The 121,896-nt window shown below is 38.1% G+C and overlaps 2 protein-coding genes across 3 annotated transcripts; both read right to left on the bottom strand.

The window, feature by feature from the left end:
• Positions 1 to 7,890: 7,890 nt before the first annotated feature.
• Atf2 (activating transcription factor 2) lies at positions 7,891 to 94,241 on the bottom strand. Of its 2 annotated transcripts, XM_027420159.2 has the most exons (13): positions 94,076 to 94,241; positions 82,006 to 82,101; positions 72,225 to 72,300; positions 62,260 to 62,329; positions 48,288 to 48,384; positions 45,240 to 45,358; positions 44,963 to 45,091; positions 39,904 to 40,082; positions 39,191 to 39,305; positions 36,391 to 36,477; positions 21,914 to 22,063; positions 19,802 to 20,008; positions 15,231 to 15,344 (listed from the first exon to the last, which is right to left on the bottom strand). In XM_027420159.2, exons 4-13 carry the CDS (start codon positions 62,305 to 62,307, stop codon positions 15,231 to 15,233), a joined length of 1,245 nt encoding a protein of 414 aa, XP_027275960.1. In that variant the 5' UTR covers positions 62,308 to 62,329; positions 72,225 to 72,300; positions 82,006 to 82,101; positions 94,076 to 94,241. The 2 variants fall into 2 exon arrangements, with proteins under 2 accessions (XP_027275961.1, XP_027275960.1); XM_027420160.2 differs by lacking the exons at positions 39,191 to 39,305; positions 39,904 to 40,082 and adding an exon at positions 7,891 to 10,521 and having other exon boundaries at positions 15,239 to 15,344.
• Positions 94,242 to 108,153: 13,912 nt separating this feature from the next.
• Positions 108,154 to 110,998, bottom strand: Atp5mc3 (ATP synthase membrane subunit c locus 3). The gene is made up of 5 exons (XM_027420158.2): positions 110,860 to 110,998; positions 110,586 to 110,686; positions 109,529 to 109,606; positions 108,844 to 109,037; positions 108,154 to 108,414 (listed from the first exon to the last, which is right to left on the bottom strand). The coding sequence occupies exons 2-5, from the start codon at positions 110,622 to 110,624 to the stop codon at positions 108,300 to 108,302; spliced, it is 426 nt and encodes a 141-aa protein (XP_027275959.1). The 5' UTR covers positions 110,625 to 110,686; positions 110,860 to 110,998; the 3' UTR covers positions 108,154 to 108,299.
• Positions 110,999 to 121,896: the final 10,898 nt, after the last annotated feature.

Below are 121,896 nucleotides of genomic sequence, written 5' to 3'. Positions count from 1 at the left end.
TTCCTTTCTCACTGTGTTCAACCTGGGTTGGAACCCAGACTCTGCTTATGTCCTACCTAGCTCATTTTCTGTTGGATAGCAGGACACATGAGACTGAGTAACTTACAAAGGACATACACTATTTGTGTTCATGATTTTGGAAGTCCAAAACTGGTGCCTTCCTCAGGTAAGGATCCTCTGTTGCTTCCACTTTGGTGGACACTGAAAGGCCAGTGGGTCTGTGGGAAGAGAGCTAAATCACAAAGGGAGGGCTGGCTCATTCAAATGGATCTTTTCCCTGCCAACTCCCAGGAATCCAGGCAATCAGCTGATTTTCCTGCCATCATAAGAAATATCTTTAGGCTGCTCATTGCTCAGAGCCTCTGTATTCCAATATCTTGGTGAAATTTGTCCTAGACACAAATTTTAGGATCTGAGAGAGGCCAAAGCCTCTCAAGCTGGTGAGATGGCTCAACAGGTAAAGGTGCTATCACCAAGCCTAAAGAGCTAAGTTGTATCCCTGGGACACATGATGTAGAAGGAGAGAATTGATACCCAAAAGTCGTCCACACAATAAATTAATACCTACATACATATATATTTTTATTTATTCATTTATTTAAAATTTTTCATGTATATGGATATTTTGCCTGTATGAGTGTCTGTCCATCACATGCACACAGGGTTCTCAGAGATCAGAAGAGGATATTGGATTTCCTGTGATTGGAGTGACAGATAGTTGTAAGCTGGGAATTGAACCTGAGTCCTCTGAAAAAACAAGTGCTCTTAGCTGCTGAGTCATCACTGCAGCCTCTCACCACTCCTTCAGCCACTTCTGCTGCTGCTCCAGAGTCTGGATCATCTTGGTTAGACAGTTGACTGCAGAGGGAAGCCCCACACCTCTTTTGCCTCATGACTTCCGAGCATACACAGAGCTGGGTCCTTGTAGCATCACACCCTGACTACAGCCATCTTATTGCCGACCAAATAAGGTCATCTTATGCTGTCCAATTCACTAACTCCTCAGTTCCCACTGTCTCTGAGTGGCGCACCTGTGACAATCTGGCCTGTGCCCCCACTCCTGGAATTCCATGAGATTAAACTGTTTCATTTTGTGATGCTTGGGGAAAGCAACAGAATCAACGATGTCACAAAGTCACCCAATGCACTTGAAGTGTACATGTGATTCAGCATACTTAGTTTCTTCTGTGTTTATTTTTATTTATTTTTTATGTATACAGCATTCTGCCTGAATTGCATGTAGGCCAGAAGAGAGCACCAGATCTCATTATAGATGGTTGTGAGCCACCATGTGCTGTTGGGAATTGAACTCAGGACCTCTAGAAGTCAGTGCTGTAAACCTCTGAGCCATCTCTCCAGCCCTCTTCTTTACTTTGAAAATAATTAATTTCCATTGTTATTTTCCATTATCTTTCCTTCTACTTTACTTTTGACTTTTCTTGGTTGTTTTCTTCACACTTTCTTGAATTATATTATTACTAAGAAAGGATGATAAAGGAAGAATTTTTTTTTTCCATAGCGTTTCTTTGTGTAACAGTCCTGGAACTCAGTTTGTAGACCAAGTTGGCCTCAAACTCAGAGTTTGGCTTGTCTCTGCTTCCTTAGTGCTAGCATTAAAGGAGTGCACCACCACTGCCCATCGAGGAAACTTTTTAAATATTTCAGACTATAAAACTTCTTTACTAATTTATCAACCTAGCACAGACCCCATCTTAGAGGCATGAAGGCACCATTCTGACCTAAGGGTCCAGTACATGAACTCCAACACTTGCCAAAATAAGAACAAAGACCTAATCTTTTATAGTCTGTAGTTCTGGGCAAGTCCCTAAATATACTAAACTTGCTTTTTTGGCTTTTGTTGCTCCTTTTACTGTTACCTGTTCTTGTTAAGTGTATCAATCAGGTTATGTTTTTTGTGCATATAAAGCCAAGGTCAGTAAGGCTACATGATTTGGGTATGTTTCGGTGTAGCCCTCTGGGCAATGAATAAAGACTTTCTACTGGCTTTAAGATTCCTTGTGTTTTCTCAAGGAGTTATCTCACAACAATTTCTCACTCTCAACATGCTTCTCCTGTCTCCCACTTTAACATGAACAAAGGACTTTTGTTTGTTGAATGTTTTGCCCATTTTTATTTCCTTTTTCCTAATCCCATCCATAATCCCAAGTGAATCCCAGATCGAATGTGGCTTATCCCTTACTTTTTTGATTTCATAAAACCCATTTGATGGCTAATAGCTGTAGCTTATGTTTGTAGAATACTTAGTATGTACAAGGCTGCATTTGATTGCCAGCACTGCATATACCCATCTTGGTGGTACTTACCTATCTATACTCAGCACTTGGGAAGTGGAGGCAGAAGAATCAGGCATTCAAAGTCATCCTCAGCTACACAGTGAGTGCAAGACCAACCTGGGTTACAAGAGATCGTCTGAAAAACCAAATTGTTTTTGTTAGTTGTTAGGATGTGTTTTCTTAATAGACATAACAAAATGATGTCTTTCTAAATGGACCCTACTTGAATTTACCCACTTTATTTACACTGTGGTCCTAACAGCATCCAATACTTAAGCACAAAGTAGAGGCTTATTGGGCCCTTACTAGCCAAAGTCACCTTTCCCATGGCCTCAATAAACTCATAAGTTCCTTCCTGCATAAAATAAACTGTTTTTTTTTTATGTGCTAAGAGATCTAGTGTGTGTGTGTGTGGGGGGGGGGGCATGGGACTTCAAGCAAGATGTGAAAAGTTTAAATTATGATTTGAATTTTACATGCCAATCTACTTTTAGATAGCCACAGCAAACATACAACTCTATTTTATTCAAGCTGTTGAATTATTGATCAGTACCACTTTCAAAAACCACTCACGACTTTTGAGGCACACAGAAAGCATCTATAGGTAAAGAAGATATGTAGCAATAAAAACGATGCTGGAAACATCTGCTTTTCAGAATGCTGTCTTGTCACAAATACATTTTAGTCCATAAAGAACTGCAGACTGGTCTATTTGAATTAGACTTCAGTGCCATGAGAATGACCTGAGGGTCTGCCTGCAGACTGGTCTATTTGACATGGTTGTTTGGGTCAGCAGACTGCCTCAGCATGCTAGGAGAGAGACAACTTCGAAAGCACTGGATGAGTCAATTGATATGTTACAGAATTTAGACCATGTGGTAAGTCAGTAAGTAGGCATTGAATAATCTTTTAAGTGTCCAGATTAATCATGCTGTCATACATAATTCATTTTCATTGCAATTGGTGCTAATAATACCCAATGGTAATGAATTTTAACCACCCCCCCCAAAATGGACTACCTACCTATATATTTTAATTACACGGGTAAAAAAAATCTTTAGTAAAGAAAGAAAGCCAAACCAAAGATAACATGGTATGAATGGATAATAATCAGAATTTATTTCTCATGAGCATCACAGAATGCATTTGTTGTCCATTATGAAAACTACTAATGGACAGTGCTATCCTCCTAAACTCTAAGTAATCCATACCAAATAAGGATGCACTGGCCAGTTTTATGCCAACTTGAAGCAAGCTAGAGTCATTTAGGAAGAGGAACATCAACTGAGAAAATACTCTCACCAGATTGGCCTGTGGGTGCATTTTCTTGATGATGATGATATGGGAGGACCCAGTTCACGTGGGTAGTGTCACCCTTAGGCTGGTGGTCCTGGGTGCTATCAGAAAGCAGGCTGAACAAGCCTTTAAGCTTTTTAAAACCTGCCCCAAAGTTGGCATGCCTTTAATTTCAGCAGTTGGGGGGCAGAGGCAGGCAGATCTCTGTGAATTTGAGGCCAGCATGGTGCACATACTATGTTCCAGGACAACCATGGCTATGTACAGAGATCCTGTCTCAAAAAAACAAAACAAAACAAAAAACCAACCAACCAAAACTAAACTAAAACTTGTCCCCAATGACATACTTCCTTCAGCAAGGCCACACCCATAAGCTTCCCCAAACAGTGTGACCAGCTGAAGAAAAAGTATTCAAATGCCAGAGTATGGGGCACCTCATTCAAAACACTATACTGTCCACTGCACTCCTATATTGGGCTACACATACTCCCATCTTTGAATAACGGGTACATTTTCTACTCCTGGTAACAAATTGAACATTTGAAGTGTATCTGGTTATGAAGAATAGAAGGACCCATTTGGCTTAAACTGGTTTTGGATGCATGCACAGTGTGATGGCTGTTCTTGGTTGTCAACTTGACTATATGAATGAACGACAATCCAGAAATGGAGGGCACATCTGTGAGAGATTTTCTGCTTGATTTGAAGTGGGTGAATCCACTTCTAGTTGGGATCTTGATGAAAGAAGACACATGCCTTTAATCTAAATCTTGAGGCAGAAAGACATACCTTTAATATGGGCCATACCTTCTGCTGGAAGTCTATATGTATAAGGACATAGAAGAAGGAAGGCTTTGCTTTTCCCCGCTTGCCTTCACCTTGTTAGCACACCCATTCCTTCCCTGGCAGTAGAGCCTACTAATTCAGGATTCCAGGGTACACTGAAGACCAGCTGAGACACCCAGTCTTGTGGGACTGAGCAACTACTAGATTCTTAGATTTTCCATTCACAGCCAGCCATTGTTGGATTAGCAGGACTACAGCCTTTAAGTCATTCTAATAAATTCCATATTATATATATATATATATATGAATATATATGTATATCCAGTCCATAAGTTCTGTGATTCTGGAGAATCCTAATATGCAGTAAAGCAATACTGTGTCTTCTAGTAACCTTTCAGGGAGATTCCCCTACTTAGCATCATATGCCTATGCAAAATTGGGTGTGCATATGAATAGAATCAGATGCATGAAAACCCATGTGAAGGAAATTATTATATAATGTCACCCATCAATCAATAGAAAACCAGCTCCTCCACCCAAGACCCTAACTCCTGTGGCCCACTATCACTCTTGACAGTGTACCCCTTTAATCTGAACTACTTTGCTCCAAATAAAATTATCTTGCTTCTTTTGCAAATCGGTAGAGTCCTTATTTTTTATTCTTTGGCTAAGAGGCCAAGAACCTGGAAACACTTGGCCCATGCCCTGACCACTAGTGACAATAGATGTAAATTGCATACCAAATTTAAAGAGTTGAAACGTTTCTTTACGAAGGAGCCTATTCTCCATTTCTTTCCCCACACAGAAAAAGGATGCTGTCTCTGAATACCCCCACCTCAGTTCACAGCGCTGGAGACTGGAAAAGCCCTGCACTTTAAAAGCACAGAGAAGCATATGGAGTAGCTATAGAGAAAGTTCATTTGTATTTAAAGATCTGATTTTTCACTACTGTCAGCCACAAAATGGTCTAACTCTGTGTCAGTAATATAGAAATGTCAGCATTAACAATTATTTCTTCAAAGTATCTTTAAAGTATTGTTTTAGGTAACCATGTTCTCTAGGTAGTGTGCTTGCATGTAGGTTACCAAAGTTGAAGTTATAAGTCCCGGGAATAAAGATGGTTCTCCTGTATCTTCAAAGTACCTAGCATTAAACCAAGCTTTACCAATGTGGAACTTGGCAAGCTTTTAATACTAACTAGCATTTAACTTTTCTGTCCTCTGTAGTCAAGAAAACACAAATCTGAAAATTTCAAAACATCCCTCATTTACTGAAAATTAGAGAAAATCTTCTCATTAGTGAAAAACAAACAGCTTGGAGACAGAGTGGGTTTGTTTCCAGATCACTGCAGGACAGTAAAAGATTCTGGGTCTCTCCTTCACATGGAAAAGTTGTGTTTCTGCTAGATAATAGCCTGTAAATGTGCAAAGACACTGTGTCTAATAAAACGACATGCACACATTACAGTACTTCATTCTTAAATATTCTAGTAACCTTTATAGAATACTATTGAAAAATGGCTTCAGGACAGGGCCCATGCCTAGCAGTATATGTACAAAACAAACTCAGTGGTATTTTGGATTTTTGTCTCAGAATGCATTGTCTGGGCATTTATTTATTTTTTTAAAGCCTTACAGGTCTTTTGCTTATATTACTGTTTCTAGGTTTTGGGTTCTGTTTGTATTGGATTTCTGTGTGAATGTCTGTGTTTGAGTCTGTTTCTCGTGCTTTTTCCTTTTTTACCTTTTCTTTTTCTGGTTTTCTTTAGCTTTGGAGCCTGTTTTGGAACTTGCTCTGTAGACCAGGATGGTCTTGAACTCACAGGGATCCACCTGCCTCTGCCTCCAGAGTGCTGGGATTAAAGGTGCACCATCACTGCCCGGCTGGCTCATTTTTCTGTTTGTCTTTATCATTAATATTTTTTAGGTGCCTGTTTGTTTTCTAATGAGAGAAAGAAAGATTGTGGATTTGGGAGGGTGGGAAGGTATGGAGGACCTGGGAGAGGCAACTAGAATACTGTATGAAAAAAACATTTTCAATAATAAAATTAAAAAATGGTGATGGCATTTACTCAAATGAGACTGGAATAACCTTCAATTAGTAAAAATGCAGTACCTTTATAGTGCAATAAAATGAGGTATGTATGTACATCAGTCTGTCCCACAAGGCATGTTAGGTAACATCACACTGGCAGAGTGGCTATATTCAAACTAGCCCAACAATTCATTGCATGTTCTCAGACTGCTTCAGTTGGACAATTATTATTAAAATGGCACTCTTCTCTCTTCTGACGATGCTGTCTCCAGAGGCCCATATCCCCCTACCACCTTCCCATTCCCTTCCCCCAATAACCCTCCACATGAAAAAAAAAAATGCTACTCAAATGATGTCTAGAAAACTGGCCCAAGTTTTCACTCAGCACTTACCTCATTACTTACTGTTTCACAGCAATTTCCTGCACCCTCTAGAATGCTAGAGATATCTGGATTGGGATACTGTACAATTTTAAGAATGCTTAGAACACTGACACCTAGGAGCACTGGGTGTTCACTTACCGAAAACTTTGGAGGAAAGAGTATGACAGGGCCTGTAGTCTATGGCCTATAAACTGTTGAGGAGTTAAGCTCTCAGTGAAAAGGGGATCCAGCCCAGACAGTGGTGGCACATGCCTTTAATTCCAGCACTCAGGAGGTAGAGGCAGGCGGATCTCTGTGAGTTTGAGGCCAGCCAGGTCTACAGAGTGAGTTACAGAAACAGGCTCCAAAGATACAGAGAAACCCTGTCTCTGAGGAGGGTGGGGAAGAAAAGGTGATCCAATCTAAGAGGGGCTGTGACAGGTTTTGAGAGTACCACTCTGACTACCCTAATTAGGGATGAGTTACAGTAAGCAGGGATGGAAGTCAAGAGATACAAGACAACAAACAAGACAACAATAATCTGAGAGAACCATGAAAGCATGGCTCAGGGGTAAAGCAGTGTCATGAGAAGTGGTATTTTAGATGATTGGGAGGGAGAGCAAACAGCGTTCCTTGGTGGTTTGGACATGGGCTGTGGGATGAAGAATTGATGATGACAAGGTTGTTTTGGCTTAAGAGCTGAAAGAGTTATGACATCACCAACTGATGAAAAGGGCAAATAAAGGGCAGGTGAGGGAAGGCTGTTTCAGTGTTGGCTAGGTTTTAAGATGTTTTCTTAGGAGATGACAGGAGGGTCTCATGGTTGAAGTTGGGTGGTGTTCCAGATGGGGCACATAAATTGAAAAGGTCGCCAACTGCATGTGAATGGAACCTAAAGTGAGCACAGAAATTAGATTAGATGTAATGCCTGCCAATGGCTAAGGGGCCTTCCAGAGGGAATGAACAGTATTACAGAAATGGAAAGAATCTCAGATTCTCAGGAAATTAAGTGCCCTGAAGCGGGGGGGGGGGGGGGGGGGGGGGAGGGGGGAGAGAAGGGAGGGAAAGGGGGATAGCAGGTATTACTTTGTGAAAGACAGATAAAAACAAGCAAATTATAAACGTAATTTAAAGATAGAATTTATTCTCTGATGGTTTAGTCATGCAAACTGTACATAAAAGAAAATAGTACAGTTTGTGTAACATCGCAAATATAAGGACTCAGAATGCTAGGTACAGAAGTAGTGTGACAGCCTGGAGGTCACAATGGACATTTTTGTGTTTACACAACTAATAATAATTTTTATTTGCTGAGTACAGACTGATTTACAATGAGAGCTTTGTCAGCCGTGGTAAGTTCATTAACCATTACATGATTTCTCACATCTATGTACTTCTACTTTACAGTTGCAAGGATCTGTTACCAAAGAATTGAAGCTTTCACAAATCGGAAGATGAAAGAAAAATGAGAGGGCGTAGAGAGTGAGACATGGAGGCTTTGACCAACCCTATCCATCTACAAGGAAAAGAGCTTGCCTGGAGAATTCATGTTTTGTGCCTTTGAGATCAATTCCTTAGCATAACTATGACAAAAACCATGATTAAAACTGATTACTTTAAATATGAGATCAGGTTCAAAGTAATAGACACAAGTAGAATCAGCAACCAAAATGCTCTCATTTTTAATAAGCCAAGTAATAAAATTCCTATTATCTTCATACTTAAAAGTCCTGAAATGTCATTTATATAATTTGCATGTTTCCCAGTCTGGAACATAGGCAGGTGGGATGGGGATTCCCCTGAACTCTCAAGGGTACTCCACACAGGCTTTGGAAATGTCAGTCTCATTAAGAGATGGCACCGAGACCATAGTGATAGTGTAGTATGGATGCAGAACAGACTACACAACTTATTATAAACACATTACAGGTATTTACAGAATGGAATCCTGCTTTAATGCCAGAAGTTGCTACTGGGTAGGACTCAACTATTTTACAAAGTTTTCTTACACACATCTACTACTTTTTTTATTTTTATGTTTAACAATTTAGTCTATTTAAAATATTGTACTGTATTTTTAACGTAACTGCAGAATAAAAATAGATAATGGCACATTAGAAAACTCAGTATTCCACAGGTGACTGGATAATGAGCAAAGTGTAACTACAATCATCTCATCAGAACAAGCTACATCATGGAATGTTAGTTATCCAAGCCTGCACAGTAATGGCATCTGAAACTGCAGTCATCTATTGCCAGCATCACACCGAAGGCATCGTTAAACATTCAAGCAAAGATCGCTGGCATAAACTATTGGAAGATGCACACACATACGCACATACACACACATACACTCATTCTCTCACTCACATTCCCACATTATAATTACATTGTTCTAAAGATAGATACTGATTTTTTTCCACGAGAAACATTATCAAAATTGGCTACTAAAAGATGACAGTGCTTTCACAAGAATAGGTACAAGTTAGCTCGCAAGTACAAGTACGACAATGGGGGAAACAGTCTTAAATTTCTAAGTCATAATTTTAGGCTTTTCTGGCAACCACATCATACTTCATTATGCATAAACTTCTCACTTTGTTACCTGAAATCTGCAAAACAAAACAAAACAAAAAAAGAAAAAACACACACACATTCAACAACAGAAACCAAACAAAAACCCCAAAATGACAAGAGCAAATTTTAAAAATTACTAGACATCTGATAACCCTGTATCATACATTATATAATTTCATAGTTTTCAGCCTCAAGAACACAGGTTTAAAATACTGAATTTAAGACTTAAAAAATCAAGTCATTTTTGAAATGCTCAAGATTCCAAAATTTTTGTCTACTTAGTCTTAAAACCATTGCAGGTGGTGAATGACTTTGATTAGTATAAGAACGTGCGTGAAGCACTAAAGTCTTACCATACTTTCATTCACTTAAAAAAAAGTGTTTCTAATAGTCTTCCTTTTGCATAATGTGCAAAATAAAAGGCAAAAAGATTAAAAGGAACTTTTTGTCTTTTCTTCCCTAGTGCCTTACAACTTTGTTCATATCACAAAGTCAATAGGGACTCTGCAAAACTTTGGTATAAATGATAACAAGACTACCATCACAGCTCAGGGTGAAGGAAGGGGTGGGCAAAGAAATGGAGGTGGGGAGAGTGATTCAGTTAACACCTCCATTTATTAAAACACCGCTAAACCAAAGTGAAGTAAACCACAATGGATTATGATACAATTTACACATCAAGCACAGAAAAATTAATAAATCTAACATTTATATAAAAAAAAAAAAGCAGAATCAGTCTTCCAGAGACTAAGAACTTGTTCAGTCTGATCATCTGCTACACCAACTCTAGAGCCAAATATAACTTCAAGTTAAAAAAGAAAAAAAAAAAAAGAAAAGAAAAAAATTTACAACCACAGATTTCGAATAAATGCAAACTGGTCTTTCCTTGATTTCCCTTTGAAGTCACTAATCAGTATCTAAAACTGCTGCACTGAGGGTCTTTAATCAACTTCCTGAGGGCTGTGGCTGGGAAGAAGGAGCCATGACCATCTGGGAAAGTGCAGGCTCTGTGCTCTGGTCCGCCATCTGGGTAAGGACTGACGTGGCCACAGCTTCTGCCTTTGACGTCGAGCTGACTCCATTGGATGTGCTGACAGAGCTGTGCTGGATTGCTTCTGTATGTGGGCTGCTTGGCACGGAAAGATCCTCTGAACTGTCATCTTTATCAGCAGCTGAGTGGTAAAAAGAAAAATCATTTGTTTTTTTAGAAGTATTGACAAAAGAGCATTACTGAGTTGAAGCCCCACAAAAAAAAAAAAAAAAAAAAAAAAAAAAAACAAAACAAAAAAAAAACTGGAAGGTGTTTTACAGTACTAATTACTCAGAAAAAGCTGCACAATTGAAATAAACTGAATAGTGGCTCCAGACAGGAAGTGTGTCTGAAATAGGCCAAATGAAGGAATAACTGTGTATCACAGGATCATACTTGCTAGACAGGGTCAAAGAAAATGAGGTAGAGCAAGGTAGGTGTGGTATGTATTTAACCCCAGCATTCAGGAGATAGAAGCAGACAGATCTCTGAGATCAGGGCCAATCTGGGCTACATCTCAAGACTCTGTCAGATAGCAAACAAAACAGCAATAAGTAAGAGGCATATCTTTCCATACATTTATAATCCCAGGATTCTCCAGAGGCAAGACAGAAGGATTGCAAGTTTGAGGACAACCTGGGCTACAGAATTCTGGGACAGCAAGGACTACAGAGCAAGCCCTGGTCTTAATACAACAACAAAGTGAGGTAAGCTTCTGGAATATAGCTGCTCAGATATAATCAGCACAACACACTTAACGAGTCTATCTGCCTACCTGTCACCCTTATTAAAAAATAAAAAACAATTTATAACCACATGCATAAACAAAATGAATTTTACAAACTATATTTTCAATTATTCCCTCTGCATTTACCAGAACTGTATTTTTTTTCTGCTTGAATTTCCATCTACTGTAGTCATGGGTGATTACTAATGATGCACACACAGGAGGATAAGTAATATTCAAAGACTAAATGTCACCAGCTGTTAGGGCTATACAAATTAACTGGGATTCAAACACACACCCATTCAAAACCTAGGATACTGAAGCAGAAGAAACATTCAGGAAAAGGCATTCTAAGTATTTGTGGAAACAAATTTACAATGTTTAGACCTGAATAACAAATCTCTTACATCTTATTTTAGTAGACTAGAATTTTATTCAGTGAAAATTAATACTTAGCATAGATAAAGATGTGCTACCTCTGCAAGTTCTAGATACAATGATAACCCATGCAGTGTGGTCCTGGCATTTGTGTTCATTGACAGCTTGTCAAAGACACTGCTCTTTCATTTTCACATGCAGTCACTCGCTGGACTTTTTCAATCTGCTCCGTGGGCTTCTGGATTTGTCACAGTAGCACATAATCCCTAATGATACAGCTTAGTTTTGTTTGCCGCTTTACAACGTGAAAACCATGATACTATATACATTCTCATTTTTCCCTCCTTTTAGGTTTTTGAAACAGGGTCTTACTATGGAGCCCAGGAGAGCCTTAAAATCATGGCCAATCCTCCTGCCTCAGCCTTCTAGGTGCTAGGATTACAGGTGTGTGCCGACATGCCCAACTTGGATGTTTTCTTTTCCATGTGACTTGTTTTAGATAAGTGTTTAGAAAGTACTCAGGCTTTCTAGTAAATGTGAGAATGCAGACCAGTGTACTTACTGATGAGCCAGATGTCTAGTGACAATGGACCTTATGGAACAATTACCACATGATTTGTTATGTAGAGGGTAGAGAGTAGGTACCTTGCAGAAGGAGAAATACTTGGCAAGTATAATGAGCATAAATAAAATGGCTCATTTTGAGAATTTTCTGAAATATAATAGTTCTTATAGAATTTATATATCAACCTCAAATCCATGTATTTTTAAAAGCAGATTTTAAAATATATTAGTGAGATGAAATCCTATCTTTTCCATAATGTGTTGTAAGTAGAAAAACGTTTCCCTGAATCAAAACTGACCTCAAACGTATGAATCAGAAATACTTTAGGCAACAATGAATACTGTAACATATTTATAATTCTATTCTTTCACCTATGTAATAGTCACATGTTTAAAGAAAACACTGGCAATAACAGTTCAAATGGAGAGAATACTAAGAATCACTTACTTCACTATTATTCTTCATCAAAACAAACTAACCCTTTGTCTGAATGTCTGGTACTAGAAAAACATCAGCTCTCAAGGCAGGGAGGCTGAATGGTAATATTGTAAGATACAAAAATATATAGAAGAGAATGACTCAAAATGAAACAGTTAAAGGAGTGCATTATCTATAGATTCACAGATGGCTAAAGTACATCTTTAGGCAGTACAAATTCAACCCCTCTCCCTCTCTGATGTGTTTGAGTGTGTGGAAGCCAGAGGACATTTTTGGGGAGTTGGTTCTCTCCTTCCAACTTGGGAAGACAGGGTGTCTTTTCTTGTTTGTTATGTGTACCACAGACTAGCTGGCTTGAGAGCTTCCAGATGGTTCTCCTGTCTCTTTCTCCATAGATGCTTAACAACTGCATCTCGCTTTTTTTTTTTTTTTGTTCCAGGGACAGGACTCAGTTGTCAGGTTTGTATAGCACATGCTTTGCTGCTCAACCACCCAGTTAGCCTGGCAATCCAATTGTTTATAAAGTTCTCTACCTATGTTCATACATATATTCATTAATAAAACCTGCTGATATTCAATTAGGGCTCAAGAAACTTCCATTTACAATTATAAAGACAATAAAATGATTTAAATTACATATACTCATATCTAGAGAACATGAATCCATACCAATAAGATCATGAATATAAATATTAAAGTTATTGTGATTTTTTTCAATCACGTTTCATAACAATTAGGGTGGACAATACTCAGTTTTCCCCTAACTGACGGGCTTCTTAGGGTGTGGTACAGAACTTTCACTGCTGAATCTCTCAATTAGGCAATGTTTCAACTGAAACCTTGACTGCTAGTACTGCCACTATTATCTAAGACATTTGTAGTAACTTCAAGTTTCATTAAAACTAGCTTTCTTTCACAAATATTTTAAAAGATTTAGCTGGAAGTGCAGCTCACTGCAACTGATTTTGTGTATTACATTCAAAGTGTGGAATTTATTTCTTCAAGATCTATTTACCTAATCTCTACTGTTACTTGACTACTGACAGAAATCAGATTTATATCAAAATTTAAAGTAGAGTTTTAAGCTGGGCATAATGATTGACATACACCTTTAATCCTAGTATTTAAGAGGTAGAGGCAGACAGATTTCCGAGTTCAAGGCCAGCCAGATCTACAGATCGAGTTCCAGGACAGCCAAGGCTACATAGAGAAACTCTATCTCAAAAAACAAACAAACAAACAAACAAACAAACAAAAAAACCAACAAAAAAAACCCCAAACCAAATAAACAAAAAACGCACATTGGTTTGTATTTATTGAGCATATATTGCTTGCCTAATAATTAAAATAGTTGAGATTATCCAATCAGTAATAAAAGATTTTAAAGCTGTATTTTCAATTAAATACAATATAAGAGTTAATTTCCTTCTAATTTTACAAAATCATTCATATATTTCCTTTTACATCAAAATCCAAGGCAGTTTTCTTACTGGAGAAAATCATGTGTGCATAATGTTGAACTTAGTAGCATCTATGGGAAATTATGCTGTTAAGTCAGATGGGAACCGTAATGGGCCTCATCCCTACAGCAATCACTATTAATACAAATCCCAAACATAGTGCTATATGGTTCCAATTTACTCCACAATGTGTTTCACCGTCCTCTCAAATGACTAGATATCAAATAACGGAGATTTATATGTTCCAAACAGACAAAAATCAGTATTCTAAATATATAAGGCAATTGAGAGTAGCTATGTCTACTGAATCTTTTAAATTAAAAAATATTGCTCATTTTGATGAAACTGCTTACAATTGACTACAAGAAAAGATGGTAGCCATTAAGTTTTATTGTAAGTACCTGAGGAACCGTTTGCATCCAATACAAAACGTTTCCTTCTTTTGAGTTACTGACATCGGCAAATTAAAATGAAGTGGATACATATGGTTGAAACAATCTTCACATTTACAAATATCCTGAAATACTACTAAATCATAAAAACAAAAGGCCGTGGGTTATGTATTATAAATGTTGCCTAATGCATCCCCAGCTCTGTTATTTGTTATGAATTTGTATGTGACGGACAAAATTGGCTATTTACTCAGGAGTAACAGCTGGTTCCAACACTGCATCTTGTGAAGAAGGACATTAGAGAAAGGAAAAAGCACAATTAACCTCCACAAAGCTGGAAACAGAAGAATCTCATGGAGGGGGAGGCACATTTAGAAGAAAATTCATAAGCAAATAATTTCAATACTGTTCTGTTTTAGTATTTTTATGACTAATGTGACAGTACCACATAAAACTTACAAGCACACAGACATTGTCCAATGCTGACATTATCTATAAAAGAACAATAGGATAGGATACTATAAATGGAGAGTATATGGTTGAATGAAGATAGTGGATTAAAAAATTCTCATCATTACTAAATGGGGGCAGCAAAGGAAAAACTGGCTCTGTCAATTCAGGATGTGTCAACATATGACAATAAATGATCACTGATATTAAACAGTGTACTTAAAAATGTTTAGTTAACAACTTATGATCCATACTAATGCCTAGAAAAAAGCTAAAAACAGGAAAACTTTTCTTCTTCTTACCCCAGACTATAATAATCTTGCAGAAACCCTGATATTTAATCTTAAGTTCTACCACTGCAGTCTGCACTTTTGTACTGGTAGTACTGCTCACTCTGGCAGTCTGTCACTGATACAGCCTACAGCTGTAGGTAATGGAACATTACTCACTGTGATAGCCAGACTTCTTCTGCATGGCGGTTACAGGGCAATCTTTATGAGCCAGAAGAAGCTGTTTCAGCTGTGCCACTTCATTTCTCAGCAGGGTGACTTCGCTCTGGAGAAGAAACAGCTCATATGCCTTACCAGCATTAGATAAAACTTATTTTACTATTTAAAGAAAGCAAAGCTTAAGGCATGAAAAGTCTATCTTTTTGGCAGAACACTAAGGGACATGTACTATTTAAATAAATTTAATCAATATCCATCAGTTTTGTGTCTTAGCATTTATACTAAGTTTTTAGTGTAGAGAGCTGAAACCATATCAATACCATAACTGTGCATCCTAGCTCACCATTGCCATGGAACCCTTATGCACTGAGGGTCTTTACATGTTATATGCACTTCTGATTATTTGAAAACTTGAAAGGTCAATAATTTGGATGAATTTTCAATGATTCCATTGAAAAAGTTCATCCTGGAAATGTAATTAAGCAAGTTTATATAGTTTAGAAACAAAGAAATTACATTTATTCAAGAAAACTTGCTGAGCACTATGCAGGGTACCAGAACCAATGAAAGTGGATGTACTGTTAAATGTATTTGTTGCCTGTGATACACACATCTAAAATAAATTCATCTAATTTAAGAAATTAGTGATCATTTACCAACACTCATGACTTAGAAATACTATGGATTTAATAAATTAGCATTAAAAATTCACTATAAATGTTTCTTCTTATCCGGATTTACATGAACTCTAATCATCTAGGTTTTACCCATGAACCCCAAAGTATTAATAAGTGAGAATATTCAGCACACTGGCATACATAAAATTGCAGGCACATAATCCACCAACACCTCTCTTTTTGAGGCAGGGTATCATTGCATCCCAGGCTGGCCTCTAAACCAGAGCAATCCTCCTGCCCTAGGCCTGAGTGCTGGGATTACTATTAAGTGTTTACCACCAAACCCAGCCTCTACTCTACCTCTTAAACCAGAAAGCTGAATGTGAACTACTTTAGCAGATTAGTCGTATTAGGCCTTCCTAAGTGACTGATGACAAAAACAAAATCATGAGAACAAAAGTTAAGCAATCTGAAAAATGACTGTGCAAATAGTCTTCTACACCCCTATAACACTGGCAACAGCGTACTAAAGCACAGAACAAAACTTTATGCTAGTATAACCCTAATCAGTAAAAGGTTAACGTAAATTTAGAATACTTTATTTAAGAATAGTAGTGGGGGCTGGAGAGATATTTCAGTAGTTAAGAGCACTGGCTACTCTTTCAGATGATTAGAGTTCAATTGCAGTTCCAGGGGATCAAACCTCTCTCTCTCTCTCTCTCTCTCTCTCTCTCTCTCTCTCTCTCTCTCTCTCTCTGACAAAACACACACACACACACTCACACACACAATGACAAAACAACAATGCACCAGGCATTGGTGGCGCACACCTTTAGTTACAGCACTCGGGAGGCAGAGGCAGGTGGATCTCTGTGAATTTGAGACCAGCCTGGTCGTTCCAGGACAGCCTTCAAAGCCACAGAGAAACCCTGTCTTGAAAACAACAACAACAACAACAAAAAACCCAAAAACCAAACCAAAACAAAAGTGCAACTAAAAATTTAGAGGAATGGGTGGCTATAGATTCCTCTCCAATAAATATGACTTCACTAGCACTGAGTAGGTAACTGGGTTTTTCAGTATCAGACACGGTCTCCCTCTTGTTAAGTGGGTCTTAAATCCAATCAAAGAGCTACTGGTTACCATCATGGTATGCCCCTATTGCACCATTAGGTTAACTGTGTTATGCTGATCACTGATGTGGTTTCTAGGTGTCATAGCTGGATTAAGACTGTTGATTGCTTCCCTGCTTTGGAAGCATGTATGGCACCTTCTGGTACCATGAAAGCTAGTCTTCAGGGAAGCAGCATTTAGGTCAGTTCCAGCTCAGGGGTCTCTGGGCCCTAGCTCTGAAGTTCAGTGTCTTAGCAATAGGGACTTACCTTCCACCTCTTGGGGGTGAGAGGGAGTGACCAAGTGCAACAGCAATAGACTGTATGTTTTGTGAGTCTCTTGGAAAGCCCTGGACAATAACTAAAAAGAGGGTATATCATGTCTGGTATTGGCAATGGTTTTTAGTTCTTGGAGGAAGTTTTGTTCACTCAGATGAGAAAGGTTCATTAAAACTATGTATGCATATAAAAACAAAAAAAAACTATATTCATACACAGAGTATATAGTTTTGGGGGATTATTTTTTAAAAAAATAGTTAATAGTTTAATTGCTTGTAGCTTTTCCAGACATCCTTATCGTTATTTTACCTACCTCTCTCCTTTTGTATTGACTGTCCTCCCAATTCCTAAAGAGCTGCCCTTTCCCACTTCCCACATCAGACCACTTGAATACTGCTATCCTCCTCTATTCCCCCTCCACCTCTTCTGTATTTCTCTCCCTGCCTCTCCCAAAGGAGCCCCTCCCTTTTCCCATATCCCTGATCAGACTGCTTATACCCTCCCAAACCTCCCTCACCCATAAAGTCTCACCAAGATGACTGTCTAAATGTTAGCGGAACAAGAATGACATCAGTGAACATGCCAAACATGAATGGAGAAAAGACCCCGCCCCTACCTCCCCTTAACTGTACACAAAGAACTACCGGCAACTAAAGAAAACTGGGAATGGGAGAGATGGTGTTCCTAAGGAAAGAACATACCAGTTGTCTGTCCAGTATCAATGACTCACCCTTAAAAACATACATATAGGTAGCATTACATAGACTCAACAGGTTATATTTAGAAACATACATATATGCAATAACAATTAGTTGAAAAAAAAGAGGCCATGAATTTGAATGAAAGTGAGGGGTATATTATGGCTTTAGAGGGAGGAAAGGGGAGAGAGAAAAGTAAAAAAAAAATGTTTTTATTAGGAACAAAAAGATAATTTAAATCACTTAGTTAACATGAGTATCTAAAAATATAACAGTAATTAATATTCTAACAAGTTTGATCTATGTATAAATAAGTATGTATAACCTGTTTCATACTATTTAAAACAAAATTAATTTTATTCTAAAAAAGTGTGGAAGTTTTTGAGTAAAATTCATTTGCCATGATGACAATAATATATACTAAATCCTAGTATATATTTGGAGTTTATGTTGTTTAGTAAGTCACTATTAATCTGTTTTTCAAGTTATTAAAATTAGATGGTTAAAAATAAGTTTTGTAAATAACAATCTATTTGTTCTAAAATAACCATATCAATATGCAAAATGCAGTGAAGGCTTTTAAGGATGTCTGTCTCACATAAGAAAATTTGTTAGAAAACTTAGTTTGGGTAAATGCTGTACAGGATAGTAAAAACAGTTTCCTAAACACTTAAATAATTACATTTGTGGCACTTTGCAGATAGGTTTAAGAAACAAGCAAGCGTCTCTCTTACTATTAGTTGTGTTTATATAGGAAGATTCACTTAAAACTGGGAATGGATAATTCAAATGATTGATCTAAATCACATGCTCACAACACTAGCTACTTGGAAAGCTGAGGCAGGAAGGTCTTCAATTTGAAGCAAGCTTGGGCAATTTAGCTCTCTTAAGCTAAAATTTCTAAATAATAAAGAAGGAACCAACTAGTGGCAGAGTGCTGAGGCCCTGACTTCAATTTCTAGTACTGTTGACCAGTATTAATAAACTACAAATTTATTAACATTAATTTCCAGTTAATTGGTAGTTCAAAAGAGACTACTGGAGAATATTCACAACATCAAAAGCAAAATAATAAAAACAGGAAAGAAAGGAAGGAGAAATGATGGAAATAATCACATTTGGTGCTACCTGATACTTTTATTGGAAATCTTACCAAAGACTTGAATGGGGAAGAAGCCTTAAAATCTTTATACCACATGAGGTCCTAAGAAATGTATCTGAGGCACATCGGCAGTGCAGTATGAAATCATATGTTCTGCCACTGGCCAAATTGTACCTGTTCTGTGGATAATTAGAATCCTTCAGTTTCCAAAGCTGTCAATCTGGCACCTTTCATGATCACTATATTCACTTAAAAAAAAAAAAAAAAAAAAAAAAAAAAAAAAAAAAAAAACAAAGAAGAAGAAGAAGAAGAAGAAGAAGAAGAAGAAGAAGAAGAAGAAGAAGAAGAAGAAGAAGAAACAAAATAAAATTGTAATTCAAAGAAAGAATGTAAAAACTGCCACTGAAACAACTTATGGTTAACAAACCAAAAACAAAACAAACAAAAACCAAAATAAAACAACATCAACAACAAAAAAACCAGTGATATTTTTGAAGTTTTTGAGAACTAAACTTCAAGCAAGGTAAATAGGGTATTTGTGTACCATACAAATAAACAGACATAAAATTTCTTCACTGTGCCAGCACTGAAAGCGTGGTATTTCTTCATGTCATCATTCACAAAGGTTTAGGAGACCATGGTTTACTACAGAGTCCACATACATGCAGTATACATCATGTTCTAAAATGTCTGAAGGATGGAAACTATGCTCCTAACTAATAAGCACAAATTAAGTGTGCATTTATGCGTCATACCTGGAGCTGGCCATTTAGTGAACTCAAGTCTTCTGCTTTCTTCTCTAACGACTGAACCCAGACTTTCCTTTTTTGTCGGCATCTTGAAGCTGCTGCTCTGTTTCGTTCTAGAAACTTTCTCCTTTTCTCATCAGGATCTTCATTAGCTGCTCTCCTTCGACGGCCACTTGTATTTTGGGTCTGTGGAGTTGTATGAGCCGGAGAAGCCTGTAAAACATGAAGAGAAGCTTGTGACATTATTGTGTAGTGAGTAAATTAACACAGGCAAGACACAGTATAAAAGGGAGAGTGCTGCTAACTTCATGTTGTAAGACTTGATGACATCAGTACTCTGGAACAACATGGAAATCATCCGGTGGATGAATTCCTTTTAAATAATTAAACTATGTGATAGCAAAATGTTCAATGCAATATACACTGAATGTCTTAAAGTATGTGTATTTTTTACTGTCTTGCTAAAGGGATATAGCAATAAAAATGACTGACAACATTCTGTTATACTCATAGATCCATGCCTTGTTCAGCCATCATCAGAGATGCTTCCTCCTGCAGCAGATGGGCACAAATATAGAGACCCACAGCCAGACAACAGGCATGCACAAGGTTTGCCAGGTCTGCACCAGATGGAGTCTTAGAGATGAGAGAAGTAGACATACACCCCTATCCCTAACCCAGAAGCTATCCTTAATTGCTAGCCACTTGCAAATGAAAAATTAGTTTTCTTCAATGGAGTCTCACTGGAGAAACAAAGTACTCCCAGGGGTACACTGCATGCCCAGAGTAGATGGCCAACACAAAACAAACTCAATGGCATCTTTGGAGGATCTTTGTCTCAAATGTCAAGTCAGGGAATCCCATTTTATTTTTACATTATAGTCCTTTGTGTATATTATGGCTTCTAGCTTTGGGATTTTATGGGATTCCTGCGTATGTGAATGTGTATCTGTGTCTACACGTGTTTCTCGGTCCTACTCTGATTTGTTGGTTTTTGATTTATCTTATTATTATTCCTTAGATGCCTGTTTTCTTCCTTCCATTTTTTTCTTCTATCTTTCTTCCTTTTTTTTTTTGGTTGTTTTTCTTAAGACAGGGTTTCTCTGTGTAGTCCTGGAACTTGGTCTGTAGACCAGGCTGGACTCAAAACTGTGTTTGTTTTCTAGTGAAAGAAAGGGTATGCATACAAATGTAAGAGGAGGTAGTGAGGAATTGGGAGGAGTAATAGGTGGAGGGGAAAACATAATCAATATATTAGATATATAAAAAATCTATTTTCAATAAAGAAAAAATGCACTGATAAACTTTTAAACTGATTTTATATCCATTAAACCCTTTGAAAACTACTCACTATAAGTTTACAAACATTTTTCAACTCTATTTTAAAATAAAATTTATTAAATATGCCAGTTGTACTAAAATAAATAGTTATTTTAATAATAATACTTATTTTACAGGTAAGGAGAAGTCCATAGGGCTTTGATCTTCATTATTGGTCAGCCTGGTTATCTTGGTTATCACCCCAGGACATAAATCTTCAGCCACTAATCACACTGTGTACTACATAGGACTATCCAACATTAGGGACCTTCAGAGTCTCTTACAAATCCCAAACTGTGCCACAAAATATGCAGCATGGGAGACAGGAAAACAAAACTCTGGAAAGAGAACTTCAGACTACCAGCATGTGATCAAAAAGAGAAACTTGAAAAATTGTTTTACCTATTATTAAGGATACTTTAAAATAGCATGACCAAATAAAACATGTATTTATGAATACAATAAGCACAAAATGGGCTCAGTAGGCAAATAACAAACTATTTCTTACTCTACCTACCCTTAAGATATAAAATAACCATTTAACCCTTTGTTCAAATAACTAATAAAAAAAATTTACACAGCGTTAGGGTTGGTGATATAGCTCAGAAGAAGGGAGATTAGCAAGTTTGAAGTGCTGGGTTAAATCTCTATCAGCACAAAACAAACATCAAGTTAAGATGGTTACATTATATTCATATACTTAGAGACTATAAATATATAAGGTAGTCACATAAGCTGTACTGTATTTTTCTTTTTAAGGAAGACCAGAGTGGTGAATAATGACAGCAACACACATACCGGAGTTTCTGTAGTGGAGGTGGCTGGCTGCTGTAAGGACTGCTGACGAGATTCTTCTGACTGAGTCCTAACCAATCCACTGCCATGGCCTTTTACAGTATCACCGTTGGCAACTGGAGGATGTTGCTGGGTCAAAGCAGCTTTTAATCTCTGAAATGCAAACACTATTTTAAAAATTGGTTCGCCCTGTTACATGCAAATCTAACTCTCAATATACTCTTCAACTAACTAAAAAGTAAAAAGACAGTGTTTGCCAAGGAGGACATAAATACATTTGGCTTCAAAATTTGCTTTCATTTATTTCATTTCACTGTGTTATAATAAACACCAGTATGACAAACTAGGGCTTTGGGAAGCTTCTCTTTATCTAGCACAACAACAGGATTTTATACATTGTTGCACTTTATTCTGAAAAGACTGAAAACATGAAAATATTGTATCCAGCATTGTTACACAAAAAAAGAAAGAAAAAAAAAAAGTAACACCAACTATCTGTATGTTTTCACCTAACCTCTCCCACCCTAAGCCCATACCCTTAACAGCCTTTGTCCAGATTCTAAGATTTAATACTCTTCTTTTCCAGACAGGTCTATTTGATCTCTTTTCAAGTTTTCAGTATTGACTAGGATGATGGCCCGATGCTGTGTTTTAAACATATTTGTGTGTGTGTACACATGTCACACATAGAGGATAATCTTTTAGAAGGAGGTCCTCTCCTCCTAACATGGATTCCAGGGTTGAAAGCACTTTTACCTGATGAGCCATCTCTATAATCTGGTGTTGCATTTTTTAGGCCCCTTTGATAATCTGTCATTCGGAAGAATTTAACATTTAAATCCAGGGTTCTTTTCATTCCTAGTATGAAAACCAGTCCCTCTCCACTTTAAGATTTACTTATCAAAACAACCCTGTACAATAAAGGAACTTCTGGAGGCATCACCATCCCTGACTTCAAGTTCTATTACAGAGCTATAGTCCTGAAAACAGCTTGGTATTGGCACAAAAACAGACAGACCAATGGAATAGAGTTGAAAACCCTGATATTAACTCACACACCTACGAATACCTGATTTTTGACAAACAATCCAAATTTATACGATGGAATAAAGAGAACATCTTCAACAAATGGTGCTGGCGTAACTGGATGCGGACACGTAGAAGACTGCAGTTAGACCCAAGCCTATAGCCATGCACAAAACTTAAGTCCAAATGGATCAAAGACCTCAACATAAATCCAGCCACACTGAACCTATTAGAAGACAAAGTGGGAAATACCCTTGAATTAATTGGTACAGGAGACCACTTTCTGATTACACCAGTAGCACAGACACTGAGATGAACAGTGATAAATGGGACGTCCTGAAACTGAGAAGCTTCTGTAGGGCAAAGGACACAGTCAGCAAGACAAAAAGCAGCTCACAGCCTGGGAAAAGATATTTCACCAACCCCATATCTGACAGAGGGCTGATCTCCAAAATATACAAAGAACTCAAGAAGCTAGTCCCCAAAACACCAAACAACCCAATTAAAAAGTGGGGTACAGAACTAAACAGACAACTCTCAATAGAGGAATCTAAAATGGCTGAAAGACACATAAGAAAGTGTTCAACATCCTTAGCCATCAGGGAAATGCAAATCAAAACAACTCTGAGATACCATCTTACTCCTGTCAGAATGGCCAAAATCAAAACACCAATGACAATTTATGCTGGAGAGGATGTGGAGAAAGGGGAACACTTCTCCACTGCTGGTGGGAATGCCAACTTGAACAGCCACTTTGGAAATCAGTATGGCGTCTCCTCAAGAAAATGGGAATCAGTCTACCACAAGATCCAGCAATTCTACTCTTAGACATATACCCAAAAGAAGCACATTCATACAACAAGGACATCTGTTCAACGATGTTCATAGTAGCACTATTTGTAATAGCCAGAAACTGGAAGCAGCCTAGATGCCCCTCAAAACTGAAGAATGGATAGAGAAAATGTGGTACATTTACACAATGGAGTACTACTCAGAAGAAAAAAAAAACAAAAAAAAACAATGGAAATCTTGAAATTTGCAGGAAAAAGGATGGCACTAGAAAAAACCATTCTGAGTGAGATAACCGAGTCACAAAAAGACAAACATGGTATGTACTCACTCATATATGAATTTTAGACATGAAGCAGGGGATTGCAAGCCTACAATCCTACTGGCAGAGAGTCTGGGAAACAGGAGGACCTTAAGAGAGATTTGCATGGTACCCGGGAGAAGGGAAAAGGGTCAAGATCCGAGCAAATTGGGAGCATGGGAAGGGGGGAGGGAGCTAGGAAATGAGAAGGGAAGAAGAGGAGGGAGTAAGGAGGACATGACGGGGCATGGAGATTGAGTCAGGGGAAGAACAGAAGATAACAAGAATGGAGATACCATAATAGAGGGAGACATTTTAGGATTACAGAGAAATCAGGCACTAGAGAAATGTCTGGAGATCTACAAAGATGACACCAGCTAACAATCTAAGCAACAGAGGAGAGGCTACCTTAAATGCCCTACCCTGATAATGAGATTGATGACTGACTTATATGCCACCTGATAGCCCTCATGCAGCAGCTGGTGGAAGTAGAAGCAGACACCCACAACTAATCACTGAACTGAACTGGAATCCAGATGCAGAGAAGGATGAGTGAAGTGCAAAGGGATCCAGACCAGGCTGGTGAAACCCACAGAAACAGCTAACCTGAACATCGGGGAACTCTTGCTCCCCAGACTGATAGCTGGGATACCAGCATGGGAATGACCCAGACCCCAGGAACAGGGTTTCAGTGAGGAAACCTCGGAAATCTACGGGACCTCCTATAGTAGTTCAGTACTTATCCCTAGCATAGGTATGGACTTTGGGAGCCCATTCCACATAGAGGAATACTCCCTGTGCCAAGACACACGGGGGTGGGCCTAGGCCCTATACCAAAGGATACGATAGACTCTGATGACACCCTATGGAAGGCCTCACCATCTAGGGGGAGCAGAAAGGATATGTGATAGGTAGGGTTTTAGTTGGGGGGGGGAGTAAGGGAGGATGGGAGGGAGAAGGGAACTGGGATCATGTAAAATAATCTTGTTTCTAATTCAAATAAAAATTGCAAAAAAATAAATATAATTTAAAAACTAAAACAAACAAAAAAGATTTACTTATGCAAATGTGAGAGTGCCTGCATGTATGTATGTGCACTGTGTTGTGTGTCTGGTATCCATGAAGGACAGAAGAAAGCATTGGATCCTTGCAAGTGAAGTTAAGGTGACTGTCAGTCACCATGTGGGTGACAGAAACCAAGCCAGGTCCTCGGTAAGAGAAGTCTTTTTAACCACAAAGCCATTTCCCCAGCCCTGGGAGATCTATTTGTTTTACTTTGTACTTTGCTAGTACCTGAATCAGACCTCATGAACTTTGACAGTATGACATAGCTAGTGTTAGAATGATGCCTTAGATGTAATTGATACATTTCTTTATAAAGATAGAACCTGAGCTGGCTTTGGTGCATACCTTCAATTCTAGCACTGAAGAGGGCATAGACAGTTAAATAACAGTTCAAGGCCTGTCTGTTTTATGCATCAAGCTCCAGGTCAGCTAGAGCTACATAGTGAGACCCTGTTTCACAAACACCTGAGTACGTACACACACGTACACACACGTACACACACGTACACACACACACACACACACACACACACACACACACACACACACACACGAGAAAGATTGAATGAAACTTGAATAAAGCTTATTCTATAATTAGTTATACCAAATTATTTTATCTACAAGCCAGATAATAAGTTCTTTAAGAGCAGAGGTTCTTTTGGAAATTTTTCTGTATCCTGCTTTAGCAAACAAACATGATTAATGAAGGGACTTCAGTGACCTAAGGACTTGAAGTCATTATCACTGACACTGTTCTTGGTAACTGAGATGTAGCCCTTAAGACCCAAATATCCGAGTCAGAGATATTTTTATCCCTCCCTCTAAGTAATGAATCCAGGTATTTGTGAATACTATGCAACTATTCTACCACTGAGCTACACCTCAGTCTCTACATTTTCTTAAGAGATTTAGGTATGTATCAGGAGGAAAAGAGTTATCTATACATGTGTAGATCTCTGTGTATGTGTGTGTGTGTAAAAGAGTCATGCTGTGGTTGATCTAGTGCTTTCCAGACTTTCTAGATGTAAATATAACTGCATGGAATGTTTAATATTAAACAGATCACTGGCAATTATTACTCCCTGCTTTCTCTAAGGAACCAAGCACAGTTGCTCAAGAGGAGCTTTTGAAACAAGTTCCTAAATAATTCTAGAACTGCTTTCATTTATTCCAACTAAAACAATTTATAAAAATCTATAAATATCCAAACTTAAGCAATTTCTTCATTATATAGGACCCATCTTCCATAAAATGTCATCAATATTCCCATGAGATCATGCTTGTATCTGTGTATTAGTGGGCATTTCCTCTTTCTGCCAATCCTTTTAGATTAGGGGTATGATTTTAAAATGAAGTCAGTGGCTGAAAATTTCACTGACAGTATGTTATGTGCAGTGATTTACTCATTGTATTGGACAGGTCTGAGAGCTTCAAGTAGCATGTATTCTGGAATAGCTCTCTTTGCCAACACAATACTCGGTTGGCCTCTTGTCATGGCACTTCCCTGTCCCTGGGAAGTGCTAATCTGCTTTTTTATTTTTTAATATTTATTTTTATTTTACATGTATGCCTGGACATATAGGTATGTTTTACCTGAACGTGTTATCTGTGTATCACATGCATGCCTGATACTTGTTGAGGCTAGAAGAGGGAATTCGAATTACAGACCGTTGTTAGCTGTCATGTGGGTACTAAGAATTGAACTCAGGTCTTTTGGAAGAACAGCAAGTGCTCTTAAAACACTGAGCCATCTCCCCACCCTCCACCCCCCACTAATCTGCTTTTTGATGCTGGGTGCTCTGTTACCTAGACTACCACAGCAAAAAGCTGCACCCAGGGCACAACCCCTTAAATCTGCTTCTTGTCTCTGCAAAACACACTGGAGATTCATCTGTGTTATTTTATGATCAGTAGTTCCCACTATGTTTTTAATTGGAGACTAGTCCTACTTTATAGATTAGATAACCTAATCATTCTAGTCAAGGTCATACAGCAAATAAGCTAGTTCAAATACTAGATTTGAAGAGACCAAATTTCAAAGTACAGAATCTTTCAGGATTCCCTATTGTATACAATATCCTTAGTATTACTTAAACACAGAAAAAAAGATCATCTGAGACTACATGATTTAATTATTCAAATAAAAACCACTTAGAATTAAAGAGAATGACAAACATTAACACTGCCAACTGATAAACCATGTTACCCAGATCAGGTGTGTTTCTTTTTCCTTTCTGGCTGATTTTATGAAAAAAGCACAATGTTTGCAAGGTTCTATCAACTTCATTGGTCAGCACACATTGCTAAGCCTTATACAACTAAGACACAAATTTAGACTTAACCTCCTCAAATTACAACTGAACAAATCATCAGTCTTCAAGACTTAGTGTCTTCATTTAGAAAATTAATGACAATTTGCTTGTAGGACTTGAAGTGAAGATTAAACATAACATGCAAAACTATCTGACCCATAAAGGGATTTCTCAAATATTGTTTCCTCATCTCTTTTCCACTAAACAAATACAAGTTTTGTGTATGCACATGTACACACATGGGAGCACAGGCAGAGGTCAGAGGATAACTTGTGGGAATTGGCTCTCTCCTTCCAGCAGGCAGGTCCTTGGAATCAAACTCAGGTGATCAGGCTTAGTATCAGGTGCCTTTGTCCACTGAGCTATCTCATCAGCAGGTTGCCTTCCTTCTTCAAAAGAGCTAGAGAAGCCTGCAGGTTCTCAGCATTGGGGCAAAAATTGGGAGAGTTTTTAAACAATTTTTATTTTCCAAATATCCTTGGGGATCATTTGAGGCATTGCTGTGGCCCAATAGTCTATACATAAATGATGTTCAAGACCATAGAATCCAGATATGATCACTGGCTGCTCCTCCTCCTCCTCCTCTTCCTCTCTCTCTCTCTCTCTCTCTCTCTCTCTCTCTCTCTCTCTCTCTCTCTCTCAAGCAATTACAAATAACTTTAGTAACAAATACAGAAAAATAAGACTATTAACAGGATTATGCTGACTGGATTAAAACAAAGTAGTTAACTATATGGGGTGGTAGCCAATCTTCAGATTTATGCATTTTACCATCAGAATGTCAGACATCAAAATACAAAGAATAATACTTAATTTGTATTGGGGCTTCATTTCTGGATAAGAAATGTATAATGTATTCAGTGGTTGAGCTTAGTAAATTTTGTGAAGGCAAAACATTTTTAAGTCCTTAGGTAGAAAGCATCATAGAATTAAAAAGCATTTAAAGTTTTATAGTCAAGAGCTTAACTCAGAATTAATGAAATATAGTAACTACACATAGGGGAGCCTGAAGTACATAAACATCACTCTCGTGAATAATCTTTAGTAGAGCAAGTTACTACCATATAGAGCACTTACAGCAGTATCAGTATTCATTCATTATCCTCCCTTGACTGCCCTAGGGTACACAGTACTCATCCAGTGAGGAAGCACTAATGTTTGCTCCATGCTGTGACATTGATTACAATGGCTCTGAGTTATAAAGTGTGCCACTGGGTATAAACTACAAGAGAGAGATTTTAAGGGTTAATTGGCATTGCTCTGAATTGCCAATTTAAAAAATTACAACAAAAGCTCATGTAAGCTAAAAAAAAAAAAAATGAAAGTAAACTTCACACAACGGATAAAGATATCCATAATTCACTCATACTCATTTTTATGATATTTTAAAGGCCAAATACCTTTGCTAAAAGAGCTAATGCAATTCTAAATATAATGGACATTTGTTTTACTAACTGACCTTAGGAACTGGCAGAGATATAGAAATCAATCACCATGTTACAAGTGAATTAACTCCCTGAAGACTGAAGTTTCTTCTCAAAATCACAAAATGAATTAGAATAGAGATAAAAGGAGAAATTCTGTTGACAGGCAATTTGATATTTTAAACAAGAGCTTTGCAAAAATAAGAGTTCTGGCCTAGTAGTAAATATTCTAAGTACATTTGCAATCGATATATTTGTTGAGTCCATACTAAGATCAATATTTCTCTCAAAAGAGAAGTTTAATATTAAATAAATAAAAAACGGAGTATCTAGAAAAATAAAGGTTGAACACTTTATAAAGGGTCTATAACCCCCAACATGTGCAATAAAGCCAAGGCATGGTTATATTTTTAAGGTAAAAGGTTTATTACTTTTTCAAAGAATAAAACCCATTTCTAAGAAGCAGACACACGTGTTTGTGTTTAGAGTTAATATTTAAAGGTATAAATTTCAACTGCTATACTGACATTTTTTTTTCTGAGAGACAGATTATGCCAGTTAAGGATGAATATAATTTGATGTGCTGACCCATCTGATACACTCATTCTTCAGAGGAGCTTGCTTAAAAAATTATTATTCATGTTCTATGTTTATGCAGCACCTGAAAATAAATGTTCATAACATCTGTCAGAACTTGGAAGAAATAAACTACTCCATCATAGTTCAAAGAAAAAGATAATGTGTTCTAGGAGCAATTTATGAACAAGTCAGATCCATATTTCACACGTGCCGCAGCAGCTCATCAGAGTGATAACCCTCCTTCTCCTGGGTGTTATCCTACCATCTGCTGCTGTAGTACTTATCTTTATTTTGCAACTAATTAACAGCATAATCTTCTAAATTCAGCAAGTTAATTATCATTATTGTGGTCTTTGCAGTATCATCAGTCCTCATGAAGTCTTGTCTTTCCCCCCCTAGAGAACATAGGAAAATGAAGTCGGTTGGGAGAGGGTCTGTTTCTTTGGTGTGGGCTCATTAGGTGTTTGCTGATTAGCTCAGCACGCAGAGACAGGTCAGAAGAATTCTGCTGAACATGAGGTTCCATGCAGGGCCCAGCTAAGTTAATGTAGGTTTCTGAACATTTGCCAAGATGCCCTCTGTCAGCTTTTAGTAGAAACCCCCTGCAGAAAAACTACTGGCTACCCACTGGGTGGATAGATTTTTCTTGGTTTGTCACACAGGTCTTAAAGACGTTTCTTTGTAGAAACTCACTTTACTAAACCTCAAACAGAACTCCAAGGTGATTAACATCTTACTCAAAGGAGTGATTTTTGTTTTTTTAAAATTATAAGCATTCAGTAAAGTTGCATTATTAAAAGAGTAATATAAAAAATAAATATCTAGCTGGGCAGTGATGGGGCTCACCTTTAATCCCAGCACTCAGGAGGCAGAGGCAGGCAGATCTCTGTGAGCTGGAGAACAGCCTGGTCTACAAGAACGAGTTCAGAACAGCCAGGGCTACACAGAGAAACCCTGTCTCAAGGGAACCAAAATAGTCTATGCTTTATATGATTAACAACAAATCCTGTAAGCCCAAATTTCATGAGTTCTAGTCTAATTTTATAGAAATTCACAAAGACTAGGAATTTTTCTATAGTGTTAAAAAGTGTCAGATAAACTTGGATATTTGTGAGTTTCTACTTATTTCTGTATCCCATTCTTAGTTTCCTAAAGACTTGAAAGTTCCTTAAAATGTTTTTAAAGCTTGAGTTGTAAGTTTTAGCAGAAAACCAAAATATCTAAATTGTGTATTTGTAGTAGACACAAACATACTGTCTACCTGTAGGCAGTGGATATCTGAAATTAGGGAGTTAGAGCACCTGTGGCCATCTTCAGATGAGAACAGATTAAAACCAATACAGTAAAATAAGTGTTTGAGACACAGGTAACTCAAACAGGAGTTAAAAATGTTTAGACACGGGGCTGGAAAGGTGGCTTAGCAGCTAAGAGCACCAGCTGCTCTTCTAGAGGAAGAGAATTCGGTTCCAGCACCCACACAGTGGTTCACAACTGTCTGTAAACCCAGTCATGGAGGATCCCATAGCCTCTTTTGGCACTGCACACGTGGTACACTAACATACATGCAGGCAAAACAAACAAACAAACAAACAAACAAACAAAAAAAACCCACTTATACACATAAAATATGAATAAATAAATCTTTTTAAAAGATGTTCAGATAATTGACAGCCAGTATCACTACCAAAACAACAAAGCAAAATCTAACTATAGAAGTGAAAGGGAAATTGAAGTGGAATCTACAGACAGTCAGTTATTTAAAACATTACATAGATCTAGGCATGTGAGAGGGAACTCATACATTTGGAAAGCACAGATGTGGAGTTCTACCTCTGATGCAGGAAATCATTTATTTGATAATGTCTAAAGGAATTTGTTATATTGAGGACCAGGCTATCCAGAGATTTCTTTCCTTTCTTTCTCTCTCTCTTTTTATTGTTTGTTTTGTATTGTTTGTTTGTTTTTGGTGACAGAGTCTTGCTAAGTTGCCCAGTTAGCCTCAAACTCACAATTCTTATGAGTTAGCCTCTCAGCTCTGGGTTGAAAGACCAGTGCCACGATTTTGCCTGCTCTTGGATTTCAGTTAAAACGTTTAGATATACAGACTGATTTAGCTATATGATTTTATTGCAAGCATCAAGATAACTTTAACAAGCTTTTAAGTAATTTAAGGATATTTGAGAAAAATGAAGTCTTACTATGTCAGCGGCTACCAGAGAACTTCAGAGAGTTTCTTAGGAAACTGAGGAAAGGTAGACTGAGTTTACAGGAGTACAACATGTTTTAAATTAATTACATCTTAAGCCTTTAAAAAGCAGTCACTATACAACTGTGCATAGAAGTTGCTTTGAGAACTTTCAGAACTGCTCTCAAATCTGTAACTTTAATACATGTAAAGTTTCATTGTGTTTCAGTATAAATTGTTTTTAAAAGTAGTCCCTGCCCCGGATCATGGATGCCATCGGGGAGGCCCCTGCACTCCTGGGAGCCTCCGGAGGTGGACTGGCTTTTTGCCCTGGTGTATGTGGGGGACTTCGAGAGCCCATCCCACTTGAAGGGATGCACTCTGTCTCTGAACACATGGGGAGGGACCCAGGCCCAGCACAGGAAGATTTGGTGGACTTGGTGGAGCCCCGGTTGGGGGCCCTACCCTGCCTGGGGAGTGGTGGGTGGATGGGGTGGGGGGTAGGTTGGAGGTGGGGGAGAAGGAATGGGGGTAAGGGGAGGGAGAGGGAGAGGGAGAGGGGAATTACATGTGAAACAAGCCTGTTCCCTAACTTGAATTAATAATAATAAAAAGAGAGAAAAAAAATAAGTAGTCCCTGAATTATAATGTTTGTGTACAAATATCATCATGAATGGCATCAATGTAACAGATTCATAGTATATAATCCTAATACTCAGGGTGTTGAAAACAAACCAATAATTCCATTCCAGAAGATAGAACTCTAGATTGTCTCATGATCACTAGAAATGTATCCAAGGAAAATCTGAATATTGACTATCTTGCTTGGTGTGAATGCCTTAGTATCCATGAAATGACTGTTAAATAAATAGTAAGGGACGAAAATAGCTGTAAATCAAATGCTTGAAGATGCCCAGAGATGCATGCAAATTCTCATGATTAAAACAGAAATCAGGAAGAAACAAGTAAGTGGAATGGTCTCCAAATATGGGAAAATTATACATTTCTAAATAATCTACCTGTCAAAGAAGTCACAAGGGGAAATTAGAAGATTCATCATGATGAAAATGTAGTATATAAAAACTGGTGAATACAAGAAAATTTATAGCTATAAATGCCTACGATGGAAAGTAAAACATTTTCAATACATGACATAGGCTTCTACTGTAAGAAGTTAAAAGATGGGGGCTGGAGAGATGGCTCAGCAGTTAAGAGCAGTGGCTGCTCTCCCAGAGGTCCTAAGTTCAATTCCCAGCAACCACATGGTGACTCACAACCATCTATAACAAGATCTGATGTCTTCTTCTGGCGTGCAAGCATATATGCAGGCATGTATACATAATAAATAAATCCTAAAAAGAAAAAAGAAAAGAAGCTAAAAGATTAGGAAGAAGAAAAATTTAAAACTTGAGACTACAAATATAGCCTTAAGAAAAGTAAAAGTAAACTGAGTATGGTGATTCACACTGCAATCCCAGCACTTTGGGAGGCTGAGGTAGAAAGACTGCTTCAAGTCTTGAGTTTTAGGCCAGTCTGGGTTACAGGCTGAGAACTTGTCTCAAAAATAAATAAATAACAATCAAGCTGTAGATTAAGTGAAAAACTTTTAAAAACTGATGGGATGTAGCTCAGTCAGTAGAGTGCTTGCCTCACATGCACAAAGTTCTGGGTCTGATTACTCATACAAAGCACATGCCTGCAATTCTAGCACTTAGGTGGTAGAAGCACAAGGATTAGAAATTCAAGTCACCCTTAACTACAGAGTAAGTATGAGGCCAGCCTGGGCTACATGAGAAAACAAAAGGTTATATGTGCATCTGATTGAGCAATTGTGTTCTTCAGGTATTTGTTCAAGAAAATACCAATAATCATGTCCACAAAGAGACACATAAGAATGCGTGTGGTAGCTGTAACTGAGTGTAGTTCAGAAGCAGTGACCTCACTGAGCATTTGTGAGGCCCTGGATTCAGTCTGTAGAGACATTATAAGATAAGAAAACAGTAAAATGTGCACGGTGGCTTAATTCACAATAGCGCAATGCTGGAAACTAAGTATCCACCACTGAGAAAATGGACAAAAATATTGTGGTACACACACAAAATGAAATACTACTCTGCAATAAAATGAAGTAGGTTATGATATATTTAACAACATGGGTAAATACCAGAGACATATATTGAGCTACACACAAAACAGAAAGAGTCTATAATGAACTACAAGTTACGATGCCAAAGTTTTTATTAGAAAAACTTTCTGGTATATGCTAATGGTCTATATGATAATAACAGCATACATTATATGAAATTACACATTTCCCAGAACTCTGCTGTTAAAGCGACTGACTCATTTCAATATATATAAAATTTACATTAAACTCTATGAAACCATTAAATGGAGGTTAGGTACAGGTAAAACCTAATTGACAGTATATTAATTATTAACACATGAAGCAGTCTATTTTATTATCCTGTTCACTTTTATATATCTTGCCTCTGACTTCCATAGGCACTTGCACTCATGTGAGCATATCCACAATACACAAATAGATGCATACACACAATTTAAAACAAAATAAATATTAAAAAAATTAAAGTAGGGGTAGTGGGGGAGACACTAGGAGATGGCTCAATGGGTAAAGTACTTGCATGTGCCTGGAACTCCAGTGCTGGGGGTTATGGAGATAGGTGGATCCCAGGAGCTTGCAGGCTAGCCACTCCAACTCAAACACTGAACTGCAGGTTCAGTGAGTGGTCCTGTCTAAAAAAGTGAGGTGAAGAGCCACAGGACTCCCTCTCTGTCCTTCACATATGCATGCAGGGGTACACATATCCATTTAAATTTTATGTGTGCTCACATCTAACTTTTTTGTTCTTTATTTAAATAAGATTAAGAAAAGCATATTTACTCCAACTAAAATATGTAATCATGAAAATATGGCTATTTTGGATTAGCAAAATTCTAATAAGAAATTTGATTGGATTCTTAAATTTAAGTGGGTCATCTGACTCCCCCTTATATTTTTAGGTTTTCTTTTTCTTTTGGTTTTTTGAACCAGGGTTTCTCTGTGTTAAGATTCCTGGCTATCCTGGAACTCGCTTTGTAGACCAGGCTGGCCTTGAACTCACTGAGATCCACCTGCCTCTGCCTCACAAGTGCTAGGATCAAAGGTATACATCACCACCGCCTGGTTATTTTTAGGTTTTCACGCTAAGATTTACTGTTAACTTCAACAGACATTAGAACTATGGTTCTTATAGTCAAATGAATTTCCTTAGTGGATGTTCTATAAGTTGTAGGATAAAAGCTACACTGATTATGTGAAAATATGTCCATGCACATGTATAACAACAGGCCCTTCATCTCAATCCTACCCTACTCGGCTTATATTTGCTGCACACATGGCAAATAAAAGCCATTTTTCTCAGTAACACATAATGTTTAAATAGACACTGTATAACAGAACACCCCCAGTGAAGGTCTCTGTCATTAAAGAAGTATTTTCAAAGAATTGACCTGATGTGCTAAAAATGTGAAAACTTTCCTTCTTCAGCTTTTACATTCTTCTCTAACCATGATCAGTAACTAGACCATTTATGAACCTCAATTATCCTTTATCCAGTGGCTATACAAGTTTTACAAAAAAGTTATTACATGCAAATTTCAGATTGATTTTCTGAATGAATAGACAGTAGTAAAAGAAACCTAAGCCTTATAACAATTTACATTCTTAGATGTGCAAATTTGTATTTCCATAGAGCCTAATAAAGAATGGACGCAAACAAAGTAAGAATCTAACAATGGTTACCTATTACTTACTAAGATATATTAGTTGATGTTAAGAAAAATTATCATTGTATCATTAATAGATCACAGAGAGTCTAGTCTAATACACTGATTTTGATAAATGTGAGAAACTTCATTTCTCTGTCAAGAAAGTTAAGACAGTTTATGGGATTTGAGTTAAGAAAAACCCCAGCAATGAAACTTATTCCTTTTACATTACAGCTAAGAAAACTGAATTTCAGATAATGAACGTCAAGCTGGGCCTTAGTAGTACAGACCCCTAACCCTGTCACTATGGAAGCTGAGGCAAGAGGATCCCAAGTTCAAAGCCTGTATAGGAACAGAGTGATCTCAAAGTCAGCCTGGGCCTCTTAGTGAGACCCTGTTGCAAACAAAACAAAAAAATAGGGCATTAATATGTAGCTCAGTAGCAGAGTACTTGCCTAGTCTATATGAGGGAAAAGATTCAAAGGATGGAGAATACAGTTAGGACTAAATAAAAACTTATCTCCTGATTTCTAACCTATAGCTCATCTTTTTAAATAATGTGAATTTTTTAATGTTGAAAGCACAAAAGAAAAGTAGCACTTTACTTTTAATTACATGAAATGTTTTCTAACTGGCATACTATTTGGAGAAGCTATATTTAACCGTTTAATACATTAATACAGCACTGCTTTCAGAGCATCTACTTAATTTTAGCTGCAATATTCAGAGCTTCCACCAGGAGGAGTTTAAGGCCATAGATGAAAACTAGAATTTTATTCCCAGTACACTCATTTAAAGTGTCATTAATCAACCACTACACTAATGGAAGCTTTCCTTTTCTAAAATTTCTAGTTCTTCAATAGTGTAATAGAGCCCACAACTTTATAAAATGCTGGCCTTAATGGAGATGAGAGAGAAAGAGGAGAAAGAGGAGAGAAGGAGAAAGAGAAAGAGAGAGAGAGAGACTGAGAGACAATAAATGTTCAAACAAAACTAAACAAAACAAACCACAAACAACCCTTGCTTACCATTTTTGCTTCTGACTGCACTGGCTGCGGGGAGGAAGGGCCTGGAATTCCTGGAACACTAGGCACCATGGTGACTGGCCGAACAAGCTGTGTAAAAGATATTGAAAATAACTCCAACTCACTATAAAACAAAATGTACACTTTTTTTCACTGCACACAATAATGTAATTTTTACCTCTGGATTTAGAAAATTATACACTTTAACTGTAGCTGATCATATCTGCACTGAACTGTATAACTTGATTTATCTTTCAAAAGTTGTCAATTTCTCTGAAACACTAATTCCCAGGTTTTAGTCTTTTTCAAAGGATTGTATCCCCCCCTCCCATTTCACCTTCAAGAATCAAATCCAAGGCCTTGTACATATGAGGTAAGTGCTTTATTTGTAGCTGAACCACTAGCCATCATTTACTTTTGTTCTTTGAGACAGGATTTCATAAGGTTATTTTGGATGGCTTTGAACTCACTCTGTGGTTCAGGTTAGCTTTGAACTTGCATATTTTTTGTTTCAGCCTCCTAAGTGACACAGACCTGTGTCAGTTAGCCTGGCTTTAACAGTTCCTTCTTATAGACTTATAATAGTCAAAATGACTGGTGCAAAAATTTGTACATTATCTCTTACATTCTAATTTTGCATTTAAAAGGAGTGTCAAAAGAGTGAAAATAAAAATTAAAATAATTTCAATATGAACTTTGATTTACTCAAACAAGTATATGAATTTTCTAAAATGTGTTTTGATGTATTAATATAATATACTGTGCAATAATAAAGAAGTTGGTGTCCCTGACAACTTCTCAGATAATACTTTTAATACTTTAACAGGTTTTTCCATTTTTGCTTTTCACTTTAGCAGTTGTTACATGAATAGGGTTGTTCTCTTCTTTCAGTGCAAGTTGCTTTCAATATAGGCACATTTAAAAGGATAACCATTTTATCCCAAAAGCAATGCAAGAATATTTCTTGCTTCAAAAAAGAGAAAGCAAGCCTTAGTGAGCCTTCACTAAGTCTTTTAAATAACACATTTTGAGTAACAAAGTTCTCTTTAAAGAAGACAAAGCATTTTGGAATTACCTCAATCAATGATAATTTGGGTATTTAGATTACTTAAAAGAAAATCCCAGCACTCAGGTGGCAAAGGCAGGTGGATCTCTGTGAGTTCAAGGCCAATCTGGTCTACATGGTTCCAGACTAGCCAGTGCTACATAGTGGAATCCTGCTTCAAAGTAAGAAAGGAAGGAAAAAATTTTTTAAGATAAAGTTAATAATATGCTACTACTCATTGCTAAGAGCATATCCAAACCATAAATTTTAGAATGTTGCTACAAAGTTGGCTTTTAAAAATAACCCCAAAAAGTTACATAGTAAAGAATTATACCACATGAATCAACACCCAAGTATTCATGTAACAACAGAATAAAACTTATTTTACATTTATTTTTTTTGTATATATATTCCCACATGCATGCCATGGCACACATATGGAGGCCAGAGGACAATTTGCTGGAGTTGGTTCTCTCCTTCCACCATGTGGGACCTTGGGAATGGAACACAGGTTGTCAAACTCAGTGGCAAATGTCTTTATCCACTGAGCCATTTCTCTGGCCCCAGACCAAAACAAAACAAAACAAAACAAACAAACAAACAAAAAACCCCAAACCAAAAACCAATTTAATTATATGAATGAATTAAGATGAAGTATTCTTTATAGAAAATTATTAAGAGATTCAAAACATGTTGTATCATAAATAATATAGGGAAATGAAACTAGAATGTTCTGGACAACTTTGCTAGATATCTAACTGCTTTTCAGGATGAAAATGTGAAATGTTGGACTAATTTGAAAAATATGAATAAAACTATTTGTGAAATATGAGGATAGGAAAAATACTACTACTAATTTTTTTATCATTCCAAATACTGGGCTTCAATTATGTGATGGTTCATCTGTGTGTGTGGGTATGTACACTGTGTGCAGGTGCCTATGGAGGCCAAAGTTGTCAGATCCTCTAGAGCTGGAGTTTAGTCAGTTGTGAGTCACCCAAAATGGATACTGAGAACTGAACTTAGGTCCTTTGCAAGAGCAGTTCAAGCTCTTAACCACAGATCTCCAACAATGTGTTTCTAAATGTTCACGAGACAATTCAATATAGTTAATCATCTTTTCTACATTTTCTAAAATTTGTATATTTAATGTGGCCCTTATAAAACTTCTTTTGGTTTTCTCAAAACAAAGTGCCCCAGATTGGCCTCACATTTATTATATAGCTGAGTGTAGCCTTGAACTTCTGGCCCTCCTATCTCTGCCAATTTAGTATTGGGATTACTAATGTGTCACACCAAGCCTAGATATGAATGTTTAGACCTTAACATGGTTGGGCCATCAAAGGAATTCTATAAACTTCATGTAATCATGAAGGACAAGTGTGGTTTTGTGAAGAACTTTTAGAATTATAAACACCATAGCTATTTGACAGCATTCCAAAACAAATACCTTAAAATAAGAAATTGGAAATATTTAATTCCATAAACCTAGTCAAACTGAAAGGAGCTGAATCAAGAAATAGTACCTCCAAAATACAGAAAACATGTGCGTGGGGAAAGAAATGTTTTCTATCCAATTATGCTTGCCTAGTATAGTAGAGTTGATTATAAGTATCAATGAATAAATATTACCCATTAATAAGCATTTTGATAAATTCCATTTAGTAAGCCAATCAAGCAGTTCAACTCTATTTTCTGGTTATTTTACCAAGACCAGTTTGAGACAAAAACTTAAAATGGTCTAACTTTCCAACTTACTGGGACTGCAGCTGGAACATGCACATTAGAACTTGTAATTGATGCAGGAATAGCAACGGGCATGGTTTGTCCATTAGGAAGATGTAATAGAAGAGGAAATGGGCCTGGTACAGGACTAAGAAAAACAAAACAAGGGAAAAATGTAAAGATCTATACCAACCACCTCTGGAAAATAACAGTCTTTTTCCTCCTATAACTCAAAAATAAATTTTCTAACCTCCAAAAGGCAAATTCCAAAATTTTGTTATTTTTAATTGCATGTTAAATGCATAATCCATGTAGGAATGTTAAAAAAAAAAAATCCTGGGAAAAATCAATTCCCAATTTACAAAATGAGGAAAAATTCTCATCAGAAAAGTCTTGGGAGTTACTGTTAAGAACTGAGACAAATGCCATCTTGTAATGGAGTAACTTTTATGTTTTGTGTCACACAGCATAAAAATAAGACCACCTTAAACTTATAGTCTATGTTCATATTTTTTTTTTTTTAGCTAAGATTTAGGTATTTAGTTTCCAGTAAGCTAGAAAATGTTATTTTAAAAAGAATATTAAAAGTTTCCAAAAAACCAGACAGATTACTTACTCACTCATTCAATCGCATGCATGCACTCACACTCTCGTGCACACACACAGTATAATTCAAATAATTAAATATCCTAGTAAGAAAAGCCTAACAACTCACGTACAGTCATCGACTGACTGGAAGCACTTACACAATTGGCCTGTTAGAGGATGGTGCCTGGGTGATTACAGTACTTGAGGTTGGTGAAGGTACTGCTTGTTGAATAATTACACTTGAGTCAGAACTTGTGAGCAGCACATTGGGAACCTGTAATGATGCTGGACGAACGATAGCTGATGTGGGCTGTGCAGTTTGTGCCAATGGTACTTCCTATTTAATTTTAAGATAAATAAAGGGTGGTATTTAAAAATTCGAGTTAATTCATGTACCTCAGTGAACAGAATGTAACACATTTCTGAAAGCAACCACTAGATAATACTAAATGATCCTCCAAATAAATTAATGTCTAGAGTTAATTGAAAATATCTTAGATGCAGTTGTAAAGTTCAAATGCAATTCTCAAAATTTAAAAAACAAGCCTGCATTTTTGGTTCAATGTGTTTCCTGTCACTTTAAAATAAAATAGGCTGAGCTACTCAGCAATGATTCTGTGAGAATGTCAGTAAGAAACACAGACAAAACCCACTGTCAGTAATCAGAAAACAAAACCCAGAATGGATTGCCCTATTCTATTTGCTTATTATACTGCATAAACAAAAACTGATCCAACAAGGTAGTACTATGACTTCAACAAATTTGGTGTTTAGAAATGTTTTAAGATGTCAGGCGGGGGTGGAATACACCTTTAATCCCAGCACTTGGGAGGCAGAGGCAGGTAGATCTGAGTTTGAGGCCAACCTGATGTACATAGTGAGTTCCAGGACAGAGAAACCCTGTCTTGAAAAAAACAAAAACAAAAACAAAAGTTTTAAGACATTTTAAATTAGTAGAAATGTTTTCTAATTTCAGGTAATTTTTCATCTAGTATCAAAACACCAAGTAATATTGGTATTGTGAATTACACAAAATTAATAAGTAATAAGTACTATACTGAGAGCCTCCCAAAATGAAGGAAAATAGAATTTATGAATACAGGGATGATTCTTAAAATATTTTACAGATTACAAGAGATGAGGGCCTTATCCAGAACTCCTTAACTAGTGTATTCTTTTGAATTCTTTATGCTGCTAGCCACACTCTAATTAAGGTACTTGGAAGGAGAAATTGTAACTACAGCTTTTCAGCACATTTAAAAACTTAAAACTCAAGAACTTGTGAGCAGAGTGATAATCAGTCAAGGAAACTTCCCACCACAGTAGAAGCTAAGTTTTCAACAGTAATGTAATAAGCAGGGAGATCCAGCAGAAGATAAGGTAGTGCTGGATAATGTAATATTGAGGGAAGAAAACTTTTATAAAAAAAAAAAATCTGATATGCTATTGAAAGAATCAAGAGGAGAACCTGCTAAGGAGAAAGAAGCAATGTTAGGCAGGAAAACCTTAGAACATGTGATGAAAAGAGTAGCATAAAGTAAGGACGGATGGGTAATGAGTCAAGATCAGAGGCTTTTCCTAAGGAACAAATATAAATTCTCTTAAACAGCAAATCTCTGAGACTTTGAGCTGAGGAAAGAAGGACTCAATGCATTTTTAAGTTCTCTCACCCAGAACTAATATAAACAGATCAGATACAGAGCAGATTAGAAACATGTTTTAGCCTGGCATGGTACATGCACCTATATGCAGTCCCAGCAACTTAGGAAGCTAAAGCAGAAGGATTATTAATATGAAACTAACTTGGGCAACATAAAGAAACCCTGTGGGTTTCCCCCCCTTTTTTATCATTATTTTTACATTCCAATCCCAGTTCCCCCTCCCTCCTCTCCTCCCAAACCCTCCACACATACATCCCCATCTGTTCCTTGGAGAGAGTAAGGAGTCCCCTATGAAGGCTACTAAGTATGTCCCATCATCTTGTTAAGGCTGGGCCAAACCTCTCCACCCCATATAACCCTATGTCTAGGCTAGGCAAGGTATCTCTCAATATAAAATGGGCTTTACTAAGTCAGTTTGTGCATTAGAGTTAGATCTTGAACCCACTGCCAGTGGTCCCATATATTGTCCCAGTCACAACATTGTCACCTGTATCAAGGGAGTCAGTCTAGTTTGATCTTATACAGGTTCCCCATTTGTCAGACCTGAGTCAGTAATCTCTCACTAGCACTGTTTCTGTGGGTTTTCCCATCATGGTCTTGACTCCTTTTTTGCTCCCCCCTCACTTCGATTATACTCCAGGAGCTTGGCCCATTGGTTAGTTGTGGATTTCTGCATCTGGTTCCATCTGTTTCTGGAAGAGGGTTCAAGCTTCTCTGGGGTAATGGATTGTAGGCTGGGAATCTCTTGCTTTATGTTTGGTATATCCACTTATGATTGAGTACGTACTACATTTGTCTTTTTGGTTTCAGGTTACCTCACTTAGGATGGAGAAACCCTGTGTTTTACAGGAAAAATAAAGGGATCAGTAATGTTCAGTAGTCTAGAGTACATGCTTGAGGCCCTTGATTCTCAGCACTGGAGTTGGGGCAAGAGAAGTAGTGATACAACTGAAACATGATAGCTAAGACTGAGCACAAAACAGGGTAAGAGTCAAAACTTATTTTATAAATAAATCTACTAAGATTTGCTAGTGGTTTCAAAGTCAAGTCAGAAAACAAACATTTGAAGGTGACAAATAAATGCTTAGCTTAAATAAGATGGATACAAATTTTTGTTTCTTTTTTTGTGGGGGGTGGGGAAGGTGGTCTTGCACAGGGAAGGGAGTATGAGGGAGAGGCAGGATCTTGCTTCATAGCCCAGAATGGTTAAAATTTGTTTAGTAGCACAGGCTAGCCTTGAACTTGCAATACTCTTGAGACTATCTTCCCAGTGCAGGAGTTACAAGGACATGTCACCATACCTGGCTGGAGAAAATTTTCTCAGAAGAGAAAATTGAAGAAAGAATTAAGGGCTTTGTTTCAGGCATATAAGTTGTTCCCTAGACATAGCAAAGGAGATGTCAACACAGAGCTGAGATACCTGGGCAGGTATAAATTTGGGATTACCTATAAGAAAATTAAAACAGAGAAGGAGGTCCAGAACTGATTTTATACAACTTAGCAAGACTCTGTACTACCTAAAAGGAACTGATGACTAGGAAATGCAGAAGGAGCACCCCTAGAAGATGATAAAGCAGCCACAAAGATGAAAAGTGATAAATGTAAATGGGAAGGAATGTTCTGCAGGGAAATAAGACTGTTCTCAGGATCTATAATAACTGGAATAAATGTAAAAATGACCATCTGTTTAGAAAGAAGAGGATAATTAAGTATATCAAGATAATGATAAAGTATAATCATTAAAAGTTATGATTTTGGGAAATCTCTAAAGGGAATATGTGCTTAGCTTCAAGATTTCTGAGGCTGGGGTTGGGAATAAAACTCAGTGGCAGAGTACCTCCCCAGTATGACTTCAACTGAGTACTGGGGGAAGGAACAATACAGAATAAGGATATAAATAAAGGATTATTGCATGCCTATACCATCTGTTTGTGATTCAAGATAAATGCTATTAGTCAAAAAGTTTAAAGAAATAAGGAACTTTATAAAAATTACAGTAAGCCAGGTTAATTTCTTATTGAAAGAATTAAAAAGATACATTTAGTATAGTCTACATATAGTGTTTGTAAAGCCTATGTTGGCATAAAGTAATGTCCTAGACTTCACATTCACTTGACATTCCTCACTTAAGTCTTGCAGGGTAAATTTCAGTCTGTAAGCTCTACTCATGGGAAGTGCACTATATATGCGTACCACTTATAAATTTTTTGGACAGGTGGTTTAGTTAGTTTTTTGGTTTGTTTTCTGGTGTGTGTGGTATATCTGTAATATATGAATATATGTATATGTGTACATAGTTGTGTGGAGGTAAAGGCATGCACACATAGAGGCCAAAGGACAACCTTTGGCTGTGAGTCTTCGCCTTTCTAGCTTGTTTGAGACAAAGTTTCTTTGCTACTGTGTAAGCTAAGCAGCAGGCCTATGAGTTTCTGGAGATTTTCCTATTACTGCCTCTCATCTCCCTTTAAGGGAATGAAGGAATCACAGGTACTTGTGCTACTGCATCTGGTTCTTATGTGGGTTCTGTAGATCAAAATTCAGGCTGTCAGGCTTAGGGAACAAGTTTAACTCACTGAGCCATCTTTAAATTTTTAATTGTGCCTTTTCTATGTTTAAATACAAATACCAGTATAGTAACCTACATAGTCAATACAGTAGTATCAAGAAGTACAGGTTTAAAACCTGAAAATGATAGGCTATAACATACCAAGTATGTAAAAGGCTATAGTCTACATTTGGGCAAATACACTATGCTTTGGACAGAAAGATGATATTGCTTACTGAGACATTTCTTAGGATACATCACTATCAGGGGTACATAACTATATTCTCATAGTAGAAATCTATTCATATTATGATTTTATAATAACAACTTAAAAAGGAACACTGCCACCGTCTCTTTTTGTGTAGGCACTGTGCTCCTATATAAATGTGCTTATTCTATGTGGTTTCCAAGTGAAAGAGTGATGAAGTACACATTATAATGTAAATCAACACATAACTATAGTCCAGGAAGCCCAAGTTACTAATCTACTTAAGGAAATATCATTCATTTTTTATATCAAATATATACTGTAGAGTAATAATTACTCACTCTTGAATATCCTGCTCAAAAAGCTTCAGTTGTACAGATTTTTCATATCTTAGAATAGCACCCTATTTTCTAAATGGGTTGCAGTTCTCTCTTTTAAATTACATTGTTTAATAAAGGTAATTATTTATGAAGGTGGAATTTCCTCTAAGTATTCGCAAATGTATATATATACACACACACAATCTAAAACTGAATTACATTAAATTCAATGTTACTGTTTTATAAAGATTAAAATAATCAAGTTTGGGAATAGTGAGATAGCTCAGTGGATAAAGGTGCTCACCACCAAGCCTGAAAGCCTGAATTTAATTCCTGGGACCTCCATACCATAAGAAAAGAACTCATTCCTACAAGTTGTCCTCAGACCTCCACATGCCATGCACATCCACAAACATAAACATTAAACAAAGGCATGTAAAAAAATTAATTTTTTCGAAAGGTAATCTTTTGCACAGTTCTAACCTTTTCATCACTGGTGGTAGACTCAGGGTGAGGTAAAGGACTGTCCTGGTGAGTTGTTTCTACAACAGAAGGTTCCTCGATTTTGCTTCTTATGATGGGAGTTGCAAGAGGGGACAAATCTAAAGGCATCTAATGCAAACGACAAAGAAAACTTTGTAAAAAGTTTAAAAAATGGCCAATCAAAATGTTTACATTTATTGAGAAACTGGGAAGTAAAACCCATCACTTATTTCCCATCAGAAGTATTGTTTTTTAAATTTCATGGTTAACAACATACTTTTTTAATGTCATCTTCTGAAGCCTTCTTGAATTCATTTTCAAATGGACTTGCCAACTCATTAAACAGACCCACTTCTTCACAGTTTTTTAGGAATCTTGTTGGTGTTGGTGTCTGATCTGAAATAAATGTCAAGAAGTAAGCACACAAATATAAATGATCATTTTAAGATTCTAAAATGTTGCTAGCAAATTAACAAATTAGTAGCACTGACTCAGTCACATGTTATTTGTCTCTTTGAAGAGATGTCTTCCTTTAAAACAAAATTTGGTTAAGCTTTCTTTTATACCAAGATATTTCCTCAACTTCATGAACCATAATGGTTCATTTATGCTTAGTGTAACTACTCTGAGTAAAGTGACATAAGGCATATTCTGGATAAATTACTATTAACTAACACAGTGATAAGAATATTTTAAAGTTACATCATCAAAAATTGTAATTGTTAAATGCATACAATTTAGGGAAAACTAATTAGAACACATGTGTGTTTTATATTGGCATGTTCATAATGTATTACAAACTCAAGCTTAATATACAATTTTACATCAAAATTCTGAAAGGAAAAAAAGTTAACATTCTCCCCTCCAAAAACAAAACAAAACCCTTATTGCTACTATGCAGCAAAGCATATTTTAAAAAACTGGTGAGAGGGTATATAAGAGTCACATGCCAAAAGAAATGCTCTAGCTTAATTTAATAAGAATGTGAACTCAACTTTATTACAGACTGGACTATTTCAACTGAACATCAATATGCACTCATTGATATGTATGTTAATACATATACTGATTATTAATATACTGACTGTAAAACAAATGAATGAAAAATAAAATTTACAAGTCTTATTTATTCTTATTACTTTGAGGGATTTTTGCTTACAATAGAGTTGGTAGTACATTAAAAGTTATTCATATTTTATGAATTTTAGGGCAGCAATTTTTGAGGTTATATACACAGAATCTACTTAGTACAGCACTGGTATAAGATAAAAAAATCTGTTTAGCTGAAGGTCAGATATTTGTTAATTACGGAATTTTTAGGGGGTATTATAATTTTATTTTTACTCCTTACATGTACCGCATAAAATATCTTTAACAAAAAATAATTCACTTATCATACATGTTAGAAATAAAGTACACTTGTTTTAGTGTAAACAATATCAGAATTACTGTAGGGTCCTTGTATGTCATAATCTTACCTATTATTTACTCTTTAGCCTATACCATACTTTTTGCCTCAAAGACCTTCAAAATAATATTTTAAAAAGAGTTTTGTGTATAGGTATCAGTTTAAAGTCTATTTTAATTCAAATTAGTCAAAATATAAATGTGACTGCTGCTCAAACCTAAAGGGTTTTTCTAAACTGATCAGGATGAAGACAACTAACATTGAAGAGAGGAAAGAGTCTGGAAAACGCACACGCCTCAGTCACTTATGATTATTACTAGTACCATCAGACCTGAGAAAAGTCATCACAGGCACAATTGGTTAACATGCAGACTGCTTAAGGCTACTAATCATCATGCATTCTATTTATACAGTTATGTTAAACTCTTTATTTCACTGTTAGTAAAAATGCTATGACCATTCTATTTTTATACTGTACTAAATGTAATCAGAAAAGTAATTTCTAGAAACCAAATTTAAAACATTCTTGAGATAAAAGTTTACAGAAAGAATGTCTAACAGTAAATCTCAAAGAAACAAAGAATTTTATACTTAGGAAAATACTTCCTAGGTAGTTTTTAGTTTGGTTTATTTAATGTTCTTTAATTTTTGTCGTGGGCCTACTTACTATTTACATATTCCAAAGAAATGCACACTTCACTTTGTTCTGTATCCTTTTATTTACAGCACTGAAGATATGTAGAAAGTTCCCCTCTCTCTATTTTTTTTAACAAATCACTTTTTGCTTCCTCTTACTTATTTATTACCAAATTATAGTACATACAGAAGGAATCATGTGTTATTGTTTCAACATCTTATCTTTCTGAAACATTGCATATGGTGTTTTGATCTCTAGACCAAATAATTATTTTAAAACAGTAATACTATTCAGTATTCAAGTTAATTCTAGAATCATAGCATAAGCTAAGCTTCACAAAACAAAGGATTCTAGTTATATATATATATATATATATATATATATATGTATATATATATTTATCTGTAGTTATGATAGAGAGCTAAAGTATATGTAGAAGTTGACACAGAACTTATCACAATATTTATTCACAAAAGAAACAAATATACTGAAAGTATGCATAGTATGTATTATACAAACACACAGAAATGTATATACATACGAAACATCCAAGAAAACAGCTAATATAGGATATAGTGATGACACACAAATGTATGAATTGGGTTTCAATTTTCATATATGAAAAATAATAATCTGCTCAGGGTGATACCATATGGTTAGAGGGTACACACACACACACACACACACACACACACACACACACCCTAACTGAACTGAGGTCTCCTATATGAAGAGTATTTTATTTTGTAGTGCTGGGGATTAAAACCAGCACCTTGTGCATATGCTAGGTAAGCACTAAACTACTGATCTACATCCCAGCTTCAAAGTATTATTTATAAAACATTTCATTTGAAATATTTTTAACAAAATTATAATGACCAAGTTTGCTAAATGCTTTTTCTCCACAGGAAGTACCTGATCATTCACTATCTTCATAAAGTTTTGTAAACCAGGTGTGTGACAGCTAAAAGAAACATTAAATACCAATGAGTTCAAGTATCAGTTAAATGTCCACTGAGTAGAAGACATGAATGTTCCAAGGGTTCTAATTAACTTCAACAAAACTGACTTCAAATGGGTGTTTGAAAACAGACCTAAAAGTGAAATGAATGATCAAAAGAAGATACAGAAACGTAATGGGTAAATACATGTTGCCAACATTTACTATAAATGAAGTAATTGAAATATCACCAGACTATAGTATTTACAGAGAATACACAAAAATTGTGCACATTCTGGGTGAAATAGTATATAAGCCATTAATAAAAGCATATACTAACCAGCCACAATGACACTGTCATTACGTGCTGGACCAAATTTCAGTGTCATCTCATGTTTATGTTTATGGACAGCCAAATGATCCTCGTTGGTAAAACGCTGTGGCAAAAAGTTTTAAAATACAGTTAAGATTTTCAATTTGATCAAAGAAAAATGATAAGGATATCAATTTCCACAACTTGTAAAACCACCATTAACAGTGAAATACCAGCTTATAAACTGTAAGGTCTACTGTTAGCACACAAAGACATACTAGATTCAAATAACCAGAGAAGCCTACTACTGAAGAATAAGAAATGACAGTATGTAACTCATTTGAAAGACTTGAAAATGAAACCTGAAGCAAAAAAAAAAAAAAAATTAATAAGATGGACCACTATTCATTTTTTATTATGTCAGAGAAATGTGAACTCCACAATTCAAAGACTACAAAATAACTGTTTTGACTTAGATGTAAGGTTACTTACCACTTTTTAAGTAAGAATACTCTAAATATGACTTTTGTGCAAATTTAAAAATAAATCTGAGGTCAGGCATGATGGCGCAAACCTTTAATCCCAGCACTAGGGAGGAAGATCTTTCTCAGTTTGAGGCTAACCTTGTCTACATAGAGAGTTCCAGGTCAGCCAGGGCTACATAGTGAGACTATGTCTCAATAGAAAGAAAGAAAGAAAGAAAGAAAGAAAGAAAGAAAGAAAGAAAGAAAGAAAGAAAGAAAGGAAGGAAGGAAGGAAGGAGAAAGCAGGGAGGGAGGGAGGAGGGAGGAGGGAGGGAGGGGGAGGGAGGGAATTTTCTAAAAAAAAAAACAAAGAAACCTGGTTTTATATTCCACAGTAAAGAATTCCTGTGTTATAATATGACAAAGAAACCGCAATCAAAATATGATACACATCAATTTACTTTAAATTGTTTTAACCTAAAAAAGTGATTTTTTAAGATCATAGCTCATATTAAAATTAATGCATGTTTAAAGCTATTTATCACATCTTTCCTCACCTTACACTGAGTAAGTAGCAGATGCCAACAGTGACACAAAACATTCATGTTTAATTACCTACTGTGTCTGGAAATCAACCTTTAGGAAGAGCTCCTTATCAAGCACTGTTCCCCCAAATAGGGAACCAGTCATTTATTTTGCCCATTTCCTGGTTCAGAAGTTAAATTAACCCCACTCTTTTCTATGGCTTTACAATGGGGATGTTAGAATTGTAGTCTGTTAAGAAGTCTGACACCTACTACCTATTACCATCCTAATACTGCACACAAACTTCAATTTTTAAAAAGGCTTATTTTATTTTTATTTATGTTAATGCATGTGTCTATAGATGTCTGTAAAAGCAATAAGATACTAGAGTCCACAACACTATAAATCACCTGAAGTGGGTACTAGGAACCAAACTCCAGTGTTCTGACAGAGCAACAAACACTCTTAACTATTTTGAGCCCTCTCTCTTGCCCTACAGCTTCAATTAGAAACCCTTCATCAGTGCCCACTGAATTCTGAACTTTGATTATTAGGCCAATCACTGTAATAGACCGATCTTCATGTCTACCCTTCTAAGTAAGCTAAGCAGCTCCTATGATCTCCAAATCTATCATAAATGTTACATAAATGCTAATGGAAAAATGAACTTCTTAAAATAATAGCTGACTCTTTTTTTTTTAAAGATTTATTTATTTATTATGGTATATACACTATTCTGCTTCCATGTATGTCTGCACACCAGAAGAGGGCACCACGTCTCAAACAGATGGTTGTGAGGCACCATGTGGTTGCTGGGAATCAAACTCATGACCTCTAGAAGAGCAGCCTGTGCTCGTAGCCACTGAGCCATCTCTCCAGCCAGTAAAAGGCAGCAAAAAACTAAGCTACTTAAAAGAAAATCCATGTACTTATAGACACAAATAGAAAATTAACCATTATTTTATGAAAACAATCACCACTTCTTGAGAACCTGTCTGTATTTCCCTATTGAAGGGATGAATGTTCATTGCTTCTGTCCCTTGCTTTACTCATTCATTAACTATCCATTTACCTGTGGACACTGGGACAATCCAACTCTTCCCCACTCAGGCTATCTTCCTATTACTTTATCCTTTTAAGAGTCTTTCCCCAGATCTGGAGAAATTAGTGGTGGTGCTTTTCACAAGCACCCCCAAACCAAAGCTCTAAAGACAATGAACACACTGCAGAGCTTATTGACACTGTTTTGTTGGGTTTTATCCTTGTACTAAAATTCTTAGTGCTATGCTTTTCATCCCACATTAAAAGTATCTGCATGTAAGATTCATCTTAGGTTCCACAGAACTTCCCCATGTGGCTTTTCTATAAAAGGCAATCATTAACGCATTTGTTTGTACACTCATCTTGGTAGAGTTGCCACATTTAAAAAAACTGTGAAGTTGTCAAAATGAAAAGGTAAAAACTCAAGAAAGTTAACCTAGAATTTTTATTCTACTACTGTCCTCTGCTTGGATTAGTTTGGCCACAAACATCAAAGAACAATTGGAGCTGAGGGTGTAGTCTAGTGGTAAAGTGCTGTGTACAGGGCCTTAGGTCTGATGCTCAGCAGTAGCAACAATAATAATAACAAACATAAGCAACTAACCAAATATACTATAGAATAACATTATCTGCTTAATAATGTGAGAATAAAAGCCAACTGTCTTAATTAAAAGGAGTGACTAGATGAAAATCTAAGTGTTATATATTTATTTGTAAACTCTCATGTAAGATTCAAAGATCAAATTAACTACTAGTTACAAACGGCTTATTGATATATTTATATACATACACAGCAAGATTTTTTTAATGTGAAGGACAAAATACACTCAAATTGGTGTCTGATACAGGTGGGCAATCACCTGAGAAAAATGTGTATTTAACAAGAAATTTAAGAGAGTCAGAGTGAAAAATCAATTTGGTTAAAATAAGAAAGATTTTTATATATGAAGGATATGGATTCTTTTTAAACAAACAATAGAGTAACTATTATATGCTGAGGTAAAATTTATAATTTGTGTGAATTGTTTCCTAGACAAACTAAAAAGTTTTTCTTAAGAAGAAACTTTGATCATATTATCGCTCCTCCCTCACTTTGATTGTACTCCAGGAGCTTGGCCCATTGGTTAGTTGTGGATTTCTGCATCTGCTTCCATCTGTTTCTGGAAGAGGGTTCAAGCTTCTCTGGGGTTATGGATTGTAGGATGGGAATCTTTTGCTTTATGTCTGGTATCCACTTATGAGTGAGTACGTACTGCATTTGTCTTTCTGGTTTTGGGTTACCTTACTCAAGATTTTTTTTTTTCTTTTGGTTCTGTTTATTTGCCTGTGAATTTTACGTTGTCATTATTTCTTACTGCTGAGTAGTAGTACTCCATTGTATAAATATACTATGTTTTATTTATCCATTCTTCAGTTTGTTTCCAATTGAAGGGAGGGAGGAGCAATAATATGAACAAAGGAGTCAAGACCATGATGGGGAAACCCACAGAAACAGCTGACCTGAGCTAGTGAGAGATCACTGTGAGGTCTCACAAATGGGGAACCTGCATATGACCCAATTAGATGCCCTTAACACAGGTGACAATATTGTGACTGGGACCACTGCCAGTGGGTCCAAGATCTAACTCTAATACACAAACTGACTTAGTAAAACCCATTCTATATTGAGAGATACCTTGCCCAGCCTAGACACAGGGGCATGTGGAGTGTAGAGGTTCCTTGGCCCAGTCTTAACAAGATGATGGGACAGACTTAGTAGCCTTCCTAGAGGAGGCCTTACCCTCTCGAAGGAACAGATGAGGGTGTATGTGTGGAAGGTTTAGGAGGAGAGGAGGGAGGAGGAACTGGGATTGGAATGTAAAAAAAAATAAAAGAAAAAGAAAAAATGAAGAAACTTTGTAGAATTATAATGATATTACTGGCAATATTAACATATTGAATTAATATAATTTCTTCTAGACAAAGTCCAACTCCAATGCACAATGCAACAGGTTTATATAAAATTCAAGTATTTCTCTCAATAAAAACAAGAGTTTGAACATTTATTTCAATAAACAAGGTTGGAAGGAAGTGAAGAAACATCTAGGACCTTAGCAAGGTAGAAAAAGAATAAATGGGCAGATATGAGGAAGGTGAACATGTGGCATCCACAGTAAATTTGCGTTTTCAAGGTTTGGCCAGGTCTTTTCAGACTTTATTACTGGAGTAGGATGGGGTGTTAAAAGACCACAGTACCTATGTGGGGGTCGTTGGACAACTCTGTGGTATCAGTTCTCTCCCTCTATTGTTACATAGATGTTCCATGGATTGAACTAGGATTGCCAGGCTTGCACGACATGTGCTTTTATAGGCTAAGCTATCTCTTACCAGAATTAATTTCTTAAGAATCAGCCATTCTGTGGTTTTACAGTTATTTTCATGCTATATTATTATTATTACTATTTAATTTGTTAATTTGATGCCATCAGGGTAACAGCTCTTTTTGCTAACTTTTTCCTTAGTCGAAGAGGAACTCTATTCAATTCAGGAAGCTACTGATTAACACACACTGACCTCCACTGAGACTTGAGCTAAGTATATATTGTATCTAATTGCCCTTCTGAATCAGCTTATGGTGTACAATAATTTACCACAAACTATTCTCAATGAAAGTGACATCAAAGGCAAAGGTATTACCAACAAAATAGAGTATGTAAATGAATATTTTACTAAGTTTCTAACTTCCGGTCTTTTATTCAATTCAACAGCATCTCCCCTAAATACAAATGAAGTTAACAGGAGCCTGTGCAATATCTAAAAATTACCTAGGCATTTATAAAAAGACCATGGTAAGAATTCCATGTGCTAATTCTTATAGGCCAGTATTTTACTGTCACTTTAAGAATGTACATTTTAAACAAAGTACCTTTTAAAATGTGAAAATCTACTGGAAATTCTAAATTTAAGTATGTTAGAACAAAATTTGGATTATGCCATATTTAGTGATGAGAAATAAATAATTTGCACTATCATACCAAATTTGTGTTTCTAAAATCAATCATTGCAGGGTATGGTGGAAATACCTTTAAACTCAGCACTCAGGGGTTAGAGGCAGGGGATCTCTATGAGTTCCAGGAGAGCCAGGACTACATAGTGAAACCTTATCTCAAAAAATAAAAATTGATTATTAGTAGTATCTTTAACATCCTAAGAAATACTATTTAATATAAACAAAGTATGTCACTGCTACTTTCAGCAAGATTTTTTAACACATGAAAGTGATATTCACTGGGCTATGTTTTGGTCAGTGATAGTATATGACTTTAAATATCTCACAGAATCATTGGCTAATACTCAAGATTGGAGTGTTTAAGATGGAAATAGTTCATTATTAATGACAGCTAAACTATTAATAAAAGCAAAAGCAGAATGAGGTTTTCTTTTTTTCTTTCTTTTCATATTGTGTGAATGTGTAGAAGTCAGAAGACAACTTGCAGGGATTGGTTCTCCTACCATGTGGATTCTAGGGACTGAACTCAGGTCATCAGCCTTCTAGCAAAGGCCTTCACCCAGAGCCATCTTTTGGACCTAAATATTTAACTATGTATACATTTTATCTATTTATTTATTCGGAATGGGCATCCAACCCAGGGACTTGTGCATGCTAGGCAAGTGTTTTACCACTGAGCTTCATTTCAGCCCTTGTTTTTAAAAAACAAAGGTCTTATTATGGTCTTGAACTTGTAGTCTTTGTGCTTCAGACACTATTATTGTGCGTGCGTGCGTGTTCGTGTGCGCGCGCGTGCGCGCGCGCGCGCGTGTGTGTGTGTGTGTGTGTGTGTGTGTGTGTGTTTGTGTATGGAGCTGGTAATTCTAGTTTGAGAAATGCAGTCTAAGAAACAAATTAGAGAGGCACACAATAGCTATGTAAAATGATACTCATCACAATGCTGCTTGTTGTACTAAAATGAATTTCAAAGTTCATAATAGAAAAATAAGTAATGACAGGACACGCTATAACAAGAGAACACAGCCAGCAATTTAAAACCATGTTTAGACAGTATCCTGGTTCACATGTGTAACTCACTAACATTTTTCAAATACTATAAATTTAATGCTAGGGGTTTCTCTTAAAACAATTTCTTTGTTTCATCTTGGTTTTTTGTTGTTGTTTTGTTTTTCCAGATAAGAGTTTCTTATCTTTGTGTAACAGCCCTAGCTGTCCTAGAACTTACTTTATAGACCATGGTGGCCTCAGACTTACAGAGATCTGCCTGCCTCTTCCTCCTGAGGGCTGGGATTAAAGGAGTGCGCCACCAGGCCTGGCAAAACAATTTCTTATGATACACATACAAACATATATTCTAACATTCAGCTACTGATTCTTTTTCTTCTATTTAAACAAATTTAAATATGATGGTTTTATTAAAAAAATGAAACAAGCAAAAAACAAAAACAAAAAAAATCATGTGTAGAGCTGGGGTAATGGCTCAGCCATAAACCCTCACTGTTGTTCAGGGTTAGACTGGGTTCCCAACATCCACACAGCTAACGAACCATCAATAACTCCAGATCCAGAAGATCTGATGCTTTCTTTTGGTCTTTACAGACTGTAACATGCACATGTTGCACATACAATCTCAAGCAAGCACACACACATACACATAAAATACATAAATTCTTTTTTAAAAAGACTCTTTAGAAATAGTATTATCAGTGCGAGGTGTGGTGGCCTATGCCTTTAATCCCAGCACTTGGGAGGCAGAGGTAGGTGGATGTCTGTGACTTTGAGGCCAAGCTAGTCTATATAGTGAGTCCCAGGTCAGGCAAGGCTACATAGTAAGATTCTGTCTAAAAAATGGAGGGTCAGGTCGTGGGTGGAGATGACTCGGTGTTGAAAAGTGCTTAATGCTCTTGGGAAGGGCTTGAGTTCAGTTCCTAGTATTCTGGATGGACAGGACTGCCTGTAATGACAATTCCAGGGAATCCAATGCACTCTTCTGGCTTCCATGGGCACTGTATTAACACCCCCACTCCACACATGTAATTTTAAAAAGTATGTATTAATAAGGGATCATGTACACACACAGACAAAAAACAAAAAAAAAAGCAAAACAAACAAACAAACAAAAAAACCAGCAACCATTCTATTTTGAGCAGAAAATGTTAGGACTTACTTGAGGCAAGTTTCCAAAAATGACTTCTAGAACAACACGACAAAACTGGTTACTTTCCAAAGACTGCTTCTAGCAGACATGTATCTGCTGTTATGGTTTACAGCTCCAGTGTCCCTCAAAAAATCCAAAGTCTGGGGCTAGAGAGATGGCTCAGAGGTTAAGAGCACGAACTGCTCTTCCAGAGGTCCTGAGTTCAATTCCCAGCAACCACATAGTGGCTCACAACCATCTGTTATGAGATCTGATGCCCTTTTCTGCTGTGCAGATATACATGGAAGCAGAATGTTGTATACATAATAAATAAATAAAATCTTAAAAAAAAAAATCTAAAGGCTTCCTCCCAGGGTGGGAGCATTGGGAATGGTGGAACCTGAGTTACATGTGGGCCTTGAAGAGGGCCTATAGCCATCTGAGGTGTGACTTTGAAGGGGACTGGGTGCCTCTTCATTTCTTGGATTGTGATGTGAGTAGTTACTTTTGCTTCTGCTTTCCTCCAATATATTGCCATGTTACAGGCCCCAAGCAACAGGGTTAACTGAGCATGGAGTAAAACCTTGAACATTCTGAGTTACCAGGGAAAAGTCTTTGCTGCCAAGCCTGACAAACTTGAGTCCTATACTGGGGACCCATATGGTAGGAGAGACTGACTCCTATAAGTTGTCCTCTGACCTCCACATGTGCACCATGACACACAGGTGCCTACACATAGACACATACATTGAAGAATTAACTACCCAGCTCTCCTCTTTATTTAACATGGTACCAAATCCAAAAAGTAAAAGTAAATCTGACTTATCAGAGTACATCTGGCATGAATTCATGAAAAAAGCCGCTTGCTTGTGGCTTTGCAGCTACCAGCACAGGCCAGTGCTGCACATAGGCTCCCACTGGAGTCACCACCCCACCTGGCTAGTTTTTCTTTTCTATTTTCTCCAAGCTTCTGAGTGAATTTGGGATTTTCCTGTTGTAGCCTCTCTAAAACATTTTCCAGGTGGCACCCAAACTCCAAAAGAACTTGGGCTCCAAACAGCACAGGACTACCCACCCTAGACTGGCTGGCACTGTTTTCAGGCAATTTCCACCATGAGTGCTTTTTCTGTACAACCCCATGTGCATTTTTCAGACAGCTAGCTTCTGTCTCTGTCTCCCCCCCCCCCCCCCGCTCTGTGTGTGTGTGTGTGTGTGTGTGTGTGTGTGTCCGTGTGTGTCCTCTGGCTACCACTCTAAGCTAGCTAACAGCTATACTCTAGCAGCTGGACTTGTCCTCAGATAGGCTATACACCACCTGTGTTCTCCAATAAAACGTGCTACACAGCGTTAAGCTCCATCATATTCCTTGGCAGATTTGTTGAGACAATTGAGAATTCTTAAAAGAGGCAATAAAAAGAGAAAGAAGTTTTTTCCCACGTTAAAAATGGGGAACACTATTATAATGGAGGGACTTAGGTATCTGTAGGATAATATGCTGGGCAGTTTGAAAATGGAACAATTAAATAAGAAGATAATTAATTTAGATGGGACATGTAATGTCAATTATAAACATTATCAGTTTTATCATTTTTGTTTTATTACTAAAAAAGTTGGTTAACATGATTGCTAAGATAAAGTTTAACAAAACTTAACAAAACAGATCACAGAGATATTCAGACCCAAACAGAGGAATTTAATTTCAGTGTTGCATTATAAAGTTAGAGTGGAACAGCCTAAGCTCATCAAACAGCCAACTTTAATTTATCCACCTTACAGGACCACCTGCCAAATGATAGATATCCCCAAGGCTGTGCAAGAGTTAAATGGACTCCTGTGGAAATACTAAATTTAAGGAGACTCAAAGAAGCAATAGTCTCTTATGGCATGCATTCACCTTTTGTGAAGCAGATGTTAAACTCGTGGTCAATTTGTAACAGATATTGGAGAGACTTGGTTAAAGCTGTTTTACGGTCTGGTCCTCAATTATAGTGAAAGATGTGATGGAAGGATGAGGCTAAAACCACTGAACAATGAAGCAGGCCTAGTGAAATGGAAATCTCCCAAGACCAACTTCTTGAAGAGGGAGATTACACTGATGTACAAAGGCAATCTCTATATGATGGCCATGTCTTGGATTTATGCTACACAGCAGCTTTGAATGCTCTGGACAGAAATGGAGAAGTAGGAAAGAACACTGAGTCATTTACTAAAGTAATACAAAGTAATACTAAAGTAATACAAAGGAAGCTTTCACAGATTTCTTACAAAGACTGACTTCATTCAGGTGCTAGACAAATAATTCAATCTCTGGCTTTTGAAAATGCTAATACACAATGCAAAGGAGTAATCAGACTGTTAAAGGAAAGATCAGCACCCTTGGAGGAAAGGATCCAAGATACAATCTACATTGAATCTCATGACATGATGATGCAGGGACACGAGAGGTGATTTCTAGGTTTTTAAGAAAAATCAAAATGTCAAGTTTTCAATTGTGGCAAGCAAGGTCACTTAAACAAGGACTGTGGGCAATCATAAAAAACAAACAAACAAAAAAAAACATGTTTTTCTAAGCATAATTCAAATAGAATGCCCCTCCCTTCTGGATTATGCAGAAGGTGTGGCAAAGGCAGGCTTTGGACAAGTGAATGTAGGTCAACAAGGGGCAGTCAAGGTAAGCCTTTGCCAGTGGGAAACGCCTTGAGGGACCTCCCCGAGGCCCCCATACCAAATTCAGTTCAGTCATTTCCTGTAACCATGGAGGAAACTCCTTCCCAGAGTAATAAAAGAACCTAATCTATTACAAGAAACCACATTGCTCCGAATAATAGAAAAGCTATAGAAGAAAGAAGAAAAAATTCAGGAGAAACCATAAAGCAATTATTTGGCAAACTTCTATAAATGAACAAAGACCAAAATTAAAAATATGAATAAATGATATTGTCAATGAAGGCCTTGTAGACACAGGTGCGAATGTCACAATAATTGCACCAGAATATTGGCATCCAAATTGTCCTCTTCAGGAGGTAAATGTTCAGCTTTTACGGATTGGAACTTTATGTCAGGTAAAACAGAGTGCAAGATGGGTCAAAAGTATAGGGCCAGAAGGACAGAGAGGAAAATTAAAGCCATATGTTGCTACCATAGCAATGAATTTAAGGGGATGTGATTTGTTACCGTAGTGGAATACTCAGATTAACATTCCTCCAATCTCAGAAACAAACCATGAATATGGGAAAAATATGTTTCTGGGAAAAATATTAGAAGGTATTATAAAGAACAGTCACTGACCATTCAGATTTTACAAGAACAGTGCACAACAGCTGCTGATCTTTCAAAGGCACCAATAGCCCTACCTTTAAAATGGTTGGCAAACAAATCTGAATGGGTTGTGCAAAGGCCTTTAACAACAGAGAAACTTCAGGCCTTAGAACAACTGGTACAAGTGCAGCTAAATGCTCACATATTGAATAATCAACCAGCTCTAGGAAGTCTCCTGTATTTGCTATTAAAAAGAAATATGGAGAATGGTAACAGATGTAAGAGCTGTTAATAAGGTGATTCAGCCAATGGCCACTGTACAGTCTGGAATTCCTTTGCCTTTTTTATTACCTAAAAGATGGCCTCTTATAGTTATTGATTTAAAAGACTGCTTTTTCACTAAATCTTTACAAGAAAAAAGGTAGAAAAATTTGCCTTCTCAGTGCCTACTTCTAATTTGGACTTTGTTAAGAGATCTCAATGGAAAGTTCTCCCACAGGGAATGTTAAATAGTGCCACCCTGTGCCAATATTTTGTAAGTCAGCCATTGGAAATAATACTTAAGCACTTTCCTCACTCTATAGTTTACCACTATGTGTATGACATTTTATTCAAATGTAGATACTTTAGAATGTTTGAAGAAGAAAATTTTGCCTACAGAGAGTATATTCTATTAATTAGAATATAAAATAGGTCTATAGAAAATTGGACCTCAAATGATACAAATTAGGAGAAATTGACTGCTGACTCTTAATGACTTTCAAAGATTGCTAAGAGACATTTCCTATCTAAGGCCCACTATTGAAATAGAAAAAAAAATGAACTGAATAATTTGTTCAAAACCTTAATATGGTTACAAGGACTTAAATAGTCTAAGAGAATTATCATCTGAATCAAAAAAAACTGGCTTTGGTAGAAAGAAATTATAGGGTGCACATGTGGATTGTTTGGATCCAAAACTTGATTGCATTTTGGTTATTTTAGCCTCTAAGCATTCTCCTACAGCAATATTAATGGATCTTTTTACCACATAAACAGAGCAAAAAATTAAAAACTTATGTAGAAAATGTCTCTGAGTTGATTCTAAGAGAAAAACTGAGACTTCATCAATTAGCAGGACTAGACCCAGCAAAAACTGTAGTATCTTTTACTAATGAAATCAACAAATTATGGGCAGAAAGTGAACCTTGGCAAAGAGCTTGCAGTAATTTTTTGGGAGAGATTAACAACAAATATCCCAAAAGCAAGAAAATTCAATTTATAAAGAGAACTAACTGGATCCTTCCTCACATTGTATGGGGAACACCAACATCTGGAGCCCCTACATTCTATACTGATGCAAATAAATCAGAAAAGGCAAATCAGAAAATTTAAGTAGATCTAAGTTCTTATAATTCTGTTCAAAAGCCATAATTATATGCTATTCTCATGGTATTGATTTTATAGAACCTCTCAACATAGTTACTGATTTGCATTATGCAGAAAGTTGTTTTGCATATTGAAATTTCTGAATTTACACCAGATGACACAGATTGACTTTATTATTTATTCAGTTACAAGAAGTAAGCAGGATCCAATTCCGTAAGGGTCTGCCAGAATATGACAATGATGAAATTTATCAACTATTGATAGGAAATATGCTGGAGGACTGAAAACTTCATAAAAAAAAAAAAACATGTCAATAGCAAAGGTTAAAAAAAAAAAACTTTTCTATCATTTGGCAACAAGCCAAGGAAAGTATAAGGAAATGTCCTACTTGTTCTTTATACAACCAAACTCCACTATCTGCACAAAGGAACCCAAAGGGTACTCAAAGGAATGAAATCTGGCAGATGGATGTATTTCATTTTGTACAATTTGGAAAATTAAATTATGTTCACAACACCATTGATACCTATTTAGGATTGCAATGGGCAATGCTTTAAGTTCTAAAAAGGCTGATTCTGTAATCCTATATTTGTTAGAAGTTATGGCCATCACGGGGATACCTGTACAAATCAAGACTGACAATGCTACAGCATATGTCTCCAGTAAAATGAAACAGTTTTTTGCTCATTACAATATAAAGCATATTACAGGTATACTACACAATCCTACACAGGGCAGGCAGTTATAGAAAGATCAAATCGAACTCTAAAGGATATGCCAAATAAACAGAAAGGGGTAATAAAACCCCAGGAAAAGATTGCATAATCTAGACTAGACATGGTTGATGTATTTATTGCCTGTATATATTGTATATAGTTATTGTACATAGTTTCTCTTACATTAGTTATAATCTTTTATTTTAGAGAAAAAAGGAAAATGTAGTGATATACTGTTTATACTCTAACAAATAAAGCTTGCCTGAAGTTTAGAAGGCAGAACTAGACACTAGTTAACCGTAGAGGCCTGGAGGTCTGTACAGACAAACAGGAAGTGATATGGCTGGGCAGAGAAAGGAAGTGATAACATGGGAGGAGACAGGAGTTCACTCTTTTTGGCTGGGAAGTTTAGTAGGTAAGGTGGCTGTGGTTTTGCTCCTTCATCTCTCTGATCTCTCAGCATTTCCCCCCTATATCTAACTCTGAGCTTTTATTATTAAGACCTATTAGAACTTGTATTACAAGTATGTTCAATATTATGACAATGGTTAGCAGTTCTATGAACATACATACACATGAAAAATTATATCAATGGGTAAGGTGGTACACCTCAGTAGGTAAAGGTGCTTACTTCCAAGTCTGATGACCTGAATTTGATCCCCACACACCCATCAGGTATGAAAAGAGGGAACTGATTCCTACAGGGTGTTCTCTGACATCCACATGCCAGATGTGGCATGTGTGTGCCACAAACAAACATTTACAAACCCACCAACACATCAACAAAGTCAATATTTGTAAAAACAAAAAAGCCAAAAGCATCAAACTGTGAACTATAGGTCAATTATATGTGAACTTAAAATATCACCTAAAAATAAATGAAAACCAGTATGGTACTTCAATATCTATGACTTAACTCTGTATGTAAGTACTCTAAGTTTACTGCACATTAAAAAATGATTCATTTTTAGTATCTGTAGTTAGAAAGATTAGGATGATAGTAATAGTAATTAATAATTTAATGTCAATTAAAAATTAAAATATCATTGCCTGAAAATGCTTCCACACATGCTTTGAATTAAAGATGTTAGACTTCAGAACATTAATAGATTAGTGATACTGTCTGAGGTAGGTATCAGCTAGTTTTATAAACGTTCAAATAAGTAAATTTCTAAATGCAGCAATACATTTTTGGTTTCCAATTAGGTAGTTTAGCAATGATTTTTAATGAATATAGATCAAATAATATTCTTTGGAGTCTAAGGTTTCTGTCTATGGCTCTGACCTTTAATATAAGATAAACTACTTCTACCATAGCACACTGTCTTTTCTAGAACTAGGGTAAATTAATGAAAGAATTTTTAAATGTTTTTCTTTTTAGCTTTTATCCTAATTCTAATCTTATAAAAATCACTGTAGTAAAACCTTAATGACAATATATTCTAGCAATGATTTAATGAAAAGAAACATACAAGATTATTATAAGTAATGGATATATTACCTGGCCACACCCAGGGGCAGTGCATAGAAAAGGTTTGTCATCACTCATATTCCACAGGTCCTTGTATTACCTGTAACAAAGCACAGATTAAAGCACTTTACTAAGTGTTTTATGGGATGTTTTTCAACAAAGAATAATTCCAAATATAAATGTCAAGATTTGATTTCCACCAAATTTGCTAAGGTTTCTATTTTAATGTAAAATAACACACTCCTGTGACATTTTTAACCCTGTCTTCTGTGGGAGCCCAAGTGAGAAAACTGTTAACTTACTGTGAACTATGAATGGGGCAGAATATAGACCCACAAAGTATCTTTCTAGAAAGAGTTGCATAAACTACTGTAAGCAAATGGACATGAAAGCATGGAAGTGAAGGGAATGACCTAACATGTCCACGTTATTTCTGTGGAAAAGGCAAAGGCCTGGGAAGAATATTCTTGGCTCCTTCACATGACCAAAGATAGGTTCTAACACCAGGTGTACTTTCCCGATGTACTTGTTTTTGCTTAAACTAACTATAATCACCATCTCATGTTTTGTTTGCTTTAATAATAAAAACGAGAGGTACTTTGCTTGTGCTACTGGAGCTCAAGTCCAGGGGTCCCCCTGGCGCCCCACATGGGGTTTGGAGTATTAGCTTCAATGGCCACAAAACAGGTTGACAATCTTCTCCCTTTATTAAGAGTAGATACATGCAACATGCAAAATCTGTGCTATAGAAAGGGATTAGAACATTGCCATCAGGCTCTTTTCTGCTCAACAGTGTAAAAGACATTCAAAAAGAACAAAGCCTTCCAAGGCAGACTGCAAAGCTGTAGAAGTCATGCAACAAGATCTCTATCTCTATACTGCAATTCTTGCCAAGTATTTTTATCTGTTGACTAAATATGTCTTGTCTGAATATGCTAAAGCATCAATTATAAACAGACTCTTAATTTTCTTTCTAATGTTACTTTTTCATGTGCTCAAAGTACTGTGGAAAACTCTCAAAGGGAAATACATTATAAAAGAAAACTACATTTGGCCTCTAGGGATCTCTTCTCCCAGCAGAGGAGCTCCTAAGATAGCACAGTATGAGGGTCTTTTCTAGGACTTCTTACAGACAGAAAACCTGAAGATGTTCAAGTCCTTAATATAAAATGGTATAACATTTGCATAGAGCACAAGTCCATCTTTAGTTAAATTAACTAAAAGACAGAGAGGGAAGAAATAAATTAATAAAATTAGAGACAAAAAGGGGACATCACAACAGACATCAAGGACATTCAGAGACTCCTAAGTACATACTTAGAAAAATCTGCAGTTTACCAATCTGGAAAACCTAAAAGAAATAGATGGATTTCTTGATGTGTAAGACCTGCCAAAGTTAAACCCAAGAATAAATACACAATTTAAACAGACCCATTACCCCTAGTGAAATAGAAGCAATAATTAAAGTCTAATAACCAAAACAAACAAGCAAAACAAAACAAAAAGCCCAGGGCCAGATGGATTCAGTGCAAAATTTTACCAGATCTTCAAAGAATTAATGCTAACATTCCTCAAATTATTCCACAAAACAGACACTAAAGGAACATTTCCTAATTATTTTTGTAAGGCCACTACTACATTAATACCAAAACCACACAAAGATTCCACAAAAAAACCTACACGCCCATATCCCTTAGGAATATAGATGTAAAACACTCTCAAAAAAATACTTGCAAACCATGGTGGGCAGTGGTGGGGCACATCTTTAATCCTAGCACTAGGGAGGCAGAGGCAGGTGGATATCTGTGAGTTTGAGGCCAGCCAGGTCTATAGAGTGAGTTTCAGGTCAGGCTCCAAAGCTACACAGAGAAACCCTGTATCAAAAACAAAAAAACAAAAAACAAAAAAACAAAACCCAAAAATAAAAACCTTGCAAACCAACACATCAAAAGATTATCTACCATGAATAAGTTGGTTCCATCCCAGAGATGCAGGGTTGTTTCAACATATGGAAACTGATAAATATAATGCACTGCATAAACAGACTGAAAGACAAAAACCACATGATCATCTCATAAATGCAGAAAGGCCTTTGACAAACTCTAACATCATTTCATAATAAAAGTCCTGGAGAGACTAGGCATACAAAGGACATACCTCAACATAATAAAGGCAATTTAAAGCAAGCCCATAGCCAATATCAACCTAAACAGATTAAACATAAAGCATATCCGCTAAAAACAGGAACAAGACAAGGATGTCCACTCTTTCCATTCCTACTCAATATAGTAATTAGCTAGAGCATTGAGAGATTAAGGGAAATAGAAATAGAAAAAGAAGTCAAATTGTCTTTATTTGCAGATTATATAATTTTATATATAAAAGACTCTAGAAACTCAAACCAGGAAAATTTACAGCTGATAAATACTTTCAGCAAAGTAGCATGGTACAAAATTAAAAAGAAAAATCAGTAGCTTTCTTATACAAATGATGGACTGAGAAAGAAATCAGGGAAAGGGTACCTAGAATAGCCTCACAAAATAGAATAAAGTATCTTGGGATAACTTAACCAAGCAAGTGAAGGACCTGTATAATAAAACTTAGAGAAACTGAAGATACCAGATGATGGAAAGATCTCCCATGTCCTAGATAAGTAGGATTAATATTGTGATAATGGCCATCCTACCAAAAGCAATATACAGGTTCAGTATAATCCCCATAAAAATTCCAACACAATTCTTCACAGAAGCTGAAAAAAACAAATCTCCAAATCCGATGGGAACACAAAAGACCCAGAATAGCTCAAGGAATCCTGAATAATAAAAGTGCTAGAGTTATCACAATCTCAGATTTCAAGTTATATTATTCGGTAGAATATTATTTTAAGGTGTGTGACTTTTGTTTATGTTGTCTTTGTTTACTCGGTGAAGCTGTGATTCTTTGCTGATCTAAAACAGTTGATGGTTCAATAAAGAGCTGAATGGTCAATAGCAAGGCAAAAACAAGGATAGGAAAGGACGGCAGGCAGAGGGTATAAATAGAAGGAGAAACAAGAGTACAAGGAGGAGAATGTCTGGGACTGACCAGCCAGCCAGCCAGCCAGCCAGCCATGGAGTAAGAGGGAAAGTAAGATATACAGAAGAAAGATAAAAGCCAGGAGGGGAAAAGGTAGACTGGTTAACTTAAAGATAAGAAAAACTGGCTAGAAACAAGTTAAGCTAAGGTCGGGCACTCATAACTACGAATGTGTAATTTACTTGGGGCCTGGGTGATGGCCCCCCTAAAAGGCCAAAAGCCAAAAGAGCAAAACATTTAACACAACAAAATGGCGTACCAACATGGAGCTCAGATATCCATCTTGAGCCTCAGAAACCTTGAAAACACACTAGGCTCTCCTTTAAGAGCTGTTCAGTCAGCAGCTCTAAACAGAACTAGAAACAAACTAGAAATGGCAAGCTAAGTAAAAACTGCTCCTTGTCTCGTAAAACTAAAACAAACAACAACAAAAAGCAAAAAAAAAAAAAAAAAAAAAAAACCAGGAAACTGCTTGTGGCAACTCAGCTGGCTTTTACAGCTAGAAAGGTTTAATGCAGTTCTCGGTCATTAATTTCCCACAAGGTTGTGAGCTCTAGGCTTCCCTTTCATGATCTGATCCAAGAGTGGGCGGAGCCAGCTGATACCGAGGCACACAGAGGACCCAGGTAAAGCTTAACAGTCTAAAGTTTGCCCCAGCCCTCAAAAAAAGACTAGAGATACGCAGTAAAAGAGATGCAGATGGAAAAACCTCTAAACAGGTTCCAGTATGTTTTACTATGTGGCTTAAGAAAGAAAAGAAAATGTGTACAGACATCGAAAGAAATAAATAGATTAGAAATAATAAAGTCTTTAAAGAGACAGAATAAAAGAAAAAAGCCACATAAAGATGGGAAATACACAGGGAGTTTGGATCCTGTATGCTAGTGTGTTGATTTTGAACTTTTTGACTGCTGAAAAGCAAAGGACAGTTGCTAGGAGACCTGGAAAAGGGGATTGTAGAAATAAACTAGCATAGATACTTTGCCTTAACTTTTAAAAGGTCAAAAATTGTATTTGTTAAATGGAAATAAAAAAATGCTTTGGAGAAGTGGTTTTACTTTTGTTTCCACAGGAAATAGCCTGTGGATGTGTTCCAGGTTGATCTGATCTGATCAAGGGAAAACATCTGAAACTTGACAGGTGATCTCTATCAACAAAGGTTATAACTGGTCTTTCCAGGACTTGGTCATTATCTTAAATTTTCTCTCTGGAACTCCTAAAGATGCCTTCACCCACATTCCAAGTAAATGATGTGGGAGGCTTTTGGTTATTTTGTGGGTTATGAATGTTGGGGTATATAGGAAAAAACAATCATTAATCTCAGATATTTGCCTTGGTGTGGATTCTGGTATATGGATACAAATTCAAAATCAATGTCTAACAGGGGAGACAGTGCCCCATCTAGACATCTTAAGCCACTAAGTAAAACCTCTAGTGCCAGTTAACGGTTACATCTTGTTTAGTCGCAGCCCAAAGGAGACCCATGGAAAGACATAAACATTACAGGCTATTTACATGGCCATTGGTTGCTCCCTATAACCTGATGGTAAGATCCTATTGCTGCAGAAAACACTTACATGTGTCATCAAGCATGGAGAAGTCAAGCTGTCCCCTAACAAGAAATGGTATATTTCACCTCTACTGTCTATAGTGTTCACGGTACAAAACAACCGGCAATGTTGGCATACAACTATAACCTCAGTGCTAGGCAGAGGGGTGGGCAGAAAGTAGGAGGATCACTCAGGGATTCAATGCCAGCCTGGGCTATAGAGTGAGGCTTTGTCTCAAAAACAAAGCCAAGAACAATGGGTAATATTAGAAAAACTCTAGTGGAAAAAAACGGACAACATGCAAGAAGACATGGGTAATACATGAGAAAAAGGATACAAACTGAGGTAAAAATGTAAAATGAAGAATGCCCTTAGTTGGCTCATCAGGAGACTAGACAGGACTAAGGAAGGAACCAGTAAGCTTGAGGAAAGGCCAATACACCTGATTTTGACAAAGAAGCTAAAGATATACATTGGAATGAGGAGAGTATCTTTAACAAATGGTGCTGGCATAACTGTATGCTGGCATGTAGAAGACTGCGGATAGATCTATGTCTATCGCCATGCACAAAACTTAAGTCCAAATGGATCAAAGACCTCAACATAAATCCAGCCACACTGAACCTATTAGAAGACAAAGTGGGAAGTACCCTTGAACGAGTTGGTACAGGAGACAACTTTCTGAACATTACACCTGTAGAACAGACACCGAAATCAACAATTATAAATGGGACCTCCTGAAACGGAGAAGCTTCTGTAAGGCAAAGGACACAGTCAGCAAGACAAAAAGGCAGCCAACAGACTGGGAAAAGATATTCACCAACCCCACATCTGACAGAGGGCTGATCTCCAAACTATACAAAGAACTCAAGAAGCTAGTCTCCAAAACACCAAACAATCCAATTAAAAAGTGGGGAACAGAACTAAATAGACAATTCTCAATAGAGGAAGCTAAAATGGCTAAAAGACACATAAGAAAGTGTTCAACATCCTTAGCCATCAGGGAAATGCAAATCAAAACAACTCTGAGATACCATCTTACTCCTATCAGAATGGCTAGTATCAAAAACACCAATGACAGTTTATGCTGAGAGGATGTGGAGAAAGGGGAATACATTTCTACAACAAGGATATCTGTTCAACTATGTTCATAGCAGCCTATTTGTAATAACCAGAAACTGGAAGCAGCCTAGATGCCCCTCAACCGAAGAATGGATAGAGAAAATGTGGTACATTTACACAATGGAGTACTATTCAGTGGAAAAAAAACAATGGAATCTTGAAATTTACAGGCAAATGGATGGAACTAGAAGAAACCATCCTGAGCGAGGTAACCCACTCACAAAAAGACAAACATGATATGCACTCAATCATATATAGATTTTACACATAAAGCAAAGGATTACCAGCCTACAATCCACACCACTAGAGAAGTTAGGCAACAAGGAGGACTCTAAGAGAGACACACATGGTCCCCAGGACAATGGGAAACAGACAAGATCTCCTGAGCAAATTGGGAGAATGGGGGGAGGGGAAAGGGAGCTAGTAGAATGAGAAGGGGAGAAGAGGAGGAGTGAGGAGGACATAAAGGAGCAGGAAGGTTGTGTAGGGGGAAGAATAGAGCAGAGCAAAATAAGAGATACCATCAGAGAGGGAGCCAGTATAGGTTTAAAGAGAATTCAGGCACTAGGGAAATGTTCAGAGATCTTCAAGGATGATACCAACTAATCCTCTAAGCAACAGAGGAGAGGCTACCTTAAATGCCTAGCCCTGATAATGAGATTGATGTCTAACTTATGCGCCATCCTAGAGCCTTCATCCAGCAGGTGATGGAAGTAGAAGCAGATACCAACAGCTAAACACTGAACTGAACTAGAATCCAGTTGCAGAGAAGGAGTAGTAATAAGTAAAGTGGACAAGACCAGGCTGATGAAACCCACAGAAACAGCTGTCTTGAACAAGTGGGAAGTCTTGGCCCCCAGACTGACCACTGGGAAACCAGCATGGAACTGATCCAGATCCTATGAATGTGGGTGTCAGTGAGGAGGCCTCAGAAATCTATGGGGCTTCTTGTAGTAGATCAGTACGTATCCCTAGGAATGGACTTTGGAATCCCATTTCCCATAGAGGGGTACTTCCTCAGCCTAGACACATGGGGGAGCGCCTAGGGCCCTCTTCCAAAGGATATGACTCTGAAGACCACCCCAATGGAGGACCTCATTCTCTCTGGGGAGCAGAAATGGTATAGGATAGGTAGGATGTTAGTGGGGGCAGGGGAGGAGGGGAGGGACAGGGAACTGGAATTGTCATGTAAAACAATCGTTTCTAATTTAAATTCAAAAATAAATAAAAAAAGGAAAAATCCAACCAGGAATAGAACATGCAAGAACTGTGGGGAAATGATAAGTACCAAAGGCCAGACAAGGTGGGTCCCATCTGCAATCTTAGCATCTGGGAGTCTGGGGCAGAAGAACTGCCATATTTTCAAAGCCAGCCTGGGCTACCTAGTGATTTTGGGCCTGCCTAGACTATGAGTGAGAATTTGCTTCATGAAAGACAAAGAAAGAAAGAAAGAAAGAAAGAAAGAAAGAAAGAAAGAAAGAAAGAAAGAGGGGGGGATAGAAGGAAGGGAGGGAGAAGAAAAAAGGAAAGAGAAAGAAAGGAAGGAAGAAACTATTTTAGTTAATAACAGCTGAGTTTTGTTTTGTTTTTGATTATCAACATACAACACCACAGACTCTGGAAGCTCAGAGAAGCAGCAAAAGCAAAATGAATGGCAAAAATTAAGACTTCAGTATTATCATATTCAAAATAAAAGAAAATTAAGTTAAAAAAAATCTCACCAAGGTGTGTTGGTGCTGGCATTTAACTCCAGCACTTGGAGGCAGAGGCTGGTGAATCTCTGAGTTTGAGGCTAGCCTGGTCTACAGAGTGAGTTCTAGTACAACAAGAGCCACACAGAGAAACCCTGTCTTGAAAAAAAAAAGCAAGGAAAGAAAAATATAACTTAAGGAAGATAAAAACTGAAAGAAAAAGAGTAAATATTGTTGGTTCATAGAATATTTTATATATTTTACCATATATATAGAGAGAGACTTTACAGTAAAATAGATACTTTTTTTAAGAATAACTTGGTACATAAAAGGATCTCTCTTTTTTTTTTTTTTTTGGTAGACCAGGTTAGCCTCGAACTCAAAGACCCAATTGCTTCTGCCTCTTGAGGGCTGGGATTAAAGGTGTGTACCACCACCGACACCTGGCCATAAAAGGGTCTTAACAAGCAATAATTATTCATTTTTATTCAATCTGTACTTTTTATTATAGTGCCCCACAAAACAAATCCTGAAGCACACATGTAACTTGTTTATGAAATATAAATCCCAAAGGGAGCATGAAATGAGGGCCATAAAGCAACTATCATTAAATGATTTTTCTACATCCAAATAATTTAGCAAATGTTACATACAGGTTTCATTTTTAAGTTCTTTAAAGTCTTTAATGCTATGCTAAATCAAGAAAAAACAAAACCCACAGATTCTACCTTTGGCCACTTCACATCACACAAATCAAGTCAGAGTGTTAGAATGTGATTTTAATGTAGGCAAGTTTCTATTTTAGATTTACTTTTACTTTTCATTAGTGAGTGTTTTGCCTACATGTATGTGCACTGTGTGCTGTGGTACCCATTAGACACCAAAAGAGCATACCAGATCCCCAGCAGCCATCTGAGTGATGAGAACAAAACCCAGATCCTCTGGAAGAACAGCAACATCAAGTACTCTTAACTGCTGAGCCATCTTTCTAGCGCTTATTGTTTCTTTAAAAGAACCCAAAAGGCAATGTTCATCAACAAAAGATTGACAAAACAAAACTCCACAAGTGTATTTTGGTCCAAGTGTGTAATTTATACTTCAGTATCAAGCAAAACCAAAATAGTCCATCTAAGAAATAAGACAAAAATAATACAAGTACTTTCATCCACACATGTGTGTTCCAGAAAAACCTTCTGAATCTGAAATGGTTACATACCATCAAAGAATCATTTACTTAAAAACAAAAACCATTAAGTAGAAACAGAATTCAAAGAAAGCCAACCAGAACTACATAGTGAAACCCTGTCTCAAAGTAACAACACAACCACACAACCACACAACCACAATATTGGGAGAAAGGTGATGGGATCTTTAGTGTTTAGATCAAGCTGACAACACATATCAATTGAACAGCAGAACTGAAATAAAATCATTACAGAGGATGAAGAGTTGTTGTTAGAGCTGATTCTAGTTAACAAAAAAACAACACAGAGCATACGAAACATATTTAATATTACCAATAGCAAGCAATCAGCTCAAACCAACACATAAAAACATTTCTTAAGATACTACCCAGTTGGGGAGGAGGGGAGGGAGAGGGAACTGGGACTGACATGTAAAACAATCTTTTTTCTAATTCAAATAAAAAAAAACACCACCAGGAAAACAAAACAAAACAAAACAAACAAACAAAAAACAAAACATATTACCCAGTCTTTTCAACAAGTAAAATTCACAGGGAAAGAGGAAGAGCAGAAGGAATGAAGATCCAATAGACACACTAGCCAACAATTTTGATCCAGATTCAAATACAACTATAAAAACACATTTCTGGCCAGGTGGTGGTGGTACCTTTAATCCCAGCATTTGGGAGGCAGAGACAGGTGGATCTCTATGAGTTCGAGGCCAGCTTGGTCTACAGAGTGAGTTCCAGAACAGGCGCCAAAGCTATAGAGAAACCCTGTCTTGAAAAAACAAAAATAAATAAAAAATACATTTCTGGGTCAAGATTACTTTCATACTTCGGAATTTCCACTTAAAGATTCAAATTAACCCTTTTAATAACTTATAGCTTGCTTTTTTTAAAGCAAGGCACTGATGTGACCTCATGATCCTAGCACCCCAGATAAACTGAACCAAGAAGACTTGAGATTTGTCATTTTGCAACTGCTATTTGATATTTGTACACTTTTCTAACGTATCACAAGAACTCATTTTAGAAGACATTAAAACCATAATACATGTATTTAGATAATCTTTTTCATTGGTTTGCTTTTTTTAGACAGGGTATTGCTACATAGCACAGGCCTTAATCTTGGGGTGGATTGTCTCTATAATGAGATTACACATCTATGTCACTACACCAGTTATTTTAATGATCTTAATTAGATAATTCAGAAATGAGTACCAACTAAACAAACATACTAATAACAAGCTTCAGATTTAGAGAAAAAGCATTGAAATATTTATCTAGTAGGTACAACTTATTAAAAATAAAGTTTTTAACTTATAATATGAAACATGGCTCAAAATATTAACTATTGTATCATGCACTTACCTGGCAGAATTCACATGTAACTTGAATTTCATTAAGTTAAACAGCTTATCATGTCCTCTGTTTCATGGCAAAGATACTGAAAAACAAAATGGTTTCATATTGTTACAAATAGCACTGAAGCATGTCTTGAAATGCATTGATTTTGAAAATGAAAGCACTTGATCACTCTCAACATTATTTCATCAAAAAACAAGAATATTTATAACAATAATTACTTCTGAAATATGAAAATTTACATTGCATTAATTAGAGGTATTAATCCATCAAGTCCATGAAAGGGTTAAGAAAGGAGGAAGAATTTAATTTAGCCCTTAGGGCATGGTTTGACAGCAGCCATTAAAACTGATGGGGGATGTCCTTCTGTATATATGTTTCTCTTATTGGTTGATGAATAAAGCAAAGTTTGGCCAACTGAGGCAGGAGATGAGGAGAACTCTGGGAAAGGTAGGCAGAGAGGCTCTGTGAAGATGTCATGTGGCTGCCAAAGGAGAAACAGGTCTGGACATTCTCTGGTAAGCCAAGACCACGTGTTAACACATAGAATTAACAGAAATGGGTTAATAATTAAGACAGAACTACCCAATAAGAAGCCCTAGCCATTGGCCATCAGTCTAATAATTAATATAAATCTTTGTGTGCTTATTTGGGGCTCAAGGGTGATGGGACCTAGCGGACAAGAAAAAAACTACAGATACATAAAACAGAATTTTTTTTTCTTAACATTTGAAATCTGATAGGAAAAACCAGACCCAAGGCAGGCTTGGTGGTACAATGCCTAAAATCCCCACTTAAGGAAGGCTGAAGCAGGAAGATCATAGCCAGCCTGGGTTACATAGCCAGCCTGAGTTACATGGGGATACCTTGTCACAAAACAACACACACACACACACACACACACACACACACACACACACACACACTTTAAAATTTAAAATTACTACTTAGAAAGTCATCAAAATTCATTTGCTCCTGAATATAAATGATCTATATACAATTTCCTCTTCCATAACTTTACAACCTACTTATTTAATGTTATCTTAAATATAAGCAAATCAAATATATATAGATACAAATCAAATTGAAACAAGGTAAATGGCCCACTTAAAAAGAAATCTGCCAACTTTATTTGGTGTGCTTCTATATACAGTATGTGTATTGTGTGGTATGTACTTGTTTATGTATATGTAACATGTGCATGCAGATTCACACAAATGTCTACAGAGGTACACTTTACATGTCTTTCACTTTATTCTTTTTTTCTTTTGGTTTGTCCAGACAGAGTTTCTCTGTAGCTTTTGGAGCTTGTCCTGGAACTCACTTTGTAGATCATGCTGGCTTCAAATTTGCAAAGACCCAGCTGTCTCTGCCTCCTGAGTGCTGGGATTAAAGGTGTGTACCACCACTTGCCGGCTTACCTTACCTTTTAAAATAGGTTCTGTCCACTGAATTTGGAACTGAGCTTGGAACTCATCCTCTGGGCTAGACTGGCTGGCCATGAGCTTCAGGAAACCACCCCTCTCTGCGTGTTGAGTGTAGTGCTCCCCTCTCCCCAGAGAAGTGCGATCCTGCTTGTACTGGATCTACCAGTCAGTAAAGAAGTACTTTACTGACTGAGCCATTTCGCCCATCCCAGCTCTTCCTCTCACGTTCCTCTCCCCTATCATTTGTTAAACACAGTAAACGTATTCTCATCCCAAATAAATTAATGGTGTATGGGGAAATTATATTTTTCATAATTTTGTTTATGTGTGTTCAATGTCTTGCTCAGAAAAAGTAGGTAATTCCCATGCAGAAATGTACCACTGGCTATAGCAGCAAGTCTTGGGACAAAACTACCCTAGTTTAGGAGATGGGGAGAAGAAACTGTCTTCCCTTATCCCAGGTAAAATAGACCATTTTCTCTACTCACCTCTAACTGTACAATGCTGCCTATGAAGAGAGGAACACTAGGATAATCCAAAGAACATCTTATCATGCTTTTGTCACCACCAACAAACTGTAAGCTCAGGCAGGGCAAGGCAGTTATCTGTAAGTTAGCTACCTAAGGCAACACATCACTCAGTTAAATGCATGAAACATTTAAATTTTAACTACATACAAATTGATAGTTCTAAAAATGCTTCTTAAGAAGCTGACCTTTGGTACCTTCAAGTGTTATTGTTTTCCTCCAAAATAAGTATCTCACCTAGATAGCCACTTTCCTAGCAAACTGACACAAATAACCATGCTCTTATCACTATTATGTAATACCCTGTGGAGATAGCTATAAATACTAAAATAACAGTTCAAACATCTACAGATAGAAATGCTAACAATTCCTCTAAGAGATTCTAAGTGTTATCTCTGATAATCTAAATCTCAAACCTTTAAATTGGGGCTCAACATGTTTTCACAGCAAGTTTGAAAATATTTTTATATAACAGAAGCTGCCAAGGGCACTTATAAATGGCTTGTGAAGTGCATGACTTGAAGTTAAAAAATTATGAAGAATCTAAAATACTGTATTCCCATTCCTAAGAAAATTGTAAATAGCTGCATTCCAGTGTTTCCGTACTGGTGAGGACACAAACGCCTGGTACTGGTGGTGTAGGTCAGAGATTAGCCACATCAAGTAACAGAGAAGTGAACTAAGTTTAAGAAACTTTAATGTTAACCAAGTGTTGTTGTATGAGGGAGTAAGACATTAGTCCTACAGATCCTACATCAGAGAATGAATACATTGTTTTCAGAGCCAAGCTTTAACTCAATTACTCAAATATACTTTTGAGAGTAAAATAAATAAACTCAATGATTTGTTTACTATAAGCACTCAAATGGAAGTCACTGATTTTTTTTCTTAAAACAAAAGCAAGATGTAGTAGAGATGGCTTGATGATAAAGTGGTTTACCCCAGGCTTCTGATCCCTCCTTTTTGTTATAGAGGCTCTAACTCTCCAGACCAGCAATAACTTAAAAAGAGACTTTATATAAATTTATAGCTACTGAAAATATATACCAAAATAACTTTGATTTTATAAACACTGGGTAATAACTCCTTATTAATCATTAATTTTTCCACTGATAAATTTCTAAATTAGTCTATATGTAAAAACATGAAGCATCACTTTTTTCCCATTTGACTGCTGTATAACTTGGTTTAGAACTGGCTACTGTGGTTTATGAAAGAAGAACATCCTGAGCTTGAAGTCAGCTTAGGCTACACAGTGAGTTCTAGATCAACCAGGACAACAGTTTAAGACTTGTTTTCAAAACAATATCCAAACAAAACCATCCAAAAACTATCATATGGGTTGAGTAAGGTGTCATAATCTTACTGCAGACTGAGAGCTATGGTATACTAACCAAACTTATCACTAAACTGTTGAAATGCACTCATTTGTGAGCATAAAGTAAAATGATAATTATAGCTAAATTTACCCAAAAATGTAAGCTAAAATTAAAGTACCTACCAGATTGTGAAAACCTAAATAACATAAACTCCTTTGAGAATAAAAAAAATTAAGAAACTGGGTATCCTGCATATGCCAATATTATATCATTCAAAAATAGCAAAACAAATACTTAAAGTTCATGTTTTAATTGACGTTTGGAAGATCACATGTTCCTTCTGAGAATACACACAAAATTGTACCTGTTGAACTTAGTAAAAAAAATTTAAATACAAAAAAGGGGTGGAGGTAGGGGAGGTCAGGAGTCACTTAGAGTATCACCATTCAGAGACAACTGCTGTTAAAAGTCCATAGCAGCACATATTTCAGTCTTGTCAACATGTGGACATATATAATTTCAAAAATCATATAGTTTTTTTTTATAGCTTTAAAGAGCATTTACCTAAATTCTACCATAGTACTCAATAGTAATGCCACTAATATTAAATGGCACTGGAAGGTCTAAGATGGTTATGTAAGGTGTATGAATTAGTTATGAAGGTCTAAGGATAAAAAGGCTTAAGTGATGATAAAGTGAGTTGAGACATTAAAAAGAATGAAATATGTTCCTGATTTTTCTCATGCTACTGTTCACAATCAGTTCTACAATACCACTGTATGATCATAACTACTAGGTCAAGATTAAGATGCTTTTCATTGCCCTAAAAAAATATCTGTCAATTTTAAAATGGTAATGCTTTCAGCCAAGTTGCTTCTAACAAGAATATGCTGCTAATGTGTCTAATACTTATGTTTCCACAAACTCTAAGATTCTTGTAAGTTCCAGGGAGCTGAATTGGATCCAAACAAACAGGTCTAAGAGGCACCAGGGAGTTCTGCACAGCCTGGACTGCAATGAAACAACCAGCTACCCCAGGATGTGGCAGCATCCCAATCTTCTCAGGTCCCCCAAAGATGGTCAACGCCCCCCACGCCAGCAGGAAGCAGTCTTGAGAATTCAACCCCCTTATTCCTTAACCTGCCATGTCTAACACCCCACCTTTTTAAATAATAAGTAGAGGTGGGAATGAAAGGTTCAGGCTTTAATGCTTATCGGCAATATCTCTTTAAGTGACAGACCCTGCCCCCTGACAAGAGTCAGGGCACGCACAGGGACATGCCATCACCACATCCCACTACGCATGCATGAGGACTTGGGCATGCGTGGAACCTCAGTGCACATGTGCAGTCTTCCCTTTAAAAGTTCCAACTTCTCTGCTGCTCTCTACTCTCTCTGTTGCTTCTTCACTCTCTCGCTTACACTCTCTCTCTGCCTCTCTATGGCGACCAGCCATGGCGGTCAGCCATTACCCCTGTTCTTCTTCTCTCTTAGTCTCCCTACTCTGCCGGGCTTATAAAAAACTGGTTAACATGTCTCATCCTATGTCTCATCCGCCTCTTTTTCTCTTTTTCTTCAAAAACATAACAGGCACTTTATTTTTGAGATGGTACCTCACTATATACTTCTGGCTGGCCTGAAACTTGCTCTGTAGATCATGCTGGCCTCAAATTTTGAACAGTTTTCACACTTCTGCTTTCCCCATCCTGGAATTACAGGCAGGAGCTACAATGCCTATCTTAGATATCATTTTCAATGGCTATATTTGAGTCTAAAATTCTCTCTCTTGAATATAGATGACTATGGTGTGTGTCCATGTACACACACATGAATTGATAAAGACTAAACCCAGGGACCTGTACTTGCTAGGCATGTGCTCTACAACTAAGTTATACGCATAGTCACAGGCTTTTACTTATTACATGGATTTCTGATCATGTGTTCCCGATTTTTTTTAAAAATTCATATTAAAATTAATTTATCTGATGGTGTTTCTGTTCCCAAAGTACCTAGTAAACTTTGGAGGGGGCATGGGAAAACTGCCAAAGGCCTGAGTTGAGCCTTTTCAAAGGAAAAGACAAGCTAGTAGGCTATGATATCACACAAGAGAAGGTAACATATTAAGTTACAATAAAACAGATGCCTGAGTAGGCAAAGCACCTGCTGTGTAAACAAGAAGATTTAAGTCTGAATCCACAGAACACATGTAAAGCCCAGCAAGATGGTATCCATCGGTAACCTAGTGATCCTACAGAGAAAGGAGGCAGAAAAGAAAACCTCCAGAAGCTCATGGGCCATATACACAGTGGGGGGAAATGAGGGGAGGGGCATGGGCTTATCTCAATCAAAGTAAAAGGCAGGGACCAATGATGGGGGAAGTACTTCTATATATGTTTATCTTGATTGTTTAATAAAGTTCTGTTTGGCCAATGAAACAGCAAGTTAGACAGGACTAGGAGTCAAAGAGGATTCTGGGAAATGTAGTAGAGAAGTGGTGATCCAGGCAGGAAGTGACATAGCAAGGAGACTCATATTTAAGCAAGGAGAAACAGGAAGTGTCCCTTTTCCTCTCTGCTCTTCCTCTAGCGGCGCCATGTGAGCCACTGGCAAGTCAGGGTGCCAGCGAAAGGCATCCTCTATTAGATAAGTCTTATAAAATATATAGACTTATAATTAAGACTGAGCTAACATTGTCATTGGCCTAGTCATTGTCATTGGCCAAGCAGCATTTGAACCTAATACAAGTCTCTCTGTGCATTAATTTGGGCCCTAACTTGGGCGGGCGGCTGGTGTAAAGCACACATGTGGCGGTGGGGCTCCAGCGGCTTTTAGCGGAAAGATTTATTGTAACAGACCAACAATTGAGGTAGTACATGCAAGTTGTGGCATATGTGTGTTCATACTTATGAATATGTGTGCCCATGTGCACACATATACACCACACACAGTAGTAATAATAATAATAACAACAATATACTGACAGATCTTCTGAAGGCTGATGCGTGGGATTTCATATTAAGTCAACATAAGTCAGAATAAGCAAATGCTGAGGGTCTTTAAAACCATGGAAAGAAAGGATCTTGGATCTTACTCTCACCCACCCATCTTACCTTTCCCCAAGCTCATAAACTATGACCTTTCCCCAAGCTCATAAACTATGGTCCTAGGACAAAGGAAGAAAGGGTTCACAATTTTAAATGGCAAGGGAAGGAGAAGAAGTGGTCAAAGAATATGCAATAGAGATCACATGTGGTCCTCAAAAAGACTCTAAGTGCACCTTTAAAGAAAAGTTTACACTTGGGAGGGGGTGACGCACACTAATGCCAGCACTCAGAAGGTAGAAGCAGGCAGATCTCTGGGAATCTGAGGCTAGCCTGGTCTCCAGACTGAGTTCTAGGACAGCCAGAGCTGTCCTAGCTTAGAAAAAGAGAAAGAAAAAAGAAAGAAAAAGAGAAAGTTTATTCAACCTTGCTGTAAAAAATTGAACACACACACACACACACACACACACCCTATGTGTTGTGAAACAAAGTCTCATCTAAGCAACCCTGGCTGGTCTGGAACTTACTACATAGATCAGGCTGGCCCTGAAGTCCAGAGATCTGCTTGCCAGTGCCTCCTGAGTGCTGAGACTAAAGATATGCACAAGATTGATTTCCTTTTTTTTTTTTTTTTTCTTTGAGACTGGGTGGCACGTAGCTGTCCTGAAATGCCTGATCCTCCTGCTTCTCAAGTGCTGGGATTACAGGAGTGTACCACAATACTTGGCTGTCTGGGCCCAAATCTTGAATCTGATATTTCGGATACAGGCCTCAGCTCCATTCCAGGAGCTCGAATTTCCCATTGTCTTTTAGATATGGGCTGGTTGCCTCCAGATGGCTTGGCCACAGAGGAGACTATCTCCTAGTTTGTATAACAATAGACCTAGGCCCCTGGGTGGACCCACACCCATCATGAGGGTTGGTGGGGCAAGCCTAGGGACTAGTAAGGCTGTTACGAAAGTCTGGGGGCTTGTGTAACTGCTTTCTGGAACCATCCCTAGGATTAAAGGAAATATCTGCTCTATACATGATAATAGATGTTTCTGCCAGTACTCCAACTTTTGGAAAGCTATTTAAAAGGATGCTTGAATAAACAGTGGTCTCTAGTACTGACTGAGAGCCCTCCTGAGATGACAAGATGTCTCTGTCTTGTTCTCAACTCCTTTGGATGGCTAGGGCTTCCTGATTCACACTCCCCCACTCAGGATTGGACCTGGGGCTGTTCCGCTGGTTCCAATCACAGCCCCAAAGACATCAGTCCAGAATAGATGGCCTCTGTAGCGTGGGACTAATACAGGCTGGACCCTGCCACCTTGCTTAAATTTTTTAAAAAAGAGTAATGTTTATTATTTTTAATCAGTGCATGTATTTGTATGTGGCATGGGAGGGCAGGTGTCCTCAGAGGTCAGAGACAGTGGGTCCTCTTAAAACTGAAGTTACAAGCAGTTGTGAGCCATCTGATACAGGTGCTAGGGATTGACCTCTCAATCTTTGGAAGAACAGCAAGTGCTCTTAACCACTAAAGTCATCTCGTTAGCCCTAAATTGAATTTTTTTTTAATTTAGCAAAATCACTAATAAAAATGTAAATGGTGGCTAAGAGAAGGTAACACTACATCAAAAACAAAAACAAACAAACAAACAAAAAAAACAGGATACTGCTAAATTCAAGAATGAATGATAATCAGAAATCAAGCAGTGCTACCCAAAATGAGAGGAAAGGACCAGTTATGAAAAAAGAATCCTCTTAGAATACTTGTTTCCAGATCCCTGCAGCCTGATGCCTGCCTTCCAACCCAGCCTATGCTTTCTCTAGTCTGTCCCTACTTATGCAGGGTTTTAGTTAGCTCCCTTCCTCATCCTAGAACACCAGTAAAGACCACTCATTCATCCCTTTTCAGTTGACACCAATCACTGATCCCCCTCATTAACTATCCCTCTATCCTGAAATTCAAATCTTATTTGCCTCAGAATGAAGTCAATGAACACTATTTCATATGTACAAGTGTTAACTATGCTAGACTCCAGGGTACAATGATTTAGACATAGTATCTCCTTCTCAGGGAATAAATCTAATGGAGAATACTTTTAGTCAGATCATTAATTTGCACATCAAGTAACTCAAAATGCAATTAAGTGTGTAAAAAAAATTATCAGTGTTCTCTCTCTCTTCTTCATAATTGATTTAAAATGATTTACTATTTTTTTGTTTTGTTTTTTCAGACAGGGTTTCTCTGTGTAGTCCTGGAACTCACTATGTAGACCAAGGCTGGCCTTGAATTTAAAGAGATCCACTTGCCTTTGCCTCCTAAGTGCTGAGATTAAAGGCATGCACCACCATCACCTGGCTGGTTTACTTTTAAAAATAAATGTAGTTTTCAGTTTCTCCTTAATTTGGGGAGGGGGAGGAGAAGCTGCCTATTTATGCAATTTCTCTGATTTGAACCCCAAGACTCAAGAAGAAACACATATATCAATTTATGAATTAACATTTATCAATTTTTTTATCATTAGTTCACCACATCTGGAGAAATTTTGCAAACCAGACTGCCCTATTATTATTAAATTGCTATTGTCCTTCCATTTTTAGGAACTACATAAACAATAAATGATTTGCACACAAAATCACCATTCTTCATTTCTCTAACATCCTTGTGGTTGGCATGTACATGTTCAAAAAGGTATGAGGGACAAACTATGTAACTTCAACTTGATGTTTCTGGGTTGGCTGGCAACATTTACGGCGATAAACTTCCACAAGCAAATAAGTTTACATGGCTACAAAATACGTAAACTTTTTGCCTCACATTATTCTGTAATGCACAAAACACTCTGTAGATTAACTTCGGTTACCACAATTAAAATTCTTAGGTAAATTAGAACTTTTATTTTTTTACTCTTTGCTAAAAAGCTAAGTTTAAGAACTTTTGGATTAAGAAAAACTAAAGAATTTAAGTCTTCAGTGTGTTTTCACATGCTAATACACATCCCATCTCCAAAAGGCCATTTCTAAATTTACTAACCCTCCAGATTTCATCCCCTAACCCCTACACTGAATATTAACATTATACGATACTAGTGTTTGAGAACTGTTGAACAGAAACAGCTGTTATTTTCATTAATATTTTAGAGACCAATCCTTATGAAAAAGAGCAATTTTAATTCAAAGTTTTACTTTAGACCAGAGATAGGAGAAACCCTGGGGCTTTCTGGCCAGTCAGTCTAGCTGAATCAGTGAGTTCCAGGTTCAGTGAAAGACCTTGTCTCAAAAACTAAGGTGGAAACAAATAGGAAGACACTTGACATTGACCTCTGGCCTCAACATGTGCATGTGTACACATGTATATGTGCACGCGCACACACACACACACACACACACACACATACACACACACACACACACACACACACACACACACACACACACACACACACGAGAGCTAGCAGTTCTGAGAGAAGCTCAAACCCCCTTACCTTTGTAGCTGGCAGGCCATGAGCTTTACTCTGTTGACAGGAATCCCTAAGCTCTTGCTAAGCAAGCAGCACTTCCCAAGTTGCCATCTAGTGTCTCTAGAGAAAAGTAGAGAAGCAGAGAATAATACACTTGTTACCCTGTTTAACATACATGTTCTATTTAACATTTGCCTACTATTTATCTTAGCATATAAAATTAAAGTTTATTCCAAAATCTCAAATGTTTCAGCAAGATGGTCACCATACAGTAGGTACCATTACTTTGGGAATGAGCCCCCATTCTCAGGCCATTTAAGAATTTGGGAAATTTCTTTTCCTGTAAGACTGGAAAGAAGGGCAACACTTTCCTTTAGGATTAGTGAATGTGTGAATATTAGTGAACTTAATATGCTTAATATCTTAAAGTACAAAGTCAGAAACCAGAAGGTGTCTCATTTCAAAGCTGACAAAAATAAAAATTCTGTTTTAAGTACAAACTGTTCCTTTTGGAGAAAGGACTCAAAGAAGATATTTAGCAACATAAATGCAAAATGAGAGTATAAATGGGACAGCAATTCAAAGGACAGATTTATGGATGGTCTGTATGAGTTTACTCTCCCAAAGTACAAATCATTTTTTCCTCTGCTCTTAGAATGTCATTCTGCTATTCATGATTGCTCCCTCTTCCTTATCACCTGCACACTGGCTTTACCGATTGCTCTGTGTGATGAAAAAATGCTCACATATATCAGGCAGATACATTCCTGCAAATTATTATTTTTTTTTTTTAGAGAAATGTTCATTTTACAAGCATAGCTTTAGGCAGCCCTATCTGCACACAGATGTTTATGTTCTTATTTCAGCATTGTTTACAAAAGACCTGGAACTAGCATTATGAAACACAGCAAGGCAATTAACCCTTCAAGCAAGAGGCATAACCAGCCATACCTCTCCTGCACAGCTTGACTTACTCATAATCATCTAGATTTTGGAAAACATTAAAGTAACACTTTTTAAAGCTTGGAAGGCACAGATGTAAGGAATCTCTCCTTCACTAATATCATCCTACCCACTTTCTGTACATCTGAACATAATTAACCTGGGGGTAGAGGTAATGTCTCCACACAAAGGTACCAGGACTGCCAACAGTAAACACTCTATGGAGAGTCAAACACTACCAGAACACAGCCCAGGGGACAGGTGTTAAAGAGGAACCAATATTTTCTTAGCCACAAACTCAAGAGTCTAATATATCCAAGAGAAGTCCTGGGTGGTAAATGGTAAGATTGTATGTAAGCAAGATTGGGGCAAATTTACAAAGTCACAACCTTAAAGGCTCTGTATTAATGATGTCACATAAAAGCTTCCCAAAGGATGCTTGGTTTCTAAGTCTTCAACTTGCCCCTTTCCCTGAGTCCCCTATACTCCTCACTTACCCCAAATCTTATTTGGACATACTGCCCTGGCTTTGCAGTTTAAAATATGGATAATTTTAAATAAGACTGCCCTATGCCTCCATTAATAAATGTATAAATCTTCTTTTCCTATACTGTATTTCTTCTAAGCATGGTTTTATCAATTCTATCTTGTCCTGTGTTCAATAATGTTATGAATTCTCCATATGCTCTGTAGTTAACAAGAACAATTTTCATTTAGTGACTACTTCTTCCTCTTTTGAAATAGAATCTGAAAAATACACTGTGAAAGAAAAAGTGAAAAGAAAAAGGAAAAATTCAACCACTAAACTTAGCTTGATTTCAAAACCAGTGATACTATTAAATATGCTATTAGATACTTATTAAGAGTGCCGACCATATCTAAATCAGCCAGAAATTATATTTTTCAGTGACTTTAATTAAACATACAAAAATATTTTAAGGAGTCAATTTGTAATAGATAGAATGGTCCCTCAAAACGTCCATGCTCCATGGGCTGGAGAGATGGCTCTCGACAGTTAAAAGTACTGGCTACTCCTCAGAAAGACCCAGCTTCAATTCCCAATACCTATATGGCAGCTCACAACTGTCTAACTCCAGCTTCAGGGGATTTCAACACTCTCACACAGACAAGCATGCAGGTAAAACACACATAAAATTAAAAAAAAAAAGCAGACAAGTTTTCATAATCAAAAATATATATTTAAAAAGGTCTATGCTCCAATTCCTGGAACCTGTGAGTGGTTATAGTAAAAGAAAAGGGAACTCTACAGGTACTCAGAGATTACAGATACCAAAAACCAGAATATCCTGTTGTCTATCCAGGTGTGCTCAACCTAGAGACCTTTTTCCATCTTGAGTAAGAGATTTAACCAAAAAAGGAAGTCAGATGGGCTAGAAATAGAGGACCTGGATCTGTCACTGCCAGAGATGGCCACATGAAAGCATTTCAGCCTCACCAAGCCAGCGAAGAGCAGTCCTGGGCAATGGGAAGCAAGGGAAGAGGGATGGCCATTCTACAACTGCAAAGTCAACAACTTGAGTGACCTTGCAGTGTGGATTCTTCCCCAGAGACTCCAAACTGCACATAACACTTTCAACACACTGGTTCTGGCTTTAGGATCCCAAGCATACAACGATATTTCGTCACTTGTAAAACATTTCTCTCTCCTTCCCCCTATCCGCACCCCCCCCCCCGGAGTAAATGCAATGGTGATAACTCATCTGCAAATGAGGAAAAGCTGATCACTGGGTTCCAGGTCACACATGGATAGAAGCAAGATGCTCTTATAGATTATGATTATGTACTATTGCCCTATAAAAGCTAGATTTTGAATGTTTCATCATGCAGAAATGAGGTGACTGAGATTTTTAACCTGTTTTAAAACGCTACATAATCTATACATATATTGAAACATCACAGAGAACTTTATTATTAAATAGACTTTTCATGTTCTTATGATTTAAAGTGGGGGATCCCAGAGGGCCTAGAAAAGTCAATCCAGATTTCCTGACCTACAAAAATAATTTTGTACTGTCTTAAGATGTCAAGTGTATGGTAATTTATAAGTCAGTAATGGAAAACCTTTATAGTGAGCAAAAGTGCCAGGAGGATGCATTTGTGCTCTGTCACAAGGTCATTCAAGGACAGTAGAACCCTATATATAGGCAGGGAGTTTTCTGTGGCACAATCCCTTGTAACCTCAAAGTACCACAAAATACAAGATGATCTTAGAACTACCCTGGCAATAGCAATATGTTAATAACAAACCTAAATCCATGAATCTGAAAACCTAAAGCCATAACCTAAAAACAGTTTATTACCCATTCAATGTTAAAATCTCTCTGAGTTCCTTTATATACTGTGATTTCACTACAAACCTTCACATGTACTTGATGGATACCAAAAAGAATTAAAGAAAAATAAGGTGTAATACAGACTAGGGCAAGATCTTAAACAGTGTTAAGTTTATGTAAGTTATACTGCATTTTACTTTGACTTTAAATGCACATTTTCCTAATACTTAAAAATCACACTTCATACTAATACTAAGCACTTAATACTACATCATACTTAATACTAAATCATACTTTATTTTTATGGCTGGAAACTGAAAACTACACATTTAATTCCAAAATCTTCTGTGAGAGTTAAACTGATCTTTAGTCTGTGGATTTGATATCACCTTGTGTATACTGGCTAGGGAATGTTTAGTTCATCAATGAAAGAAATGAATCTCCTCAAAAGTGAGAAATGTATTCCCAACCTCAATGAGGAAAGCAGTTTTAAATTTTTTCTCTACTCATAACATACTCCAGATGTTTTTCAGTCATATTATCAATAGTATAATATAACTTTGATCTCAATGTTGATGAAATGCATAAAGCATGCAGTGAAATGGGTGAGTTAATAGAAAAATCAGTCCAATATCACAAAAATAGTTTTTAATTTAAAAAAAGTAACACCGGACACAATGTCTTTAATCCTAACAATCAGGAGGCAGAGAAAGGAAGATCTCTGGAAAGGCAAAAACAGTCTGGCCTATATTGTGACTTCCAGGCTAGCCAGAGCTACATATATCAAAAGAAAAAAAAAAATCAAATAAATTACTTTTAGCTTTGTTTGCTTTTGTTTTTTGAGAGTTTCTCTGTACAGTCCTAGCTATCCTGGAACTTTCTCTGTAGACCAGGCTGATTTGGAAACTAGAGAACTATTTGCCTCTGCCTCCTGAATACTGGTGTTAAAGGCATACACCACCCACCTGGCAAGTTAGTTTACTTTTAAAGTTAAATTTTATTTCAAATTATTTCCAGACCACTGATGCCTGGGTAAATAAGCAAACCAATGTTTCCCAGAACTCATGGGCTAAAAGCAACAAATATGGAAAGTAGTAGACTAAGCTTTACTAATAACATGGTTTTAGACTTGGTAATGGAGTAAGTTATATGATATGTTTACAGTATTATTTTTGCTCACAACACATGAATAAAATATACTTATTGTGTTTCCCTCAATAAAATTTTAGTTTTTTAATATAAAATGTTTGGGGCTAGGCATGGTGGCATATCCCTTTAATCTCAGCACTTGGGAGGAAGAGGAAAGGATCTCTCTAGTGAGTTCTAGGCTCTTTTTTGGTTTTGGAGGTAAAAATCTCTTATGATCTAAGCTGGCTGGAACTTGCTATGTAGCCAAGAATAACCTTAAACTTTAGCTCTTCCTGCCTCTACTTTCCCACTACTAAGATTACATACCTGTGCTACATGTCTGGTATATGCAATGCCAGAGATCAAACCTATGCCTTTATGTATGAGAACTAAAAATTCACGCTTCAAAAATTACGATTTGGGAGCTGGGAAGATAGCTCAGTCAGTAAAGTATTTGCTGTGCAAGCAGGCAGACCTGAGTTCAAATCCCCAAAACTCATGTAAAAAGCCAGGAGTAGCAGCACTCATCTATGACCCTAGTACTAGAGGTAGAGACAGGTGGATCCTGGGTTCTCCTTAGACAATTATCTTATCGAAAAGAGTGAATTCCAAGTTCAGAGAGATACCTTGTGTCAAAAAATAAGGTAGAGAAAAGGTTGAGGAAAATATCCTGATATGTACCTATGCACACACCTGTGTACATACATAAACCACACACGTAAAAACACACCAAAGAGAAAAGAAAAGAAATTAGAATCACTCAAGAGCTAGAGAAATGGCTGTCAGCATAGTACTCAAAACATAAGCATGAGGACCTGAGTTTGATCCCCAGTACCCACATACAAGCTAAACCAAGGAGAGATGTGAGTTAGTAACCATGGTGCTGCTGCAGGGAGAGGAGTCAGGTGGATCTCTAGAGCTCATTGCCAGCTAGGCTTGCTGAATGCATGAGCTTCAGGTTTAGCGAGAGACTCCACTTCAGAACCAAATGTGGATAGCTAAATGGGTAAAGGTACTTGCTGTACAAGCATGACAACCTGAGTTTGAACCTTGGAATCCATGCAAAGGTGGACAGTGAGAACTGATTCCATAGAATTGTCCTCCGATCTCTACACCCATGTCATGGCATGCAAGCCCACAAACACATATCATGCACATGCACAAACACATAACAACAACAACAAATAAAAACTTTAGCCGATCAGTGGTGGCTCATGCCTTTAATCCCAGCACCAGGAAGCAGAGGCAGGCGGATCTCTGTGAGTTCAAGGCCAGCCTAGTCTGCAGAGTGAGTTCCAGGACAGCCAAGGACACACAGAGAAACCCTGTCTCACTTCCGCCCTCACCACCAAAAAAGAAAAACAAAACAATACAAAAAAACAAAAACAAAGAAATACTTTAAAAAAAATAAGGTAGAGACTAATCCAGGCAAACACTCAAAATTTTGCCAGGCCTTCACACTTGTGAATGCACAACAATACAGACATGCACACCCCCTAATGGATGTGCAGGCACACCCCCCCACACACACACACAAAACTTTAAAATATTACTTCATCAGTAGTAAGAACTCACTAATAATAACTTTTCAGTACAAAAAGGAAAATTACAGGTTACATATAATTCCTATTACAATAGCAGCAAATTCACGTCTTTCTTCTCCAAGTATGTTGAAATTCAAGAAATTGAAAGGACAATCCCCTGCCCAATATCCATATTTTACCATTAAAACATACCTGACAAATGACAAAAAGACACCAGCAACTTACAACATGATACCTGAGAACTGATGTTATAACTATGTTAGCTGAACTCTTGGTTAAAACTTCAAAAGAACAAATATTAGAACTGTCTTTGTTTGTTTTTGGTTTTCCAAAACAAGGTTTCTCTGTGTAGCTCTGGCTGTCCTGGAACTTACTATGTAGACTAAGCTGCCTTAGAACTCAGAGATCCACCTGCCTCTGCTTCCTGAGTGCTGGTATTAAAAGTGGGCACCATCACTGCCTGTCAAACTGTGGTATTTTAATTTCATCAGAAGATGATATGAAAGGTCTTACTAGAATGTTGATGGTAGGATTAGTGAAAACTATGACATCAATCTTTATAATCTCAAAATATGTATTGCTATACTACTACATTAAAAGAACTGATTTAGAGAAAAGGGTACATATGGAACAAAATGAAATTCTCTGAAATAGGTTTATGGAAATTCTAAGGTAGTAATTTCTACCACAAATTATAAATTCCTAGGGAAATCCAAATTTGTTGCCAAAGCTACCAAATATATGAATGTTATACTCTCTGCAGGTCATATCATAAGCATGCCTGAATGTAGTGGCTACTACACCTAAAGAGACTATAGGAGATGAGAATTTCTGGATGAACTTTGACAGTATCCGCCTTAACATGCACTGAGTACTTGGCAAGTCCCTGACACAGCTGTGAGCACTGACATACATACAAGGCTAAGAGTTTCAGTAAACTTTAAGAAACAAACAGGGATGTGGCAGAAAATATGAGATAGTCTATTTGTCCTCTAGTACATAGGTCACTGTTCAGTAACTATAAAATTATATGGTCAACTATATGATTTTGAAAGTACTAAATAACACAACTTCATTTCACTAACAACTCCCACATCAAGTAACCACATCATTATTTAATAATAACCACAAAGTTAGCAAAATGATAGCAAAGCTAGTACATTCACACTAAGATGCCAGTGTGAGCCTGCTTGCTTAACTCTTGTCTTGGCAACTCCAAAAATATTTATATTCTCTGATAAATAATTCCACTGAGTTTATTATTATCTTATGGAACCAACTCAAAGGAAAAAAAAAAAGGTATCAAATACTACAAAGTTTACACAACAGAAAAATACACTCATTAATTCAATGTTAAAATCAGGGAGAAAAAAAAAAGAAAAGCAGCAGAGCATAACCGCTAGGCATGGTAGCGCACACCTTCAGCACCCTGTAATCCCAGCACTTGGGAGGCTGATGCAGGAGGACTGCCATGGGTCTGAGGCCATCATGAGTTACAGGACCGGCTGAACTACAGTGTGACATCCTATCTCAAATAAATCAAAGCAACTGAAAACATTTTTTCCCCATTCAGGTATTTAATATCAAGAAATTTAGAGTGGTTTAAGTGACTTATTAACTGTACACAATCATCAAACATCACATAATCTACATAATGGAAAATGACAATGCTAGCAAAGATAAAACTAAATGAATTAAAGGTAGAAAACTGGAATGCAAAAGTTTAGAACCTACTAGAAAATATGAAAGCATTTTAGAGAACATACTTAAAAATCGAAATTGAAGGCTGCCCAGCCTTAAATTCCAGCACTTGGGAGGCAGAGGCAGGCAGATCTCGGAGTCTGAGGCCAAGTTGGTTTACATAGTAAGTTTCAGGACAACCAGGGCTACACAGAGAAACTGTCTCAAGAAAAAAAAAAAAAAAAGTAAATGATTAACCATATACTACTAAGATCAGTCAAGTCAGTCTATCCATTTGCCAAGTATAATTATTCTGTTTCTCTAAGAACCTTGTCAAGCATCTCACAGTAACAAGTCACTCACCACTCTATTTCAGTGTTTTTTTATTTCTTGGATATGAATGAGGGGGAAGTTGAGAATTACTGGCTCAGCTATGCACCTGAGTATATACACCTACATCCCTAAAATATATTCACAACCCTTTTTGCTCCTCCCCCAAAAGGAGCAGAAGGAGGAAGAGAAGAAATAGAATTAATTATTATTACTTAGGGAGAGTGAGATGGCTCTGCCAGCAAAGATTTGCTGTACAAACCTAATAACCCAAGTTTAACACCCATAATCCATGTAAGGTGGAAGGAAAGAACTGCCTCCATAAAGTGTTCTGACTGCCACACCCAAGTCGTGATATGTACACACCAACATAAACACATTATGCACATACCCAGCAATAATTAAAATGAAAATCTAAAATCCTTTACAATGACTTCCAAAAAGAACAAAGAAAGCATTGTTGAATATATCTTAAATTTAAAATATACCAGTTTAGGTTTGTCAATAAAAGTCAATGAGAAGACATATATATCACATACATATTTATAATTTTATATTTCATATTTAATATAAAAGACATAATTACAATTACCTCAGCCTTAAAGACTCATGACATTCCTCTATTTTTTGTGAAACGATACCTTATTTTAACTTTCAGAAACAGAACAAGGGAAGTGTTTTTCTAGGATTTTCCTCCCATAGACAAAAATAGTGATGATGATCACTTACTGCTTCAACACCAGAGTTACATATAGGACAAATGCGATGGCTCAGTGGGAAAACCCTTGCCATCAAGCCTGATGACCAGGGCTCCATCCTCAGAACACATGTGGTGGAAAGAACATTTACTCCTCAAAGTTGTCCATTGATCTCCACATGTCATCACCCACACAGACAGGAAGGCAGACACACACACTACATAAATGTAAAAATAAAAACAAATTACATATAGAGGGGTTGGGGATGTACAGCTCAATAAAAAAGAGCTTTCCTGGCAAGGATAGAAAAGCAAACAAAGGGCTGGAGAGATGGTTCAGCAGTCTAGAGTACCTGCTGTTCTTGCAAAGGAGATGGGACAGGTTCCCAGCACCCACATGACAGCTTACAACAATCTGTAACTCCAGTTTCAGGGATTCAGGATTTTAGATGTCCTCTAAGAGCACTGCACACAAATGATGCACATACATATATGCAAGCAAAACATAAAATAAAAATAAGTAAATATTAAAAAAAATACATAGACCTTTAATCCCAGCACCTGGGAGACACAGGCAGAGGATTTTTGTGAGTTTGAGGCTATCTGATCTGCAGAGTGAGTTCCTGGACAGCCAGGGCTACACAGAGAAACCCTGTCTCAAAAAACAAACAAACAAAAAAAAAACACAAACAACAATAACAAAACAGAACACATAGCATCTCAGGCCAATTTTTAGTCTGAAGAAATCGATGTGACTATGAGATAAACACAAAAATGTTAAACTGTTGACTATAAACAATGCTAGGTGGTTTTTCTAGGCCACAAGTTCATATAAGAAATAGTACAAGAACTATCTGTATTAGTTTTCAGAGGGGTCAGCTGAATTATCCAATTACATTGATTTCTAATCAAGGAAGGTTGCAGTAAAAATTTTTGGTTTGAATACAAAAGAGTTAATTACCTTTCTAAGGGCATTTCAATAAGAGTAACAAAAGAAAGTAATACCAGTTCAGACACGTATCATATAGGAAGAAAGACACCAAAGGCAAAAATGAATGGAAACAGCATGTATGGTAGAGCTGCTTACCAGACTGAGTAACATAATTGATTAGGGGAGTACAGATAAATAATTAGAACTCAAGTTTTCAAGATTTTTTAAAAGTAGAGATAAAACTAGATTTCTTGATTTAATGTTACTCAGGAGATATTTAATGGATGATGTAATTTCAAAACAATACAGCTTTAAAATTTTAAAACCCCAAAGCACCCTCCAATAATTTGTTAAAGAATAACCAGTTCTACCACTATCTTACTCTAACAGCACTCCTCCAAATAAATAACCAATGTAAGAATTTCTAGGTAACACATTTGATAATATAATGCTCCAAATACAAAATAAAGAACTTAGTAATGTTAAAGGGATTTCCAGGTAATCTACAGGAAGTTTTTAGTACCTTATATCAAAACTAAAATGCCCCTGAAAAGAACTGCCTGGTGTGGATTCTCACACCTCTAATCCCAGCATTTAGGAGGCAGAGGCAGGAGGATTTCTAAATTCTGGTTTACAAAGTGAGTTCTGGGGCAGTTAGGGTTAAACGCCTCTGACCCCCACCCCCCAAAGATACAAAGAATCAAGTTCTAAATGAGCACTGAAAGACAGCTTAGGAGGACAGCATACACACTGAATTTGAAAGATTTTTTTGAAAAATTATCTTTATGACCTAGAAGCTTAATTATAACTTGACTATTGATGGCCTTCAACATCCACGAATCTTTGCAGGCTATGGTGGTTCACACCTTGAATCCCAGCACTCTGGAGGCAGAGGTAGGTGGATCTCTGTGAATTTGAGGCCAGTGAGGCACAGTAAGTTCCAGGACAGCCAGCCAGGGCTACTACACAGAGAAACTCTGGCTTGAAAGGCCCAAAAAAAAAAAAAAAAAAAAAAAGAAAGAAAGAAAGAAAGAAAGAAAGAAAGAAAAGAAAAGAAAAAGTCCATGAACTTAGTTTGCTTTTACAGGATACATTTTTAGCATACTCCCATACTCTACAAAATATTCCTATACATTTGGAAAAAGTTCATTGCAGGGGATTCTTCAAGTAGGTTTAGCAAATCTAAATATAAGATTCCTACTGTGTCTCTATTTCAGGAAATTACCTAAATTTGTTTTAAAATAGTCTTTTATAGTCTTACCTTCCAATTTTGGTGCAATAGACCAAGGCCATTTGGCTCTGAAGGAGTATCCCTGAGACGGTTATTACTGACAATGGCAATTCCAGTGGTTAAGAATTTCTTCCAACAGGAAAAAGTGAACTCAGAGAACAGTCACCGTTTGGTCTGATTTCTAATATACCATTACATGCATGTGGTGTGAATGTATCTATAATTTGTAATCCCTAAGAAACTGGGACTTCCACAAGGTAATATAGGCATTAGGGAACAGGCCTAAGGGTTTATCATAAGCAATCTCTTTTACTCCATTATATTGACGGTAGTTTTACTCGGCCTCCTCAGTTTTAAGACTCCCCATTAAGAGGAGACAATTTTATATTACCTAGATGCATAAAAATAGTCCCAGTCCTCCGAGATCTGGTTCAATGAACAAGCACTACGGAGACACAGAGACAGGCATAGGCACAGGCACAGGCAGGCAGAGACACACACACACACACACACCAAAAAAACACAATTCTTTCTCCCTTGTCCCTAGTATATTGATTGATAAAAGGAACAGATATTTCCCTACAGAAGCTCTGTAAAACACCTGTACCCGTCGAGGTTAAAAAAAAAAAAAAATGGGGGGAAATAGCAGAATCAACCTGCATCCACACCTCAGCCCCGCCCCACCTGGGAAAAGTGGGGGGTGGCGGGAGTGCGGGTGGCAGAATGGACAGAAAAGGCCGAGAACTCCAGCTCCCAGGCTCTCCATACCATTGGCTCCATCACGTTCCACGGGAGCCAGGGACCCCGGCTAGATTTTTAGCCACGCTTTCCAATCCTCCTCCACCGCACCATCCATCCCAAACCCCGTCCGTGGTCCTCAACCGTTAGAGTCCTGGATGGAGAGCCCAGCGTGGACCCTCTTGCGGCGCGATCAAGGACTTGAGGCGGGGGTCTCCCCGTCAGCTGGGCGGATCCGAAGAGCGCCCGGGGACCTCTCAAGTGACCACACAAGGGGATGGTAAATCGGAGGGAGGGGTCTGAGAGGAGCCGTTATTCCTTTTCGCTGGGGCTTGGGAAAGCGCGCGAGGGAGGGGCCGACGCTGCAGCCGCGTTACCTAACGGTCCGGTGGGTCCGCCAGGCCAGAGGCGTTGGCGCGGACGGCCACAGCCGTCCGGAGGGTTGGGGTCCGCGGCAGGGGCGCCAAAGGGGTGGGAGGCGGGGGGTGGGGACTACAGGCTGAGACGTCGCCATGTTAGCGCCTTCTTCCTCTGAACCCCTACAGCCTCCGAGACTGCGGCCCTTTCACCACTACTCACCTTTCCAGGTCACTAATTCATGGTCCTTTCATCCACCCGGGAGCCCGGAGCCCAGCCGTGTTTACAAACTAGCCCCGGAGGAAAGGGCTGAATCGACTTTAAAGGCCACGGGCTCCCACAGGCTTCCGTCCTCTCTCGCGAGATCCGACTGACAAGCCTTCTCCCCGCCCCACTCCCGGCATCCCCGCCGCTTTCTTCTCGCGCCCCTCCCCTTCACGCACACGCTCCTTCCTGCTTTCTACCAAGGGAGCGCCTACGGGTCAGGTGACGCAGTCGTGCTTAAGGAAGAGGGCGGGCCTTCGGGAGGGCGGGGACGGGGAGGCGGGAACCAAAGAGCACTCGGACGCTAGTGATTGGACGAAGAGCACGAAAGGCGGGAAGCAGTTCCAAGGGGCGTGACCAAAAGCCAAGGACCGTTGTTTCGGTAACCAGGGAACTGCGGAAAGCTGTGATTGGCAACCAGAGGGAGGTGGGCGCGGGATCTCGGGCGCGCGCGCAGGTGATGGTGGAGGGAGAGGCTAGGGCGTGGGCGGTATCAGAGAAGGAAGGTGAGGTCTGGAGAGGCTAAAGGAACTCAGCCCGGAGCTCCGACGACTCCGATGTGTCGGTTTCCGGCCTCACTAGGGATGTGGGAACGCGAAGAGAGACGAGCTCCTGGACCACCCTCCGGCTACCCGGAAGCTGGAGCTGGGGAACTGCGCTTGGTTTGGGAGACTCGGGGGTTTGCTAGTCATCACCCCCGCCCCAGTGTGTGGTCAGAAGCAAACTATGTCAGCCCTGTCTAGGAGAGGCATTTTCTCAGAGAGGTCTTTGTTCAGAATTTACTAAGCTCGAAATGGAGCTGATTCTTCGCCCCCACCCCGCATCAAGCCCATTGTACATTATGAGTATGTTGAAAGGAAATACGTCTTCCACCATGTCACCATATTTTAAGACAATGGAGAAATATTTTTAGAAATTATGGTGTGTTCTCTTTCATTACATTTCCTTTACTTCGTTACAGGTAAAAATACTAATTTCAGCAGGATGGCTTCAGTATTTTGAAGCTTAAGAAATCGTTATTAACGTTTTAAAGAGGACTAAAAGATACCAATGAGAACACAGCATAGAAGTGGCACTTTTCCCACAATATTTTTCTTTAGATTTGTAAATTGAAGTGCCAAAGAAATGCCAGTTAATGTTTGGAAATAGCTTTTAAAGAACTGAGGGTAAGAACCTCCAGAGATGGTGCAGTGGTTAGGAGCTCTTGCAGCAAGAACTCAGGCTCGGATGCCCCTCATCCACATGGCTGCTCAAAAACACGGGGATCCAGCAACCTCTTCTGACCTAGGTGAACATGTGATGCACATGTGTTCAAGCTACCAAACACTCATACACATAAAGTATTAAGTCCTTAAACTGGAGACAAGAAAAAAGATTATTTGTCTAGTGTAACGAGGATGAAAGACTTTTACAACTCTAGAGCTGGTTCAGTCCACTTCTAAAATCAGAATAAGGTGCAAAAACAAACAAACAAACAAACAAACAAAAAAACTTATTCCTAATGAAGCTTTATTATTCTCTGTACAACCTGAAGATTCTGATGCTAATTTTAGGGATGTTGGTTGTCCAACAAATATGCATAGTTGAAAAATGATTTAAGGGGCTTGTGAAGTTTTGTATTAATTATTTTAAAAGCAAGCTTTTTTGGTGTCACAGTTTCCTATTTGTTAAATGTTTAATTCTAATCTAGATTTATGAGTACAACTTAAGTATTTATATAAAATACACTCAGTTTCTCCAGACCAAAGTGGAACTAAAATTTCTGTAAGCTTGTCAAGAATAGTGTTTGAGGGTTAATGAATCTGCAGTCTAATAATGATGCCTAGCATGCAAGTGAAATTGTAATGTCACTGGACCTTTTAATAGGTTCCTGGCCTGTATACACGTATGTGAGCCAACTCAATCTTCCTTTAAAACTAGTTTTAATTACTCAAGAAACCTGAAAGAAATCAGATTATTAACAGCATTGGTTAAGTTGAAGTGAAAGTACCATCCTGTAATATTAGTAACACTGCAGTAATGTTAGAGTATTTTAACACTAATTATATCTGCAGAATCTCAGCTCCTCAGATTACTGGTTAAAATGGAGGACTGCCAGCTCATAAATTGCTAGATCTAGCAATTTCGATGAAATGGTGCTCTTCTCCACCTGACAAAACATCTAATGTGAGGAGGGGGAGAAAAAAAAACCTTAAAATGTTAAGGCATTTCAAAAGAATTTGAAGTCAATTAGAATCGAGGTTTTAAATTGCTTTTCCACCATGTGTATTAAAAAATTTAAATTCTTGTCTCCGGATTGATTTGTTTTCCTTCCAAGTGTCAGTAGTTTTGGTATTAAATTTTCTGCTATTAAGTAGTTAGCTACACACTTCTAGAGAAACATGTTATTTTAAAGAAAAAATTTTCAGAATTACTTTATATAAGCAAGGAATGTGGTTTTAATTTTATTTAGTTGTTTTTTATTTATTTAATTTTAAGACAGGGTTTCTGCCGGGGGTTGGTGGCGCACGCCTTTAATCACAACACTAGGGAGGCAGAGGCAGGTGGATCTCTGTGACTTTGAGGCCAGCCTGGTCTACAAGAGCTAGTTCCAGGACAGCCTCCAAAGCCACAGAGAAACTCTGTCTCGAAAAATAAACAAAGACACAAAGACAGGGTTTTTCTGTGTAGCCTTGGCTGTCCTGAAATTTACTCCCTAGACCAGGCTGGCTTCAAACTCACATAGATCCACTTGCCTCTGCCTCCCAGGTGCTGGGATTAAATGCAGCACTACCACACCTGCCTTTAAAGACACAAAAGGTGAGAAAAAAATAAAGGAAGTCTAAGTTAAAAACAAAAACAAAAAACTGCAGTGCAAATGATGTAGTTCTTGGTTAGGCATATTGGCTACTAGTAAATAAAGGCACTCCCTTAGCCTAATGTTCTATTTATAGCCCTTTAATCTAGCTGTTCTACACATGAAAACAAGCTAAATGAGCATAATTACTCTGTTCACTTCTGGCCCCATCTATCTGTAACTCTCACTATCTCCAGCCTAATACGATGTTGTGTCCCCATTTTCCCACGTGGATTCTCCTTCCTCAGTATTCCCAACTGCCACAAACTTCTCTGCAATCTTTGGCTTACAAATGCAGGAAATTTTCTTTGGGTCTCTTATTTGCATGTTTTTTTTTTTATTGCATGTATGTGTCTACCTCAATTATCTCTAAGGAAAGTGAGTCTCCTGTAAGAACTTGGCACAAAAGCTGGAGACTTAGTTCTCTGGTTAAAAGCCATTGATGTTGTATCATGAAGACCACGGACACAAACTCCCAGCTTGTCAGGTGGCTCACAAAGGGCTGTTGTAACTTCATCTCCAGGAGAATCTGACACTCGATTCTGGTCTTTGAGAGATCCTTCGTGCGAGTACACACACACACACACACACACACACACACACACACACACACACACACACACACGCACGCACTCAGGCACGAACTCAGGCACGCATGCACAGACAGACAGACAGGTAAATCAAAATTGAAAAATTAAAGAGAATTTGATGTGAAATGCTGTCAGTCTGAAAACCTGCATTTCATTTTATTCCATGTATTTTTTTTTACAGTTTTCATATTTTGTTCCTTGATAGATATATAGGCACTGTCTGTTTGAAATGTCTTTGTACCCTTTTGTGTAAATGCCTTAGAAGCATGTTCTCTGATGAATATTCCAGATATCAGTTTATACTTGTCCCTAAGTACATAAACAGTGATGTTTTTAAGAAAAAGGCATGGCTTCTGAGCAAAATAAGTATCCCTTAGGTATAAGAAGAGATTGTTGGAAAACACTCCCTTCTATCATAAAAGTGTTCTTGTACTGAGCCCATCCCACGTGAAGGGATGTGCTCTGTCTCTGGACACATGGGGAAGGGCCTAGGCCCAGCACAGGAAGTTTTGGTGGACTTTGTGGAGCCCCTGTTGGGGGTCCTACCCTGCCTGGGGAGTGGTGGGTGGATGGGGTGGGGGTAGGTTGGAGGTGGGGGAGGAGGGATGGGGTGAGGGGAGGGAGAGGGAGAGGGGACTTACATGTGAAACAAGCCTGTTCCCTAAGTTGAATTAATAATAATAAAAAAATTATCTAACAAAAAAAAAGTGTTCTTGTACTAAATGCTACAAGAAGAATCTTTAATACTCTCAAACTTCCCAAATGTCAGGGAATGTGGTATTTCAGCCTGGTGATAGGGCTGTTTTAATCTGTTATTGCTTACACACATACAAGGGAGGGGGTATTTAACTGATGAAACACCTTTTGTGTGTCTGGCAAGGCAAAACACAGTGTACTCCAGGGGCTCTTGTGTCTGTCTTATACAACTAGCTAGCTCCAAGCCCATGGGGAAGCTTTCCTATATTCATGGTATCAGCGTGCATCCGAATAGAGTAGATTAGCTTGGACTTTACCACTGGGGTCACATTTAAAAGGTGTGGAAAAAGTGGGACTGCTAGGCCAGTGTCCAAGGTAACACAAAGACAGCATGGCTTCAGATATTCCAGTCTCTTCCATAGCATGGCAGATTCTCTTTCCTGTTCTCTTACAGCCCAGGGGTTTTCTGCACATTGCTGAAACGTTCTGCTTTTATTGTCTCTTGGTACTTGTCCTCACGGTGGAGGTTTCTATTCAGGACATTTTAAGAACACAGTTGACCAAGTGAAGCCAAATTCTTTGGTTTCTTAGAAGAATGGTAACTAACGCTTCGTGACAACATGGGGGGTATTAAAAGGTTATGCTTCATCTTCAAATTATACCACTTAGCTTATGAGAGAAGCTCAGGGAGAATGGACTTTCAGGGCTTTATTTTTATCCCTGATTACCAGTGTTTCCTTTTATATCCAATCTGACTTGCTAGATTGCTATTATATTCTATATTCTTAAGTTTTCAATAAAAGTGTATGCAACTATTTCCAGCACAATGTTTTTCTCCCTAAAACTCTGTTTCCTGGCAAGAATGTATACTTCCTTCTCCTGAATGACATAATGTATCTCCTCTGAGATACTTAGTAATTTAGGTATTTTGTCTCTAGGAAGTTAATTCATGAAGAATAGTTGTCCAAGAGCTAAGAGACCCAGCCAACCTGTTTGAGGAAACAATTCCATTACTTGTCCTTCGTGGTTCCCCCACAAGTCTGTCAACCTAAGGCCCAAGAAATACCAAAGCCATGGATTCTTTATGCCAGAAACTGAGGAAGGTCTCTCTCTCCATACAGACCCATCTAGATCCTTTGACTAATACACTATTCATTCCAGGGACCTTCTTACTTCAGACACAACCTGTTAGGTCAACTGTCAACCAAAGGCTCTAGCTTTTAACTTGTAGACCATCGGTACTTGCTTCTTAAGCAGGAACATTCCAGCCACTGCTCCTGGCTGAAACTACCTTAGTTAAGACTGTTGTGAGGAAGTATACTAAATAATTTCTGTTGTTTTGCTTTGTTTTTTTGAGACAAGGTCAAAAACCATAGTCCTGGATGTTCTAGAACTCACTATGTATTCCAAGCTAGCCTCAAATTTATGAGATCTTCCTGCCTCTGCTTCCCAAGTGCTGGGATTAAAGATGTGCACCATCATGCCCAGTTTGAGTAAGAATCTCTTTCCCATTAAGTAACTTAAATGGAGTTATGTTCTATGGTGCAAATAGAGGTGTGATAACGTGCAATGTTACAAATGCTATTTTTGTACAACTTCAGAAAGCTTGAGAGTAGCAGATACTTTAGATCTCTCTTGAGAGATGAGAAAATCTGCCAATTCTCTGCTAAATACAAGACTAGAGGGAGTAATATTGAGTTGTGCAGAAGCCAAGAGACCCAGCCAACCTTGTGTAGCTGTTTGAGGAAGCAATTCTTGGGACTTAATGTAAGAAATAGAATCACCATGGTTGGAAAGTGCTGACTAAATGTTACTGTTGAAAATCAGCTGTTGCCAAGGACCCAGAGGTTCCCTCAGGAGTCTCTGCCAGCGTCAGCGGAATGGTAGCTCATGCTAACAGGAAGAACACCAAGAGCCTTTGGGCTATGGGTCCCTCTTGATCTTAGGTCAATTCTCTTCAGTATTGAAACTCCCTGGAGAGAAAAAAAACTAAGTTACTAAATATCCCAGAGAAGATAGATCATTTATGAAATTCATGTGGAAAAAATTACATAAGTTCCTGCCAGGCATCAGGGCCAAATTTTAGAGAGTATAAACAGATTGATAGTTGAAAGAATGTGACATAGAAAGATAGGGTTACAAAATTTACAAAACTGAGTTATCCAGCATCTAAGAGACTCAGCCAATCTTGTGTAGCTCTCTGTAGATTTCTGAGCGAAATGTAAATGAAATGTCTATAAAGTTGAAAGTGAAATATTAGAATCTGTTTCTCATTGACAATCAGGTTTCTGGTTTTGGGTATTTGAACATCTAATAATAAACAACATAAAAAACAATTCTGAAAAACCCTATATTTTTCAAAAACAAAGATGGAATTAAATTCTCTCTCCTCTCCCCCTCTCTCTCCTCTCTCTGTCCCTTCCTCTCTTCCTCTCCCTCCCCACTCGCTTTCATTTGTTTGTTTGAGACGATTTCACTATGTATTCAAAGCTGGCCTATGTAGACCAAACTGGTCCAGAACTCAGAGTTCTGCCTGCTTTTACTCATGGATCGCCACACCTGGCACATTTTCATGTTTGAAAGTTATCATGTCATGTTTAGTAAGAGGCAGTAGTATTCTTACATCTGCTTTTATAATGTGAGTTGTGACATATTTTGAAGTACATAATGAAAATTTGACCTCACAGGGTAGGTGAAAAGGGGCATACCTTGTGGATCCGATTGTCCGAAAGGCCTTTGAGCCCCAGATGTCATCAGATCAGACCACACTTTGAGCATCACTGAGTTAGGAATAATTTCAATGCAGCAAGAAAAAGAATATGCAGTGAATGAGCTGACAGTGTTGAAAGCTATGGTCTGAGTCGTGGCATGGAGAGAATTGCAATACTGCAGTCTAGTGCTGCTTGAAGTTTAACATGTGTAAAACTCCTTGCTTAAATGCAATTCTGATTCAGCTGATCTGGAGTGAGACTCGAGAACTGGCATTTCTAGCAAGCTTTTGGAAGATGTTGATGTTCATTGCTGAATCTCATCTTGGCTAGCAAACTCTAGTATATTGTGAAAGACACATCAGCAGAAAGGCTATCGTGGTATGCATAGGTAAGCCTGGGACATGGGGAGGGTTGAGTGAGAGAAGAGTACAAATATATTCTTTGAAAGTTCATGAAAATGATATATTTAAAAAATCCCATACTACAACGAGTTAGGGCTTTTATAACTATTTTTCCATCAACATTATGGAAAACATTTGCCAGAGCATAATGTTGGCAAAGATGAATCCAACCACCATGTTTGATGAAGCAAAGGGCCATGTGTTTGGTCTTAAGAACATAATATTATAAGTAGAATAATAATACATTACTAAGCAGATATGCTCATTATGCCAGAGAATTCAATACCATTTATAGTTTCTTATATAGAAATTACTTTTTTTTTTTTTTTTTTTTTTTTTTTTTTTTTGGTTTTTCGAGACAGGGTTTCTCTATGTAGCTTTGGAGCCTATCCTGGCACTCGCTCTGGAGACCAGGCTGGCCTCAAACTCACAGTGATCAGCCTGCCTCTGCCTCCCGAGTGCTATTAAAGGTGTGCACCACCAACACCCGGCGGAAGAAATTACATTATTTTTAAAGGCATTGCAAATACTAATAGCATAAAAAACATTGTTTCCTCTATCAAATATCTAAGACCTAAACCAAAACATATTTAACAATGTAAAACTTGCAGTAGAAGCACGAGTTTCTTCTCAAGTGTTATTTCCTATTTGTTTATGATCATTCCTTGAAATTAACTTCAATGACATGTATTAATAACCAAGTTTAGTCACTCAGCAACCTGACCACATATTTTGGGGGCACTTTTTGTGTTTGTCTGTGTGTGATATATGTCTATCTATGCACCTGTGTGTGCATGAGCCAGAGGTTGGTGTCAGGTGTTTTTCTTTATCATTCTCCAGCTTGTTCTTTTTTGAGACAGGATTTCTCACTGAACTTGGGAGTTCACTGTTATAGCTAGACTGGGTAACCAGGAAGCCCTGGGAATCTTCCCGTATCTGTGTTCACACATCCTGTGCTGGTTGGTTTTTTTGTTTGTTGGTTTTGGTTTTTTTTTTTTTTTTTTTGTGTGTGTGTGTATGTATGTGTTTGTGTCAAGTTTACACATGCTAGAGTCATCTAGGAAGACAGAATGCCAGTTAAGGCATTGTCTCCATCATATTGGCCAGAAGCATGTCTGTAGGGCATTTTCTTGATTAAGGATTGATGTAGGAGGGTCTATCTCACTGTGGTTGTATCATCCCGGGAGGTAGGCCTGAGTTATATCAAAAAACAACAGAGCAAGCTATAAAGAGCAAGCTAAGCCAGGTGGTGGTGGCAGTGCACGCTGATCTCTGTGAACCTGGTCTACAAGAGCTAGTTCCAGGACAGCCCCAAAGCCACAGAGAAACCCTGTCTTGAAAAAACAAATACAAAACAAACAAAGAGCAAGCCATTAAGCATCATTCCTCCATTGCCTTTGCTTCAGTTTCTGTATCCAGGCTCCTGCCGGAAGTCCTCCTGGGTCCTCCCTACATTCCCATCCATTCAACTGATACCCTTTCTTTAACAAACAAAACTAGAAACAAACACACCCCCAAAAGCCCACACAGAAACACGAATGTGGAAACCTAAATTCACCAGTAAAAGATGAATAAGGTTAAAAATGGCCCTCCCCCAAAGCAGGCTGAGACAAGATAGTGAGTTACTGTTGTGTTGATGTGGGCACTGGGCCTATCCTGAAGTGTGGTTAAATTATCCAGTGTATTTATGACAGACCACACCTGTAAGCTGAAATAAACCCTTCCCAAGTTGCTTTTGGTCAAGGTTTTTTTTTTTTTTTTTTTTTTTTTTTTTTTTTTTTTTATCACAGTAATAGAACGTGGACTAGGACAGGTCCTCATGCTTACACTGCAGGCATTTTTTTTTTTTCACTCAGCTGTTTGCATAGCCAGTAACCACCTCTTGAGATTTTAAACTCTAAATTTCTTGGCCAGCTTGTAGCTCTTACTAAAATTGTTCAATCTTACTGAGGCCGTGGGCTTTGGAGCTATTACAGTTTGTCTCCTTCATTTTGTTTTGTTCACTTGTTCAGTTTACAGGTCATTCTGGCTTTTGTTTATTTTTTTTTCTAGACAGGGTTTTTCTATGCAACCCTGGCTGTCCTGGAACTCACTCTGTTGACCAGCTGCCTCTGCCTTCTAAGTGCTGGGATTAAAGGCATGTGCCACCACCACCTGGCCAGGTCATTTGTTAAATAATGTATATTTATTTAATTTTTCTGTCTGCAGCTCCCTTGAGTTTTGTCATCTCTTTCACCTTTGCTGCTCTTCATATTGGTTAACATGATTCCCAATACTGTTTCAATTAAAAACTAAAAAAAAAAAAACTAGAGTAATTAGGTTTGCTACAGTCCCCACACACACACTTGGGGTAGGTTCTACTGCTCTGTACATTAAAAAAAAAAAAAATTGTACCTGGTGTAGTAGTGGTACATGCTTTTTTAATCCTAGCATTTGGGAGGTGAAGGCAGGTGGATCTCTGAGTTTGAGGCTAGCCTGATCTACATAAGTGAGCTCCAGGCCTGCCAGGCTACATAATGATACCCTTTGCTAAAAAAGTTGTGTGTATGTGTGTGGGTTTGTGCACATGAGTGCAGTACATGTAGAGACCAGAAGGCATTGGATCCTCTGGAGGTGGCATTAGACGCAGTAGTAAGCAGCCTCATGCAGGTACTAGGAATTGAACTTGGGTCTTCTGCAAGAGAAATGCATTCTTAACTGAGCCATTTCTCAGGCCTTATGCTCTGAACTTTTATTCATGGCTTTTAGGCAAGCTATAAATCATTCTTCCCTGTACCAAATTCACTTGTAAGATCATATTACATTTAAAACTATACAAGAATAAAAATTCTTTATTTCCCCATATCAATTTCTTCTTAGCATCCCTAAAACAGTCACATTGCAAATTAAAGCATGGGCTCTGAAATCAAGGAAGGTATAATTCAGATTCTGGTACTACGAAACAAAGACTATATAATTTGAGAAATTAGTAATTTTTATTTGCAGCTTGTTCTGAGTGTTGGCAGTGTACATGTGAATGCTCTCTCATAAGGAACAGCACTCAATAGATGGGGAATGGACACCCTTGCCTTGCCTGACTGGTTCCAGAGATCTAGGAAAATCCCAATACTGTTTTGGAGATTTTTAAAAATTAAAAAATTATCTTATGCATATACATTTTTTGCCTGTGTGTGTATATGTACCACATGTGTCCCTGGTGTCTACAGAGTTCAGAAGAGGGCTTCAAATCCCCTGGAACTGGAGCTGCATTAAGGTGGTGATGAACCTCCACAGATTCACGTAGGGGCCAGGAATAGAACTCCAGTCCTCTACAACAGTTCACTGTTGCAATAAATATTCTCAACCACTAAGCCATCTTTCCAGTCATTTGAAGATTCTTTAAAGTTATCATGGCCACCATCCTAGACTAAGTAAGTCCTCTGTTATGTAACAGTTTCCTTAGGGATTCAAACATCCATCATGAAGGGAAGCTCCTTATGCAGGAAGGTAAAACAACTCAAAACCTGTTCCAGGTTTCCAGCTTTGTGAGCTGTCACAGGTGCTGGCATGAGCTTTGGTGATGCAGCTGCCTTTGAGTCACTTCTGCTACTGTAAGTCACCCATATTCCTGTAAGTAATCCCAATAAAACTCATTGATGCACCAAGTTGGAGTTTGTGATATCCATACCTCGGTCTATAGTGGGCTCCCAATCTGGGGTGTAGATGTGTATGCATCTCTCCAGAAAAGTCACACAGCCTCCTCCTCCTCATCACTAACAGATCTACTAGTAACCACTGGTACTGACTTTGAGCCATTCCACACTGGTCTCTTTTTAACAATTCAAAAACACAGCTCCAAATTTTGAATAGCTGTTTATGATCACATGATAAAAATTCACATGTCCAATAGTTTACATCATTTGATCCCACCCTATGTTTTAGCTCTAGCTTACACTATTTCCAGAAAACTTCTTTCTTGCATCAGTGCTTGCCTGTGTTATCTTCCCTCATGCTATTCACTAGGTAATAAAATTTCATATTCTGGACTGTCCTCATGATATTCAATGTTTAGCATATGTAGACAAGCAATGTTTTTCAAGTGATCTCATCATTGGAAAATGATTCTTGCTCCTTCCAAACATCTCATCTCTTCTGCCTCTTACATGAAATTCGCTTGTTTTATATTTCTTAATTTTAGAGATTTATTTATTATGTATACTGGATTCTGCCTGTATGTATGCCTGCATGCCAGAAGAGGGCACCATATCTCATTACAGATTTTTGTGAGCCACCATGTGGTTCCTGGGAATTGAACTCAGAACCTCTCTCTGGAAGAGCAGACAGTGCTCTTAAGTGCTGAGCCATCTCTCTAGCCCCACCTGATTTAATTTTAATCAAAGACATGTCTATAGTTTACTGCTAGATAACAAATTTCTTATTCAAAGTTAATTTCATACTCAAACTAATATTGTTCATCAGCAAAACATTAAGAATACTTCATTTCAAGGCAATAGTGTAACTTAGTGAAATGCCTGCCAAACATGCACAACACCCCAAATATCTCTAATAAAGAAAACATAATACCAAATAAAAAGCAAGAATAAGAATCTGTAGTGTGCCAAAGAACAACATTCTGAGTTGAACTGGCACTCTAGTGCTCTGAGGTGCTTTTGCCTTTTGGGAATTTTAAAATAAGCCTAGTATTCTCAACAGAGAAAATGCTTCATCATTTCATGTTTGGTTGGTATGAAAGTAACATCTCTATTAGCTTCCATTCCAAAATAAAGTTATTAAAAAGTATTTGCCATCAGTAGTTGCTTCAAAGCTCATAAACTAAGAGAGGTCCTACTTGTTTCATAAATGATGCAGACTAAAGGATGTAGCTTTTTGGTTGAACACTTGTGTAGCATGTAATGCTCAACCTCCAGAACCACAGAAAAGCTAAGTGCAGTGATGGCACACACCTGTAACCAGAGCACTGGGGAAGTTGAGGCAGGAGCACTGGGTTACCTTGTCTTAAAAACAAACAGCAAAATGGTACACAAAAAATATTTCTGTAGTATTTGATGTAATATTTCTCCCAGCTAGGGTAAAATGCCCTGAAGTTCCAAGACAGTTTGTAAAGACTTAACTCCTTTTGCTCAGTAAATGGAAGCCCATGCACTCGCTGTACTGGGATTTCTTTTATACTTGGGATAGCTCTTCTTCCAGCACCAATGTTTTCCAACTTTGATCATCAACCATGGGTTAAGTCTTTACCAAGACTGATTTTATTTAAAATGAACATGGAACAGATTAGTTCTAAATATTTCCCTATGATTTAAAAAATGGTTATGACTTTACTATTTTGTTACAGGAACTTAATTGTAAAAGTCACATAAATTTGCCATATCGACCATTTAAAAAGTGTACAATTTGATGAGTTAGTTTAACCATTTGGTGCTAGAACATTTCATCCACCCAAAATGAAACTCCACAACCATTAGCTTAATCTCTACAAACTTAATCATATACTCATAGTCTTCTGTGTCTGGCTTACTTCACTTAGCATTTTTTGGGGGTGAGGGATACAGTTAATGACAGGATTTCTGTGTGTAGCCCTGGCTGTCTTGTAACTGGCTCTGTAGACCAGGCTGGCCTCAAACTCAAAGAGATTGGCCTGCCACTGCCTCCCCGAATGCTGGGATTAAAGGAGAGACCACCACCAGACTCAATTTTTTTTTTCCAATGTTTACCTCATATCAGTTCTTGTGGTAATCCTGCCTCAGTCTTCCAAAAGCCAGGGATTGCTGTATTATCTACAGTGCTGCCTTTATTCTTTTTAGTGATTGAAAAATTGTTTTTCCAAAAATTTGTTATGTGATAGACTGAATAATGAACTAAAAGCAATCACATTCCTGCTCTTTGGAATTTTTTGTTTGTTGTTTTTTATAAGCAAGACTATGTCTAAATAGTGATTCTCCAACACTATGTTCAAAGCTATCCAGGAAACTTGTTCTAAAATGCAGATTGCTAGGTCTCAGGGCCAAAAGACTACAGATTAATTTAAACAAGCACCTAGGTGATGCCGATAGGAAAGCTTCCCACTATGTTTCAGGAATTCTTTCTCAGCTGCAAACAACTTAGGCAGAGAACACTAAAGGGAAAGAGCCCAATTTTACTAGGAAAAGTCTGAGCAAGAAGGAACACGCAGTACTGGGGCAGATGCTCACCATCATTCCTAAGAATTATACTACAAATGGCTGCAGGAGTGTTTCAGCAACTTGGGGCCTAAAAATATGTAGCCAATTTCTTTACTTTTGGCAATTGCTTTTTAAAAGAGGCTTATATAAAAGATGTCAATTTGATTAGGCCCCTCCTCAGAAAACAGATGGGTATTTACTGTCGACAAAGAACTAATTAATGTGGGGCTTTCAGAAAAAAAAAAAAAATCACATTCCCCCCCAATAACTGCTTCAAAGTTTTAGACAGTTCACATGATTTCTTTTTAGATCCCGAAATATAAGGGTGGCAACACCTACTTGGGAGGTGATTTCTGTTTCTAGGTGTTCTAATTCATTGTAACCTTTAAGAACACAAAACTACTTAGATGTGGTATTAATCATATTTCAAGAAAGCTAAAAGAACTATCTATCCTTTATATTAAGAAGCAAAAGCCCCATAAATCACAATCTGTAATAAGAGAATCCCCATAAAAATCACATGCAGTGCTTTTTCAAAACCAGGATGCTATACCATCCTCTGACCCAGACAACCATCTGCCTCAATGTATCAGCTTCTTTATGATGACCCAAAATTAGGTAAGTACAAATCACAGCAAAAATTAAAGTTTTCATCTTTAATGAAATGACTTTGGAAATAACGTACATCTCCATGACACCAGCACTACAGTTTTTGGAGTCACAGTAAGATACACAGAATTATATCCGTTATTACTATGAATGCCAACATTTCAGGCAGTAATTTCTGTTACATGGCAAACAAGATCAAGAAAGCAACCATCAAACAAAAGAGACCCATAGCTTCAGACAAGGCAAATCCCAGGATAGCATATGAGAACAGCTGCTGCTTCAGTGAAGGGTTTCTAAAAGAGACACAACACAGATGTGTTACTTTGAATATTAACATCAATAAATGGTAAAGAATCAGGTAACTAGTATGAGGATCTTTGCAAACTGGAAAGTTCTGCCTCTCAATTTTTTTTTCTTACCAACTCCTAATTAATCATGTGACAAAAAGTTAGGGAGCTATCTGTGTGTGCAAATATAAATGCTTAGTTTACACCCATTCATTTTGAAGGGTCCTGATATTCTTGAAGCTGGCCTCAAACTTGTGACCCGCTACCCTCTCTCTCCTGGTTGGTTGGGGTTATAGGCTTGTGCCCTTATCTAATCATCTTTAAGTAACTAATGCACACAGCTCACAAAACATAATACAAAGGAGCTACTATTTCGCTACTTTCCCATTTTCACCTACAGCTTCCCAGTCTCTTAACTTAATCTAAGACAATTACCTGGCATAACCAATGATAAGGCTGCCAAAGACTGTTCCAATCCCAGCACCAGAACCAGCAACTCCTACTGTTGCAGCACCTGCACCAATGAATTTGGCTGCAGTATCAATGTCTCTGCTGATTGCACTGGTCTGAAACTCCCTTCGGATCAGCTGACACATACCATTCTGGGCCCCATTAAATACTGTAGAGCCCTGGAAACAGGAGACAAGGCAAAGGTCAATGTAGTAATCACATCTGTACTGCCAAAACGGTAACTTCTTTATATTGCAGCTTGGTATGAATAATTGTATGGCACAATGAAAAAGAAAACAAGAACTTGGAGTAATTATTATCTTGTATAATTAACAATCTTTACCTATACCTTCTAGGGTCATTAAAAACAGAATATGTGAATGTTTCTCAACAGAGCAGGCTCTCTTTGATAGTCAAGACTATTTTAATCTTAAATACAACTAACTCAAAATTACAGGCTTAAACATAGATACAGAATAAAATGTTTATTTGCTAATTCAGGAGGTTGTCTTGGCCACCAGAGTTTCTCTCAGTAGCTCCCATTTACATATTGTCTGATAAAAGTGGAAAGAGACTACCCTCGAGTCATTCATTCACTGTACTCACCCCTTCACGATAACAAAATTGCAAATTTAGGTAGAGGTTCCTAATTTCTTCTATTACTACTTACCTGTCCAGTCCTAGTCTCTGGTGGAGATAACACTGATGCAGAAATTGGCCTATATGCAATTCTGGATCCAGCTCGGATCTATTAATGGGAAGGAAAGGAAAAATTTCAAGCATAAAGGCTACAGGTGAGTCTTCTTGTAGCCATAAATTCTAAAGGAGAAAGCAAAAGAAAATGAGCAGAGATTTATCTGCACAATTATCTTGGTCCTTTTGAATATACAAAGCCAACCCAACAACACTTCATGCTAACAAACTGTAAAACGTACTATCTAATCTATTTGTGAACTAAAATCATAAGAACAATTAGTTAACAGGTGACTGAGTGCTGCTGTGGACGTTTCATTACGGGTAATGCTGTAATTTATGGGCTGACAACATTAGGAACGCCACTATCAATGCTGTCATTTAAAATAGTTCAGCAGTTAATAAAGCTCCCTGTATTTCCAAAGTACTCCTAAATACCCACTAATCATAAATTTACTACAGTTTAAGCAGTTCGATGGGAGCTTAAGAACCAGTGAAATGTTCTCACTATAAGGACATCTTGCACTCCGGCTTCTCTCTGCCCTTGAGTGTCCACGACACTAAGGTCACAGAAAACCCCTTCAGAACCAGGACCTGATTGATTCTCTGGGGCAGATCCTTTCGATTCGGACTTCACTTAAAAGTCTCTAAAAAGAAAGCTTCAGGGCTCCCCTACCACCTTCCTCCGCCCACACATGGAAGCAAAGTCCCTCCCTCTGCCGCGGCGAGTTTGACCTACAGACACGCATGGGAAGCGCTGCAGAGGCAACTAGGCCTCAGCGGCACCCTCCTAACTCCCAGTACCCCGACCTTCGCGTCCACCCCAACTCCACCGGGACCCGGAGGTGGGGGAGGGGAGCGCTCAAGGAGCAAGGAGGCTGTGACCTACACCGAGTGGGCCTGACAGGCCTCGGGGGGACGGTCTGCCCGCCCCAGGGTTGAGAGGGAGGGAGGGAGGTGAGGACACGGGGGCAAGGGTGAAGGAGAGCCGGTCCCTCAGCGGGTACGCTTGGGCCGAGGCCTGGGTTACGCACCAGAGCGGGGGTGCGGGCGAGTTTGGCGCAGGCGAACATCTTTCCTCTTGGCGGCGTGGATTTGGGTGACAGGCGACGTGGGCTCCTCTCCCGCTTCCTCTCTGCGGAGTGAAAAAGAGGCTTAAGGTCGTGTCCCCCGGGAGCCTGCCCTTCCCACCCCGGGTCCCCAGGGCCCCCGCGCAGGCCGTCGGCGTGGCCGCGTGCCCAGAAGGTGCAAGCCCGGTGGATGGGGCCCAGCGGCCCGCTCCAGCCCGGCCCTGCGCCCTCCGCTTACCTCCCGAGGCGGCGGCGACAGCGGCGGCAGAGGTCGAAGCAGTGAGGCTGGGCGCGCAGGCGCCGTACGGCTCTTATCCCCGCCGCAGCACCCGGATGGAGAAGGCGGGGGCAGACGCTCAAGGTCACTTTGTAACAACTTTATTGGTAACCAGAAGAGGAAGACAATGACAGGCCCTCGGTAACAGGCGGGCGAGCATTGAAATGGAAACAGAGGTCACAGAAGCTCTGTGGTAATCCTCGCGTTGTTAGTATCACTAGCGGTGAAGATAATTTTTAATCCTTTTCCGCTATTGCGGACTGAGCTTTGAGCACTGAACGTGCCAGACAGGGCTTCTACCACAGAGCTACAAGCTAACCCTCTTTTCACTTTTATTACAGGCAAGGTGAATTGCCCAGGCAGACCTTGAACCTGTGATCGTCCTGTTTCAGTCTTGCAATTAGCTGGGATCACAGGTGTGCACGATCAGGTCCAGCGGGATTATTTCTTTTAAAGAACACAGAAATGGTGTCTAAAGACATCTAATCCTTCCTCGGAAGGAAGGCCTGATTAGAAGTTCTGGGATAAACAAATGAGCATTCAAATGCTTTGCAACTATGTATCCCAGTTTGGCCTCCAACTCACTGAGATCTGCCTCTGTCTTCCAAATGCTGGGATTAAAGGCATTTGCGTTTAATTTGTGTTTACCTTTCTTCCACCTTTATAATTGGAATAATTAAGAGATTATAATGTATCATAATTTTGGACTAAAAAAATGTCTGAACATTCTTCAAAATCTACTCAGCACCTAATTTTGGTAACTTTGAACTAACTAGACGAATGTCTCAGGCTGTTGTTGAACTTTTGGTCTTTTAATAGATTTTTTTAAAATATTTTTTTAGATTATAATTACATAGTTTCCTTCTCCCATTTCATTCCCCCGAACCCTCCTACATACTCAACGCTCTGCCTTTTTCAAGTTCATGGTCTTTTTTTCTTCTTCATATTTGTATGATATATTCCTAAATATAAAAATATAATTTGTGCTGTCTGTATGTTTTAATCATGGCGTTTTCCATGGCCCTGTCTTCAGCCCCAGAAAATCACCATTCTTTCTGTTTTTGTGAACTTGACTACTTTAGATCCTTCATATAAATCATACACTACTTGTCTACTAGCTGCTGTTTCTTTTAGTTTTTAATTTACACTTATTTAATTACTTTGTGTGTGGGGGAGGGCAGGCATATGCTGCAGTGTGCCTGTAAAGGTCAGAGAGTACCGGAGTCGGTACTCTTCAGTCACCATGTGGATCCCAGGGACTGAATTCAGGTTAGCAGGCTTAGGGGTGAGCAAGCAGCTTTACTGTGAACCATCTCATAACATACCCGTTGTTTTCTTAATTTCATGTTTTGTGTTTTTGAGATTGGATCTAGGTTTCATCCTGGCTTGGAGCTTTACATCCTCCTGCCTCAGCCTTGAGAGTGCAAGAATCACAAGAGCGCACTACAGCACCTGGTTGATAACGATTTCTTTCACATAGCAGATGTCTTTATAGTTCATCCATGTTGAAGCATGTGTAAGAACACTCTTCTTTTACAAGGCTGGATAATATCCATGTATGTATGTATCACACTTGCTTAACCAGTCATTGGTGATGGATGTTTGGGTCCCTTCTACCTTTTAGCTATTGTGAATAATGTTGCTATGATCACAGATGTAAGAATTCCCATTTAAGTCTCCATCTTGAATTCTTTTGGGCATATACTGCAAAATACTGCTGGATCATATAATAATTGTACCTAAAAATTATATACTGTTTTTCACCGTGGTTGTACCATTTTATATTTCTACAGTAAATACAAGGTTTCTAGTCTCTCCACATTCTTTTTTTTTTTTTAAGGAATCCCATCATTCTTTTTTCTTTTTTTAAAAAATTTATTTAACTTATTTATTTTATGTGCATTAGTGTGAAGGTATCAGATTTCTTGGAACTTGTGTTACAGACAATTGTGAGCTGTCATGTGTGTCCTGGGAATAGAACCCTGGTCCTCTGGAAAAGCAGCCAGTGCTCTTAACCACTGAGCCATCACTCCAGCCCCTGTCCCTCCACATTCTTATCAGGGTGCCCACTCTTAAGCACTCACTCTCACTTTCTCTCTCCTCTTTGCTTCTTTCCTCCTTCCCTCCCTTTCCTCCTCTGTCTCCTCCTTCTCTCTCTTCTTCCTTTCCCTCCTTCCTTCACTTCCCTTCCTGACATGGTCTCATGTATCCTGGCCTTGAACTTACTATGTAGACAAGGATTACCATGAACTGCTAGGAAGTTCATAGTTATCTGTGAGCGGAATAGTAGGTTGGAGGAAACAAGAACAGAAACTAAACTTTGTTGTTGTTGAGACAGAGTTTCTCTACATAACTCTGGGTATCTTGGAAACTCACTGTGTAGACCTCTAGCTCCCAAGTGCACCACCATGCCCGGCTTCAGAAAAAGACGTTTTCAAGTACTGGTCTGTATAAACTTGAATTTGGAACCATGGAAATCACTTTAAAAAGTTAATGCTTTGAAAATCCCTAGAAATGGAAATTTAGTAGAATGAATGAATTTAACTTAATCTTCTTGGTAATTCTAATTATGCTGGGTAAATGCAGAGTTTTAATACAGGGATAAGAAGATGGCTCCTTGTTCACTCTGTCTCTTGCACACTAGCTTTCGATTTTTGTTGTTGTTACTTTTGTTTGGAATACCTTTTTTTCTGATAGCTGCTTAGTCCCGTCCCCCCCCCCCCCCCAGCTTAATTCAGATCTTTGCTCAAATGTTACCTCTTAGGACTTCCTGGATCCCTTACTTATCTGTCTTTTATTTATTTATTTTTCTGAGACAGGGGTTCTCTGTAGCCCTGCTGTCCTGGAACTCACTCTGTAGACCAGGTTGGCCTCGAACTCAAATATCTACCTGCTTCTGTCTCCTGAGTGCTGGAATTAAAGGCCTGTGCCACCACTGCCTGGCTGTTGTTTTTTTTCATTTTTGAAAAAAGTTATTTTATTTATTTTTTATATTTTTAAAATGTCTATTTTCTTTTACACATATTATAAATGTTTTGCCTAGATATATATGTGTATGTGGTGTATGCCTGATAGCAAATGAGGTCAGAAAAGGATATTAGATCCCCTGGAACTGGAGTTACAGATAGATGACAGTGAACCATTGTGTAGGTATTGTTAACCAACTTGGGTCTTCTGCAAGAACAAGTGCACTTACTTTACCACTGAGCCATCCCTCAAGCTTCCTGTTTATTAATTTTTATTAATGTGTCTGTGCATATACTTGGAGGAATTTCTGACATGTGTCTGAGGGTGCCCATGGAGGCCATGGAAGGGTATTAGATCCCCTGGAGCTGGAGTTATAGGTGGATATGAGTCACTTGACATGTGTTGGGAACCAAATTCTTGTCTTCTAGAAGAGCAGGAAGCACTCTAAACCTGAGTCATTTCTCCAGCCCCTCTTTCTTCATCTTTTATTTATTGCTTGCTCTTTCGGTTCTCACAGAATATTTGTCCCCAAGGACAGAGATTTTGTTGTGCTTATTGCTGCATCCACAGTTTAGAAAATGCTTGGCTTACTAGTCAGTTAATTAATTTGGGCAGTCAGTAAACTATTGAGCAATAAGGTTGAGAAGTAATCTTTTATCCCCATCTATCAATTATTTGATATTTTATAATAAAAATGGATTACTTAAAATGTAAAAACCAGTACATTAGGGCTATTTTAATAATTCACACTGATCGATAGTGTAATACTTTATTGTGCTTACATTAATGAAAAAAAGATTAACATGGCTAAATGACTACTAAATTTCAGGACTTGGTGATGGGCTTGGATATATTTGAGACAGTAGCCCTATTCAATATTCTTCAACTTACATTCAAACTCTTAATATGTATAGGGGTAGGCTATCCTTGTTTGAAAATATCATGTGTCTGTATATATGGCTTCTTATCTCTGTTTTGGCTAAAATTATTTTCTATACAGGGAAGTTTTACAGGAATTTCAGTGGGTTTGTTTTGTTTTAAAAATCAGCTGTTAAGGTAAGCACCTATTCTCCCTCAAGAAATCAAAACCATCTATTTTTTTAGAAGACTTGAATATTTAACATATGCATTAGAGATGAAAAAATTAATTGTTTTTTAAATTTTTATTTGCATTGGTGTTTTTGCCTTCACGTATGTCTGTTGTCTGTTTGAGGGTGTCAGATCTTGGAGTTACAGACAGGTGCTAGCTGCCATGTGGGTGCTGGGAATTGAACCCAGGTTGTCTGGAAGAGTAGTCAGTGCCCTTAACTACTGAGCCATCTCTCCAGCCCCACAAGATGAAATTTTTTATAATACTCAAACATCTGAGATCATTCTTCTTTTTTTTTTTTAGTTTAAATTTTTTTCAAGTGTGTGTGTGTGTGTGTGTGTGTATGTGCACGTGTGATCGTGGGTGCCTGAGTAGGCTCCAAAGATGGGATCCCCTGGAAAGCCTGATATGGGTATTACAAACTGAATTCCATTCCTCTTGAAGAGCAGTACACAGTCTTAACCACTGAGCAAGACCCAAGAGAGTTCTTTCTATTGTTTTTTTTTTCCTCAACAATAATCCTAGGGAGGCATTTGTGGGTTACATTACTAGCCCTAAGGTTATGTGATTATGAAGCTTCTCTATCAATTAAGCAATTCTGGGGTTATCCATATTGTGCAAATGCTTTATGCTGACTAATGCTTTAACACAAATAATAAAAGACCCAGAAACAGACATTGGGGTTCAAAGCTGAATATCAGAAAAGCAAAGCAGCCAGCCACTGGGAGTTCTCACCTCTACCAATGCTCAGATTGAAGAGGTGATCCACTAAACCTCAGATTGCATCTCCAGACTGCACTGTTCTCCACCAAGTCTCAGAATCCTAGATTGCAATGTTCTCCTCAATGTAGCTGGAGCCTAATTTTTCTAGACTAATTTGGGGGATTAAAAGCTGTGATCCCAAGTGCTGAGATCACCTTTTCACGAACTGTTTCTCTTTAAGGACTGGATCAATTTTGTGTAGCTCATTGTGGCCTTGAACTAACAGAGATCCATGTGCTTGTCTCTTGAATCCTGGAATTTAAAGGTGTGTGTCACTACCGCCTGGCTCTATGGCTAGCTAGAATGGCTGCTGAGATTAAAGGTGTGTATCACCATTGCCTGTCTCTATGACTTGTGGTTAGCTTTTCTTTCTGTACTTTCAGGCAAGATTTAATTAATCATAAATAATATATTACCATGTTAGACCCCCAGAAAACTCAGGCCTCCAGGGTCTCAGCCCAGGACTTCGGTCACCCCAATCACCAGGCAGATTCGAAAGCTTGATGCAAACAGCATGAGGCTTTATTGTTGTTTAACAAGCTAACCCCATGTTAGCTCCTGTCTTTCATCCACCCGCCATGAGGGATGGCTAGCAAAGATAGCTTGAAGGGGCTACATAGAGATCTTGTAGGGCAGTGTAAGGGGAGTGTCTAGGGGTACATACAGGCTCAGGATAGGTGTGCCTCCAGGCTTGGAGGGCTTGCCCTGTGTTGATTGGCCAACTGGTTGTTATGGCCCATAGGCCCTCCCAGGGTAGTTGCTATGCTCTGTGCATCATTGCTGTGCGCTTGTCCGTAAAGCACACCCAGAGCTGTAAAGCATACCACCACCAGCTAACTTCTGATTGGTTCCTTGCCACGAGGCAGGCACCTAACCTCTAGTGACCAAGGCAAGGTCAGAAAAGCACGTGTTACTGTCATGGCTGCCGAAAGGGGCAGGCATCTTACCTTAGTGACTAAGACAAGGTCAGACAAATACGTGTTCGGCTGTTATAGCTGCCGAAATGGAGAGCTGGTCCCTTCAACCACAATGCTCATTTTGAATATGCTTCTGGATCATTATGGACTTATAAAGTAAAAACATGGTTTCATAACACTAACCATGCTTTTCTTGGCACCTTTTCCCATTACTAGTTTAAATAAAGCTATCCATTATGGAGATATCACACTTTACAATGCCCATCTCAACTCTCTACCACTTTCTAATCTAAGCACTTTGATAATTAGGTTCGTTTTCTATGGCACATCTCCAAGTCAGGTAACTCGGCTTAATGTAGTGATGCATATATAATTTTAAAGTGTATTTTTCAGAAGCAAAGCATTAAAGAAATACATTCTACAAAATAGGATCTGTAAGTGGAATCATCAAGATTCATTTGTATGCTAAATTAGAGCTTTGCCTAAATTGCCTCCTTGATTTGAAATAGGCAACATCAAAACTTTTAATTTTTGCCAGTACTGGAGATCAAGCCTAGGCAAGCACCCTACTACAAGATGCACATTTTAAATGTAAAAAAAAAAATGTTTGAAGTAGAAAACTGACCAGCTGAACACTTACGATCAATAAGTACAGCAAACCACACGTTTAAATAACTAAAGACTTTGGTTTGAAAAGATCTGGTTCTCCCTTGAGGTGAGAACATTATAATTTGCAAAGCCTTGCATGGGAAAAACACTTTTTTTCCTGTTTTTTGCTTACACAGCAAGTCAGTCATTCCAACAGAATGGCTGGTGTTCATAGGTCTGTATGTGGGTTCATGGTGACCACATGTTACATAACTGGAAACTCTATCAGTTGTTCTCCATTGTTTTTTGGTCAGTTTATGTCTTTCTTTCTTCCTCCCTTTCTTTCTCTCTTCATTTCTTCCTTTCTTTCTTCTCTTTTTTTTTTGCCTTTAAGGTTTGTTTATTCATTCATTATGTATGTAATGTTCTGTCTGCAAATATGCCTGCAGGCCAGAAGAGGGTGCCGGGTCTCGTTACAGATGGTTGTAAGCCACCATGTGATTGCTAGGAATTGAACTCAGGACTTCTAGAAAAGCAGCCAGTGCTTTTAACTCCTGAGCCATTTCTCTAGCCCCTGTCAGTCTTTCTTGACCATTTAAGGGATTCTTTTCAACTCCATTGACCAGACGCATGTCAGCAAAGGATCACAGACCACAATGGAAGTGTATCCTTAAAGGATCAATGAAACTTCAAAACAGTGTACAGTGTTGTATATCTATAGCCCCAGCTGTTGAGAGATGGAGACAGGAGCAGCAGTTGAGTTCATCATTTTGAAGCCATTCTAGTCAGCATAATGAAACCTTGTCTCCAAAAAACTGAACCAAACTAAACCAAAACAACACCCTCTACCCCCAGGAGAATAGCACCTCAGCTCTCATGGCTGCAAACCTTCTCCTGCAGATGAATACATGTAAAGGTTAAAATGGCCTTTTAAAATCGGCGTGGCAATGCATCTAGTGCCTCTGATACGGACCTTATTAAAGTTTGCTCCCTAAAACATACTTCTATCCTAAGGCTTGTAAATTACACGTTACATTTTTGTTACAATGAACTCTGACTTGTAGTTTAATAACATTTGCATAACACATATAGCAAGGTCACAGACATTAACAATTCCAACATACATTAGGGTGAGTTACAATACAATCAAAAGACAATAAGATATTCTCACAATCTGTGAAACAATTTCATAATTCTAAGCCTTTTTTTTTTTTTTTTTATTCTCTGCCTGGGACTCAATGCTCCTTGAACCTTTCCATTTCTTGCTCAGAGTCCGAAGTTCTAACATCAGGTTTGTAAATCAGTCTTTGAAAGTTAACTAAAAAGTCTTTTGTCCATGTCTTTTTTTTTTTTTTGGTATTTATTTATTTATTTATTTATGGAGATATTTATTTATTTATTTATTTATTAGTTAGGGAACAAGCTTGTTTCACATGTAAGTCCCTTCTCCCTCTCCCTCCCCTCACCCCCATTCCTCCTCCCCCACCCCCAGCCTACCCCCCACCCCATCCACCCACCACTCCCCAGGCAGGGTAGGGCCCTCAACGGGGGCTCTGCAAAGTCCACCAAATCTTCCTGTGCTGGTCCTGGGCCCTTCCCCATGTGTCCAGGGCCAGAGTGTAACCCTTCATGTAGGATGGGCTCTCAAAGTCCCTTCTTGTACCAGGGAAAAATACTAATCCACCACCAGAGGCTACCTGGAGTGCAGAGGCCTCCTTATTGACATCCATGTTCAGGCGTCTGGATCAGTCTTGTACTGGCCTCCCAGACAGCATCTGGGGTCGATGTGCTCTCCCTTGTTCAGGCCAACTGTTCCTGTGGGTTTCTCCAACCTGGTACAGACCCCTTCGCTCTTCATTCCTCCCTCTCTTCAACTAAATTCCAGATTTCAGCTCAGTGTATATCTGTGGATGAGCTCTAGGATGGCATAAAGAGAAGTCATCAATCTCATTTTAGGGGAAGGGCTTTTAGGCTATCCTCTCCACCATTGCCTGGATTGTCAGATCGTGTCATCCTTGTAGGTCTCTGGAGATCTCCCTGGTTCCAGATTTCTTCTCCGACCTATAGTGGCTCCCTCTGATATGGTATCTCTCATCCTGCTCTCTCTCCTCTATTCTTCCCCCAACTCAATATTTCTGCCCCTCCATTTCCTCTCCTCTTCTCCTCTTCTCTTTCTCTTATTGTAGCAGCTCCTTCCCCCCGTCCATGTCTTGATTAAGCATTGTGAAGGAGCTTCTGCCACTCTGGTTTATGCCAGTATCCGACTGTCCTAAATGGGTCCTTTTTCACAACGGGAAAACTGGCAAAACAGTTTTGTGTGTCTGTTTGTGGCAAGAAAGCAAGCTATTTTTTGTCAAGTTCTTAGTCTGCTCCTGGATGAGCATTCAGAGAGGTGAATGTAGTCAGTCTGTAGGGAGGCTGGGACTCTGGAAAGCATCTCAAAACTGGAACTGGGTGTGTCTCCTTTCTTCCTCAGACTGTAGGTCAGATGCACTCAAAGTTCAGGAATACAGGTCCAGTGTTTCACTACAGCTGGTTCCAATGGTCTCCTGTGGGCCCTGGTCCAATTCCTCTCTGCTCCATGCATCTCATCAACCACTCCAGCAGTCAGCACACCTCAGTTCTCCACCTTTGAGAAAACACAGACATGACCTCGACTCCCTAATAATTCGGGGTCTGGTCCCCTCCATTCGTCTCTACATTTGACCTCAGTGAAATTTGCTCGAGTTCCTTCATGCCAGAATCTATCTGCATCAGATTGCTCTTTGGCATCCATATTTAAAACTTTTAAGATAAACAGTGTGTGATTTAACGCATCATGTGGAGACTGGGGGCACAGCTCCCCCCTTTTTATCTTAGAAGCTGTGTTTTTAGGGCACTTTGGGCCTGCTCTATTATTCCTTGTTCTTGGGGATATATAAGGAATACACGTTTTTTGATCAATTTTCCATTAAGCACAAAATTTCTGGAATGCTTTGCTAGTATATCCAGATCCATTATTTGTTTTTATAACTTTTGGCACTCCCATGTAAGCAAAACATCTTAAACAGTGACTTATAACATGTCTGGTGGCTTTTCCTGTTTGTGGAATGGCCATTAAGAAACCTAAATATGTGTCAATTGTCACGTGCACATTTTTAACTTGCCAAACTCCGTGATGTGAGTCACATTCATTCGCCGTAAATGGTTGGGGAGCAGCCCTTGAGGATTCACCCTTAAATTAGCCATAGCCATATTGTGGACATATTCCACATTGTTTGATGATTTGACCAGCAGTCTCTCTGGTTAAGCCAAATTTCTTTCTTGGACTTTTGCTATTATGATGAAGAAAGTTACACGCCTTTTGAGCTTTTTCTATTTAAGGCAAATCAACCAATTTTGTTAATCAGTTAATTCATTTCATTTGGCTAGTAATCAGGGAAAGGCCTATTTAATAGGTTCCCAGTGTGACCCATAAACATGATAATTCTCTTAGGTGAATAACATTTTGAATTTGCTCAAATAATATTTTAATCTAATATTGGATCCTATGTATGGAATTGTCTCTATTAGCTCAAGAGTCTTAAAGACATAGTGACTGTCAGTATACAAATTAAAAGAATTATTTACCAGGATCTGAAAGACTACTGCACCAGCTTGCAATTTGATTATTTGAGCTGAAGCCAGAGCTGTCTGCTCTATCTATTCCTTTCTATTAATAACCTATGTAAGTGACTCTCCCAATGCAATCATTGGTAAAAAACTAACATAGCATATTTTTACAGGACTGTTTTTTACAATTTTGGAAATACAAAAGGTTGTATTAGTGTAAATTTTAACAGTCCATATTTGGTCCCCCACAATTTAAATGTTTTTTAAAGATTTATTCATTTTTATTTTATGTGTATGAGTGTTTTTCCTTGCACGTGTGCCTGGTGCTTGAGGAGACAAGAAGAGAGGACCAGATCCCCTGGAACTGGAATTATAGACTGTCTTAAGTTGCTATGTGGTATTGGGAGCAGAACTCAGGTCCTCTACTGCTGTGGTCTGGCCTGTATCAGTCCTATGTCTCAGGGGCTATCTATTCCAGACTGATGTCTTTGGGGCTGTGATTGGAACCAGCTGAATAGCCCTGGGTCCAACCCTGAGTGGGGGAGTGTGGATGAGGGAAAACCTAACTACCCAATGACTTTAAGAATGAGATGGAAACATCAGGCCATCCCAGGAGGGCTCTTAGTCAATACTGGAAACCACGGTTTATTCCAGTATTATCTTAAATAGCTTTCCATAAAGTGAGGGTACTGGCAGATGACATCTATTATAATGTATAGAGCTGATATCAAATATGTCCTTTAATCCTAGAGACACTCCTAAAACTGCATGTACTCACTAGCCTTCAGGCATGTCTCACTAGTCCTCAGAGTGGGTGTGGATTCACCCAAGGACTTGGTCTTTTGTTACACAAACTGGGAACCATTCTCCACCATGGCCAGGCAATCTGGAGGTAGCCAGCTGACATCTAAAAGACTATAGGAGTTCTGAGCTCCTAGAATTCTGCGGTTGAGCTGAGGCATATTTCTGAAATATTGCATTCAGGCCCGACAACTAGCCCTGTCCCTCGCGATAGTCTTGCCGGCAAGAACCACACAGGACATTCGGATCCTTCTGCAGTAAAGCTTTAATGCATCTTGAGAG

Source organism: Cricetulus griseus, chromosome 6, assembly GCF_003668045.3.
Source record: "Cricetulus griseus strain 17A/GY chromosome 6, alternate assembly CriGri-PICRH-1.0, whole genome shotgun sequence".
Lineage (NCBI taxonomy): Eukaryota > Metazoa > Chordata > Mammalia > Rodentia > Cricetidae > Cricetulus > Cricetulus griseus.
Note: the sequence above shows the minus strand (reverse complement) of the source record. Positions and strands in the feature narration are given on the sequence as shown.

Excerpts from the sequence above, each read along its gene's own strand:
- Atf2 (XM_027420159.2), bottom strand. The coding sequence starts at position 62,307 with ATGAGTGATGACAAACCTTTTCTATGCACTGCCCCTGGGTGTGGCCAG. Across the intron at positions 45,092-45,239 it reads CAGAAGATGACATTAAAAAA|ATGCCTTTAGATTTGTCCCC; the intron begins GTATGTTGTTAA and ends CGTTTGCATTAG. Across the intron at positions 15,345-19,801 it reads CACTAAATGGCCAGCTCCAG|AGCGAAGTCACCCTGCTGAG; the intron begins GTATGACGCATA and ends TTTCTTCTCCAG.
- Atp5mc3 (XM_027420158.2), bottom strand. The coding sequence starts at position 110,624 with ATGTTCGCCTGCGCCAAACTCGCCCGCACCCCCGCTCTG. Across the intron at positions 109,607-110,585 it reads TCGCCCGCACCCCCGCTCTG|ATCCGAGCTGGATCCAGAAT; the intron begins GTGCGTAACCCA and ends TCCCATTAATAG. Across the intron at positions 108,415-108,843 it reads CTTATCATTGGTTATGCCAG|AAACCCTTCACTGAAGCAGC; the intron begins GTAATTGTCTTA and ends TGTCTCTTTTAG.